This window comes from Perca fluviatilis, chromosome 23, assembly GCF_010015445.1.
Source record: "Perca fluviatilis chromosome 23, GENO_Pfluv_1.0, whole genome shotgun sequence".
NCBI classification, from domain to species: Eukaryota; Metazoa; Chordata; class Actinopteri; order Perciformes; family Percidae; genus Perca; species Perca fluviatilis.
Window position 1 is genome coordinate 14,375,012 of NC_053134.1, and position 129,617 is coordinate 14,504,628.

The 129,617-nt window shown below is 41.3% G+C and overlaps 8 protein-coding genes and 1 long non-coding RNA gene across 19 annotated transcripts in view; 4 read left to right on the forward strand and 5 right to left on the reverse strand.

Moving 5' to 3' along the window:
* Nucleotides 1–624: 624 nt before the first annotated feature.
* LOC120553322 lies at nt 625–16,266 on the reverse strand. Of its 3 annotated transcripts, XM_039791612.1 has the most exons (13): nt 15,751–16,265; nt 15,085–15,459; nt 12,862–13,053; nt 12,177–12,542; nt 11,077–11,430; nt 9,886–10,272; nt 9,423–9,625; nt 8,728–8,835; nt 6,038–6,121; nt 5,074–5,184; nt 4,654–4,777; nt 3,293–3,547; nt 625–3,062 (listed from the first exon to the last, which is right to left on the reverse strand). In XM_039791612.1, the coding sequence occupies exons 1-13, from the start codon at nt 16,154–16,156 to the stop codon at nt 2,290–2,292; spliced, it is 3,738 nt and encodes a 1,245-aa protein (XP_039647546.1). In that variant the 5' UTR covers nt 16,157–16,265; the 3' UTR covers nt 625–2,289. The 3 variants fall into 3 exon arrangements, with proteins under 3 accessions (XP_039647546.1, XP_039647548.1, XP_039647549.1); XM_039791614.1 differs by lacking the exon at nt 6,038–6,121 and having other exon boundaries at nt 15,751–16,266; XM_039791615.1 differs by lacking the exon at nt 15,085–15,459.
* A 1,114-nt stretch (nt 16,267–17,380) lies between these two features.
* On the reverse strand, nt 17,381–22,768 carry LOC120553347 (zinc finger protein 768-like). The gene is made up of 6 exons (XM_039791673.1): nt 22,573–22,768; nt 21,587–21,679; nt 21,344–21,436; nt 20,995–21,105; nt 20,240–20,363; nt 17,381–20,103 (listed from the first exon to the last, which is right to left on the reverse strand). Exons 1-6 carry the CDS (start codon nt 22,741–22,743, stop codon nt 18,404–18,406), a joined length of 2,292 nt encoding a protein of 763 aa, XP_039647607.1. The 5' UTR covers nt 22,744–22,768; the 3' UTR covers nt 17,381–18,403.
* Nucleotides 22,712–38,004, forward strand: asb15b (ankyrin repeat and SOCS box containing 15b). 3 transcript variants are annotated; one of them, XM_039791674.1, is made up of 14 exons: nt 22,712–22,803; nt 32,610–32,703; nt 32,955–33,007; nt 33,233–33,364; nt 33,507–33,674; nt 34,395–34,501; nt 34,649–34,787; nt 34,924–35,095; nt 35,532–35,692; nt 36,008–36,152; nt 36,255–36,410; nt 36,594–36,696; nt 36,816–36,969; nt 37,100–38,004. In XM_039791674.1, exons 1-14 carry the CDS (start codon nt 22,719–22,721, stop codon nt 37,237–37,239), a joined length of 1,809 nt encoding a protein of 602 aa, XP_039647608.1. In that variant the 5' UTR covers nt 22,712–22,718; the 3' UTR covers nt 37,240–38,004. The 3 variants fall into 3 exon arrangements, with proteins under 3 accessions (XP_039647608.1, XP_039647610.1, XP_039647609.1); XM_039791676.1 differs by lacking the exon at nt 22,712–22,803 and adding an exon at nt 29,367–29,469; XM_039791675.1 differs by lacking the exon at nt 22,712–22,803 and adding an exon at nt 31,862–32,338.
* Nucleotides 26,216–31,482, reverse strand: LOC120553349. Its single transcript, XM_039791677.1, has 7 exons — nt 31,345–31,482; nt 29,779–29,886; nt 29,556–29,612; nt 29,303–29,461; nt 28,994–29,153; nt 27,770–27,867; nt 26,216–26,701 (listed from the first exon to the last, which is right to left on the reverse strand). Exons 1-7 carry the CDS (start codon nt 31,354–31,356, stop codon nt 26,537–26,539), a joined length of 759 nt encoding a protein of 252 aa, XP_039647611.1. The 5' UTR covers nt 31,357–31,482; the 3' UTR covers nt 26,216–26,536.
* A 527-nt stretch (nt 38,005–38,531) lies between the features above and the next one.
* lmod2b (leiomodin 2 (cardiac) b) lies at nt 38,532–45,948 on the forward strand. Its single transcript, XM_039791678.1, has 6 exons — nt 38,532–39,137; nt 39,426–39,896; nt 42,063–42,323; nt 42,461–42,679; nt 43,600–44,049; nt 45,525–45,948. The coding sequence occupies exons 1-6, from the start codon at nt 38,862–38,864 to the stop codon at nt 45,549–45,551; spliced, it is 1,704 nt and encodes a 567-aa protein (XP_039647612.1). The 5' UTR covers nt 38,532–38,861; the 3' UTR covers nt 45,552–45,948.
* A 5,107-nt stretch (nt 45,949–51,055) lies between these two features.
* On the reverse strand, nt 51,056–75,578 carry waslb (WASP like actin nucleation promoting factor b). Its single transcript, XM_039791691.1, is given in 12 exon segments — nt 51,056–51,732; nt 53,160–53,268; nt 53,360–53,713; nt 53,716–53,903; nt 54,548–54,701; nt 56,360–56,402; nt 57,042–57,225; nt 61,278–61,301; nt 63,290–63,386; nt 64,753–64,839; nt 65,141–65,275; nt 75,184–75,578. Coding segments are annotated over 12 exon segments (1,542 nt in total). The 5' UTR covers nt 75,289–75,578; the 3' UTR covers nt 51,056–51,670.
* Nucleotides 75,579–79,581: 4,003 nt separating this feature from the next.
* LOC120553353 (hyaluronidase PH-20-like) lies at nt 79,582–87,449 on the forward strand. Of its 7 annotated transcripts, none has more exons than XM_039791688.1 (9): nt 79,587–79,674; nt 80,658–80,992; nt 83,782–84,047; nt 84,421–84,587; nt 84,687–84,855; nt 84,958–85,176; nt 85,277–85,435; nt 85,929–86,018; nt 86,651–87,449. In XM_039791688.1, exons 2-9 carry the CDS (start codon nt 80,770–80,772, stop codon nt 87,086–87,088), a joined length of 1,731 nt encoding a protein of 576 aa, XP_039647622.1. In that variant the 5' UTR covers nt 79,587–79,674; nt 80,658–80,769; the 3' UTR covers nt 87,089–87,449. The 7 variants fall into 7 exon arrangements, with proteins under 7 accessions (XP_039647620.1, XP_039647622.1, XP_039647617.1 ...); XM_039791683.1 differs by having other exon boundaries at nt 79,593–79,674; nt 83,143–84,047; XM_039791686.1 differs by lacking the exon at nt 80,658–80,992 and having other exon boundaries at nt 79,582–79,674; nt 83,143–84,047.
* A 3,294-nt stretch (nt 87,450–90,743) lies between these two features.
* LOC120553439 (transmembrane protein 229A) lies at nt 90,744–93,396 on the reverse strand. Its single transcript, XM_039791825.1, has one exon. The coding sequence runs from the start codon at nt 92,990–92,992 to the stop codon at nt 91,907–91,909; it is 1,086 nt and encodes a 361-aa protein (XP_039647759.1). The 5' UTR covers nt 92,993–93,396; the 3' UTR covers nt 90,744–91,906.
* A 32,393-nt stretch (nt 93,397–125,789) lies between these two features.
* Nucleotides 125,790–129,617, forward strand: part of LOC120553441 — a 46,627-nt gene continuing 42,799 nt past the window's right edge. The window contains exons 1-2 of the long non-coding RNA XR_005638167.1: nt 125,790–125,862; nt 129,306–129,390. This is a non-coding gene — a long non-coding RNA (uncharacterized LOC120553441). The remainder of the gene's footprint in view (nt 125,863–129,305; nt 129,391–129,617) is intronic.

A 129,617-nucleotide genomic window follows, 5' to 3' on the forward strand; every position in this document is an offset into this window, starting at 1 on the left:
GATGTTGGATACTTCAAAAATAATATTGTGGAGGTGGCATTGTAGATGAAGAGGCTTTCGGAGACTTCTGCAAATACGGGATTTATAATACTGGGTGTCTCAAGTCGTCCACTTAAAAAGCCAAGCGCTGAAGGTAACACTGGTGTAAACGTCACTGGTGGCTTGCTTGCAAAGTTTCCAAATTCTTTAGTCCAGACAGTGTCAGCCGAACCCGCTAATGCGGTCGATGATACGTCCTGAGTTGTTACATTTAGCTGAGACATTACATTGTAATTAAGAACTGAGGACAGATGGTGGATTGTGTCAGAGTGCTGGTTGTTAATAATTGCTTTATCATTAAATATGAGGTTGGTGACACATCTGGAAACAGCTGAGTAGATGGTATTTTGTTTGATGGGGGCAGTGACTGTATTGTGTTAAATGTGGAGTTCAGGAAATCATAATTCTGTTAGAGGGGAATGAGAAACAGATGGGAGGTTATAAAGCGTTGGTCTGGCAGTGCGGTGGTCTTTAATAGGCCGTTGGTTATAATATGAACTATGAAAGAGAAAAAAATCATAGCATATTAAGAGGTGTAGTGTTTGCAGCTTGTGTCCAAAATACAAGTTAATGCAGATTTTTAAATTCATTTGTATTTTAAGGTATTTATTCATGTGAACCTCAACATAACATACACTAACAGTCATTTGTTTTCCATGTCATTCATGCTTCTCATATTTCCAGCACTACGTTAGCCCATATGTTCCTCTATTCATTGAGCTCCATTCAGCTGTGCTCCTTTTCAAACAGGGTCAAGTCATTACAGCAAATGTCTTGAATGACTAAGCACCCTCAACAATCCCATGTAGTCATATGGATGTCAACAGCAGCAGACTTACCCAGTGAGCTCACTGTGGGCTGGCTTTCTGAATCAGTGTGGCTGGCTCTATAAGATCCGGGGGGTGGGGAGGGGTCAAACCAGAGGCGAGTGAAGTGACACTGTAAGAGGTCGGGGTCAGTGGCAGTGAGGAGTAAATCCCGTGCAGAGAGTATGATGGTAACAATATACGTTTATGCAAAAAGGGTAAATGACATCATTTTGTGGTTGGGGAAATACTGTAATTTATGTGATAAATAAGATCACCTGCTATGCTGGAGCCCGTCACTCATCACTGGGGCAGCAGCACCATCTGGCAGTACTTAGATTTAACTATCTTGTCATTGTCTTTGCCATCTTGGAATAAGCATTTCTGTCATACTAGAACCAGGTAGTACTAGGAGTAGGAGAAACCTAGGCCAAAAGGAGTAGCTGTCATGAGTCTACAATGTTAGAATTGTGCATTTATGTGAAAATAACACAAACAGAACTGTGTTCTCTGTGGCCACTATACTGTAGAATTACACCCTGCATTATTTGTGCTTAATGTCTGGTGTGATCTTGCCAACTGCCCTTCAGCATCTTTGCCCTTATGGGAGCATTTGCTGCTTGCGTGTGTGCTTGTGTGCGTGTCGATCCTCCTGTGTGGAATAATAGGGGCAGGACTGGCCGTGACAACATGGTATGTTCACCTGTTCTGGCACCTTCTACTTATCTCGGTGGGTGGACCACTACGTGGCCTGCTCTGGCTTTGTGTTGGCATTATTGCTAAGAGCTCTGGTTGGAGAACCCTTGATAGGCCTTCCTGACACGCTGCCCCTGCCGTGGGACAAGACACAGGATGGTCGCACATATGGCAGGAGGACATTGTGTATTTTGGGGAGACAAACAAGCAGCAACCTTTAAAAAAGGAGCACTCCAGTGATTTAGCAATGCATTTTAATTAACTCTAACTTAAGGGGACTCACAATAAACATACAAAAAAAAAAAAGATTATTCAAAATCTGTGCAGTGGGATATCCTGACTTTTTAGTTCAGAGTTTAGCGAAACCACCAAAACACTAGATCCTACAATTCCCATGATGCAACTGGATAGCAACAACTTCTGTGGCTCACACAAACTCTTAATAATAAGTGTGCACTAAGTGCCATGTTTTTGGAATGCCTTTGTATAGTTTTCAGAAAATAATGGTCCTTCATGCATTAAGGGAGGTACTATATTTTTATGCAGTAAATGTAAATTTAAATTGATTATTAGGGCCTTGCTGATATACAAGCAGGATCAGTACTGGCTTACAGATAATATGGAAATATCTATAATAATAAAAAAAAAAAAAATCAGACTGCTTGGCCATACTGAAAGTTGCACTGTTTAAACCAGAATGACATACAAATATTTTACAATTGTTGTATAAAAACACCAGCTACTACTTTCAATCGTGTGTCTGAACATGCATTTTAAAAGTGTCTTCATGCCTGAAGATTTTACCGCACTTTAAACACTGGAAAGACTTGTTGTTTGAGTGGATCATCATGTGCCTTTTCCGCATTCTCGAAGTCTTAAAGGATTTGGGACAAAGTGAACACCTATAAGGACTCTCTCCTGTATGACGGCGCATGTGGACCGTCAATAGGCACTTTGCTGTGAAACCTCTCCCGCAGTCTTTGCATGTGTACGGGCGCTCGCCCGTGTGAGACCTCGTGTGGAGCTTTAACTCCCCAGAGGAGAGAAAAGCTTTCCCACATTCTGTACACAGGAAGTTCTTTTCCCCTCTGTGCATCCGCATGTGTCTCATCATGTGCTGGATCGAAGTCTTCCCACAAATGGGACATTTATAGCGCCGGTCTCCCGTGTGTATGCGAACGTGAAAATCGAGGCCATTTGAAGTTCTAAAGCCCCGGCCACAGTGCGAACACAAATATGGCGTCTCGCCCGTGTGAATCCGGCGGTGCACATTCAGAGACGCCCTCGTGGAGTACTTCTTCTCACACTTGTCGCAGTGGAAGGGCAGCGTCTCAGGAGTGCATGTTTCAGGGTCTACTTTCTGAAGGACAGTGGCTGTCCTAGGTTCTTTGGACTGCAGTCGGCTGGGATCCGGACTCAGATGGGCCTTTCTGATGTGCTGCAGAAGACCTGACACTTGGCCGTCAGAGTAGGGACACAAAGAGCAGGTGTGCAGTCCTAAAGGCATATGATTGTTTAAATCTGAAAGACACAGAGGATGAGATTTGGTTTAAGTAAAGGGCTGCAAAAACAATATAGATATTTATTGGAATGACAGTGTTTTATGTATGTTTTATGTTTTCCAAGTACCAAGTCCCTCAATTTTTTTTTTAATCTGTGAAATCAATCCTTGAAATATTACTACAGTTATTTAAAAAAATGAACAAAGTCATAGGAATATTGGCATTCAGTAGGGAAGCTATTATTTTTACTTGAGCAGTTTGCTGCGGTTAGGTCATCGCTTTGTTCTTCTTTCAACTCTTCTGTCAACTCTAGGACTTCATCTCCTTTGCTACGGTCCTCCAGAGCCAGTTCATCATCACTTTGGTTTTCCTCGCTATAATCAGACGGTCCATCATCTGTGTCGCCTGTAGACGATGCCTGTTGCTCTGAAGAGAGTTGCCTCGAGTTTGGTTCGTGAGGAAAAGACAGCCTCGGCAAAAACATATTCTGAGTTTGAGAGTAGCCTGTGAGGAGAGATTAAAAAAAAAAAATAATAATAATAATAATCTGAGGTAGTTCCAAACACACATAATATGTTAAGGAGTATATGTTCAATGCTAAGAATCAAGACACCCTACTAAATATGGGTCTTCCAATTTCACAGGGTATTTGAAAACTTTAGTACAAATGTATTGGTATTCAAGCCTCGTGCTACTCAGTGAATATTGAGGATATTTCTGTGCATATTAGCTAGGATTACCATGCTGTAGCTAAAGAATACAGCTATAGCAAAAATAACCAAACCACCAGCACCATACAACTTAATGGGCGTACCCTTTTTTTGGGTGCCAGCAAAGCACACTATTGTTCATGGTAGAATCCAGTGTTTTCCAGGCCATCATCAACACTTGGTGCCTTGAAAGTTGATTCAAATTTACTGAGCTACTGAGTTAAATTTTTATATCAACATTCTATCATTGTGATTTCACAAACTTGTAAGTGGATGTGTGTTATAATTGATTTGTAACATATACTCATGGTGGGGATTTTTCAATGGAAGAACCCACGGATGATAAGTCATTTATCTTGTTCACTATTCCAAATGGAAAACATAACTGCCTCTCAAATGGAAACATAACTTCCTCTCATTGTTTTACATTAACATAAACAACCACTGTGTCCTTGCTCCTTTCAAAAAATGTGATCACAAAAAACACAACCACTAATTTGATCATAGTATAATTAGGAAAATGTATGGTATTTACTCAATGGTGGATTTCTATGAAGAGTTCTATGAAGTTGCGATGGAAAAGAACTTGGGTGTTGTTTTGTTCTCCTATCCATCTTTCTAGATTGGTCTCGCTCTAGTGGGTCAGATTTTTTAAAGATCACTAACATTTTTAAAGAACATAATTACTACTCTGACTTTCAAATAATTGGAAAGTCAGCATGTCAAAAAATGCATCAGGTTGTTTTGTACACAAATTTCAGTGCTGAAAAATGCAAAGTCGGCCATCACATTTAAAAAGGCAGTGAATATTCACATTGTGAATCCTTAGATGGTTCAGGTGGCCGAGGGCAGCGGAGTTTATTTCACTTTTGTTCTTCAACACTCTAAAAGATGACTTACGTTTGTTTGTGCTTCCTGACTGTTGCTGGTGGAAGTGCAGTAGCGCCTTCAGCTGCTCTGGTTCCAAAACCAGCTGGCCACATTCTTCCATGACAGAGGGGGCCGTGCCGAGCCACTCAGCAGTCTGTAATGTGTATGCAAAACGCACAATAAATGTGCTGCACAGGCAACAAAAAGACCATCATCAATCATTTCCTGGCTCAATATTTAGTATCTTGCTTAGTAACAGTTACTTTGACCAAAGCCTGTTGTGTGATCAAATCTTACATTTACGTATTCAGCATATTCTCAGATTAAAAATGATAAATCCCAAAATTGTCTTAGAAATGATGACATGCATAATGATTTTGATCAAAAAATTTTATATACACTCGAGAACCCAGATTTAAACAAAGGCACTTATCAAAAAATTAACAGTACCTGTTTGATATCTGGTACAGGCAAAAGATTATCCAGTCTTGAGATGAATTTCCATACCAATGTGTGCAATGTGGCCTCATACTGCTGGCCATAGTGGATGTGGAAGACCTCCTGGGAGGAAAAAAAAAAAAAAGGTCAAATTTCACACACACAGAGCTGGTTTTAGTCTTCTTGTGTACATTATGTTGGACAAATGTTTACAGTAGGACTTACTATCTCTATCTTAATACAGGGTTTCACAAAGTCAAATTTAAGACTTTTTGTCACGGAGCTGCTGGGTGGGTCTCGCCAAGGCGGTGTGGAGCTAGTGCTGGGGCTAGCTGTTGGAGACCCTTTACAGCAGTTAGAGGTTTCTCACTTTTTGCATGAGACTCCAGCGCCCCATACACCCAACGTTCCCAGTTTAATTGTTTTCTTGCATAAGAAGCGGTAGGCTTCAAATACATTGTAAGCAACTGGCTTTAACCAAGCCCTTCATTCATTCATTTCAAGCCAAGTATCACCAAACCAGCACTTCCCCATAGCTGAAGAATAAAATCAGTTTTATGTCTGTGGTACAATCCGCAATGTATGTTGCATGTTAGGTCTCATTTGTAGTCATCATACAGCGAATTATATTTGGACTAGTGAAACCAAGAACTACAACGCCATGGAACCAAAAAAACAACAAAAAAAACAACAACATTCTAAAGCGCTGCGGGAGCATTTCAATGAGCATTAGAGTGTTGGACATTATTTAAATAAAGACCTGTTTAAAATTATTTAAGACCTAGAACACAATACAATTGGACTTTTTAAAAAGGCCTAAAATCTTGATTTTCAAATTTCAGAATTTATTTTTTTTAGATTTTTAAAAAGACCCTGCGGAAACCCGGTGATATTGACTTACAAAAGTGGTAATACACTGATGAATCACACGTCGCTATAGCCAACTATTATGGCAAAAGTGTTAAGAATGTCCTACCTTGAAAAACACATTTCTCTTCTCCGTGTCCTCGAGCAGGGTATGAACAACTTCCACAAAGTTTGACTTAGAATTTTCCAATTCCTGTTAAGTGGCGTCATAAGCAAACCAAGAAAACAATAATTACTGTATGTTGATTTCCAAAGAATGACTCGGGGTCTTTGATCACAAAGTGAGGTGGAGATCCATGGATGAGGACCTCAGTGACCTCTCACAGGACAACAAGGGTTAAAAGAAGAAATGCTACTTAATTTGGACTTTGAAGATTTCAGCCTTTGACCTTAAAAAGTTCAGCAACCTTTCCCTTCTGTCTCTTACAGCGACTACAGAGGAGCTTGTCCTACCACGTGACAACAGAGCAGCTCAGGGTCTCACACACACACACACACACACACACACACACACACACACACACACACACACACACACACACACACACACACACACACACACACACACACACACACACACACACACACACACACACACACACACACACACACACACACACACACACACACACAGCTTTGGTGCTGAAGGCGACAAGTGGAGTGTAATAACATGGATCTAAATTAACTTCATATCAGTGACCTTTGTAATAACATAACCTGTTTAAAGTGATAGTGCGTAGTTTCTGAGGAATTCTATTCAATGACAACAACACTGTTGTGGCATCGCTCCACGCAGTTGCGAACTCAGAGGATTAAAAAAAAAAACCTGATGGACTCTTCAGAAAAGGTAATTATCTTCACTCGAGCTGCTGAGCACGAAAGTCGCCGGACTACACCTTTTTTTTTTTCCTCAACATAGCCATACTGAGAAATACAGAGAGAGTTTTGTGAAGTTGATAGTCTGTATGGACCTTTTTCACAGCAGACATGTTGACTTGTCATAGTAGGGAAAGCACAGCTGAAATTGATAACCTTAAAGGGGTGATAGAATGCAAAACCGATTTTACCCTGTCATAGTTGAATAACGACAGTTTGGAGGGTAAATAGGACATACATAGAACCTCAAAATCCCATTGACACCCCTTTCCTCTGCAAATCTCACAATTTGAAACTGCCTCTGAAAACGGGCGAATCTGAACAAAGCTGGAAGTTGACGTCAACCTCCCAAATCCTCCTCATTTGGCTCAACCGTCTATCTTTGTAACGCCCCCAAATTTACATAGGCCACTAACTGATCTGAGGTCAGTCAGTCTTCAAAATCTAGGTCGTGCAGATCTCTGCTATTCCATTACAAAATTCACTTCTGAGACTTTTTTATGCGAGAAATCAACTATGTAAAACTCAAATATGGGCCGTTTTATGAAAATTGATGGCTAATTGTAAATTTGGTAAGTCAGTGTCGGACTTCACAAGCTCCACAATCTGCCGAGACAGGCGGCGGCTGCTGGCCGGTTTTGCTGCCTTCCCTGTCGGCCTCTCCCCCTTCACAGACACGCTGAGCTGGAGGTCTGTCAGGATCTCACACATGAGCTGCGCAGTGTACTTTAGAAAAGTAGTTTGGAGGTTTTGCAAGGATATTGAAAATTAACCATGGTGGTAAATGCAGTGTTCCAGACTGTACAACGGTATAGCCTACTGGCCCAGAGAAAAGGGTTTAGAACAAGTATATCGGACGAGAGGGAGTTGTGGATCTAACGCAGCGCTGCAGAGGCACTGGCAGAGGACAGGCTTGCAGGGGTTCACTCTCGTCTCCCCACGCTTACTAGCTAAAAAGGTGAGTTAATTCTTTGGTGGAGGTTTTTTTATGTCACAAGAGTAACGTTAGAACAACACTATAGTTATAATAAAAGTGTCGAAACGTTTTTATTTTGTCTCGGCTGTTTTAGCCGCTGCGGCTCTCGCCTGGGCATGTAACAGACAGTGTGCCTGTGTTTGTGTGTGTGCGCTGTGCAGCGGTGTGTGAGTGTGTCAGTGTGTGTGTGTCTGTGTTTGTGTGTGCGCTGTGCGCAGGGCAGCAGTGTGTGTGTGTGTGTGTGTGTGTCTCTAATGTGTGTGTATTGGATTCGCTCAACCAATCAGCGCGTGTCTCTAATGTGTGTGTATTGGGGTTCTCCTCAACCAATCAGCGCGCAGCTCATCTAAATATTCATGAGCATACCATATTTGGAAGAAAAGCTGTCGTTCCAAATAAAGCCAAAACACAGGGATGCATAAGGGCCAAAAAAAAAAAAATAGCACCTGGGCCATTTTCAGCCCAACCAATATTACATACCCCATTAGGAGACCATAAGGAACAGTGTGAAATACCCTATATAATCATTCTATCACCCCTTTAACGATGGCTCAATTCCATCAAGTGTCCCAGTGAGCTATTTCAGTGAGTCAGCATGCACAATACCAGGGCCTCTCCTAAGTGGAATGCAACCATCATTAATGGTTTTGAATACACTGGTGCTTTTCCTACTGACATGTCAACACGTCTGCCGTGAAAAAGGTCTGTTAGCTCTGTATGAACTCATTGGTAATGGCTTGACTGTAACGGACGTCCATTAATATGAAATAGTTGCGCACTATAGCTTTAACACTCACCTTTTTAATTATGTGTCCCTCTTTGTAAGATACGTTTTCCAAAATGAATGAAAAGCTGACATGAAACATTAAAGTGGTGCTTATACTGCAGATTCTACTTCAAATCAACCGCTCTATGCTGTTTTCAGTTCAGTATTACAACACACCTACCTCCTGATCACAAGTGGAGCCCGTTGTTAGGTTTTGAATGACCGTCAGGTGGGGCTGGATATACACGAGGTTAGCTGTGCTCTCACTGCGACACAAATCCAACACCACCTGAAACAGACACCGTAACAGAGGGATTCTCAAAGTGGGCATCGTGGCACACTGCCAGGAGAGGGGGGGGGGGTCGGTGAACAGTTTTCAGATTGTTAAAATGTGTTGTTTCTACAGACACGTCATAGTTCAAAACGAAAATATTTCATAGATCACTTTCTTATCTAGCAAATCTATTTCCCTTTTAAACGACGTAGCCTACTTATTCGACATACTGTCAGTTGCACACACACACACACACACACACACACACACACACACACACACACACACACACACACACACACACACACACACACACACACACACACACACACACACACACACACACACACACACACACACACACACACAAATAATTGTATATGAATATGCTGCTCTAAGTGCTCAGTAACTTAATTTTAGTCGTCTCACTTTTGTTTTAAAATCAAATTTAGGGTGGTACGGTTTGTCTAATAATACCTGTAATCTGAATGTCGCAAAATGTTACATTTGTAATATTCTAAATAGTCTGCAGAACTTCAACACATTTCTTACTTTGTTTTGAATGTAAATCAAATACACTTCAGATGTTAGAGGGGTCATACCCTTGCCCTTAGTCTGAGCAGGAGCTGCACTCTCTCTCTGGGCGTCAGCAACTCTGGAGCCAGCTCCGTCACCAACCTCACCAGCTCCTCCACCTTTCCATAATGTAGGACATTACAACACTGGATCACTCGCCAGGCAAAGGCACACATCAGACGCAGGGTTGGAACCAGGAGACACAATGAGGAGACGGACAGGCGGCAACCTAAAAATGGGACAGGAAGGCATGAAATGACACAGATCAAACATAACTTGCAAATAAATGGATTTTGACAAATTCCAAACTCAGTTTAGAGTAATTATTGCAATTGTAAATGTACAGTATGGGCTAAATTCACAACTGCAATAATTGCAACAGTCCCTGTTTTGCAAAAGGCCAAATCAGAGGAACAAAAACAAAAAAAGATTGCATATAGCACCACAAACTGAGCCACAGTAAAGTACAAAAACAACTCCTTATTTTACCCAAGTCTTCTACTGTTTCAGAAAGGTCTTGCTGTGATATCTGTAGAAATGTAGGGGCTGAATCCATGACTTCAGCTTCTTGTTCAGTCTCAGACACTGGTTTACAACGACCAAGGATTTTATCCATGATGGCAAACCATCTGCCTTTCGTCCTTTTAGATTCCTTCTGTTCCTTAGTCTTTCTGTACTTTCGTTTCAGCAATTTTATTTTGGACCTGCATTGGCTGGTGGTTTTATCAAAGCCCTGAGTGGCGAGCTCGGAGCTCAGCTGAGCGAACACTCTCTCGTTTCTCTGAGTTGATCTAAGCTGCTCCTGGATGCTGTCCTCTGCCCATCGGGTGAGCAGCACTTTGATTTCATCTGACGTCCAAACAGCCCGCGACATATCTGTTGAAAGCATTGCAACCTAGTTAATACAGTGACAGCACTCAAAGATGCAGGTACAAGTTTTGCCATGGGGTTTTCACACATACACCTGTCTATATCAACAACTCGTTAACACCTTTAAGTTCTTAGGCATCCACATCTCAGACTCCCTCTCATGGTCCTTCCATATCAGCTGTGCCATTAAGAAGGCACATCAGAGGCTTTATTTTCTGCTGTATGTAATAAATAAAATACGGTATGACCCTTAACATTCTACTGAACTTCTACTGCTGTACAACGGAGAGTATACGGACAGGTAACATTGTAGTGTGGTTTGGCAGGGCTACTTCACATGACTTTAATCTTCTGACATAAGTAGTCAGGACTGCATCTAAAATCATTGGGGTTCCCCTTGAATCGCTCCAACACATTTACTGGAAACGCAGCATTAAAAAGGCACGAGGTATTATGCAGGATTCTAGTCATCCGGCATACAATCTCTTCTCCCACCTTCCATCGGGGAGACGTTTGCAGAGCATCCCAACGCACACAACATGTTTTAGGGTTAGTTTTTACCCCCAGGTAATAAGGTTATTGAATGGTGGCACAACAGGAAGGAGGGTTGTGGTCTGAACTTAGTCACTTATGTATATGGTGTTTGGATATTCTAGAATGTTTTTAAATGCTATTATGTTTTTAAACTTGTTATTATTATTGATTGGTGGTGAGAGAGTGCTAAGGCACATTGTATTTCATTGCTGTGGTACTTCGTACTAATATGCATAGGACAATAAACTTGAACTGAACTGGTTTTAAATAACATACCATTCACATGCTCGACTTCTGGTGAATTAGGTTGCGTCAGCGGAGCAGATGAATCCACCTCTGTAGAAGTCTCTCCACCAGGGCCAAGGACGCCATCCAAAATAACAAACCAGTCGTTTCGAACGTCCCTGTACGGTTCCAATTCCTTGATTCTCCTGTACTCCTCCTTAAGGTTATTCACTTTAAGACGGCACTGATGTGGGGTCTTGTTGAACCCCACAAACGTGAGTTCGCTGCTGAGGTATACAAAGACCTGATCGACTGTTGCTGTGTTGAGAAGCTGTTTCTGGATGTTTGGTTGTGCCCAGAGGGTCATCAGAACTTGGACTTCATCAGGCAACCACTGGGTGTCATCTGTGAAAGTACAAAAACAAAATAGAACAAAAAGGAATGCAAATTAAAATATATGTGAAAAACACCATATTTTTTATATATATATATATATATATATATATATATATATATATATATATATATATATATATATATATATATATATATATATGTGGCTATAAATAAATAAATGACATTAAATTATGATGACATTTAATGCAGACTGGCTTTCAGTGCACAACGTTAATTTGATGACTAGATAATATCTGTGAGAGGTTCACCTCCGCCCTGCGGCCCTTTGCTGCATATCATTCCCCCTCTCTCTCCCCTTTCATGTCTTCAGCTGTCCTATATCAATAAAGGCCTAAAATGCCCAAAAACAATCTTAAAAAAAAAATTATCGGCCATTTATAATATATAATTATATAACAGCATGCAATATAAAACTATCCATATTTTCACAATCAGATATTCACACTGATTCTGAGGTTTGTCTCTGCTGTTACTATTGGCCCAGTAGCATGAGATGGGAGCTGAGGCCCATCAAAAGTTCCTCCATTGTTTTGTACATAAAAAAGAAGCTGTTCTGTCACTGTATCGTCTGCCCGACGCATCAAACTTCCCAGGAAAGCAGCTGATTTGTTCTCTAGCAACACCTGCTGTAGCTTGCTTGAAATAGCATCAATTAAAAACAAAAAAAAAACAGAAAATCTTCAGATGGTTGCAACTTCTAACCAGCATTTGGCTGGATTCTAGTTTTTACCTACCATCGGTATCTACATCCAGGGCAGACTGTGACTGACTGAGCAGCGAGGGCTCAGTTGTTTCTGAACATCTTGGTGCTGCAGCCGTGGAACTGAGGATGTCATCCATGATGGCAAACCATACACTTCTACGGCTGCTGTTGGGCTGACTGTTTTTGATTCTCTTGTACTCCTGCTTCAGTTTTTTGATTTTCTCCCTGCACTTCTGTGGTGTCTTATTGAATCCAAGCGCCGCTAGTTTAGTACTGAGGCAAGTGTAAACTTTATTATTCCTCACGTTGAGGAGAAGCTCTTCTTGAACAGCGGGATTTCCCCAAAGTGTCAACAGTGCTTGGACCTCATCACTTGACCAGAAGTGCAAGGCCTTATCTGTGAAAGCAAAAGATCATAATTCATCACGTCATGACAGTAGCTAAGCTTAGTAAATGATTTTATAAATGGTGTATATAAACTGGATTCCCAATTAAAGGAGGGTGTTGTACAACCACTTTAGTACACTTACTCTTCACAACATTTAGCCTCTAAAAAATTTACTAAATGGGTCATGTAACTAGTGGTGTAAATGTGTTTTACAATTTGGCAACATAAAAAAAGATTATTTTTCATTTGACGGATATTGCTACTTTATATAAAATTATATTAATACATCATCTAGTTTTTACATTCCTTTAGCATGGTGACTACTTGCCTTTGTCGGACATTTCCAGTGCAGAGAGAGTCACTGTTGTACTGTTACACGGGATGCCAACATCTTCTACTTGCATGGAGTAGGAATCTGGGTCTTGCGAGTCCTCTGTGGGGCAAGGTGTTTGGGCTGGTGGAGGGCAGGGGATGATGGTGATGTTGTAGCTTACAGGAATGTTAGTCGTAGTGGTGGAATCTGCAGGAGAAAAATAACTCTTAATTAATCTGTAGAATCTCCAGAATTCCGGCCTATTGGAACAGCTAGGCAACAGGACCGATGTTTAAAATAGCCATAATAACCTACGTTTAAACAGCAATAAAACAGAAGCGCTATTTACGCTATCATTCTGCTCTCTTGTTTCAAAATAAAAAGATATAAATTGCCGTTTGTAGAGCCAAATGGATCGTTTCAGGAAGTGATTCAGTTCATTCTCCCAAAAGATGTGTTCCTTTGAACGAATAATTCGCAAACAGCACAACACTTGCATAAAGGCGTACCGCACTGGACCTGTGGAAATGGGCTATTGGATCAGTTGGAAAATGCATGTGATCACAAATCTGAAAACAGGCTTTATGTATGCGATTCTCACAGGACAGCGAGGCTGCAAAACATAGCTCTTATAGAATTAGCACAACCTCAAACATCTACAGCAGTACATTTCAACATACATACTGTATAATCCAGCAGTAATATTAAAGGTCCTATGACATGCTGCTTCTTGGATGCTTTTATATAGGCCTTAGTGGTCCCCTAATACTGTATCCGAAGTCTCTTTCCCAAAATTCAGCCTTGGTGCAGAATTACAGCCACTAGAGCCAGTCCCACAATGAGCTTTCCTTAGGATGTGCCATTTCTGTAGCTTTAAATGCTATTGAAGAGGAGGGGGGGGGGGCAGCAAGGTGGAGTGTGGCCTTGACCAACGGCCACTTTGCAAGTCTCTCTCTCTCTCTCTCTCTCTCTCTCTCTCTCTCTCTCTCTCTCTCTCTCTCTCTAAATAAAGCAGAGAAAGGGGAGGTAACTTTGCTCCTTATGAGCTCATAAGGAGTAAAATTCCAGATCGGCCCACCTGAGCTTTAATTTTCTCAACGGCAGAGCAGGATACCCAGGGCACGGTTTACACCTATCGCCATTTCTAGCCACTGGGGGACCATAGGCAGCCTGGGGGAACGCATATTAAATGTTAAAAGCCTACGTAAGGGGCCTGATGTTTATACTTGTGCGCTGGTGTGTGCATCGAGCCGGCATGTGTGTGTGGGGAGTGTGTTGTAGAGCGAGAGAGAACTGAGAAAGTGATGGCGTTTAGCTAGGAGTGAGTACCGACTCTAGAGTCATAGTGAGAGAAACAAAAAAGGTCTTCACTGTGCTTTCTGACCACTGTGGGAAATCTTTAGTTGGAAAAGTGAACTCTGCTTGATTTCATGTTGTTTATGGAGAAGGAGAACCAGGAAATGAGTCGGGGGGGGGAAATGCAACGCTACCTAGCCACGGCTGGGCGACGTGCGTCGCTGCTACGTGTAGGCTCGACATTAGGCTCGTTCGAGATGAGCCAGGTCTGCGCAGAATCGATCACTGGCGATCACCGTCCAAAGCATGCCGGTTAGATTTGTGTCCAACTGACGTCATGCACACGTGGGCAACGATAACCTCATGAGATCAAGGCAGCCGCAGGTTTGAGAGCAGGCAGCGCAGTCGTTTTTCACTGACTGCAAGTCCCAGGGCATGCTGGGAAACACCTGCCTCTCAGCTGATATAGACTCAGCATGATGAAGTTTTATATAAACGCTTTATTGATTTTGAAATGGAGGGATTTTAACTTTAATTTTGCCATTTGTCTGATTTAAAGGCTTTTTCTTTACAAACCACATGTTGTGTAGCTGATGGTTACGTTTAGAAGTCAGAGAGACTAAAAATATGTTCAGATTATAGTTCATCTACAGTGTGTTGTCAATTCAAAATCAGCAACATATTGCATATTTGATGGCTACTCATAATCAATAATAAAAAATTAATTCGGAATTGGACCACAGTCCACAGTCACTTCCTGTTCAGCATGAAGACTACTGGAAACTGTCCGACTTGAGAGCGGATTTTTGTCACCGCCCCTGGCTGCTGCCACCTGCTCTCGTCCACTTTACAGGCGAGGCGCAGTTCATCTCGAACGAGCCTATTTTTTTTGAGCAACGGCGTAGATTTTACGCAGAAGTATAAAACAGCCTTCAGGCCTACCGTGCGCCTGCACCATGGACTCCAGCAAAGCCGTGGCCGAGTCGATGTCCCCCTCTCTTCCAATGCTCGCCTGCCTGTGGCCGTAGATGGCGTCCATCATGTCGAACCATCTCCAGCTTTTCCTATTTACACCACCCTGACTGTTGTGGTCCCTGATTCTCCTGTAGTCGCTCCGGAGCTTTTTACTTTTTATCCTGCATTGCTCGGACGTGCGATGAAAACCGTGGGCAGCCATGCGACGAGAAACGAGCTGAAAAACCGCTTTATTCCTCGCTGATCCATCCAGCTCTTGTTGTATTTCCTCTTCACCCATGATGCCGAGGAAAGTCTGCACCTCGTTGACCGTCCACGGAACGGTGTGGCGCGCCCACATTTCTGACCAAAAAAAGCAGAACAAGCCGAAAGCATAAACAACAGGCTCGAAGGTCTTCGTCGCAATCGATGTGATATTTAAAAATGGCGGGTTTCTCATTTTGTCGCGTAAGAGTGACGATTATGTTGTCCAATAAACGGACTACAGCATTTGGGACTACAGTGTTTATAGCCCCACCTGTGCTCAAGCCACCCTATTATTAGCCTATATTATTCTGCGCATCTTTTACATGTCACAACCTATAAAAAGGTGCACTTTCTTTGCATTGGGCTTAGTATAAAATTAGTACCAACCTTGAAGACTCTCATCCGACGGTGGAGTGTACTCGGAGCCGACGATCGTCTCCAAGAACCCGGTGGCAGAGTCCTTCCTGGCGGCGTTGCCAGAGTATGCTGGACGGTGGCCAAGAATACCGTCCAGTGTGGCGTACCACTTGCTCGTTTTGCGATTCGCACCGCCCTGGTTGTTGTGGTCCTTTATCTTCTTGTAGTCTTGTTTCAGCTTCTTCACCTTCTCTCTGCACTGCTTGACCGTGTGGTAAACTCCCATTTGCGCTAGCTCACTGGAGATCTTCCCGAAGATTTTAATGTTTCTTGTGGATCCTTCCAGGTCCCTCTGCACCTCCTCGTTGGCGTACATGGCCAGCAGCGCCTGCACCTCCGCATCAGTCCACTTTTCAGAGTTCAGCATTCCGTCCATTCTGGTAGTAATTCGCGTAGTCAAAGTAATTATTCAAGTAGTCAATGTTTTGCTAAAACAGACGGCATGGCTTCTACAGATGGCGCGCCGTGGGGGGCGTGACTTATAAGTTGGACCAATCAACGTAGACATTAGTCTCTCTCCGACCGGGATTGTTGCACTTCCTAGAACATAACGTTCTTAGAACCCCTTTTTCTCCTGTTCCGACTGGACCAATTTGGGGATTATTAAATTCCTCTGACCGCAGTTCCTGTAATTCTTTCAGCTCCTACTTCAGGGCAGGGTCTTTTCCCTTTTCCGATCAGCCTCTTTCTGTTATTATAACACAGCCGTCTAACCACCACAATATTTTGTTGTATCACAGCCATTTAACCTGCTGTTGCTCTTTTTTTAATCAAGCAGGTAGGCCTACCTTCATGTGTACATGTACAAATAACTGTAGTAACCCACTTTTCTATTAAATATTTTTTATTTATATCAAAGTAAAACAACACAGCAAACTTTAGAGTGCAAAGATAAACGTAAGACCGGTTTACAAAAGTAGAAGGCATGCTAAACAGTGAAGTTAATACAATATATTAAAAAGATGCGGAAAAGGGAAAGACACTGCCCTGAAGTAGGAGCTGAAAGAGTTACAGGAACTGCTGTCAGAGGAATTTATTAATCCCCAAATTGGTCCAGTCGTAACATGAGTAAAAATTCTAGGAACTGCAAAAATCCCTCCAGTCAGAAAGGGACTAAAAATCTGAACTCCCTTACCCCCCCTACCAGTTCCTATGGCCACTTAGCCAGTGCAAATGGAAAAAACGGTTTTAGGGGAAGAGTAGTTAGTAGAACTTTTTAGAAGTGGACTGTTCCTATAACTACGTTCCTGTAACTACTTGGTCGGAAAGAGGCTGATCGGAAAAGGGAAAAACTGCCCTGAAGTCGGAGCTGAAAAAGTTTTTTTTCACTGTTATAAATCTATTATTCCATTGGTATGATGTGGGGTAAAATTGTGATTGGTTCAAATATAAAAAGGACCTGCCGGTGAAAAAAAAAGTATAATTTAATCTATACCTAGCCTGACTGATTAAACATAAACCCCTATTTAGGTTTATTCAGAGCTCATGATGGGCAGTTTGGTCAAGACTGCAGTGAAAATACAACAGAAATATAATTCATTCATTCTATTTCTTTGGAAATAACAAATTTCACACAAAAAAAGAATCAGTAAGAAAACAGTCCTTTGCTATTTGCATTTATTTTTTTGCAAAACCTCAAAATAATAGCGTGTATACATGGCTGCTCACAATAGGATGAGTAATGGGAAACGCAGGATTCACAGCACGACCTCATCACACATTTGCATAATGTTTGTGTCCGAGCTATTTCCTTGTGTTAGTTCAACACCATTAGAGCAACAACACTGCATCTACTGCTGGAAAAAAGTGAAATCCTAATCTACACAAATCAGCATTTTTTTCTCTAAAATAAAAGCAGAGTAATGTTTACAATTCAGGGTTATATAAAAAAACCAATGGTAAAAGTAGTTTTAAATCTCTACAGCTTCCACAAGGATACGGTTACACAGATACAATGTTTCCTAGAGACACTACAACATTTGATTATATAGCAGACAAAGGATCTACGGTCACATGCATTGAAATACTTTAGTTGTATTGTTTACATGATGCCCAGTTTTTTTAAAATGTTGGCTACTTTCAGGTAGCATCTTTTGAAGAAAAGCATTTATTTTCAACCATGGCAGGTTTTTTGTAATGAAAATGATTCCCTGCTACTAACAACTCCAAAACTGATCAGAACATGATCAGGCATTTGTTTAGCTTTTATAGCTTTTAAAATGTGACAGCTTAGGGTAACTTCATTTCCTAACATCATTTTGTCACCTTATTATATGAAAAACAGCAGTGATTACAGTAAAACAGTGGGCTTTAGTTGCGACGCTACGGCTGGCCCGGCGACGGCTGGAGCCGGCCACCCATCACAACTCGAGTTATAACTCGAGATGGTCGTCTTTAAATCCGATGATCAGGAAAAAAAATGATGCTCACATCATTCAAAATGTGTTTTCATGGCGACCTGATCTTCACCACAAGCTAAAAAAAATCTTGAACACTTTGAAAACGACATGGTTCAAAAGTCATTCATGCTGTAACTACCGTAGCCAATTTTAACTAGCTCTGCGATCAGCCCTGAAACCCCTAATCCGAGCGTCCTTATTCAATACAAAATATGTTTCTTTGATTAATAATCATCGCTACCCTCCTCTTCCTCATCATACTTCCTCTTGAGGGATTGCTTCTTGTGCTTACCCCTGTGTCTCCGTTTGGCGGCAAAGTCGGGGTTGGCGTCCCTCGTGTGCAGCTGCTCGTGCTTCTTCAGAAGGCCGGGGACGGAGAATCCCTTCCCGCACGTGTCGCACGTCCAGGGCTTCTTGCACGTGTGAGTCCTTTTGTGGACGTTCAGGTGGGACGCCAGCTTGTAGGTCTTGCCGCACACGTCGCAGCTGAACGGGCGCTCGTTGGTGTGCAACCTGATGTGGACCTTCAGATTCCCGACCTGGGTGAAGGTCTTGTCGCATATGGAGCAGCGGTAGGGCCTCTCTCTGGTGTGGATCCTCAGGTGAACCCTCAGGCAGTACTTGCTAGAGAACTTCTTTTGGCAAACGGGGCAAGGGATCTTCGCTTTGGGCACGTGGTCCTGCTGGTGCCTCTTCAGGTCCGACAGATAGACAAAGGTCTTTCCGCACTGGGAGCAGAGGTACTGACGGTCGCCGATGTGGTAGCCCATGTGTCTCTTCAACAGGCTGGGGACGAGGAACCTCTTCCCGCATCGCTCGCACATGTGAGGGCGATCCCGGGTGTGCCAGCGCTCGTGGTTCGACAGCTTGAAAGCCGTGGGGAAGCTTTTGTTGCAGTGCTTGCAGGGGAACGTCATCTGGCTCGTGTGGCACTCCATGTGCCTTTTGAAGTAGGTGGACTGCGTGAAGCCCTTGTTGCAGATGTTGCAGTAGAAGGGCTTCTGGCCACTGTGGGCCAGCATGTGCTTCGTCAAACTCTGCAATTTGGTGAAACACTTCCCGCACTGGCCGCAGGCGTAAGGACGCACCGTGCTGTGGGTCTTCAGGTGGTTGTTGAGGAACGCCTGGGTGCGGAAGCTTTTGTTGCATGCTGTGCACACGAAAGGCTTCTCGCCCGTGTGAATGCGCTCGTGGTCCATTAGCTTGGACTGATAAGGGAAGCTTTTGTCGCACACGCTGCAAGTGAATCGGTCGGCGGGCGGCCTGATCTGCTTCTTTCTTCGTATGCTCGGCTTCACGTCATCACCTGCGCTGAACCGGGCCGGAGGAAGTGGTGGCAGCGCTGGGAGCGAGAGCGAGTTGGTGGCGATCTGTGACACCCACTGATGCAACGTGACTCGCTGAGTCTGAGGCTTTTGGCCGTCTTTTGCCCCGGCACTGCCCGCGTTCTGTAAGGTGGAGGCGGGTTTCATCGGCATTTGAACTACCCGGAAAGGGATCGGTTTCAGGGGAGGCCGCTGTGCTTCGGGTTTCTCTAGGGCTTCTGGCGCTGCACCCCCCTCTCCACTTTGAAGAGTTGTGGCAGGCTGACTCTTCTCTTGCACCAAATTCTCTGCCTGAGCGGTTGTCGTGACACGCTTTTCCTTTTCAGCACGGCCATCGGCTGTTTTATGACTGTCTCGCCCTCCCTCCTGTGGTCCAGTGGCAGCGTCTGCTGGGCTGTCAGGGTCATCTGACATCATTCCCAAGTCTTCGGGGTCACTGAGGGAGGCTGGGCTGGTTTCGTTGAGGGTGACCTCTAATCGCTTTGGGGATTCGGGTGCTGGTGCTGGTGGTGGTGGTGGTGGGGGTGGTGGTTCTACCGGTTTGGGCCGGAAGGCGAGTGATGAGAGCACACAGTTGCCCACTGAGGATGAGATGGTTGCTGCACACACACACACACACACACACACGGAACAGGCTTTGTCAAATTCATTTTCACGTTTTTTTTTTTTATTGAATGATTTTCTTTTTTCGGTCTGTACTTCAACACATACTCATACAAACAACCTTAAATATACCTTTAACACCAAGGAGTCCCTTGGCCTGCTGGTGCAGGAGGAGAGTCTTCAGGTCCACGGCGTCTGGGATGAAGCCTCCACATGCCTCCAGGACCGAGGGCTCCGCTGCGATCATGGCACCGAGCTGAGGTCGCGAGGCAGGAAATGGAAACAATGAATGAGTTATTAGCATAGATTTATTTTGGTTGGTTGGATCAGGTTTTTAGGTCTTTGTCGTCTGTTATACAGATGATCACCTCAGGAAGATTTCCCCCAGCTTGTATAAAGGCTTCTTGTAACAGCTCATCAAAAGGTGACATTCAAAAAGAATTACCAAATTCCTTAATCCAGATCCTGAAAAGGTTTTTAAATTTCTTCAATTATATTATGTAAGATATCTTAAAGTCAGGCCCTAAAATGTCTGGAATTGGTCCAGTCAGAGAGACTTTAGATGGATTTATTTTCTATATTGTTTTAATGTATTTAGAGCTATTTTAGTACATCTACACCTACATCTGCATAGTAAAATGTGGCTGATGCTTCATTACAACAAGGCTTACAGTGTCTAGAGAAGTATGGAGTTTGAATTTCATATATTTTGCAGGCATTCTGTTCTTGTTGACAACCTATACAGCGGGGAGGACCTCTGTGCCTTGCTCAAGCACTTTGCCACTAAATCGGCGTCAATCAGATAAAAGGTACTTCCTGTCTCCCAACCAGTAACCCACCCTGCTAGAGTAAGAGTAAATGTCAAAATGCCATGTACATGTGCGTACCTGGGAGAGATTGGGAACAGGAAGAACTTGCTCCAGCTTGCACACCAGACCTGCAGTCAGAGCCTGAAGCGCGGTATCAAACTTTGTGCCGTACTGAACAGGGAACACTTCCTGCAGAGATATAAATAGGTTGGAGTTTAACATCAATGTGACTTTGAAATTGTGAGGGACAAACACGTTTTGTTCAAAGGCGAAATATGGATTTAATGTGCTATATCTCCACATGCACTGTGTTTTAATGTTCCCAAATCTAAATAAGCTGCAAGCGTGCATTTCAAACGGAAAACGGCTTGCCATTGTGATAACAACCAACGACTGTCTAATACCACATTAAGACAGATATGGATACCTGGAAGAAGTGCTTCCTCTCAGCAGGGTTTTTAAGCAGATTCTGGACCAGCACCATGAAGTTCGTTTGAGATTTCTCCACTTCTGAGTCCTTCTGTAACACAGAAAATACTGTAACTCAGGTTTAATTCACACATTAGGATTCTAAAGTCTAGTGTGCTAAATAAAAATAAACACAAGTCGTGTTTAAACGGGGTAAAACTGTTCTCGGAGAAAAAAAAAAAAAAAAGGTTCACATTCTTACCCCTGAAGATGCAGAGACCTTCAACTTATTTATGAGAGTTTGAATAGCCCTAGAATCTGGTGGGCCGTCTTTGTGAAGCAAATCCAAAATGATCTACAGTACAAGAAAACACAGGTTATAGTCATAAGACAACCATATTATAAAGCAAACAAAAGCTAACTTCATATGAACATAAAGTAGAATTACAGGTTATCTGCTTTCCTATTAGGGATCAAATATTTCCAATAGGGCTGCAACCAACAAAATCGATTAGTTGTTTGGTCTTTTTAAAAAAAAAAGCCCAAGATGAAAAGCTCAAATGTCTTGTCCGCAACTCAAAGATATCAGTGAGCTGTCACAGAGGAGTAGCCTGGAGGCCAGCCGAACATAGCCCCGCCCAGCATGACGACGTCAGGCTAATAGAGGAGTGAAGAAACATGAAAATATTCACATTCAAAAAGCTGGAATCAGAGAATTTTTAATTTTTATTTATTTAATAATTTATTATTAATCAATTATCAAAATAGTTGGCAATTCATGTAATAATTGACAACTAATCGATCATTCTTTGCAGCTCTAATTTCTAATATGCTGAGGAGGTTTTTCAAGTTATTGTTTCTTTCTCTCTCAAACACAATATCAAAGGAGGACAATTTTGAAAGCACAAATTCCGCAAAGCCAATGAGGTAGATAACTACATTCAAAAAAGGATGAAAACTTTAACTTCAAACACTCGTTTTGTTCTTGGTGTGTGTGGTTTGTAATAGGAAACATTTGGAGTTCATCAACATAGTGTGGTCGTGTGAACATCCACTTTGATGTTCAGCGACCTGAGGTGACAAATCTTGAGGATCTTAGGAATGCTATATTACAAGACTAGAGGGCACACAGCATCACAAGCTCAGTGTGATGGAGGTATGTGGCAACTAGATTCACTCTTTGAATTACGCTCGCGCACGCGCGCGCACACACACACACACACACACACACAGTGATAAAACTCTTACCCTTGCTCTCAGCCCCAAGACGAGCTGTGCAGTCTGCTTAAAGCTTATAAGCTCAGGAACAGTCTGCGTCACCATGGTCACAAACTCCTCCACTTTCCCGTACTGCTTCACATTTCTTTGCCGTATGACCTGCCATATGTACGAGTATGTCAGCTGCAGAGGGGAAGCCATCAAGCGAAGGGAGGACAGGGGAAGGGAACCTCCAAAACCTGCGTGGAACACAACATAAAAGTTAAGACGTTTTTTTTAGGGTTTTTTTGTAGTTTAATTTTGACAGGTCTGTTTTATAGATCTATTATAACATCAGTTCATATTGTCTTTTATCCTAAACAATCCTTTATCTGTTAACCCTTGTGTTGTCTTCCCATCAACCTTGTTTTTGCCTTTTCCAACGTTTTAAATTGTTAAATTTTTCTTCTACACATTTTCAGCGTTTATTTCTACGTCCCATATTTTCTGATATAAAACAAAAATTAAAAACGGGTCAATGTGACCCGAAGTCAACAGAAATATGTCCTGTATAGGTTGTTAAATACCTGCAGCCAAACCACTGACCTGACACCTCACAGAAAGGCGTGTCACAGACTGGACTGTGTGAGAGTTTCAGATCTCGCCATCTAGCTCCCTTTTAGTGTCCCGTTAACCAAAACTAACAGACATAAAAACATCAGGTTTGTAAAAACAGCAACAGCAGAACAGGCTTTGCAGGTCTGCTACAGGACTACTCCACTGAATTTGACAATACTTTCGAAAGTTACTTAAACTGTCCTGTGAGAGGCAGCAATTTGCCGTAAGGCTTCTAGTCTGCCGGAAAGCCAGAAGAAGAAGGCTTTGCAGGTGGGGCCAGAAGCTGCTCTAGGGGGCGCTGGAGTGCTAAGACACGCTTTGATCCAATTTTTGATCACTGCAGATGCGTTGAAAGCAGTGTGCACGTTTGCGTGTGCATGTTAGTGCATGCAGTTGTTAAGAGAATGAGCGCCAAACAGTAACGTTAGTCGAGTTAGATTCAAACTTTGAGAGCTAGACGGTGTGGGATGTGTATTGCTGCGTATGTGAATGGTAATAGTTGATAGTACACGACGCAGCGGCCGATCCATTCGGGACATCTGGAAGGGGAGGATGGTTTAGTTTGAAAGCAAGCAGCCTGGACCGTCCCTCCCATAGTCCTCCTAAAGCCTGTTGGCTAACTATCAACCAAACGTCACCAAATTAACCGAACAGACTTTGCTACACGCACGTTGACCTGCGATTAAAAGCAAACAGACCGTTTACAGCAACAGATGGCTTTAGTTGAATCTCATCTGTTGACCGCCGTTCTCGGCGTCAGTTAGCTAGCTAATGTTACTGTTAGCTTGCTAACGTTAGCGTAGCAGCTTACCTGTGGTATCAGATCGTTTCTCCATTCTGTCCCCGGGCTGTGTCGCTAATTCATGAGTTAATCAACCGCCTACACAAATAGGCCGATAATATTGCCGTCAACACCAAAATATAATGTTTAAAAGTATTAAACCGTCTTTATTCCGACAGTCAAGCCAGGAAGAATAATGGCGACCGCTGTGTAGCGGCTTTCCAAAACAAAAGTCCGAGTGTTTCCGGCGGATCTTCCTATATAAAATAAAAGCACTGCATTTTGAATTTACAGTGAAGGAACAAAAAACCAAAGAAGCAAGTGGCCATACAATTTGTGATGATAATGACCTAGTTTTTAATGAATTATAATAATGAAATGAAATGGTCTGGTGCATACACTCATTCTTTCTACATGTCTAAATGAAGTTTTACTAAAAAAATAAGACTAACAGTAAAACTGTAGTCAAATGTTCAATGAAAACAAATTGGAGTTACAGTAACAAGGTCCAGCTCAAAAGCAATACTCATTGTGTGACTTGTGCAATCAATAATCATGGCAATGAAAAAAAATGCATCAAATTGTCAATCTTCTTTGAAATGACATCAAATGTCAGGGAGGCCAGAGTAAACAATGTACATGAATGTATGATCTCTATTCTGAGATCTGTATGTAGATCCAAATATGTCACTTCAAAAAACAAGATTTGGAGGCCTTTTGAAGCCCATGGTTGTCAATGTTAAGTAAACTTTGAAGTAGTAGTGTGCATTCTATAATTTTTATTTAAAGAACTTCAAGGAATCATTCAGACTTGGCGTTTCACTGTTTTGCCGACAACAATAATATGATGAACCAATATTGAATAGATATTTACATTGATGACAAATAGGTCAGAACATACAACATATTGACAACATGTTTTTGCTCGGGCCATTTGAATTGGGTAGACAAAATCATGTAAACATTTCATTAAAAGACACTGACCCAACTTTATGACCCACAGCTGTAGCACACTTTGCACTTATGATTTAGTTACTTCAAGGTTATAATTAGTTTTCTTGGAATGTTCACAGTATTTTGTCTACCCCCTGTACATTCATGACTTGAATTTCTCTATTTTTCTTTGCAACATTACAATTGTAGAAAAAGCTCATTACATTTAGTAAGTAGTTCATCTTGTAACAAAATAACTTAAATATCGTCCGTACAATACAAATACAGATTTTCACAAAAATAAAAAAATTTAAATTGGTCACCAGAAAGACAGTACAGTTGTTGAGGAGGGGTTGACAGAAAGTTGTAGACCTTGCCTACAACATGAAAACATTTTAATAAAGATGTATATTTCCATATTTAATTTATGTGTTTTGGAAGTAAATCATTAAAATACAGAAAACAGTTATTGAAATAACCATCCTCCCATCCCTGCAGATTAGGCTACACAGCCTGCGGTCTGGAAAGATTCTTAGCCTGTTGATTCATAGGGATCTGCCGACATCAGTCGTGTTTGTAACTGGCATTTCCTCCAGCCTACGGCCAGTTCTTTTGTGGCGAGAACAAGCCCTCCTTATGCTTCTCACTGAGCTCATCCGTCCATCCATCTATCTATCCCTATCACCCTCACTTTAACGCGTCCTGTCTGCCTTGCCACTCACTCCCTCTCTCTGACACATACAGCACAAGAGCGCTCACACTCGGGGAGTCATGTTCTCATGACTGAACATGATTGACTCAGTGAATAAGGCATTAAAAACACACTCACTGTGGCAGAGCAGCAGCTATAGATCACTGGGCAACAGCTTTGAAATACAATGACGGGATTCAAAGTGCCTCTGGCGATGGCTATCTGCCATTTGGTCAGATCTTTGATACACAAAGTAGGACGCTTGTTGAAGTGCCCGGCGTGTTGTTTGTGACAAGCGGGTTTGAAATTTGTGACAGATCAGAATAATGTCAACAACAAGTACAAGACAAGCTGCATGAGATCAAACACACTTTACTTTTGATGCATTAACAAAAAGCAGTATTGATACTTCTTCGCATATACCCCTAATGCATTTCAGTAGAAGTCAGAATACAGGAGCAGGTTGGGATTAGGAGTCCCATCTCAGAATGAAATTATGTCTTCCAAAGAGAGTGATATCATTTTGATTCGAGGCTCCAGTGATACATTTGAACACATCGCAAAACTGGTGCATGGCAACAGTCCAGACTGGCAGAAATGAAAAAAAAAACTCAACTTCAGAGAAGGCTAGCCAAATGCTTTTAAACACTTGCCAAGACAAGACAGGTAATATAGTTAACCAGCTATTTTGGCATATAACCAGCCATTTTGGCACATAACCAGCCATTTTGTAGTAAGTCCTTCCTCTGATCCCAAAAAAACCTCTTTGGATGGTTAAGTGCTAGAAGTGCCTGGGGAATTTTGTGACACACCTGCCTTCACAGCAGGTGAGTATTCTCTCGTAGCTCGGGTCCATGCACTCAGATGAGTGAAGCAGAGGAAGAGTGTCAGACCACACTCGTTTATCCAGCAGGCTCCTGCCAGTAACAGAACAACCTGGAGTGTGAGTTGTTATACCGCGGTCCAGATTTCCCTTTTCTATTAATTATGCTTCATCCGCTCTCATGTTCAGGAATAATCTCCCCCACTGGCTGAGTGTCAGCAGCGTGGGTGAGTGTTTGAAGTGGGATGGAGATAGACACAGTTGGGATCATATCAGAAGGTGCCATTTGGCTATTTTCAGCGTTGCACACTGGTAAAAGCCTCCCAGACTTGACCTAAAGAAAAATTTAAAAAAAAAGATAGATAATCCCACACATAGTCTGAACAGCGTCCTTCTATCCTGTTTTCTATGTTGAACAAATGATAATATGATTATATATATTATATGGATAATAAATCTCCAAAGCGGAAATCATTTCTTTAGGTAATAACGGAGCCACAAAGTACTGCTGAATATTTGATGAACACTTAGCTTTACAAGAATTGCTTCCCGGAAGTGCTCATGAAAATGATGCACATTATCATGTGGGCTTAATGGGGCTGACCCACAGTAACCAAAAGGCACAAGAGTCAGTGTAGTTGATGGACAATTTACAACCAAGGAGAGTATTTTTAGATGTGGGATCTTAGGTTTCTCATGATATTACAAAAAACAAAGAGAACCACTATAATATGGCATATGCAATCGATAATATATACCCAAGATATCATCCTCTCTGAATAACTAATTGTAAAATGGCTCCCGGCTGAATATTACATTCTAGAAGAGTCGGAAGGCCATGCTGAAGAAATTGCAATAAGTGCTCATTGTGGTATAAAATGTATTCATGCCTTTTGAGTTTGACATCATTGCCCTTTTAAACATACATGCAATTATCTGTGATAACTGTGTTCCAATATACTCAATAAAGGAGCATAAAAGGAGCTTTTACAACGGCAGGAACATTGCCAGAGAGTCTACAGCCATGCTAGCAGCTCTGTGTGGCGGTGGTGCTTTGAGCTAAATGCTAACATCCGCATAATAACATGCTCACAAAGACAATGATAACATGCTAATGTTTAGCAGGGATGTTTACGATCCTCACCATTTTAGTTTACTGTGTTAGCATGCTAGCATTTTCTAATTAGCACTTAAAACCATAAACCAAAGTATTGGACAAATTCAAATTTAGAACTTGAAAAGTTAAGGAAACACCAATGTTTTCAATGACAGTTTTTTTTTTCATGTTAAAAATATGTCTCTGTATTTCCTGTATGTGTATCTTCATATAGATTATTTGAAAATTAATTTTCACATTTCACCAAAAGTAGTTAAACCACAGTGAGTTGATTCACTTACTCACCAGCCACACGACGATAACAACACAAGCTGTGAAGGGGATGAGAGCCAGAAGCAAGGGAGTTCTCTTGGACCAGCTGTCACGACCATCCTTCTGACCCCCTGGAACAGGGACATTTTATTGGAATTTTTACAGACTACAGTTAGTGGATGGGTTGGCCAATGCTCCTGATGTTTATTTTATTTTAATTGTAGAGAGGATTCTGGTGGTTCTGTTACTCAAAAATCAGCTTGGTTCCCTTTTGAGATGTCTAGTGGCAGAACTGTCTTAGCAGGTTTTTACAAGTACTACTAGCTGCATGAGACGTTCTTATAATTATCATACAGTATCTCACAAAAGTGAGTACACCCCTCACATTTTAATAAATATTTCATTATATCTTTTAATGGGACAACACTGAAGAAATGACACTTTGCTACAATGTGTAAAGTATTAGGTTTACAGCTTGTATAACAGTGTAAATGTGCTGTCCCCTCAAAATAACTCAACACACAGCCATTAATAAATGGCTGTGGCAATCGTGTAAAAGCAAACAAAAGTGAGTACACCCTTCCATAGAGGCAGGCAGATTTTTATTTTTAAAGGCCAGTTATTTCATGGATCCAGGATACTATGCATCCTGATAAAGTTCCCTTGGCCTTTGGAATTAAAATAGCCCCACATCATCACATGCCCTTCACCATAGAGATTGGCATGGTTTTATGTCATTTAGCCTAATAGCTGGTTTGATTTGCATTGAGAGATGATTTAATGGAAAGTACCCCAGTAGTACCCCCCTTTATCAGGATGCATAGTATCCTGGATCCATGAAATAACTGGCCTTTAAAAATAAAAATCTGCCTGCCTCTATAGGAATTTAACATAGGGGTGTACTCACTTTTGTTGCCAGCGGTTTAGACATGAATGGCTGTGTGTTGAGTTGTTTTGAGGGGACAGCACATTTACACTGTTATACAAGCTGTACACTTAATACTTTACATTGTAGCAAAGTGTAATTATAATGAAATATTTACTAAAATGTGAGGGATGTACTCACTTTTGTGAGATACTGTATATACTGACCTTTAATTAACTGTATTAGCTGTGTTCACGGCTTCATATCTGGTTCCTATCCCCAGCTGTGTGTCCTTGACCCCAAATCAATATCTGCCCACTAATACGCCACTAAAAGCTGCTTTAGTTGTTGAAGCATCCATTAAAAATGTAAAAGGAAATTAATGATTGTACCTGGTGTTTGATGTGGATTAAGGCATGGTGGCGGCTTGCATGACAAGCCAGATGTTCCTTGAGAGGCAGCATGTAAGACGTCTTTGATGTAGTCGAAGTAAAGACCAGACATTAAGCTCCCTTCCCGATAGTGACACTGGAACACTTGCATCGCTGTTTCCTGGGGGATCAGACAACAAGCAATCCTGAAATGACTCAATTACACAATTAAATGTGCAAAGCAGTCCCAAAATGTCCAAAATATGACGCACTCCTCCCTAAAACTGAGCTGCAGTGCTTGTATTTGCACAATCCATCATGAATACTTACCAGTTCCTCATGGTCAAAGGTGAAGCGTAAACTCTTCAGCATCGCAATGAAGACAATTATGTTTTCTTTGTTGGAGGAGATGGCACCAAACATGTTGGCCAGCTTCCGAAGACTTTGCTCCAAAGGATAGATATTTAACACCACCCAGCACGTGCCAGCCTGGAGATGTAGGTACCAAAATAAATTGTCATCCTTTGTTCCATATTAAATGATCTGTTTCACGTTATTTCTGCTTTCACGTCTTCATACATACCACTTCTTTGGGAATGTAACTAACAGGAATCTCATAATCAGACGGGATATTCTGCTTCTACAACGGAGAGAATGACAGAGAGGAGGTTTTGCAACATAATGTCAGGCTAATGTGATAGGCTACAAGATGTCAGAATCTCATGGGGACCGTTTCTTAACATGCAGATACACATACTAGGAGATTGTGTGAATGTCATATCAAGCCTGCAACTCAGTAATCTCACCAATAATGACAGCTTGCTCACATCATCTGTTATCGGCGTCCCAAATTTTCCGGAGCAGAGATTCAAACTTGTGAACAGACTCAAGAGGAGACAAGGTGTTTTCAAGATCTAAAACACAGGAAAAAAAACATATAAATGTGATACTGTAAATTCATACAATATACTGTTAATATATAGTATACAGTTTAAAGTATTGTTTAACTGCTATTTATGCTTTAATGCGTTTTAGTATCACCCTAATTTACAATAATCCAGTTATAAATTTACACCTGGCAGCTGACCAGTGAAACCACACCTGACGCCCACAGTGCCTTGCTCAGTGGTACCCGGATCATGTCTTTGAATAGGAAACACCATCACTATTTCAGTGAAGCAGATCCAGCCTCCGTAATTCAAATATTTTAAAGATGAGTTCTTGAGTCCCTTCACTGAGGCTTGTTAAATCAAACGCAAATACACACATGCATATTGCATGCAGTAATAAAATGTTATATGTTAAAAAAAACTGAGCATTATCTATTTCTCAAACAGTGGATGGAAATTGAATTTAGTACTTTTACTTTGTTACCAAGGACACAGGTGGCTTTCTTTCAAAAGTACAACAGCTCCTACACATTTGTTTCATAGTATATGAAATTAAATAATTAAAACATTCTCTGGTGTTTTTAACATAAACGATTAATCTTTAAAATTATTATAAAATTATATTTTTTTGTTTATATCATAGCCCTATATATACATTTGCATTATTTTATGTCTTAGATTCAGATTTTGCTTTTACTTGTGCGATTTTCTTTTTTATTGATATTTTATGAGCATTGTTGGAGGGTGCCTAAGGTGTAAGATTTCCATTGCCAACAACTGCTTCTCTGTAATTGTTGCACACATGATAGGAATAAAGAACTTGAAAATAATCAGCAAATAAAGTTAGTTTAAGCCCTAATCCAAAATACAAACTATTGGACTGTGGATGCATTCTACCCCTTTAATCATAATAAAAAAGCCACTTCAGACTTCAAAGTTGCCAGGGTGACAGGGAGGAATGTGGTTTGCGTCAAAGGAATTTTCATTCTCGTAAAATATTTTCTATTAAGCAGAATGCCTTCTGGGAGAACACGTGCTAAACTCTCTTTTTTAAAATATATTGAGTGAAAGCAAACTGTGTCCATGTGTCCTTACACTTTACTCCTCCCTTTACAAGGGTGCAACGTCAGCAGTATATAAAGCTGTTACTGACCTCTTAATGCATTAAATGAATAGCAGAAATCAAATAGGCTACATTTCATTCAACACTCAGAAGTGTGGAAGTGGAAGTGGAAACACAGTGAGATCCTTGGTAATGTTTCTGATACCATACAATTGTCTTTCATTGCAAGAATAAAGCTGACAAGGCACAAAGAATATACAAAAAATGTAAGAATTCTACTCTAAATACAAATACTCTGCTATTTAACAAGCACAACCAAAGCTGTGGGATATAGCTGCATCAGTGTATTACACTTACTCACAAAACACAACGAAAAAAAAGTAATAAAAAAAAACTAAAAAAGAAATTCTACTACTTACTTTCTTCCTCATATGGAGCAAAAATCCGTGGCTGCTCAAATCCGGTGCATTAAATGAAGTGTTTTCAGTTCAAAGAGAGAGCTCATTGTGTGTATGTGTGTGATGTCCGAGCGTGTAGTGAAACTTGAGGATGGGCTGGCAGTCTGCTTTCTACTCCAGACAGATGGTGAAGTCTTTTTACGCGGTGGAGAGGCCGCCTACAGGCTGACTCACTGTGTCACACACTGACGCTGTCTGAGACTTTTCCATAAACTCCCACGTACCAATTTCTACGTCAGGAGAAAGTGGGCCCTTGTTCTCTAGAGGGAATATTTCGCTTAGAATATGTCATGGTTATTTCCAAAGTAGTTGTTTAGAAAATAAGAAAATTGTTAATGATGGCAGATTTGCTGATTTTCAGCCATCATATTTGCTTTATTATTTTAGCTTTTTGTTTGATCATAATCTATTTATATTGAATTGTTTTCATTATTTTGTCCAGGTTTTACTCAAATACACTATGCTGTTATTGAATTGCTTGAGTTAGAGAGTAGATGTGCAGAAAGTACAGTTGCATTATATTTTTATGACACACTTATGAAGTAAAAGCCAATACCCTTAATTGGTTATTATCATTATTATCAAATCAATACCAGTCACGTAGGCGAAGATTCAGAAAAATAGTGTGAGGTATTAGAAAAGATTAACCCTTGAGATAACTGTTGTGCGGAATGTGGGGATGTAACACAATGCAGGTAAACAGGTACCTTCAAACATGTCATGTGTCTTTGTGTTTACAATGACCAAATAACCCCATTTGAATGAAGTCACAGTGTAGCCAATCAAGCAAAGGAGTACTTTGTACACAGGAGTTGGAAGTTAAAACGGAACAGTGTTGAGTCAGGTCGTCTATAGCAGGTCACATCTAAATATAACCTGGACAGCCTCTGACCACATAACAAAAACGCACGGGCTGCAAGCTGGAGTGCTCCAGGGCACACGTTCACATCAACAGGTGAGACCGATTGATATGACAAAAATTTCAACTTTAAATTCAACTTTAATTTTGTAGTGTCATCTCAGATGTTACAGATTTATACTACTGTTCTCGTATATGACAAAATTTCAAGCCGGGTTGATATGGTGCCAGCAGCCCTTTACTGATAAACAAGTTGCATGCCTAACAGCCGTGGAATAAGTACACATGTGACTTTAACTCGTTGTGAGTTACCAGCATGTCAGCACGTTTTTAATGACAAGAATCCTCACTGTGTCCTTTCGTATAGAAATGGATGAGCAGGAAAGCATAAATGAGGAACTTATCGAGTTTGCCATTCGAGAGAGCATTCCAGATGCCCACAAGCTGCCATGTTCGAACAGGTATGAGTCCAAAATGTCTACATTATTATGGATGGGGCTACCTGTCAAAATTACTTCTTTGATCTTTAATATGAACACTAATTTATTGATGGGGTAGTAAACTTCACAAAGGATGTGTAGATTCTAAATTCTGAAAATCCTGAATTAAATAATGTAAGGGTGAACAACTGCTACACTGTTGTGAAGCTGTCTCGTAGTGTTTCTAGAGTAAAATATTTTATTTGACCTACTGTTTTCCTTTGGTTCATTAGGAAGGAAGCAAACAGTGACGACTTAGTCAAGATAATGGCAGCCATTCACAAGGGTAAGCATCCTTTTTTACCCTTGTTTTCGCACAATAATATGTGCAAGTGGTAATTAGAGTCATTTTATTCACACTGAAGTAAACAAAAGCAACCTACAAATGAATACAAATGTTTGTTTTTGTGTTCATGCCTGTGCGTATGAACTCACTTGCTTGTATTCACTCCATGAATATTACAAATGTTTCCCTGAGTGTCCTGCATGGCTCTTTGCTGTTTCTCCACAGGCGATGTGTATGGGCTGCAGGAGCTGTCAGGTTGTGTGTCTGCCTTCAGAGAGAGCGACAGCAGGGGCTGGCTGCCTCTGCATGCGGCAGCTGTGCAGCCACAGCGAGACATCCTGTATGTGGTGCTGCAGGGTGAGAGCTCAGTGCAATAGGCTGGGGCGTAAAGTCTAACAAAAGAGCATCTAGCATCTGCACTTTGATAAAATATCCATTGACGTAGGTAGAGTGTGTGTATATTTCCAACCTTAACATATTCTTATTGATGTTTTTGTAGCAGTGTTGACATCTACAGACCTGACCCTGGAGGAGCAGACAGACAATGGGGACACGTCTCTGACTCTGGCAGCAGAGGCCGGCCTGGTGGAAAACGTCAGGATGCTGCTGCAGCACGGAGCTTCACCACACAACACCAACAGCAGGAACGAGTCTCCTCTGCTGATTGGTAACACGCACGCACGCAACGCACGCACGCACGCAAACAAACAAACAAACAAACAAACAAAGAAACAAACAAACAAACAAACAAACAAACAAACAAACAAACAAACAAACAAACAAACAAACAAACAAACAAACACACACACACACACACACACACACACACACACACACACACACACACACACACACACACACACACACACACACACACACACAGCATGTTCCTAAACCCCCTTATTGGTAGATTACCACCTTTACAAATTGGCTATATTGGCTGTGTATTGGTGGATCTCTTCAGTTGGTGTATATCCTCTGCTAATGTAAATTTGCTTTCTCTGTTTGCCCTACCAATCAAATTGCAAGTTTCTGCTTCCCAATGAGCCTCAAAGCTTGCAGTAACAAATGTTGTCATATCATTTATTTATTTTTAAAATGTTGTTTGTGTTTAGTGCTAATAATCAAATGTAATCTTGCTTACGCTCTAAACTAAGCTGGTGAACATGGCCTGTTAGGCATTAGCATGTTAGCTTTGTCTTCGTTAGCATTTTGCTAAAGCACTGCTGTTCCCAAATGCAGCCTCACAGAGCCGCCAGCATGGCTGTATTCTTAAAACATCAGTAATTGCTGTAAGCATTGGCCTAATAAAGCTTTTATTTAATCACCTCCTTTGTGAATAATAAATCCTTCATTACTATCACCTTGTATTTTCCACACTTTGTAGCAGTAAGACAGAGATCATACGACATGGTTGTATCCCTGGTCAAGGCTGGGGCCTTTGTGGAGCAGGTGTGTCTCACTAAGTGGACGGCCACACATGAAGCTGCAAAGGTGAACAGCGCTGCATTGATACTGGCTAGCTAGAGCATGAGAGAATCAGAACTCAACATCCAGGATAAAGTTCACATTTTCTCCTTCATTCCTCTCTACCATCTTTCCTTCCTCAGTTATCTCCTTGCTTCCTATCTCTTGTACCAGGTGGGTTGTCCAGCTATTCTGATGCTGCTGCTTCAACACGGAGCCAAAGTAACAGCCAGAGGGGAGCATGGGGTGATTCCTCTGGGGATCGCAGCTGAATATGGCAACACTGAAGCCTTGGAGATACTCATACAGCATGGTAATACACTGAAAAAAAAAATACTGTGTTGCTTCATGTGTGCTTCACATCTGTCATGTTCATATGTTGAGTAACACCACACAACAACTGGTCTACCTCATCAGACCTTGTTGTATTTGTCCCTGTCCTCCACTAGGTGGTGACGTGAATGCCCAGTCCAGCAATGGAGACACCGTCCTCTATGATGCGTCAGGATCTGGAAACCTGGACTGTGTCGAGCTGCTCCTGCGCCACAGAGCCGACCCAAATGTAGCCAGCTACGCCTGCCAGCTGCCCATCCACAGAGCTGCATATGAGGGACACATACTGTGAGCTGACCTCCGTGCAAGAGAGCACCCAACCATCCTGACGCACCAGAAATATCAATATTCTCATGCCTGAAGCTTGAGAATATCTGAGTTTAACAAGATAATACAGTTCCAGACAGAAAATAAATTACTGGAGTCAAATTAACATTCTTTTGCTCCAACTTTACAGCCAAATTGATCACACAGAAACATGTTTCTCCAGCTCTGCAGTGTTTTCACTGTGGTGGTTTCCACAAAGAGCCTTCTGTTTATCGCTGTTTTGCAGTTCCGTCACTGAACAACACTGTAGCTCAAACCACAATCTAATGAACATTTTTCTTGATGTCCTGTTTTCTTCTATTAGCATTTGTTTTTCACAGTTTGTCCCACGCTCCCTTCCTTTATGCCCCCCACCAACCCCCACCCCCACCCCACGCCCCCCTCTCTCTATCTGTAGAATCCTGAGGACCCTCATCCCCATTACCACAAAACGAGCTATCCGTCTCTCAGGCCAGAACCCCATCCACTCAGCAGCTGACGGGGGACAGGTCAAGTGTCTGGAGCTGCTAATCCGGAAAGGATATGATGTCAACGCCTTGCTGAAAACACACATCTCTGGTTGGACAGAGCAAAACTCTTTCTGACATATACTTGCTCAAAAACAGATTCATCTTTTAAATTAAGATAAGATAATCTTAACTTAAATATAATAAGATAATAAGATAAGACCTATAAGTCTCTCCAGTCTTAGATCGTAATGTCCCAACATGCACCACAAATGACGACTTTAAAACGGTCACTGCTTGCGACATCATTACCAACAACTTTGACCTCAAGAACATTTGAACTGTCTGTAAGTTGATTTTTCCTGCTTTATTGTACTTTATTGTATCTTTTAAACTTGCTGCTGATCGGATGTAAATCTTGTTGAAGAGATCTACGGGGACCTCAGGAAGACTGCTCTGTACTTTGCTGTTTCCAACGGTGATGTAAACTGTGCTGAGATGCTGCTGGCAGCTGGTGCAAACCCTGACCTGGACCCGCTACGATGCATCCTGGTCGCTATACGCGCCGAGAGGTGTGTGGCATACAGCACATATGTGTGTAAAGTCCTCATTCATTATAGATTACGTACTGGCGGCAGCAGCAACCTCTGATGTCTCTGTTTGGCCATTTCCAGGTATGAGCTGGTGCAGCTGTTGCTGTCCTATGGAGCAGAGGTGAATTGTTACTTCAGAGTGATCAACAACACACTGTTCCCCACCGCCCTGCAGTACAGCCTGAGGGACCCCGTCATGCTGCAGCTGCTGCTCAACAGTGGATATCAAGCTTACAGGTACGTCTACCAACTGTAAAATGTAGAGCGTTCTAACATGTTTGATTTCAGTAAAGTTTAAAGTTGCATTCCTTAACTAGTAATTTCAGTGGAGCTCATTCAAGCACTGAAATAATTAAAAGGTTAATGTATAAAATTGTTAGGCATTTTAATGTTTCATCTCTGCAACACTGTCTCTGTCAGGTGTTTCCATTGTTGCCATGGTAACAGTGAAGAAATGGACAGTGGCTGGACTGACCTCCATAACCAAGCCTACCAGATTTACAGTCAACCTAACGTCATCTCAGTAAGTAATTGAAGCGTAATACAGACACAGTTCATCGTGCGACCAATCAGCTGATCAATGAGCCAATTAATAACCCAACATATACCATAAATCACATGTCTGACTTCTTCCTCTTTCAGTTCTGCGAGTTTGTATCTGTGTCGTGGGTCACACATCTGGTCGGCAGTGTTGTAAGGATGCTCCTGGACTACGTCAGCCACGTCAGCATCTGTCCCATCCTCAAACGCGTCCTGGAGAATACGCTCGAGTGGGATGAGATTTCTGACATACTGAGTAAAACTTCAATCCATCAATTTTTTTTCTTCTTCTACTTCTTTTTTTTTTTTTTAAAGATCCATGATGTTAAGCCATGGGGATTTTAAGAATGTGTTAAGTAACTAGAGGTCTGTTTGTGTGTCCCCAGGCAAGCCACGGTCCCTGCAGCACTTGTGTCGGCTGGTAATCAGAGGTCACATGAGCCTCAGGACGCTGAATGACCCTGAAGCCGTGGCTGCTGTCCCATATCCTCCGAGACTGAAAAACTACCTGACCTACAAAGAGTGACCTGTATGATCTCTCCTCTACGCGAAACACATTCTATTTATAGGAGTGTGATTGAAACACTAATAAAAAAAGCACTAGTCGCTCTTTTAGCCAATGGGAATATATCTTCTCTCAAAGTCCTTTTGCATTTCATGAGTCACGTTGTTATGAGCTTGAGCGCCTCATAGTGTGTGACAGTGTCTACTATTACTTTTATATGTCACAAAAGAAGAATTTTTCTTCACAGCATTGAACAATTAAAATGTCTCTTTTCTTTATGGTGTCAACGTACGTATTTTGCACTGACATAGCACATTCTATCACCTTACAATCAGCTTTGAAATCCATCCCAGTGTTATTCCTGAAAAGATGCTTTTGACCAAAACAACAATTTCTGTGTTGCCTTGCTGCTGTCTTTCTATTTGTGTCAAACGTAGATTTCTTGCAAATATTTAACGCAATGTACACCCACGCAGGTGTTTTCACTTCTCACTAATTGGACCTCTGCTCAAGGAAAAGTTAGACAGGGAATTCTATGAGGTCACCAAACTACATCAACCAATCAGTAAGTGAAAACACCTGTGTGGGTGGAAAACATTATTCTCAATTTGTGCTGGCTTTAAGTCTTCATATTGTGTTACTCAATATGGGGTTTGAAAACTAAATAATAATAGTATTGTTACTTAAATCTAACATGGAATGTATTAGTAATACATTTGAATGATATCAGCATAATCCCTGTTCTTTCATTATGTCCTCTGCGCCAGAATAAACATTTTGGAGTGATGACGATGATGAACTGGTCGTGTTTACATGTAGGGGTGTGTAAGATGTGAGAGATATGGGCATAACCTCACTGCAGGTTCTATAACTTCCAGTTCGAATCTCTGAAGTCCTGAAGTCACATACAGTATCTAATGCAAAAACAAACAAAAAAACACATCCATACAACTATCAGCCCTAAACTATCTTCTTTGTCCCTGCCGAAATGTGTCTCTGTTTTAAAACCATATAGATCAACTGACAACAACAACAACAGAAGACGTGCCGACACCTCTTTGCTGATGGCCATTCAGAGATCGAGCTTTTTTGGCGACACATTATCTCTGTTTATCTTTCTAGTTCTGTTCTGTTGAGTCCAGTTGGTCTTTTTTGGCCGTGAACAAAGCCACTCAGGCCATGATGACAGACTGCTACGTTGACAGGCCACAGTCTCTGAGCTCACATGCTTTTTGTGGCTCTGTCTCTCAGAGCAGTGTCTCCCAAAAAAGACGCTGCATCATGGGGCCAACACTTTGGTACGTTCCCTTCTGATCCCTCTCTTAAGGCCCAAAGAGCAGCTGGCGAGATTAGAGTGGAGAGGACACCAACACACACACTCAAACACTCACACACTCACAGCAACACGGCCAGCCAGGATAGATCCGGTTCAGATTCATCCGGCTAGGATCACCTCAACTGGGCCCCTCATGTCCGTGGATCTCCAGCAACCTCACGGTGGACTTTGTCTTTTGTTGGAACCTCTACTCCCACACACCTACTTCATTTTGGGGTCCAGACTGAATCGCATGCAACTCAAGAACTGGTCTTTCTGTGGTTGTTTAAACTCATACTGACCGGTCTGTGCTAACTACACTTTGGCCATGAGCTGTTTTGGGTACCGCCGAGAGTTGAGTAAGTACGAAGATGTCGATGAGGACGAGCTCTTGGCTTCCCTCAGCCCTGAAGAGCTGGCTGAGTTGGAAAAGGAGCTGGTAGACATTGATCCTGATGCCAACGTGCCCATAGGACTTAGACAGAGAGACCAGACGGACAAGACCCCAACAGGCACCTTCAGCAGAGAGGCCCTCATGAAGTATTGGGAAAACGAGACACAGAGATTGCTGGAGGACGAGATAGGTGGAGGAAGCCCCAAACAGGTCAGTAATGACATTTAATTAGATTTGCTTGGCATTTTTACAATGTGCCTGAGGACGAAGCCAGCTTGTTTGAAGTTTTATCAGATATAACTTAAAACAGATTGCTTAAAAAAAGTTAGAAGTCAATTAAAGTACTAAAAGGAAAATCACAACAAATTACCCCTTATTCCACAGTTGCCTGAAAGCCATCTGCATTAATTTAGCTTTACAATATACATGTTATTTGGTTTGAAGAAAACCCATAATTACAGCATTGCATTTCACTGAATCATTTTATTATATTTACAGGATGAAGAAGAAGAGGAGGAGTGTGTGACAGACGAAAACAGCGGGGCAGAGGATGAAAAAGATGTTGAAAATGAGAAAGAACAGAACAAGCACGAAACACAAAAGCAGAAGGAAGACGAAGATGAAGAGGAAGAGGAAGAGGAGGAAGAGGAGAGTGAGGAAGAGGAGGAAGCTGTAACAGAGGAGGAGGAAGATCAGGAGGAGGAGGAGGAGGAGGAGGAGGAGGAACAAGGTAATATATTAAAACCTGAACCCTCAAAGGATTCTGGGGCTTTGATGTCACAGGCCGAAACCCCAATGCTACTGAAGCCGCAGAGGGTGGAGCCTATGAGACTGACTCCTCCCCCTCCACCTGCCGACCTGAACGCGACCGGAAACCCAACAGTTGTCGACGAAGCTCTCCAACAAGCTCTTAGTGACGACCCTGAACTCACAGAGGTTAATCTCAACAACATTGACGATATCTCACAGGTACGAATGCAGACATTATTAAAGCTAAAGTGTGCAACTATTATAATATAACTATTTTATATTAATGGGCGTCCGTTACATTGAAGCCACTGCCAAATGAGTTGATACAAAGTTAATTAAGCATATCAGCTCCACAATACTCTCTCTGTATTTCTCAGTATGGCTGCAGTATATTTAGAAGTCTGGTTAGTTTGGCTCCGCCCTCCTACGTACTTACGCTCAATTTTGATTTCCCTTCAGTACTACGTCTTGGGTTTTCCCTTGGCGGTCCAATCAGCAAACAGAGTGGCTGAGAATGATGATGTTGAGGCCGTGCGCTAGAGTTGTAGTTCCGTAATGGCGGCGGAGAAAGATGCGAACGAAGCCATTCGGTCCGTTGTGGCAACGCTGCCAAATATCCAGAAGTTAAAGCCCGAGCAAGAACAATCTTTGCTGAGTTGTGTTGGTGGCCATGATGTTGTGGCCCTCCTCCCCACGGGGTTCGGGGAAAGTTTGATTTTCCAGCTCCAGTAGTGAAGGAGTAGCTAAGGCGAACGCTAGCGATGCTAAGCCGACGTCACGGCCAAACATTAGCGATTGGTTATGGCAGTTCCAGAGTGGCTCTGGGCAAATCCAGTAGTTTTAAACGTCAACAGAGTTCAAGGAAGTTAACACTTGGCAATGGAGAGTGGCCAGACTCTCTGTACAAATGTACCAGAGTCCCAGATGTACCAATGTACCAGAGTACCAGACTCTCTGTACAAATGTACCAGAGTCTGGTAGGACCAGGCGAAAGTCTGGTGACTTTGGCGCACAGAAGCTTGAGTGAAAATAATTACCTCTTGTGAAGACTCCATCATGTTTTTATAATCCTCCGTGTCCTCCTTTGTTACAAGCAACTGTGTGGAGGAGGGGTGGGGGTGGTGCGCGATCATCGAATGCTTGCATCATATGGATGCAACGAGTGTAGTTGTCATTACTTAGAGTTCCTCATGTGGAAGACAGAAACTATATTATAGCTTTAAATGTTTGTTTACATCAGTAATAGGCGTTAAATACAGTGGTCAAAAAAGGCCTTCTGGAATAAAAAGGTTTTAATCAAGGTTTTCGAATGTTTTGATTGTATGCCAGCTTATTTCTAGAACCAGGCGTCTTGCCATGGTTATCTAATGAGGCGCATAGTTACATATTTGGCCCAACCACTTTTTATGACTGAAAATGAACAATAACATGGTTTATTTCTTCTTGTGGTTTACTCAATGGCAAGTAGTAGCTAAGAAAGTTATTTTAATCATTATGGTGGAGTGGCAAGAGGATGACCTTTGTGTCGACTTGGTAAACACTGGCCTTACTGAAGTGTTAAATCTCTTCAGGAATGCTCTGACGTGGTGGTGGTAGGGGCAGGGGCTGGTGTCAAGTGAAAAGTATTTCCCAATAGTCCTTAAACTACCATTTTACCATTAAACACATTTTAAAGCTCTTTGTTTCAAAGTTTCAGTGTGGTATATCTTTTTTTGTTGCAATACAGGTTAAATGACATTCCACATCAAAGATTCTCTATAACTAAAGATAGCACATTACATGCTGCCCCACAGATACAAACACTTCCTGTCTCCTAAGTGGGCGTGGCCTTGTTTTCAAGTGTAGTGAACGTCATGTGGTTGGATGAAAATTTATTCATCCAATATATGCATCACATATTTATATTTTCTTTTGCTGACATAACATATTTACACAGCTAAAAGCCATATTTAGCATTACAAAAATAACTTGTGTGTGGCGTTCACAAACGTCAGATGACCTTAGTCTATCCGTGTTGTCAGATCTCACAAGTTTGTTGCTGAGACAGAAACAGGTCGTAAACAAAGTATACTCCTGATTTGTCCGTCTGATAAATGCCATTTTCGTGTCAAAATGTTTAAGGGGACACGTGGCTTCTGAAAATTTGGTCCAATATCTTTTTTGGCTGATTACAGGGCAAAATAATCAGTCATAATCTGCGTTTACGTTCACTTCTCCCATTGGAATCAATACTCAGGACCTGCTGGTAGTCTCCTACAGATGTGTGGCAGTGGTCAAACCCACATGACACAGACAGAGAAAATTCCTCTGAGTTGAGGCATCTCAGCTCTAAACCGTCTCTGTCTATATGCTTTCCTGCTGAGAATATTATAATTTACTTTATAGGAAACCCTAATCCGATTTGCTGAAGCACTGAGGTCCAACACACACGTTCGGGTCTTCAGCCTCGCCAACACCCGGGCCGACGACCCTGTGGCTCTGGCCATTGCTAAGATGCTGAGGGAGAACTCGTCCATCACTAGTCTGAATATAGAGTCCAACTATGTGACTGGAAAAGGTGTGATGGCGCTGGTTCAAGCACTTCCTGGAAACAACACCCTGACTGAGCTTCGGTTCCACAATCAGAGACACATGTGTGGAGGACAGGTTAGTTGCTCTTCACTCACTTTCCATTTTGTTTCAATCAAACAAATCTTCACTAAGATACCAATCTCTGGTTAGCAGTTCTCCTTGTCTACCTGCATGTGCATGGTGTAACCAGGTGTTACAACTTCCCCCCACAGGTAGAGATGGAGATGGTGAAGATACTGAGGGAAAACTACACTTTGATCAAGCTGGGCTACCAGTTTAACCTGCCTGGTCCCAGGATGAGCATGACGGGGATCCTCACCAGGAACCAGGACCGCAAGAGACAGAAACGGCTGCAGGAGCAGAAAAAACAGCAGCAGCAGAGCCAACAGGGGGCGCCAGATGGAGCTGTTAACCCCAGAACCACTGCACTGGTATGTAACTTTGCTCCATTATGAGAAGATGTACAATAGATAGGATTATCCTTCTGCATTACCGTTTTCAATGTCCACATCTCTGTGACAAACACTGACAAGCTGTTCAGCTAACAAGCTATATGCTAATGAAATACAACTTTGACAAAAGGTGGACTGGTTATATGTGGTAGGCATACTTTTAGTGCTTACTTGTCAAATAACATTTCAACTGCTTTCTCTTACTTCTCTTACTCTTGTCAGTTCAACTGGTTGTTTGCATACAAACTTACAGTGCACACAATTTCTCAAAGTCTTTTTTTATCATTTACAGTTAAAGTTACATTTTGAATGATTAAAAACATGCTTTCACTGATTACACTTTAAATGAGGCCTCAGCTCTTTCAAATTATTTACGTTTCAACTGACTGCACACACTTTAGTGCTTCAACTGACGCTTCAACTACTTTGAATGCTTAAAGGAATACGCTACCGTTTGTTGAAATAGGGCTTATCACTGGCTGGCTGTAGATAGGTGGGCCAACGCATTTTTTGTCTGAGTGCAAGTAATTACGTGTTTTTTTTGTCTTTTGTTGGCTCACTTTTACTCACAACATGCTAACCGGCAACATAGGATTCTATTCACTACGCTAAGCTAACTAGCGGTGGCGCTGCTGGTGTTGCACCGGACTAAAACAATGCATGCACAAAAAAATGCGTTGGCCCACCTATCTACAACTAGGGGAAACCGTGATAAGCCCTATTTCAACAAACGGTGGCGTATCCCTTTAAATCTGATTTGCAACTCCTATACAACATCTCACATGTAAACACAACTTATGACATTTTACCCTGCTTAGTGTTTACACCTGTAACACCTGCTAGCCTTTTCTAGTTCTAAATGCATTTGTAATCATCCATTTTCCTCTCTCTGTCTCTAGAAAGGAACTCCTCGTTCATCACCTTACAGCTCACCCAGAGCCTCACCTTGGTCCTCACCCAAACTTCCCCGGAGTGACCTGGCTAAAAAACATACTCCTCCTGCTCCACCTCCTCCCCCTCCACCACCTCCTCCTCCCCCACCTCCCCCCCCATTGCCGGCTCCCCCACAGCGGGAGAAGAAGCCCACCAGGATGATTGCGGAGGTCATCAAGGCACACGAGGCAGGCAGCAAGAAGATGAGAAAGACAAAAGGTAAGAAGGGCAAGAAGGGGAAGGAGTCGGGAAAAGAAGAGACGAGTAGCATCCTGAAGGAGCTCAAGAACGCGCTGAGGCCCGTGTCAGTGGAGCGGCGAGGGGAGGAGCACAGCAGGCCGTCCACGCCAATAAGGTCAGCCCACGACCAGCTGATGGAGTCCATTCGCAACAGCAGCACCTGCCGCCTGAAACGGGTGAGTGGATGGATTTATTCAACAAAAAACCTTATTTCCAATCTTATTAACAGTGGTATTGTCCCCTAAATGCTATATCAGATTGAAGCTGGATTATTTAGAAATGTATTAAAGAACATTCCTCCTCCGCAAGCAGTCAAGCAATGTATGCAAAACTGCATTAAGGGCACCTACAGGCAAACTGAACAAGTAGGAAGTTAATTTAGATGAGGGTGACACAGAGTCAGTGGTGTCTAAGTCATGGTATGTTCTGTGTTTACACTGGGGTAGACAGGCAAAAGGCTGCTTACCACCAGCCAGCACTGTGATCTGATCACAATGCCAATTACAGCCAAAGACAGAGATACAGAAAAGCCAAAATGTAGCCAATATTAATGTCAGCCAAGCCGGTCAAGTGGTATAACCCAGAAGAGGAAGATAAGCTGATACAGATAAAGAAAGAAGGGTAGAAAACAAAGACAACGAGACAAACAAATAAGAGAGCATCATGTTTATCTCATCTAGAAGCATCTTTTTACTTTTACTGTAAAGGAAATTGATGCAGCTGAACTTTTTTTTTAATCTTAGAGAAGAGAATGAAGTTTTACCTTGGCTGAAGCTTTAGCACAGCTTGTTACATTGTTAGAGTGGAAAATCAGCTGAGGCCTCAGATGGCAGGGTCTCCTAGCTGTAAAATTCCTGCCACTTAGTGAAGGTATTTATAGAAACTGTTCAGTGGAGCTTTGACAAAGACAGATATGACACGTTATCTGTTGACACCACTGAGGACGCATAGATTTGATGCAATGTCCTGGTTTGCAAGCTTATCAAGAAAGATGATATTTTAAATATTATACTGAATAACATACTGCAATCATGATTCCTCAAAAATCCCCTTTTAAAAAGCATAATATAAAAAGGCTACAATTAGTGTACATGGCCAGCAGCGGGTTAGCTAAGCTTATCATAAAGACTGGAAAAAGGGGGAAACAGCTAGCCTGGCTCTATCTAAAGGTGACAAAATCCACCTATACTGTTGCAGTTCCTGTAAAACTCACTAATTATCATATTATATATATATATTAAAGCCACAAACTGTTATTTTTACACTTTTATTTCTGTATTGATTAAATAAACCAGATTGTTAGCTATCTACTTCCCTCAGTTTCTGGTTTTCACGTTAGGCTAAGCTAAGCTAACCGGTTGCTGGCTATAGCCTATCATACAAACATGAGAGTGCTATCATTATTCTCTTTAACTCTTGTCTCTTTCCTTAAATGTATGACTAAAAGTTGCTCGAACATTTGATGCAAAATTTGACACACTTGTAGTCTAGCTAGTGTAACAACCAGAAAAATGAGCCACTATAAATGAGCTTTACACGTTATGAAAACAGGCCATTTCATGGGAAATGTGAGAAGTCATGGCCAACTTTCATTTGTAATAATGCCTTCACTGCCTGTATTTAAAACTGACAAAGCATTGTCATTTTCCAGGTGGAAGTCCCACATTATCTACGATAATACAAGCAGACGTAAAAGGGGTCTCTTCGTTGCCATGGAAATTGGGGAGTCTGCATAATGATGATGATGATGATGATGATGATGATGTTAATGGAGTGATGAAAGGACAAGATGAAAACATGTTGGTGGTGCTTAGCAGGCAAAAACTGAATTCTTATTCATGAAAAAGAAAATATACTGGAAATTTGCACTGCAGTAACAGCTTTACAAGTTGTTTTTTTAAAGTATTCAAGTATACTTGGAAATGGTATTTGTATTTTAATTTTGAAATGAGTTGACTGAGCAGTTTACTGATATGTTTTCTAATTCACCGTTTTCTTGTAAAATTGTAAATACGATCTGTTGCTGGTTGAATTATGTGTTCATTTCTAAATATAACCATTTGGTGTTTACAATACTTGTCCATGTATGTGGACTGTTTTCTTGTTCTTTGGTTTTCTGGATGAGTTCCATTTGAAAGGAAAGAGTCAAGCTGTTATGCAGCAGTGTTTTTATCTGTGAGTCAGCTACTGGTCAAGCACCACTGATGCATATTCCCACTCAGACCCACTCACAATACACCCACTCCAGTCAGCTTGTATTAGAGCAGGGCTTTGGGGCACTTTGTCTGAATAATTCAACAATGCATGGCAAGCGAAGGTAAAGAATAGACACTCACTGCTAGTACCACTGACATCACAGAATCAACTTTTAAGCAGAAATCACAAGATCAAATAAAAAGCTGTGGGCTACTTCAAAAAACTGCTCGACACAATGTCTTTAAAGTGAAACTAACTTTTGAAAGAAGAATTAACACATTCTTCCTCTTTAAAATGGAAAGTTGAATTTGCAAGCAGTAAAACACACCCTTGCTCAGATCAATACACTCAGGGCATTTTCAGCTACTTTGGTCTGGTATGACCAGTAGCGGCTACTGTTAGCTCATGCTACCAAATGTACTTTGTAACTGACATAACTAGATCAGTTTGCTAACGTAACGACTCTTTTATCCTATATTTGTCAATTATGGGATAATGCTAATCAAATGTCATTCAAGTAGAGAAAAGTAAGCAAAATGTCCGTTGTAGGGCAATATCTTCCTAAAGTTTGCTAACATTAGCCACCATGAGCTACTGGATTTATTGATTAATTCAATCCCACCAACTGAATAAATCTAGAAAAGTTGTACCTACTGTACCTATAACTTTTAACTTGACATTTTAACCTGTTTTTTGGTGCTGCTACAATTTTAATGCTGTATTTAAAGCAAGAACACATAACACATTTGATGGACAAGACCCAAGAACCAAAGGATTTAGCCAATTAAGAGATGCTCGGTCAAAAGAGACACATTGACAAGATAGAAAGGGAGGGAGAAACTGATAAAGGGGGGTAAGTAGAGATACTTGGGGAGAGAGAGAGAGAGAGAGAGAGAGAGAGAGAGAGAGAGAGAGAGGTGACAGGTTGAGAAGGAGAGACCAAAAGCATGAGAGGGGAGGGGGGGGGGGAGCCAGGGGCTGAGGGATGTGAGCTATTAGCATCCTAATCCTGGTCCTGTATTTGTTGATGTGTCTTGGAAGAATTCCCTGACTCCTAAATCCACAGTGCAGCTGTTTAAAGCAGCACGGTCAGGGGTTCAAGGATGGCAACAATGAGAAAACTAAAAATTACATTATGGCAAACCATTTCCCAAAGTATACCACAGAGTGATTTCCCACCAGGCTTTTCTTAGCATTGTACAAAATCTTCTTTATAGAAAGTTTCCAATTGCACCAGATTGGTGTTAAGAATGAACAATTATGGTAGTGCAAATAACAGCACAGATTATTTTGCAGCCTTACACGTTGATGCCTTTAAGTACTTGTGGGAAGTTTTGACGTTAGAAATCCTGAGATATGACTGCTGAACTGAAACCTTTTTAACATAGGGAGCTACCAAATTTAAATAATAATTTGGTGATCGCCATCCAACCTTAAACAAGTCTTGGACAGAACTGAGATAAGCTCCTATGCAGTGAACAATCCTCATGCCAAAAAGCGGTCGCCTCAATGGCCTTCCCAAGTACAGCAGCTCAGTATGTACAATGCATTCCTTACTGACTAAGTGTCCTAAAAATAAAACTTCCTCTACTTAAGCACAGCACTTTGTCGTATCTGTCAAACTGTCACTAGGGGGATCCTTCCATAAAATGTAGAGACTTCCTGCTTGTTAATGAGGTATCTGCTGTCAGGGTGGTCACTGCATTATCCTCATATAGAATTCAAGATTATTTCCAGGATGGACAGAGGTTTTCATGCACCAAAGGAAAATGTAATGCCAGTCTGTGAACCACAACTAAACTGTTTATATGTACTCCTTTAAAGGTACTCTAAGCGATGTCACGCATTTTTTAGGCTACAAAATTTTTTGTCACATACAGCAAACATCTCCTCACTATCCGCAAGCTGCCGGTCCCCTAAACACACTGTAAAAAACCGCGGTCTCTGTAGACAGCCTAGGGTCCACACACGCCAACAAAAACAAAGTGGTCCAACCTGACCATGTAAACATACACAAACCGTGTTCCAGTGTTCAGCCAATAACAGACAAGAAGGATTTAAGGGGGGGGTAGTGCGCTGAAGCACAGAAAAAGAGGTAACAGGGAAATGAGGAAGAGGGAGGAGCGAGCTAGTCTTCGTTTTGTTTGAAAATACTTTGAACGTCAACAAGAAGTAAGTTCACCCAACATCGCTTAGAGCACCTTTAACACTGAGCTACAAAATACTTAGTCACAACACTCAGGTCCTTTGACCTTTGCATTCCTTCCCAATGTATGGGTGCAGAGTTGCCGTTTTACGAATTAAAACTATTCTACTGTGCTAATTTTAAGCTGCCGAAACCCTAAAATGCAAATCTAGCTTCAAGTTTACTAAAAGTGCAATTTCATCAATAACCTATTGACCTAATATCCTACTTTTGGTTTCTACTAAGTTCTAAGGTATTGGACATCTGGCTGTATTGTAAGAGCAACAATATTTTTTTATATAATGTATATAATTATGTATGCTATCTATCCCCGATTGCAAAGAGTTGCAAACATTTTGCATCACAGGGGATGTAATATTGTAGCCAGTTTATTATACTTATTAACAAGTTTCATCAGACAAAAAGTTACACTGAGTGTAACAATTGTCAAAATACAAATAGTGTCACTTCTATAAATTCTTCTGTTTGTTTGTATGTGTGTATTGTGTGTGTTGGTCAGGGGTGTTTGTGGAAAGTGTCATTCCTGCTCTAATCCCTCTCATAAACTCTGCAGCAAAGAGAACTGATACAGTGTGTGGTGTCTCTCAGCTGATGCGGACAATCAGCTATAAATAAATGGTAGAGGCATAGAATTGTTGTGGTCATTGTTGTAATAGAGTCACCCTTATTACAGGGTCAGTTCTTGAAGTGACTTCTAAAAATATTGAATGGCCATGTTTATGCTTTGTCCCTCACTCGCCTAGTTTTCATTTCTACCTGGCTCAGTGGGTGAAATGGTACGATAATCCTCTGCTCAGCTGTTCCCAGATCTATCCAACTCCCACACACACACACACACACACACACACACACACACACACACACACACCTAAAAACAAAGGTTTTGGTAAAAAAAAATTATTATAACAGTTTGGTAAGGTAAAGGAAGCCCAAATGCCAGAGTATGTAAATATCAACCTTTTATTGGAGTGTACAATGTAAGGGTTCATTATTTGTCAAGCCTCAATGATAAGGCTTGGCGTCCATAACATCTTATTAACCGAGTCACCTACAGAAGCTAACATCAGCGAAAACATGGCTAGGTTTTCCCCCAAAAAGTATCTTGATATTCAACAAGAGGTCAGTTCTGACATCAACAAGTGGCAATTTGCCTCTCAAAGACAGAATTTAAAGAGGACACCAACATTCCTTTTTTGCTAACTGTCAAAGAGTGAAAAAAAAAAAAAAAAAAGACACATTTTGACATTTTTTTCTGGATATTTGCTACACTGTGGTAAAGACGTTTCTGTATTTCTGCTCTCCACAACATAACAGCAATATCGGCATGCTACTTGTTAGCATGTGCAAAATGCTAACATGGCAGCCGTAGTGAAATCCTGGAAGGTCAAGCTTTAGGTTTGACTCTTAAAGGAAAAAGGGTTAGCAGTTAGCAGCTCTGGTGCCCTTCAATGCGAAGAAGTGAGACTAAAACTTTTGAAAGAGGAATTAACACACTTTCCTCTTACAAATGAAAAGTTAAGGTCATTCACAATAAAATGCACTCAAGAGGTTCAGCCTTTTTTGGTTTGGGATGACCAGTTAGGATATGCTGGCTAATGTTAGCTAACTTTAGATAGATATTGCTTAATTTCCCCCCCATTTGTGCTACTGTTATAGTATGGTTTCAGCATTTTTCCATAACTGTCACTTGTGTCTGCAGTAGCTAGTTTTGCTTTAAAGAGAGACACATATGTACTCTGGCTGGTTAGCAAAGTACAGAGTCATAACGGCTGAAATAAAAGCTACAAATAGGTTACGTTTTCAAATTGTTACTTTGTTTTAAGCCAGACTAGATGGTTTTACCACATAGGGACAAGTCAGTTGTCATTTATCAAAAACATTTTCAAATCCTTTTTTAAAATTGTTGTAACAATTTGGAATTTAAAGTATTGTCCTTTAAATCTACACATAGCCAGAATTATTGGTACATATTATTTAGTTTGGATGAAATACAATGCGACATCTGACTATTTCGTCTTTGTAGGGAATAATTGACCACTGTCAGTTCTTTTTTTATAAGCGATTCCTATATTACCTCATAATTTACTAGTTATTCAAGAAAATATTGATACTTGTTTGAATAATGCCATGAATCTAGAGTTTCTCCCTAAAAATTGTGTCAGCACAAAATACTACTTTAGCCCCGCTGTTTCTGTACAGTAACTTAGCATATGGACCCATTAAAAGCATCAGGTGTGTAAAACTAAAATGTCTTTATTCCTCAAGCGTTACATGATGAATAACCTGATTCAAACAAACAGGCATTTATTAATACTCTGCTTGCCATTGTAAAAAAAAGAAGAGAACAATTTCAACTGAATCTGTAGTGTGACAGTGACAAAAAAGAAGAAGAATTCACAGCAGATAGCCAGCCATAACACTGTGGGCTACTACCTCCATGCATGTACTGTATGTAGTGTCATGGGTAAACGGTAAAAAATGCTTAATGTCCAAGTGCCTCATTACTTAAAGCATATGTATGTTCCATAATGATACAGACCTGAAAATGTCCTGTATTCATGCAGCGAGTCTCCTCTTTCAATATGTGCAAAAATATAACAAGACTCAAAACTCTAGAGCAAATTTACAGTCGACAGCAAATGAAGCTAAATATTCCAAAAAGAGCATTTTCCTTGTTTTCTTTCTTTGTTTTAAGAAAATATGAGTGCTAAACTAGGATCATCTGAATAAGTAAAAATAAACTAGAGAGCAATAGGGTATGAAAATATTTCAATCCCCCATCCTGACGAAACAATGAAGACACAACTGATGGAGGACTTGCGGCGACTAAGCCCACCTTTCAAACAATGACCAAAAGAAAAAACATTCAAATCTAAGAGACAACTTGATGTAAAATTGCACGTTAATCTCGGGACTGGGAGCGTGACAGTGACAGGGAGAGAACATGTGTGATGGGAGGCACTAGATATGAAGGATGGCCGAGTGACAGATGGAGGTGATGAACATCAAAGAGTTGTTGACGTGGGAGGAGGAGAAAGAGATGCAGAACGATGGAAAGAGCAGAACACGGTTAAAATGAGATATGTGACATATCAGAGATGGAGCCAACGGAGTAGAGACAGACACGATTGAGAGATGAAGATACAACAACCTAAGATAATGAGAATGACAAACATACAGATTAAATGAGGTATTGCACAGATTAATAATAAAAAAAAAAGCATGAAGGCAACAAAAATATACAGCAAATTGATAGAACATTTACATTTAGAATTTTGAAATGAAAGATTTCTTTTTAGAAAGACAAAAACTATTTTAGTGTCATAATCATCCACGTGTTGGAGAGGAAAAGAGAAAAAAAAAAAAAAAAAAAAAAAAAAAGACACAAAATGTCGCTAGTCCTCCCATTCATCATCATCCTCAAAGTCCTCCTCATCTTCATCGTCATCGTCCTCATCTGCAGAAGAGAAGAAGACGTTCACATGAAGTGGACTGAAAACAGTTGAAAAGATGTTCTAACCGGCAATGAAATAATAAAAACACACTGAGTGAATTATTCCTTTTCCAGATTGCGGTAGCAAGAACTGTGTAATATGTTTCCGTCTGTTGAAGAGTAAACCTTCACTTTTGTGTCTTCTTTGAATCAATTTTAAGGGAAGAAAAGTCTCCTCCACTGAGAGGCTTAAAATGGAGAAAAAATAAAATAAAATAAAAAATAAAAAAAAAGGAACCTGCAAGGTTGTTCTACACTGATGAGGAAGTGGTGAAAATCTGATTTGTATTTTGGAGACAGTGCGTCATCTGACACACAGTACAGGAAATGACTCAAAGTCTGAGTGTCAAGCAACTGCTCCATTTTCAAAAAAGGTTGAAGAGGCAGGGTAAACTTCTCAAAGCACTCGTGCAGCGTTAACTTCCAAGTCCCCAGCATCCACTCAAATTAATTGTGGACTAATCAGAACTTATTGTAAGTTGCTTTGGACAAAAGCATCTGCCAAGTAAATGTAATATCATGTTAAGTAAAGCATGGCAAGTTTTGAACTAATGGCGCTTTTCCATTACATGGTACCTGCTCGATTCGCCTTGACTCTACTCACCTTTTTTGGTTTTCCTTTACGAAAAAAAAAAAAAAAAGTACCTGGTACCTGCCAACAGGTACTTATTTTTAGTACCGCCTCAGTCGATGTTCCAAACGAGCTGAGGAGATACTAAAAAGGTGACGTGAGGTGACTATTTTTAAATAGTTTACCAGCTGTGTTTTTTTTTTTGCTGCCTCCAGCTTCATTTGAAACTAAATTTGTCTTCTGTCTGTGGCAACAACGCACCTTCGACGTTCTGCGTGTGTGTGTGTGTGGGGCGTTAGGTCACGGCACTTTACTGCGGCGCCGCTATGATGACCAGCCACGCTGAGGCAGCACTAAAATCTGCAATGAAAAATAGCCGCACAGCGCGTCGAGTAGAGTCGAGGCGAGTCGAGCAGGTACCATGTAATGCACATGTGTCAAACTCAAGGCTCGCGGGCCAAGTCCGGCCTCTCGAAACATATTAATTTAGGTTCAGAATACATTTTGGCCCAACTAGTTTTTGTTGCTTTATCTGAAGTTTTTGTCACTTTTGTCAATGCTTTTGGCGCTTTTTCCAGCATTTTTGCCACTTTTTCAGACGTTTTTGTCGCATTTTTCTTTGATGGCTAAGTTACATTTTTTGGGGCTTTATGTCGACCAAGCTGTAAGTGAGAAGACTATATGAGAAATGCAAAAATACAGATGTGATCTTGTTTGATTAATTATTAATCAATGACAGGAGGCAGGAGAACAAAAAAAAACTAAAACATTACGAGCTAGTTGGGTGGATGGTGAATGCTTGGTGAATGTATGCGTGTACCTGAAGAGTGGATAGCCTTGCTCCGTTTCTGCATCACCTCCATCAGGGCCCCGACGATGCCTGCCGAGGGAGCCGGGGTGGAAGGGGTTGAGTCGGCGTTGTCTTCCCTCTGTAAAGAAGACAGCGCGGGGTTAAAGCCCGGGATACACACGAGTGCACATTTGATCGAGAGGTGCGTCGCGTAACCAATGACCACTGACCGCTTTGAGCTGGATTCCTTGTCGGATTTGGTCCAGAAGTGCGTCTCTGCCGGTGTTGTTGGACACCGGCCTCTCTTTCTGTTCCACCTTCTTCAGCTGGGTGCCTTCTCTGATCTGACTCAGCAGCGCCGGCTTGCCGGTCGAGGGCAGGCCGCTGTCGCCGCCATTAGCCTCGGTGGGCAGCGGAGGGGCGGGGGGCGGAGGGCCAGGGGGTGGGGGAGGAGGAGGGGGAGGAGGCGGCGCGCCGGTACTGTACGGAGTGGAGGATGAGGGTGGAGGTGGCGGGGGAGGCGCCGCGTGAATCGAGGCATGGGCCGGTGGCGGGGAGGGCGGGAGAGTGCCTCGGTTGGGCGGGGAGGCGGTGGGGCGGACATGCCCGGGCGAGACGGAGGGGGAGGAGGGGGCGCAGAGATGGGTGCTCTGGAGGGGGGAGGTGGTGGCGGCGCACCTCGCCCCCTGGCAGGAGGAGGGGGGGGAGGAGGGGCTGAGCTGTGGTGCGGGGGTGGGGGAGGAGGGCCGCCTCTGGATGGAGGGGGGGGGGGAGCTGGAGAGAAAAAAAAAACAAAAAAAAACAAACTTGGAAGTTAAAACAAAAGTAAGTAATGGTCATTACGCAGAGTTCACTGTGTTTATTTGGAGTTTACACTGCAGCCTTGAAGAAAATCCAAATTTCATATTCATATTTTATATATATATTTTTTTTAAATAAGATAATTCCATGAAGGGACAGACTGAAGATCTGCATTGTCACAAAGGATTTCACAGCACATCTGTCAAAAATGCTCATCAGTTTCCCCAATTCTCGCTAGCGTCAAAGCATCATGCAGTTAATATAACTGAATTCTTAAACAATCCCACATAACATGCGCAGTCTGTCACAGCAGATCATGCATAGAAACGTACCACTCCACCTGGGCGGACCTGGGGATAAAACCACCACACTAATTAGACCGTCTGTCCGATTTGTTTTTAAATCACCCTTTTAAAAAACATATTTCATAATGGAAAGTGTCCTGCAAAGCGTAGTTGACTGTGGACTTTGCAAAAGATTGGGATCTTCTCTTTTTTTGTCCAAAGAAAAAAAATCAATCCCCCAATTCCTTTTTGCTATGTCAGTAAACACATTTTTTTCTTTTTCTTTTTAAGGGCAGAAGACAGTGTGTATTCCCAACAGTGCATGTGCCTCACCTTGTCTCCGTAGCTCATTTTTGACAGCCTCTACGCCTCCTTTCTTCTCAATGAAGTCGTAGATAACCTTCGAGGTCTCCTTGTCCTTCAGCTGAGCCTCGGAGATGCCGCACATATCGAACAGATTCTTCAGCTCTGGGTCCAAGTTATTTAGCTGAAGAAAGAAAACAGAGAATCTCATGCCCTATATGTTAAGATCTGTGTTTACCGTTTAAATCTGTATTTATGAGCTTCGCAGCTCAGTGACACATTACGTGACTGCAGTTAGGATTAGAAGGGGCATTTGAAAAAGCAGGATTACACAGTTTGACACTGACTGTTAGAAATCTGTTCAACCATATCAACTGGTTTATCCAGGAAAGACCGAGTCTGTGAGAGGCAACTTTCTTTTTTCTCATTTGTGACGTTAAACTGGCCTATGTGAAGACTCTTTCAGATATGAAGATAGCTCAAAATGAGACCACAAAGTCAGCCATTATGCTGCCACCTGGTGGAGTGGGGTAACAACTACCAGGTTGAGTTGTTATTAACCCAGGTTTGAGTGAGAGATTAAGTGAGATCAGATCTGGCCAGGGCCTTTTATAATTATGTGTTACAAAAGTAACTCCTTCAGCCGTTTTCGGTTTTCATATTGTGCTCTGTTGCCAGCAGAGATGATGAGAAGAGGAAGGGAAAGCCCCTAATAATGGCACAATGTAATACTGTATTATGTCCTGTTGCTAGGTTAACTGTGTTAAATGCCAAATCCTGGTGCAGTTACCACTCTTGGCAGATTATGATCCTCATCTTCAGATTTTACCATAATACTTATTTCCTTTTGCCTGACAAGCCAGACCCACATCAAGCCAAAGCCAATTCGAAAGACCGCTGTTCGCCAGCAGCAGCAGCAGCCGCCATCGTCTTTGTTTTCAAGCAAGCAGGGAATTCACGCGAACAGTCGCAACTCTGCCGTCCTTATGTTAAGCCCGCCCACCGACTCTATACACAATGTGATTGGGCTGACCAGAATTTGGTTTTTCCAGCTCGCAAGCCAAGTTGCTAGACTGACCCTGGCTGCAAATTGCATTTGCTGCCGCTAGGTTGCATCTAGATTTCTAGGCTAATTTCCTACAACAATCTGGTCACTGTTTATGTCCATTGTTACTGTTGTTCAAGTTGACCACAGCTGACGTGCTGTGTATCACTTAAAAAGGTGGGCGCTTTATCTACAGTATCTATGGTGTAAGGATAAAAAAATAAACAAGAAAACATTTTAGCTGGTAAGATTAAAAAATACATCCCATGCTTTTTTTTGTGAATCCACTTATTTGTGCTCCAGCCTTAAGCCTAACGATTTGAGGGGTGAGCAAGCTTTATGCAACGGACGTCACCCATTAAAATCAATCTGAGTCCTTGAAAGTATTGACTGTAAAAATAAATAAATAAATAAATAAATAAATAAATCATCATCTGAATTTCATCTTTTTCATTTCCTGACGAAGTAAGTCCTCTGACCTGCATGACATCATACTCATCATCCAGCATAATTACTGATGATGCTTTTTGGGAACGAGTCCGTGGATTATGCAGATGCAGGTTGATTCTCTTCCCTGCAAAATCTCCTTGCGTAACACCGCCTGACGACTTGGCTCGGCTTAACATTTGGGAGCCGATATTAAATTTGAAAGATCTGTCTGGAAGAGGTATGTGTGACCGACAAACAGACAAACTAGGGGCCAAGTTTTAAGAATATCCAGAGGTCACGTACTCCCAACGTGTGCAGACAAACGCATACAAACACACATTAACATTACAGTCTTGTGTTGCACTTACATCAAAACCTGTATTCGGATCCCATCCTACATGCCCGATGTGCCTGTGAGAAAAGCGGAAGACAGAGCATGTGAGATCGCATAAAAGAAACGGAGAGGAGATGGAAGCTATGTACAGTACATTTCTCCAAGAAAAGACTATAAGAGCTGCCACGGACTATTCCTGAAAGCACAGCACAGATCTCCCTGCATTACCAATCATACTACACACTGTATATGATTGGATCCTGAATAGAGACAGCCTGGATTAATTCCTCCACATTCACCAGGGCTTATATGGACGAGAGGGATATAGGACTCTGGGGCAACATGTCATATTGGAAACGTGTGTTTACAATAAACTCAATGACCAACAGTCGTGTAGCTGTTGTACCGTCGGTTCATACAGACAAATGTTCAATCTGCATTTGTATCCTGTTCTCCATGGAATCACATTCAGATAGACGACCATACTGTCTGGCAGTATAAGGGCTCTGCTAAAGGATGAACAGTACAAGTGAGAAACAGGACCACCGAGTTATGGCCATATCATTTTATCACGTAGTGCCACCTATAGGCTGAATGCCTTCAAGGTTTGCCGGATCACTCAAATTGGCATGTGTTTTACAGTAATAAAAGGGGATGACGATGTTTATCCACCACCCGAACTGAACCGCACCCTACTGGTGCCTGTGCTGACTCACTGGAAGTTGCTCGGTGTGCCGATGTCTGCCTTGGTCAACCTCTTCTTCTTTGCCTTGCCCTTTTTCTCCCTCTTCTGGAAGGACGAGTGCACAATGTTGTTCACCTGAGAGTTGTTATGGTAACGCTGAACATTGCTGATCTCTGGGTTTTTGATGTCGACGGTAGCCATGGGCAACGTCGGGCCTTAAAAATAACAGAGAATAAAGTTAGGGTGTATATAATATAATACAGCATGTAGATTGCATGGAAGACAGTCAGTTTCATTCAAAATATAGAGATAAAACCACGTTGTGGGGTTTCCCTCTACATCCCAAGGAGGAGTACTTTTTAAATGTTGAACCTTTTTCACACACACGCACAAAAAAAGGCTAAAAATGATATGTCTGGCATAATTGTGACAATGCTGGCATGTTAACTGAACATTAAATTAAAATAATGACCTTGGGTCCAAGTTGAATTCTAAGCACGGGGCGTTTCAGGGCCAGCAGTGCTCCCTGAGTTATGTAATCAGTTATTTAATAGCTATTACAGACTATGTTTGGCACAGAGAGGTCTGGCAATTTTATTTGGGTTTGTGGGTGTGAAAATATCTTGGAATATATGGGATTATAGCATCAACTCAGTACTTCAGGTTCTTTAAACTAAAAAGGACAGAACCGATTAAGACGGATACTAAAAAAAACATTATGACCACAGCTTACAATGTCGTTGAGACTTTTTGTTGTCAGTTTGGTGAGCCTCATTTCCTCTCCAAATGACATTAATTCTGAAGTGAGCCAACTTTTGCAGACTGATACACATCTCAATCAATCATCCAAACAGTCAGCTATGTAAATGAATATTATTTTATTTACTTAAAACCTTTATTTATCCAGGAAAGTCTTATTGAGATTCACATCTGGCCTTGAGAGGCAGAAATAACAATGAGTTACCAAACTAACCGTACAAATGGACCAAACAAAAAGCCATACAATCTCTGGGGGATGACCAAACACCACAACCCATTTTAACTGCAATGACGGAGAACAATATTTATGTTAACACAACAATGTAGAGAATGGGATAGATTACTTTTTTTTTTTTTTTTATAAAATTGAATTGGACTGGGCACATGCGACCCAGGTAAACTACACATGATAATGTGAACTGCTAACAAGCTATCAAATTGAGCAGACACTAACAGGAACTCCACCACACACATCCAGCCAAACAACAGGCCTTTCCAAATCAACAATGAGAGGTACCACTGCCTCAGCTGTAGCACATACCTTTAAAGCTCTCCCTACAGGGACTCTGGGGCGTTTTGCTGGGTGAGGGCGAGGCTGACCGGCTACGTCGCCTTCTCACCCTGTCCCATATACACCCACCATCTCTTGCTCTGCAGGTGCTCATACTGACACCAAGGAGCATCTTGTTGACCAAGTTGTGAGCCGGCTCTTTCGGGGATACGGAGAGCCGAGCAGGCGGGTCCGGGAGCGATGGGTACAGTTCGTCCTGAGGGAGCACCAGGCAGTGTAAAGTGGACAGGCAGCTCCCTGGGCTCAAACCGCCACCTCCTACCGCTCCTCCTCCTCCTCCATTGCTGTCACAATTAAGTTCATCAGAGGGAGCAGACAGGAAGGTGGTGCAGAACATCATGGTAGCAGCTGACTGGGCATGAGCAATACGGTGAGAACAAGCTCAGATGGAGACACCAAGGAAGATCCTGGTTCAAACAAACGGATCCGAAGGTAGGTTTGTGGCTCAGAAACAGACTGAGAAGACGTTTTTCTCAGTCAAGAAAGAAATATTGTCATCCTACAGGGACAGAGTGCTTTGCCAAAAAGGTCAACTTCCTCTTTAATAGGACTTTGTAAGCAGGTAAAAAGCACAATCCACTTGTTGTCTCGTTTTCAGAATTGATTCCATTCTTCTCAGGGGAAAAGGGTTTCTTCTTTGCCGAAATCTGAAAGTCAAGATGATCCCAAAAGATTTCCAAAACACGACCAAAAACACCAGCGCAGTAAAATAAAGCCAACTTGGTGCAACAGTTTACTGAATTAATATCCTCAGACATCTGGTGGAGTTTACGCGCATACTGAGCTGTGACGGCAGACATCCAGCGATGCCATCAGAAGGGAGAAGAGCCAGCCAACACTTAGCCAGCCAAGGTTTACTCTTCCTCTTACATTCCTTCCATCAAGGCAACAGTTTTCTTCTATGCAAATTATTCACCAAATTTCTCTTTCCCTGCTTTATCCGTCGGTCTGAGCTCTGCATATTTTGGAGCAGTTTTGCAATCATTTTCTATTCCCTTGACTTTCCAATCTCAGCAGGGAACGCTGTCAGATTATCTGGCTCGGATTGGCTCCCTGCAAACATTTCTCCACCCACCTCCACTACCATCTCCTCCCTCTCCCTGCAAAAACACACAAATGGATCTAATCCCAGCAAATCAGTCTGGATTTAGTGCTGGGTTTTATGTAACCATTAAAACCCAGCCATGCATAATAATCCCATGTTAATCTTTGGGGGGAGAAAATGCAAGGACGCCAGAGCAATAAAGGAGAAAGAAGCAGAAGAAGAGAGAAAAGAATGAAATGAAGACATATTAAATAAGGGAGGGCCCAGAGGACATATGGGGACAAATGATGAGAAGGGGAGAGCTGGAAAGGGCAGCAGGAGAAAAGGGCAGAATAGACGGAAAAGAAAGGAAAAAAAACATAAACAGACTGGAGATGACCGTAACAGAGCTATGATGCTGTAATGGGAAGTTAGAGTGAGACAGATGGAGATGGAGACGGAGAGAAGATATTCCTGTGGGAGGACAAGGACCAATTCACACACAACAATGCACTTGTTCAGAAACTGAAACCATGCATGACAAATCCGAGATAGAAACTGGTAGAAACATTTATGCACAACAGTATAATTATGCGCAGGTAAATGGAATGCATTCCTTTTAGATGACACTTGTGAGCTTAAAAACGGCGACATAAGAGAGAAATTATCATCCTTGGCTGTACATGAAGTCAACCATTATCCCCAAATGGTTTACAGCATAGCTCTGAGTTACATTGTGCTTTAGGTACGTCACGTATGACCATGTATGGCATCTGACCAAACGTGACCCAAAGTAAAGCATCCACAGTCCCCACGCCGTAAAAGCTGCTCTGAATATGAGCATCAGCTAAATGTGGAATTGTGTCATTTTTTGCACGGCTGCATGCGCACACGCAGATATATTAATAAGCCAGCTGGGTCAAATCATGCTGTCTGTCAGTCCAAAACTGGCTCCCTCCTGTGTCATACGAGGCTGTCTGTCCACAAACACGTGGGCACATCCACAAAAGTATTCCATCTGTTTAATCATCAGACCACAATGAGTGAGGGTCGGGCCACGACGGGCACGTCGTCCACAAATCAAGACTCCACCACAGGACGCCGTAATGTTACCTTAGACTGTGTGTAATTGCATTGTAATGGTGTTCTGATCTATGGGCTTTCTTTAACTCCAGATTCCTGTAGGATTCCATTCATTTGAAATATATACACATAACGTACACAACAAAACGGTTAGTTCTAAGAAGTTCCCAACCCTGCATCAGCGGCTCTGTAAGCAACAACAACTGAACATCACAAGACTTTCACCGATACATATCTATCAAACTGCAATTATATAATGCCATCAGTTATTTTTGTCTTTTCTAGTTGTTCCTGGAGCATTTTCACCTCCATCTACAATTTGTTTTTCCTGCTATAAGCAGCTCCTCCATTTCCTTTGTGCATTGCATTGTGGGACAATAGTGTACATCAACAGCACACTCGCACGTCTAGTGTTTTTAGTATGTATACTGACTGTTTTGTGTAAACTTTGTGTCCCTTTTTAAACACACCTGCTTAGAATTAGTATGCTGCATTGAAATGGGACACAGCTGATGTAATACAGTACATAGTTTGTTGACAGCTGTTGATTTAGTTGACAATACGTGCAATTTAACTTGTCAGTGTTTGTATAATCAGTCTTTGTTGATCTTTCATAATAGAATATGAACATACTTTTCACAATGTTAGGAAATCAAATACAGTCTTGTATTGTTGCCAAGTAGCACAAAAATCAGAATGATGCTGAAGGTTCACTCATCTGACAACATACCAAACGGATTGACACAAATGTTGCCAATGCCGCCAGACACAGGTCTGATTATCTTCTGTGTATTTGTGAAGCTATCGACAGTAAACAGTGGATAACATACCATTTGGAGGGTCGCGTCTTTTCTCTGTGAACACACAGACAAATGCAGTCATTACAATCCTGTGCTCAGTAGTGGGTTGTTGTTGTTAGTGAGAAGCGAAGATGTGTGCGTGAGTCAGAGTGCAGATGTACAAAGAGAAGAGAGTTTATTTAGTTTGCAAGTGCGGAGCTCGGCGGGATAGTGCATGTGGTGCACACAACGGAAAGATGTTTGAAAAGACTGCTAAGCAAAGTGTTTGGTTAGCGACACACACACACACACACACACACACACACACACACACACACACACACACACACACACACACACACACACACACACACACACACACACACACACACACACACACACACACACACACACACACACACACACACACCTAGAAAGAATATACAGTAACCACTAATCAATGACATTGACAAACACACTTCAAACTACGGAGTAGTAACTACTTGAGTTTTCCAATAGATGAAGGTCAGACCAAGCCTTGAAGATAGGATTAGGCACCCAATTAGGCAAAGGGGTGAAAAGGAAAAGATGAAAGAAGAATCCAGTGGAGGGGTCAGGAAACGACCGGAAGAAGAGGAAGGAGGAAGACGGACGGTCTTAATCAAGCGAGTGATGATGAAAGATAAGGCCTGAGCGTACTAATACATTTCAAATTTGCGTCTGTACGGCTTCACATAAACAATGTGTTCTCAATTGAATCCTCAGTCTGTGTGGCTCATTTCCTCATTTAGATAAGACAGAAGTTATAATGCAAAACAAAAAGTTGTAGGATTGCCTTCTAGTTCTGCAGTCCCAAAGTCTAATTGTTGGTGCTGGATGAAAACCATGTAAATGTTAAGCACACTTTGTTTAACAAAAACACATTTCTTTTGTTGTGCTATTTATGCTTTATTCTAGTGAATAAAAAGGGCAAAATGGTAATATCATAGAAATCCCCATGTTCAATACATGACATGCCACCTCTGGAAATAGTATGCCCATGAGAGATGAATTCCTTCTCACAGCTGCTCATTCATGTCTTTTGCTCATTTTAACCTGAAACTGTAGTGCCCCCATTGGGCCAGGCAGCATATTTGATTATACCCCTGGGTGCAGTGTTGTGATGCATCCCTGAGGTTTTGCAAAAAAAAAAAATAAAAACAATACAAAATATATCTCATAAACATTTGAAAGAAAACTGATCCAGAGGACTCCTGCTGACTGTAAGCAGTTTCTGTGACAAAGGCACAAACTGGCTGAAAGTTTTTATCGCAGCACCAAAATTGAGAACATTTCGTAAAGATATGCTTGAATGGTGAACAAATGGATTGGATTTTTACATGACCTTTCATTGAAAGACAGAACTGTTAAATCGTTTTGTTCTTTGACTCTGTAAATTTCATGCGAGCACCTTAAGGACTTAAGTTTGAAAATGGGGATATGCATTATCAAAAGGTTCTAAGAACTGGGAAGAGATCGCAGATGATCAGAAGAAGAAGATCTGATAGTATAGTATATAGTAACAGACCAAGGCAAGAAAAATCCACAACCATTTTCAATACATGACACTCTGGTGGAGGACTGGTTAAAAAAACAGACTCAAATGTTGGGCCCAGAGTAGATCTCACATGCCAGCTGGAATACATTGTTGCATTCAGTCCCGTGCCTTCGAATTCATGTTCATGTATTGAAATTCAGAGCTTTTTTTTGACCCAGTTCTGTGTGGTTGAGTGCTGTAAATAATGACAAGTTTAGAAATTAATTTGATCTTGTGCTCACACTGGTCAAGCCAAAACCTCTAATCGCACCTTACAAAGACACACAAACCATTCCTAAATTGTTGCTAAATTCATTATTTTGAAAACATTCTAAACTTGTCATCCCTGTAGTAAAATGATTTGACTTGAAATAATTATTTTAAAACACAAGATAAAAATTTGCTAAACGTGTCATTTTTTCAGCAAGTTAGGTCAGTAGGTACAGTAGGTATTGTAGGCATGTCGGCAGCAGGAGTAACTTGGTACCAGATTTCCTCTGTCTTCTCCCAATTAGATCTGTCACGTGGCTACGAAAACGCTTGGTCTCCTCTTCACTGGCAAAGTTCAGACCCACTTGGCATGTCTGTAAACACAGAACACAACCAAAGTTTGTAAAAAAAAAAATTTATATTATAAAAATTAAATAAAAAGTGATACAAATACATTTGTAAAGTCAATTTATTTCTTGTCAAGTGCCAACTACCTACCTACCTACCTCATATCCTTGACTGAATTTCCAAACCATGATGTGCATACAGTCTCAGTCTTATCACCAAACTCACATTTTATTTGCGAGTATGGGTGTAGGTGTGCGTATGTATATTATGTATATATATGTATGTATATGCATATGTATGGGCTAAATGTTGTCATGTCTCTTAATACTGCAATATGTATTATACAGATTTGTTTTCCATAAGGAGTCGGTGGGGCGGGTAGGGTGGGCGAGACGGGATGAGCTCTAGCGAGTGTGAATGCACATGTGCTGTGTTGTCTTTGTCTTATGTCTCGAGGACCTCCTCGAAAACGAGATGCTTCATCTCAAGGGGTTATCCTCCTAACAATACATTTCAAATTTCAAAAGTGCTTTAGATGTGACATAAAGTTAGGATTTTTTACAAACAATGTTGTTTGACATGATGGGAATAGATGTCAAATTGTCTTTTGGTGGGCAAACCTGGAAGTTGGCTCACACGTGCTTCTCATGGCAGTTTACCAATAGACTTTCTGTATAGACATTTTGAAGAATTATAAAAAAAAAAAAAAGCTTTGTAGCAAACTAAGACTTATGTATACTTGTTTTGTTGAACAAAATCATCTCCATTAATAAACTGTTTTTAATCTGTTTCAAATTCAAAGAACCACTTTTTTTTTGTGCTTTTCAAATCCACTTCTTGGTTCCTGACAACACAATTTGGACCTACTAGGCCATTGTGAATGAGTCAGTAGTGCAGGTGTGTAGTGTTTACAACGTGGCAGACAGGTGCTTTTTGTTTGGCTGAACAAACAGAGAAACACTTGTGAAACAGGTTTAAATTTACTTTACAAGTGACCGAACATTTTTTGCACCACTTAGATAGAAGAGTCTTTGAGAACATGTCTTTAAAAGCAGTGGCTAAGAGTTGTCAATTGACTTGCTAAGTTTTTCATTTATATATTTGGTTTCTTTGATGATATCAGTGGCCTTTCTCAATGACTGAATGGTAAAACTCAATGACATGTCTCTTATGTATAGACCTTGATTGCATGAGAGGCAGACACTGAGGTTATCTTAAACAATACTGCTTCCCTCCTCAGCTACATTTTCATGAATACATATAAATCAACATAAATATAAAAATGTAAAAGAAAATAAATAAAAAGTATTCGTCTAAGACCAAATCTGGGTGCTGACCTAGAATACAGATGATCAGAAATAACAAGAGAAAGCTGTCGAGAGGGAAACTCACATCTCCAGCAAATGTGATGAAGTAAGGTTTGGGGAGGTAGATGCTGAAGTTGTTGTACAGCTCCTGTTCAAACATCATCTTACCATCCTGTGGGAAAAACACAAAGACCAGGTTGAATAAATGAAATTCAATAAATACAAATTATACCTACTTATAGTACAACAGACCGCTTAATGCTATAGGTCCTAAATGTACCGACATCCCACAGATTCTACTGTGCGGCTATAAAAAAATAAATAAAGGTTGTCATGAATAGCCAATGGCGGTGAACCATCACTGGATATTAGTTGTGGTTGAGTATGCATTATCTGCCAGCTACTACAGTGCAGAACCACAATGATGGGACTCATCAATGTGCAGAAGCGCTGGCTGCTTTGTATTTACTTACCTTGATGTCCACGACCCTGATGAAGTAGGATCGTAGGGGGTTGTCTTTGACCAGACAGGCCACTCCGCAACATCTCTTAGTCCAGCTGGAGTTCCTTTCGGCTGTGAACACCTGGACCACTGCTGAAGACAATGACTAGAGAGAGAGAGAGAGGGAGGGAGTGAGAGAGATAGTCACACTTATCCTGTGTTGCTTAATGGATACTACATAAGCAGTGTGTTTTTGTAGCCATATATAAACGTATCTCACAGGGGTTTTAAGACAGCACACCACAAGATGGTGATGAAATAAAATGCATACTGTACTAACAGAATATAAACCGATGGTTTCCTATTAAGCTAATGAACGGATTACAACTTACTGTAGCTTGAGTAACAATGTGGGCTTCGAGGTTTTTGTTAACTAATCACCTATTTAAATCCGTCAAGCCTGTGTTTGCAAAACTCCAGATCTGTGAGCGGCGATGCTGGCGATACAGCACTGCATCAGTCTGTGTGTACAGTACAGCATTCCACTGAGGTTCAAAAAGATCACATCAGCCACAAAATTCCCAAACTCCTTGGTCAGTGAAGTGGCAATGACTTCTTTTCTATTTCCAATTAATTTATGGATCCCTGCCTCCTCTGTGCTACTTTCCCAAGCCCATCACTCAGATATTAAGTCAAGCCCACCATCTTTAAGGATGTGCCAAATGGTAAAATGTTTTTTGGAGGAGCCAATAATCAAGAAGTGCATGCTATGCACATCTGGCAGAACTCAAAACTCAATGTCTTGCAGAAACTGGACTCATCATGCACCAAACAATAATCCTAACATGATACATGATAGTTGTTGTAACATGCTGTGCTGCGTGCTTTCCAGCTGCAGGCACTGTGAGATATGCAAGGATAAAAGGAAGGTGCAGCTTGGAACAGGGTGTTAACAGCATTTTGCAGAAATAGTTTCCGAACAAATATGGTTACATCCTAGAGTTGCCCTGACCTAAATCTCAAAGAAAATCAGTGGCATGATCTAAATACAGCTGTTCACACATGTTCTCGAACTAAACTGCCTGCGCTTGAGTCTGTCTCTTTCATAATATAGGCCTAAATTCACAAACAACAAGAGCACATTTCAAAACTAGAGCTATCTGAAATGGGCCTAGAAGTGCAGGCTAGGATCAATGCCTTCTCGCTTTGTCGCTTTGCCCTGCAGCTGTCAGAAAAGAGTCCATCAATGCCAAATGAGAAATATGACTGTGAGACGAGACATTAAGCTGAAGGAAATCATTGAGACAATTTTGTTGCTATATTACGTATGTAACACATGTCCAGGTATGTTAAGTAAATTGTAACAAATCGGTTTTAAAAGACTCTTGCTTCCCACTGGTGACAGCAAGTGTGCACTTAAATAATGCAAAGGGAGTCACCAAGAAGCCCCACACACACACACACACACACTTAAAAACAAAGGTTACCTTAAGCATCTTACATGCTGCCCACCCATATTTAAGCACATGCCAAGTAATTGAAGATAGATCAAAACTAACAAATAAACCAGAGCCAAGTCTTATCATAACTAGTTTAAGACTCTGCTTTAAACGTTACATCATCAGTTAAACATACGTGTAGTTTAGTTGTGTAATGCTGGGGAAGCAGTGGGGTTAAAGACAAAGACTGTCAGTCTGAGAATTAACTGCCTAATGACATGTACATACAGAGCGCGCGCACACACGCGCACACACACACACACACACACACACACACACACACACACACACACACACACACACACACACACACACACACACACACACACACACACACACACACACACACACACACACACACACACACACACACACACACTCTCGTAAGACCAGATCAGACTCCCACTGTTTTAACAGGTTGCTGCAGGGGTTCACACACACTGAGGGGTCCGGGTTCACAGTCATTACCACACAGATAAAAGCGATAGCGCCTACAAGGCAAATGCCTGGTGATCTTCTGGGCCTTTTCAACTCAATAGTTCCAGGAACTACTGCATTCTTTAAGATGACATACTGGGCCCTTGCGTTGCTTGTTGTAATTTAGTGTTGTGTAAATGTGATGTTTGAATGAAGCAGATGTGCAGAGGCAGAAAAGCAGCAAGACACTTGCTCGTTCGTAGACTGGTCGAGAGGTCAGCAACAGTACAGTTGTAGATTAAACTTCAATAACATTAGGAGAAATTCCCAGCCATAGTCCTAATATTGGTGGTTTGCCTATATGAATGACTCAAGGCTTGTTTTGACCAGCCAGAAAACCTCAGGACAATAAACTCCACCACAATTAGTCCCTGGATCATCTGAAGCTATTAGCAGGTACTTTTTGAGTGAAGGAACCACGATCCAGGAACCAAGACTTTGAACTAAGTTTAGAAACTGCAGGAAAAGTTCCTGAGATGCTACAAAAGGTTCCGGAAAAACGCGTCTCTCCAGCAGGACCAATGAGACCCGATCATAACGCACCACAGCTCTTCACATAGGGAGTTGGGTTTTTGTAGCAACGTTGCATGACTAACTATTAATCTGCACACAACACAGGCAACATGAGGTAACAGAATGACACGAGCACATGCAGAGGAGCCGTTCCACACCATAGTGATGGCGTGTGAATCAGAGTGTAACCTCGCAGAAGGAATTATGCTGCAGAACATCAGCCTATCAGTGTATTCTCCCACAATAAACGATATTGATTTCAATTGTATAACTCAGTCCAACTACTAGTTGACGAGCATGCAACTTAACCCAGCATTAACAGGACTTTAAAACTATGTTGCCAATTTGTTTTTTAGCACTGCATGTACAAGATATTCATATTCATACAAAACATATCGCTTCTTAGCAGCATTGCAGCTCGTTTGTTAGGATTTGGATCAGAAATTAAATAGCTTTTTTTTAAATCTCTAAAAAAAAAAAATATAATATGAATTCTACTTCATGATGGAATTTATTTGTAACAATGGCTGTAATGGTGTCCAGGCTAGGAGACCCGGGGCTTTATCTGCCCATGGAGCGCTGATTGTTCCTGACAGGGCCAAAGGCTGCAGGAAGTGGAGCTCGGTCTATGGCGTCATCAAAACCCAACAAAAAACACTCAACTCTTAAGGTCGTTTTACAGTTGTGTGGAGGCTCCACGCAGAGCTCTCGCCGTAGCCTACATAAGTGTTCTGATGTTTATACTTGTGTGCTGGTGTGTGCGTTGAGCCGCATCTGGAGCAGTAGAAGTTAACTCTCTCCTTGATTTCATGTTGTTTATGGAGAAAGAGAACCAGGAAATGAGTCGGGGGAAATGCAACGCAACCAAGCCACGGTCGAGCGACGTGTGTCGCCGCGATGTGTAGTTACATTTTTCGAGAGGTGCACGTCAGGCTACGGCGTAGGGTCCGGCGTAGACGCAGACCCCTCTGCGTCTACGCCGGACCCTACGCCGTCAATTCAACGCACAACTATAAAAAGGCCTTTACACTCACACTCTCTCACGGCTAAATTATCTGTCTCTTATGTACTTGTTCTCCAACACGCTCAGTTTGGAGCGCTACCGGTTAGATCTGGTGGGGCTTACCTCTACGCACAGTCTCGGTTCTGGAACCATACTAGGGGTTGGACTCTTTTCTTCTCCAGAGTTGCCCAGGGTGTGAGGCGCCGGGCGGGTGTGGGGATACTCACAAACCCCCGGCTGAGCACTGCTACGTTGGAGTTTACCCCGGTGGACGAGAGGATAACCTCCCTATGCCCGCGGGTTGTGGGGGGGAAAACTCTTGACTGTTGTTTGTGCATATGCACCAAACAAGAGTTCGGAGTATTCGGCCTTCTTGGAGACCTTGAGTGGAATCCTGCATGGGGTTTCAGTGGGGGACTCCATAGTTCTGCTGGGGGACTTCAACGCGCACGTGGGCAATGATGGAGACACATGGAAAGGAGTGATTGGGAGGAACGACCTCCCTGATCTAAACCAGAGTGGTTGTTTGTTGTTGGACTTCTGTGCTAGTCATGGATTGTCTATAACGAACACCATGTTCGAACTCAGGGATGCTCATAAGTGTACTTGGTACCAGAGCACCCTAGGCCAAAGGTCATTGATCAATTTTATAATCGTTTCATCTGATCTGAGGCCGTATGTTTTGGACACTCGGGTGAAGAGAGGGGCGGAGCTGTCAACCGATCACCATCTGGTGTCGAGTTGGGTCAGGGGGTGGGGGAAGACTCTGGACAGACCTGGTAAGCCCAAACGGGTAGTGCGGGTAAATTGGGAACGTCTGGAGGAGGCCCCTGTCCGACAGACTTTCAACTCACACCTCCGGCGGAGCTTTTCGTGCATCCCTGTGGAGGCTGGGGGCATTGAACCCGAGTGGACAATGTTCAAAGTTTCCATTGCTGAAGCTGCGGCGAGAAGCTGTGGTCTTAGGTGCCTCAAGTAGCGGTAACCCACGAACACCGTGGTGGACACTGGTGGTCAAGGAAGCAGTCTTTCCGGGATATGTTATCCCAGAGGACTCCGGAGGCAGTTGAAGGGTACCGAAGGGCCCGAAGGGCTGCAGCCTCTGCCGTGAAAGAGGCAAAGCAGCGGGTGTGGGAGAAGTTTGGAGAAGGACTTTCGGTCGGCACCAAGTTGCTTCTGGAAAACCGTTCGCCACCTCAGGAGGGGGAAGCGGGGAACCATCCAAGCTGTTTACAGTAAGGATGGGACACTGTTGACCTCAACTGAGGAGGTAATAGGGCGGTGGAAGGAGCACTTTGAGGAACTCCTGAATCCGACTAATACGCCCTCTATGTTAGAGGCAGAGCTGGAGGAATTGTTGTCAATTTCCCAGGCGGAGGTCACTGATGTAGTCAAACAACTCCACAGTGGCAAAGCCCCTGGGATTGATGAGATCCATCCAGAAATGCTCAAGGCTCTGGGTGTGGAGTCTTGGTTGACACGCCTCTTCAACATTGCGTGGAAGTCTGGGACAGTGCCAAAGGAGTGGCAGACTGGGGTGGTGGTTCCCCTTTTCAAAAAGGGGGACGAGAGAGTGTGTGCCAATTACAGGGGTATCACCAATTATAGGGGTATCACACTTCTCAGCCTGCCTGGTAAAGTCTACTCCAAGGTGCTGGAAAGGAGGGTTCGGCCGACAGTCGAACCTCAGATTGAAGAGAACAATGTGGACCCCGTCCTGGTCGTGGAACAATGGACCGGATCTTCACTCTCGCAAGGATCCTGGAGGGAGCCTGGGAGTATGCCCATCCGGTCTACGTGTGTTTCGCGGATTTGGAGTAGGCGTATGACCGGGTCCCCCGGGAGATACTGTGGGAGGTGCTGTGGGAGTATGGGGTGAGGGGGTCTCTTCTCAGGGCCATCCAATCTGTGTACAACCAAAGTGGGAGCTGTGTCCGGGTTCTCGGCAGTAAGTCGGACTTGTTTCAGTTGAGGGTTGGCCTCCGCCAGGGCTGCACTTTGTCACCAATCTTGTTTGTAATATTTATGGACAGGATATCAAGGCGTAGTTGGGGTGGGTTGGGCATCTGGTAAGGATGCCCCCTGGGCGCCTCCCTATGGAGGTGTTCCAGGCACGTCCAGCTGGGAGGAGGCCTCGGGGAAGACCCAGGACTAGGTGGAGGGATTACATCTCCAACCTGGCCTGGGAACGCCTCAGGATCCTCCAGTCAGAGCTGGTTAATGTGGCTCGGGAAAGGGAAGTTTGGGGTCCCCTGCTGGAGCTGCTCCCCCCGCGACCCGACACCGGATAAGCGGATGAAGATGGATGGAGATGTTCACACAACATTTTGTGAAATGCAAATTATCAGGCCTAATTGTGATCAAAATATTTGTGAAATGAGGAGGTTGCAATTACTGTCTCTATGCAGCGAGTCTAGAAACTGCCTTGAAGAAGGCAGCGTTTTATTCTGATTGGATTAAAAAGGCTCAGGACATTGAGGTTCTGTTTGCAAGAACTGCTCACTTATGTCCTTGCTTTCTGCAGTGTGAACTATAGCTGACGTTCTAATTTGAATGTTGTGCATCAGCCATTTGGTCAAGCTGTTCCATATTGGCACAAATTAGGCCCAATTACACCTCTTCAAAAACTCTTCCAGAGAGAAAGCAAGTAAAAAGATAGGAAGGAGTGGGAAGAAAAACAAGACCGGATCAGTGGCTGACGCAGTGAGGGAAAGAAGAGGGACAAAGGGAGAGTGTAGATGTAAAAGAGGAGGGAAGTGATGTACAGTAAGAAAAAAGAATGTTGGAAGAGATGCAAAAAATGGCTGAAAGAGAAATAGGAATTAGGGCTCGGCGATAGGGAGAAAATCAGATATCACAATATTCTTGGCCAAATACACCTCAATATTGATATTGCGGCGATATTCTAGGGTTGACAATTGGTGCTTTAACAAAATATCTTCACACTTAGATTTTAGATAAATAATCATATGTAATGTGGATATAATGACTAAGTGGGTAAAGGCAAATAATAGAACAGCTACAACAGTCTGGTTAAGTTCAGAAAAGTACATCACTTTACTGTAATGCAGCCTTTAAAACCAGTAAAAGACACCACTTATGTCATATCACGATATTACGATATCCAAAATCTAAGATGAAATCTAGTCTCATATCACAATATCGACATAATATCCATATATTGCCCAGCCCTAATAGGAATGACAGAAAAGGAGGGATACGAGCAGATGACATAAAATGGGCAAATGTGAATGAGACTAAAAGAGAGAAAGAATGGCGAGAATGAGGGTAAAGTGGGGGAAAAGAGGAGTCATGTTCCACTTCTCCAGCACAAATCACCAAAGGAGGCCGACCACGGGACTTCCTGTAGGACAGGACTGCTGATCAGGCAGTCTACACAGACACACAGACACACAGACACACAGACACACAGACACACACACACAGACACACACACACACACACACACACACAGTGTGAATTGGACCCCGTCCACCTCTTGCCCAGTCAGACAGTGTTGCTGATGGTGAAAGCAGCAGAAGGAATACCAATGAGTAAAAGTAATGAGTAAGACCACTGTGTATGTACCTGTGGGGGTTCCTTTTCCTTGATGCACGTGTGTGGCAGCTAAATTATTCAGACAGACAATCATAATGCAGGTTGAAACATTTGCGTGCGATACCTAAAATATGATCTAAGTTACACAACAAACCATAAATGTCATGATGTGTATTCTCTATTATGTATGTTTCTTTGGAAAAATCTAAGACTCAAACAATGTCTGATCTCACAAATCAGTGTCACTAATTTATTACACGCACACATCACAATATAAAGAAAGAAAATGAATCAATTTATTTCTTAATGATATGAATGGACACTTGCCTCACCGTAGGGTCATGGAATCTTTTCGTGGCGATAGACAGCCACGGTCCAAGCAACAGGCAAAAAAAGGTAGCCACGGAATTTGTTGTGTGGGCAATTTTTATTCGATGTCAGTAGAGCAACAATACAAAAGACAACTCCCGAAACCATGCTGTGCAAAAAAGGTTGCCCTTCGTATTACTGGTGAAAATAAAATCTTCTTTACTGCTAAGATTTGAAGCAGACACACCGGCCAGGAGAGCTCAGCTAATTTCAAAGAATTAGCTGGTATACAAACAAGCCTTTTACAGCTAGAATAAATCAAGTCTAATTCAGCTGCACGGAGCCAACTAATAGCTCTGCATCTTAGAAAGAAGACAGCTCAAAAAAACAAAGTAAAGGTGACTCTGCGATTCTTACATTTTCTGCATAATAAGTACATTAAATAAGGTGCAATCACTCAGCCAGCCTCAAAATCACTGGTGGGCATTCTAATTAGACTAGTTGGGGGAGACAGACAATGTCTGTCTCTTCCAATCTTTCTCTCCCACACACATACACAGTCTGCCTCTCCCAAACTCTCTCTGCATGCAAAGACGTGTACTGTCATACAAGAGCGTAGGACTGTGAGGAATGTTCCTGATTCCATGTCTGTGTCACATGCTGAGTGACACATTTGCCAGAATGCCAGAGGAATGTCGTCATTGGACTTTTAAACAGGTTATAGAGTGTAGGAAGACACGCCTCAGAAACTTGTAAAAGGAGGAGGCAGGGCATCCCACCATGTGATCACATACAGGCCTGACATAATGTGCCATGGGAGAGGAAGCCTTTCAAAAACATAGACGTACACACACAGAATCCTCACACGCCAAGAGCATGACTGGTTCCCTGCAACGAGGTGAGCCCTATTGGGTTCAACGTCCCGTTTGGGTCATAGTCTACACACTACGCAAGAGAAATGCAGATATGTACGCTTTCGTCTCCCGCCTGCGTGTGTTAAACACATTGCCTCTTGGACTGACCCATATCTATAGAGCAAACTTGGTTATGCTGCGCCCAAAAACAGAGTTGTACTTTACTTTAATTATCGGAGACCATGACTATGTCTTATCTGTAAAGGCTATCAATAACAGGTGAAGGTGTGACATTCTTTCCAGCTGACATCACTGGGTGACGGTCTACTTAGCTGCTATGGTCAGGGGTATAATACAATTTTCAAATTGTGACGGAATAACTGTGCTGCTAAGAGGAAATTGGAAAGGATCTCCCACCCTGCTTCTCATTTTAGGCCTTCTGAACACACACCTTGTTGAGGATATGCTGATTTAGCAACAACCAACATTACAGTGAAAGGCTTGCAAGTTTCATTACTATATTAAGAATGTTGGTGAGACAAAGGGTCAAAACTGTTCTATGTTTGCTGGTCGCAAGATACACAACACCGCAAGCCACAGTGCCCATCAGAGTATGCATCTGCATGTGCATTACTATATTAAGCCTACATTACTGTCTACCATTCAGTCCAATTCCCTGTTTAATTGTATAGGACGACCAGAATATGGATGTGAAACTACTAATCACTAGCTAAAATGTGAGCAAAAAAAGTGGGAGTCAACCATTAAAGCCACTCTGGAAGGCAAACATCTTCCATCTGATGCCCCGGAGTGTGTTCTAGTTTTACCTGCTCCAATTGTTTACATAGTTGATGCATATTTAGATTGACCAGCCAGTGGGTATTGTTGACTAATAGGAAAACGGGGAAAACATCCTGTCCTGCATGATCATGAAGATGAAAAAGCAAAACATATAAAAGAAATATGAGATTAAGATATGTTCTTGGTGCAGCTCTGCAAATTTCTTTCATAAAATGTGGCTACAATCTACTGGGAATGGGGCTGTGTAGAGACACGGTGCACAAGGAGAACATAAAAATGACTCAGCTGAATTCTACACGTGTTACGTAATATCAGACTCAATCATCTCACAATATTGAGTCGTGACAGTGCACTACTCATCTTGACTGCAGTCACATTTGTGCTACAGCAGGCTACTCCTGCTGCCTTCTCCTTAAGATTTTGTGACTAAAAAAAGTCTCGCATTGGGAGGACTTTTAGCTAGTCAGCGTTGTCCTCAACCAAGTCTGATCGGCACATTCTCGCCTTTCTTCCCGAAAACAACCAAGATCCAGCTATGTTATGTAATGCCAGTGCAAAAATCATTGCTTCGCGCTGATGGATTTAACAGCTCCTCCAAAAAAACCGACAATTAACTCCACTCTGCCAATGCTAGGCTTAGTGCAGCCAGGCTAGGTGACAGCGGAATGTCAGGATTTCCTGGAAGATTTCAGGTGTGACAGGCTTAAAGTTAAGGGCGTACCAGCGGAGGCCGAGGGCTGGAATCAAACTTGCCTAAATGTCACCGTCCCAAACGGGACGGTGAACCCAGTCGCTCGCTCCCAGCCCTCCCTCGCCGCCTCTGCTGTCAAAACAAACCAACCTCTCGAGTTAGAGGTCTCAAGTGTTTCCCAGGGAAACATACACGTTACCTGCGAAATCACAGCATAAAACTAATAGGTCCCAAACACACCGTTACACCTCATAGCTACTGCCTTATCTCCCGTCTCGGGACAGGAAACACGGTGCAAGTTAGCTGTATTAGCTTTTTTTTTTTCTTAGCCAGCTATCGTACAACAATTTGATGGAAAAAAAAACTTACCATGCATTTCCTGCCAAGGTAATTGAAAAGGGATTCATTTTCCTGCGGGGTCAGTAGTATCGAACCGACATTTGTTAGCCGCCGTTGTGACGGATGTCCACTCATTATTAGTGATCAATTTATAAAGTCTGCAACGACTGTAACTCGTTATATGAGATCCAAAAAGATACATAAACAATCCCTCGGTCATCCGTGGCCTTCCTTCGACCCCCTTACACCGGTTTGATTTATCCAGGAGGTCCGCAAGACTGGGTTGCCAAAAAATGTATGCCGTTTAGGGATGCACTGCGACGTCCCGCTCCTCTTTACAATAAGGTCAAAATTGCAGCGACTGAGCAAAGAAGGAAAACGGTAAAAAAGTTTCCTGGGAAGTCCGTCCGCCAGAGAGCCCAGAGCCAGTTCCATCCAACATGGCAGTGTAAGGACGAGTCCACTATCTAGGAATGGGGTCCACACTTTTCCCAGCTGTGTTCCTCATAATCACTTAAGAGACAAAGTTGGCACGGCAAATGGTAAGACGTTTATATTTAAAGAATTTCAATATGCAACTACATTCTGGTATAATTCCAGTGATATAATTATGCTTAATAAAATTACAATTCTCAGCACCCTCCCGTGGAGATGGTTTGGTCCTGTCCGCCCGTGGCTTTTATGGCAGGAATGTGTGCGAGTGCAGAATGGGAGGAGATAAGAAATAAGGTGCAAGTTGGGAAGATAATGGCATACTCTGCAGGAATTATTCACCTGAAAATTAATGCAAAGCTAAGCCTAAACTTCAAATGAACACTTTAAGGCTGAATAGGTGCTCACAAAAGAACCATGGAAATTATAATTTCCCTAGATAATAATGTGCTATTTTATTCTTGAAGTCAAGAAGAGGCCAGCTCATGGTTCAGCTACAGAGTTGTTATCTGGGCCCTATGATTTCCTAGATGATAAACATTCCCTGGGACATGGCATGATTTGCCTACCTGACCTGAAATGCTTCTGGAATGAGACACAAGTCTCTTCCTTTCATTGCAATAAACTAAAAATAGCCTATAAATAAGTGAAGTACAATTAAGACTGCTCCAGTTACTATACATAGCCTCAGGGGTATGACTGCCAAGTCTGACATGTTTGAAGTGTATATTTCAGTGTGTTTCTCCAGAATCAGAACCGTGGCCTTTTCACATCAGACATTTTAATCTTCACAATAAACAATACTCAACAGTTGAACATATTCAGAGTAGCCATGAACAAGTACTAATGTGCTAAAGGGTGTTTGTAATATTCTGCAACATGCTCAGTCAGGCTCATAAACGGGTGTTGTGTGCAGGATGCCTCTTTGAGAGGTGATGAATACACTACAGAAGTGATTTTCTATTGCCCACATTTGTGCAGCTTGTATAAACATTTTATACTTACTGTGTGTGTGTGTGTTTTGTATTATGCATGTTTGATAGATAGGGAGGGCGGGAGGGAGGGAGGGGTTGTGCATATGGGCTAATATAGCCAGTAAACAGTGTAAGCAGTAAACAGTGAGCAGTCAGTACATAACTGTTGTTATAGGAGGTAGTGGAAGTGGTGGAGAGGGAGGAGAGGCAGACAGACAATGCAGAGAAGTCAATCTCTCCTCTTCCCTTTTGTGAAGCATTGTTGAGTGTGTCGGAAACTCCGCCGATTCTCTTCTCTTGTCAGGTCAGTATTGGGGTAAATTGCTGTGGAGCTTACAGAAATAAAAGCCTCAAATTACCTGTGGTGAATGACACTGTACAATTCAGCTTTTCCTGATGAAAACACATTCCATACATGGCTATTTCTTCATTTCTGTACAGGCAGGATAAATATGGATGCCACACCTCAATATATTGCCCTTAAAAAACTAAATATACATTTTACTTTGCCATGTAATTCTTTGTGTATTTGCATACAGTTATTGAGTATTCTTACATATTTTTTTTGGCAATACATTTAAGAGTGAAAAAGATGTATTTAATCCAATACATCACTTTGTAAATAAAGCTGATAATAAAGTTAGTTTTTCGGTAGGGGGCGGGCTAATATTTAAGTAAAATGTGGACATTTAGATAAACTAATACCTTCCTACTCTCACTGTTCTTGGTAAATCTAATCCCTATCTACAGTGCTCAGCATAAGTGAATACACCCATGCTAAAGTTGACTAAAAAGAGGAATAAAAAAATTGTCTTTTGGAAATTGTTCTTAATGCCTTAATCAAAAAAAAGGAAAAATCCTTCCTTTAACGACACAAATTTTCTTTGTGAATGAATAATGTACCGTAAATAAATAAATAAATAAATACCCTTCACCATACCTAGAGATTGGCATGGTTTTATTTCAGTTAGCCTAATAGCTGGTTTGATTTGCATTGAGAGATGACCTTATGGAAAGTACCCCATGCCAATCTCTAGGTATGGTGAAGGGTATGTGATGATGTGGGGAGGTATTTTAATTCCAAAGGCCAAGGGAGCTTTATCAGGATGCATAGTATCCTGGATCCATGAAATAACGGGCCTTTAAAAATAAAAAAATCTGCCTGCCTATATGGGAATTTAACATAGGCGTGTACTCACTTATGCCCCCTGTATTTTAAGGAAGAACATTTTTTAATTAAGGCATTAAGATCAATTTCCAAAAGATGATTTTTTTATTCCTCTTTTTAGTCAACTTTAGTATGGGTGTATTCACTTTTGCTGAGCACTGTATATTTTGAAATCTTTCCAAAAAAACTTAATTTGAACATAAATTCAACCTGTCCTGCATGATCTTCTACACTTACTTCCATATATTTAACCTGGTTCAACTTAATTCCCTGCTCTTTAACAGAAGTCCTGTTGTACTTGAAAAACCTGACCGACAGGCAGCGAGAACACCTCGGGAAACTCTGCACTACTCCACCTAGCCTTGACTTAGCAATGTATAGAAGTGTTTGAAAAGACTCATCCTGAATGAGTAAGAACACTAATGTTCTTTATGCAGAAACGTTAACAATAATTGGAGCAGACAATGTGAAAAGGAAGGGTGGGAAAAAGAAAAATGCAGATGGTCATAAGAGTGATGCGAGGTAAAGAAAGAAAGCAATCAGAAAGAGAAGCAGTAAAACCTAGCAGTGTGTGCTTTCAGTCTTTAGTGCTTAAAACCCAAATTTCCTAAACACTGTAAGCAATTATATGAGTAAGAAAGTAAATTTTTCATCCATCGAAGTATTGAGAAAGATACAGAAACTCTATTCACAAAAATTCAATGATACTAACAGCTGATACTGTTTGGTATGCGCTTACTCACACAATAACAAGAGAACTGAACTGAGCAGATATGTTGCTTGTGTAAGATCCCTAACTGACATTTCTGAGCAATGCCAACAAGAATGCGTGAGATGTGAGCATGGAATTCTTTTCAATGCATGTGGATATATGTGTAGGTGTGCCCGTATGTGTTTGTAATACATGTGAACGTGTATTTAGGAAATGGAATACTCTGCATGATCTAGCTGTTGATGCTGTATGCGTTTTGGGGGTTATGCAGACACCTTCTGGGGCTACCCTTGGGAAACATTCATTTGACCCACTTTCCACAACAAAAGAAAACTGAGGCTATGAGAGGAGGAGGGAAGAAGACAACATGAATATTATATTTTTTGAATTCTGGAGGAAGACATCCCCTACAGGCTTCTGTATGAATATTTAATGAAGTTGGCCTTTTCACATCTTCTCATCATGTTCTACAAAGTGGATTTTGTTTTGGAAATATCACGACAGAATCACCTTAACAGAAACATATTCAAACAGGCAAGTACTGTGGTGTGCCAAGGGTGGCGTTTTCTTTCTTCATAATTGGGGATCAGGTATGCATACATACACAAATACAATCATACATACTGATTCACAGAAAAAAAAAAAAGTCAGAAGGTTTAGGAATTATTGCCAGTTAGACCTGCGCCATCTGAATCTCTTAGCCACAAGATGGCAGCATAATACTAGAGAGTATATCACTGATACTTGTCAGTGCACTCAGCACATTGGTTACTGTATCAAATTACATTTGCCCAACATGTATGCCAAAACACAACGCCCATCCTGTGCTATTGTGCATTAATGTTGCCTGCATACATAATCATGCAACTAGGAGAATGATGAGAGTGATGCGGTAAAGAGTTACTGCCCATCTGTTGGAGCGATTATCAAAAGTGTGTTTTCCGTCCTAACAATGGAGGTTGCAATGTCATGGTTTGGGAAGAGAACAACACGGCTCATGCAGCTATGCAAAGCAGTAGAAATTTACTTAGTTAGGACTTCCTTTAAAACTGTGTGCTGGCATACACTGTTGACACTAACCAGCTATTCAAGCCTAGGAATAAGTAAATAGCATGGGTCTGTTTTCTTTGTGTGTGTAAAAAGAAACAAAAAAAAACCCTGATCAACTTGAGATTTGAGCTAGCAGCTGCCTGCAGGGTGCATCATGATAAGGATGACAGAGAAAGATAGACAGGGTAAGAATATACTTATTTTATTCATCACATAAAACATTTTAGTTTTTTTCCAATGTGCTTAATCCATGGTCTCAAGTCTTTGTTACCAAACCTTACACTATGAGTCGCTATGTAACACTGAAAATGTTTGATCTTGTCATACTGTAGTCATGACAACTAGGCCTACTTTTAAATTTTTGACATAATCTTGTTTACTTTATTAAAGTTTACTTGTATTATTATCTTAACAGAAACACGCAGGTACACACACCACCCTCCTAAAAACAGCTACTGTTGTTCACACTGTGTTACGAGCTTGTGAAATAACCACCACCATTTGGTGTTACCTGTCCCTGACCAGACACATAAACACATACAGAGTAAACAGTCCAATGTCATAAATCCCAGACAATGTGCAATCACTTGTAACATGCAGGTGAAATGTGCTATTATTAGTTATGTTTTTGTTATTTTTTTCCTGTAAACTTTTTTTTTTTAAACACTTACATTCATCATAGAAAAGAGAAGTGCTGATATTATCAGTATACAACTCCTCTGGTGCCACCTAGGTGTCAAAGTTTCCTGTCTCCTAACTTTAGGGGGGAGAATGTAAAGATTTTGGCTGCTGATTGATAGCATGTTACATATTATGCAATTCTTTTTCTAACCATGAAAATTTGCCTGTTGATCTAACTCTGGCTGGCAGTTATTTTTCTGTTGATTATTGAGCACTGTCCCTGTCAAATAAACAAACAAGTAAATGAAATGACAACAGGCCAACCTGTCATGTTGTCTAACTATCCTGAACATTTTTTTTAATGTTCCACTCTCACAAAATCACATTCAGTGCTATTACTGTACAAACTGTTTTAAGTCCAAACAAAGAGATTGGATCTGAGGATCAACTATGCATGTAATACTGAGTGATGAATGTCAGTGTATGGAGTAATCCCATTTGCTTTCAAGGCCTCTATGGTTGTAATTATGTATTCATCCCATCCCAGGTGACAAGCACTTGCGTCAACACCAGTGCAATAACAATCTAAGCCCCATAGTGATACCCTACTCAGTGCGATAACTATGAGGACAGTAAACGCTCCATAACCTCACACCCAGATGTGCCTTCCTCCTCTCCAAGTCAAACTTGGCATGGTGCGATCAAAACAAGAGGTTTTTCTGAGACAAACAACAGAGAGCAGAGTGAATCCTCTGCCCACCAGGCTTCCCCTCCCCTACATATATCAGACAGTGTCCATTTGTTTTTGTGAGGATACTCTCACTCTCTGTGCTCCAGTCAACACAGCTTATGGTGAGACGGTTTCACTGAAGGCATGTCCAGGTATTGTGTCTTTTTACATTATCTGTGAGTTAGTTTTGAGTTAGTGTGTTTTGTCACTTATTATTGTCAAGGTTAGGCCTGCACGATAATGGAAAAAACTGACATTGCACTATTTTTTTTCATGCGATATACACATTTTTACAAGCTGACATAAATAGCTCTATCTGGAAATAATAAATTATTCTCGACTACTGGGGTGATTTTGTAGGGCAGTGCATCTTCATAGAAAATAAGTCCTTCCAGAAAAATGAGTTTTTTTGTGATTGTTGCGGGCAGAAATCCTAGATTATGCTGCACATTTTCTTAAAAAATGCGATGGAATATGCGGGATATTTATGCAATTTTATGTGATAAAATTGTGGGAACTTCTTGCAAAACTTGCGCGGTTTCCATCATGGTTTCACCGTGTGTGTGTGTGTGTGTTCACGTGTGGCACGTACGCTACATACCGCGTCCCATGGCAACAGGGGGAAATGGCTGCTCTTGTGTGAAGTAAACTGTCAACGCAACATTTTTCAACTTTCTGCTAAGATATATGTGACTTTTTTGCAACGAAAATGTGGGGATTATGAAATCATGCAAGCCCTGCATATTTTGCGCAGAAATCGGCAATTTATGCGGCAAAAGTGCAGCGTATTTGAAAAAAATGCGGCCCCGGCATCAATATGCGGACTTTGACCGATTATGCATTGAATTATGCGATCGCATAATTTTTCTGGAGGGACTGACCAGGCCTACTCTTCTGAAGTGATTTTGGAGAGGGAAATTAAATGGTTAAATACACTGGTTGACTGACATGACAATGACACCATTATATATAATACTATCAATCCAGGCTAAAGTGAATGATAGTAGCCTAATAATGCATGCATGTTGCTTCCTCTAAATGTCAGGTTGTGGTCGACTAGCGGGGCCTGCTTGTTTGTTAGATAAATTGATGAACATTAATGATTGGTTGGCTGTGCATGCACACCTGCATGTCACATACTAGCAACAAACTGTGTATCCAAGAGCACTTAAATCAGTATAAATTACGTTATATCAGAAACAGACTGCTGTTGCAGATTAGTGTTACGTTTCCAACGTCGTGGCTCCAAACCGTAACGTTAGTTGGGACTTTTTCTTCAGGCTAACTAGCTTTAGCCTGGCTGGTAGAAGCTTTATCCGGTGGGAAAAAAATGGCCGGGAGACGTCGTGATAACGTTGCTTTAATCAGGTGATTCATTTCGTCTTTGCAGCGAACATAAAACACTGACTAGCCTACTGTAGCTTCACGACCCACGGAAAAACATCATTGTGTCAGCAGCAGCTGCCGCTTACGGTACTTTTCTACAGACCTTTTTCATGGCAGACATGTTGACATGTCCTAGTAGGACGAGCACAGGTGTATTCAAAACCATTACTGATGGTTGCATTCCACTTAGGAGAGGTCCTGGTATTGTTCTTGCTGACTCACTGAAACAGCTCACTGGGACACTTGATGGAATTAAGCCATCTTTAAGATTATCAATTTCCGCTGTCTGCTGTGAAAAAGGTCCCCGTCGGAATTAACGTTACGTCACATACACACGCTGCCCACATGGCTACCTGTCTTAAAGGGGAAGGGTCGTGTAAAAGATCATGTAAAAGGAGAACGGTGAAAGTGTACTTTTCTATCAGACGATGTAGACGATGAAACAAAATATCGTGCAGCCCTAGGTGGCCTTGTCTTGATTTAGGATTGTTTAGATAGGAGGGATGTGTGGTTTATGTTCGGGAGGTGAAATCGTGCTAGATATGGCAGATTGGATTTGATTTGATTGGATTATGGGGAGAAAACTCATGATTTGTATCAGATTTCAGGTCAGAGTTGATAGCTGCAGCAGATTAAAGAGAAAAGGACTTTGAATATTTTGGTATTAGGTTGTGCATTCAATTTAAATGAACATATAAAATAACAATATACTAGCTGATAAAACAAGTGGAAACAACACATTTTGGGGCATTAGCTTGATCTAGGCCTTTTTTGCATTTACTAAACATATTCAACAGTGTGCCTTAAAAAATGGAGCATTATCTGGCCTTTTTATAGCAACATTGGCTATCAATATACAAATCATTAGCATAAACTGTAAAATAGAGTTTGATTGGTGCTGTTTGATTTTCTTCAGCTTTTCTTCAGCCAGAGGAAAGGATGGTTTCAGTCACACAGAAGAGCAGAAGCTGTGTGCTGCTGCTTCTCTCGCTCACCCCATCGATCTTTCCCCTTCTGCCCACCTCTATCCTCCCTGCTCTCACCATCTCTGTCTGGCCTGCTCTTTCATTATGTGTCCTGACAACACCAAAATCCTTTACCCCTCCTCTTGGTGACACAAACATATCAACCACTCCTTTTACCACTCCTGCAATCCTAAAATCATTCACCTCCACCATCAGCCCAACGTCTTCGTCAGAAGCCTATACCACAACTCACTCAAAATCTACGTCAGCTACGTCTACAATGTCACCCTCCGTCCAAACATCCCCCAGATGCCTTCTCATATCCTCACCCTCAGCCTACTTGCTACCTCACCCCTGTAAACGTCTGACCTCACCCCTCAAAACTATAGGACCACCTCTGCACAAAAAACAAAAATGTAATTTGTCCAAAAGGACTCCTGTGTCTTCTGAAAAGCATCCTCTTCACACTTCTAAACAATATCCTCCCTCCAACTCAACTTCACCTCCAAAAATGTTGTCATCTTCCCCTCTACCTCAAACCGCTTCACCCGAGCTTCCCTCTCCTGTTTCGACATCATCCCTCTCCACAGCGTTCTTGCCTTTGACGTCTGAAACTTCGCCGCCTCCCTTTGCCAAGACTTCACCCATCCCTCTCCCCGAAACCACGACATCTCCTCCAGAAGCAGCCTCTCGTCAGCCAGTGCCACTTCCGCCTCCCTCCCTCCCCCACACTACAGATCCAATGTTTGAGCACCAGCCTTTCATTGTTAGTTGGAACATTCCTGATCTGGTGTGCAACAGGTTCAACATCACACTAGACAGCTCACCCTTTAAAGGAGTGGCCACACCTGCTAAGGTAAGGGGAAATGTATCTGAATGTTAAACACGTATTGAGTTAAACTAAAACTATTTTTTTATTTACATTCAAATCCATGGTTGCAAAACACATGCTTTTTTTCAAATTACAAGCTCATTTACTTTACATAAAGTTATTATGGAAGGACATTTCTGGTAATTTTCGTTTTCTAAAATTGGATTGGCTTTTGAACAAGTTGCTACATGGATGCAAACAAAATGGATTCTGGGTCTACATGATGTCAACACAGGACAATGTATGAATATTTACAGGTACTTTCTATGTAAAGAGGCCTCTTTCATATAGCTGCTGTTCTTGAAAATGTCATCTTGTACTTCACAAGTTGATTCACTTCGTCCTGTTTCTGCCGCAGGTCCCAGGCCAGTTTCTGTCTCTGTTTTACACAGACCGATTGGGTCTTTACCCACATGTAGACCTCACTAGTAGGAAACAGTTCAATGGTGGCATCCCTCAGAGAGGTAACCTGAAAGCCAGTATTAACAAGGCCAGAGCAGATATTAACTATTACATCCCATCCAAGTGAGCATACCTAAAATTTTAAAAATGTCACCCTTTATTGTTTGACACATTTGATGTTGAACTTTGACCTACTTCTGCATCCTCCTGTCTTCCCTCCAGGACAAGCCGAGGCTTGGCTGTGATAGACTGGGAGGAATGGCGCCCCCTATGGGACAGAAACTGGGGGCCTAAGAGAATCTACCAGACTTTATCTGTGGCCCACCTTATGCAGACAAACCGCTCCCTCACAGTGCAGCAGGCCACAGAGAAAGCAAAACAACAATTCCAAGTCAGAGCTAACTTTTTCAATTTTAATAAAACAAATGATATAGTCCTGAATAGCTATTAAATATTGATTATTCCATTCTATTCTTCTTTCCTTTCATTTTAGGTAGCAGCTAAGAGTTTCATGTCAGGTATGTTGGCAATGGGCAGAGCTATGAGACCCAACTATCTCTGGGGCTTCTACCTGTTTCCTAACTGCTACAATTATGGCTGGGAAAAGCTAGACTACACAGGCCGATGCTCCAACGAGGTGAGGAGGCAGAATGATGAGCTGCTCTGGCTGTGGGAGTCCAGCACTGCCCTCTACCCCTCTGTCTACCTGCAGGTTGGTTAGATTGTGGGCAATATTTACTTTTTATGTATCCATATTCTCATTTCCAAAATTTTAATTCCACTTTTTTTTCTGCATCATTGCACGGTTTCAGGTTTTTCTGGCAGACAATCCCAGAGCTGCCATGATGGTGAGAAACCGTATCAAGGAAGCTTTGAGAGTATCTGCCCTGCCAAGAAGGAGTGGCACTGCACCCGTGTTTGCTTACATGCGACCTGTCTTTGTTGACCAGAACAGACGTTTCCTCAGCCAGGTAAATGAGAGTCATTCACTGTAAATGTTGATTTGTTGACACATGCTGAATTCTCAGATGTATTATGTATCGCTATGAAGCATGATATGTCATTGGGAGACATGTATTATAATGACAACTACTTACTAAACATAAATCCGTAATTAAATCCACTATTCTAACGGATTACATTTTTAAAACTGCTCATTAGTTAGCGACCACACACTTCACTAGAATAGATACATCTTAGGTTACTTCCTCATCCCAGCAGTGAGGTGTTCCCAGCCTGACGTCCACTTTTAAGAGGAGTTGGGTTGCTTGGTGTAACAACACCCTGCTCAAGTGGTCACCCTCACCTGAGTGTGTAAGCCTTATATTTTCTTCTCACCTCGTACAAGGAGATTCTAGGGAAATAATGACATTGTAAAAGTACGTGCTCCGTGCGTGCGTACGTGATTGTTTTGGTGTATCTACACAAAGGCAATAATGAACATATTTAACCATTTGTGTCCAGGGAGACTTGGTCAGCACCATTGGGGAGAGTGCAGCAGTGGGAGTGTCTGGCGCTGTACTGTGGGGGGCCAGCGCTGACTATGATGACCAGGTAACATCACCCCGCAGACCTCCACTGGACTGCTGAAAGACATGACAGTGTACTGATGGCAGCTAGTCAGACCAGAGACAATGTGTTCAATTAGATGATGTAGGAGTCTGTGTACCGTATCTCTGTGACTGACTGACAATACCTCAGCGACTCAGGTGCTGATGGATTACGTTGGTTGCTAGTGTAACAGTATTAGTTAATCCATGGCAGGGGAGGCCAGGATTATCTTGATGATAGTCTTGTGTGTCTTGTGAAAGATACCTCACTTATTCTTACAGCTGTGCGTATTATTCAGTGCATTAGGTTTTTTTATGGGCTAGGTGTTTCCCTGCGTCCAGTCTTTATGCTAAGCTAAGCTAATCGTCTCCTGGCTTCAGTTTCATGTTGCACAAGATATGAGAGTGGTATTGATCTTCTTATCTAACGCATTAGCAAGAAAGCCAATAAGAGTATTTCTTAAAATGTCAAACTATCCCTTTAATCATACGCAGGCATATCAACATATTTCAGGGCTGTTAACTTGCTGTAATGTTCTGTTTCAGACAATTGTATACAGAGTCTATATTTACTTTTGAAAACTTTTCTCTTGCCCTTTCTGCTCCTGCTTCCACTGTCTTTCCTTTGCTCCCCAGACGTCTTGTGCAGCCCTCTCATCCTACCTCTCCACCACCCTCAACCCTTACATCACCAATGTCACCGCAGCCGCCCAGCTCTGCAGCAACTTCCTGTGTCGAGGGAATGGCCGCTGTGTCCGAAAAAACTACAACTCCAGTCACTACCTCCATCTGAACCCGGAGAATTTCAGGATCCTGCATGTTCAGAAGCGCTACCTTGTCTTAGGGAGACCCACCCTCACAGACCTAAAGGCTTTGAGCAGGAGGTTTACCTGTCAATGCTACAAAGGACTGATCTGCACTCCCAGGACATACGGAGAGCTAGCCAAGGCCCTGATATTTAGTGTGAAGCAAGGGCTGTACCAAAAGTTTCACACTCTAAATAAAGCCATGTTGGAAGACACACAACAAACCAGTATTAGTAAGGACAATCTTAAAAAGAACTTCAAAGTTTAGCTTGTAATCAAAATGTTTGGTCACATTTTTCCTTTTTTTTTTTTTTTTTTTCCAGGAAGCACACCATTTAGATTAGACCAGTACTGTATATTCAGACCTGGAAACTACCTAGTTATGCCTCAATCCAGTGCTGGACACTTCATCTGCAATATAAAAAGGGCTCAGGAAGCATCACCTCATCTCTATAATGTGTCCACACTATGACCACTGATAGAATGTAACATGCTCCATAGTCTTGCCAAAGAACAAGGGTTTGCCTAATCTAAAATTGAAACTTACAAATACTGTGCTATATTAAGTATTCCCACTGGGTATTTGTATATGATTTGACTGTATATGTAAATAAATGAAGAGAGACGGGGAGGCATGAGTGTTGTTGGTTTTGTGTTGAATTTGCCTGTGACAATTCACAGAAAATAGGACGAGAGTTCTATTAAAAATTCTGTCTACATGTGTCATTTACTTAATGCTTTGTTTACTTAATTGAATTAGTTTTCTCATTCTTTGATGATCCACACAGGTGTTTACACTTATATTGCTTGATTAGAGCTCCTCTCAGCACTCATGTACAGACTGTGCTTGATGGGCTATTTTTAACTTTGTTGGCATGGTAGGAAAAGCACAGGTGTTACTAATTAAGATGCTATTGCTAGGTTGTATCTAAGGACAGTACTATTTACTGGAGCAGTGAAGAACGTTTCCATTGAATAAGAACTGTATGGCATGGGAATAATTGTTCGAGGTATTAGTTAAACCATCAGGGAAAAAGACAAATCAAAATTTATTTGATTGCAAAAGGCATGAAAATCTGAATTAATGGTCTTAAAAAAAATTCTTTGGCAATTGACCATAGGTTGGGCATTCATCACCCTTTTGTAATTCCCAGCTTTGCTACACCCACCTTCAACCGGAGAGGAGGTCTAATCAAATAAGTCACACCTGTGTGGGTGTGTGGTTGTGAGTTTTAGGCCACTAGAGGGCAGACAAACTCCACAAGAAGCTAGCTAAAGCGTTATCACCTTGGCAGGCCTGTTAGCTACCTAAGCTTGTTAGCAAGCAGTTACCTAAGTTAATTACACTCAGCAGACGTGGAGCGACATTAGCATTCATTTGGAAACGTGTTTCTGGCCACCGGGCAAATGTAAGTAGTAATATTCAATCTTCTGTGGTCTCTAATCCTTAAGCGAAATAACTGGCTGATTAGCTTGCCAGACTGTTGACCAGCTAATAGCTAACTTTGCTTTGTCTTTGATATTAAGCAGGTGGTGTACAATGTGTTTATTTGAGCTTTTTTTTGCTACTGGAAACCGGGTTATAAATACACACATACATAAATACTGTATATAGTAAATGTGCTGTAAAACCCAAACAAAGAGCTTATAAAGGCTAAAAGGAGCAGAAAGTCGATAGCTAAGTTTCTCGGTGTTTGTCACTAATAGTGTCTTCTTTCACATCAATCATATTAGCCATTCATTTAAATTTTAATATAACAAATATAGATTAATGGAGCCTTACAGGCTAGTGGTTGTCAACCTACATGGCAAGGTTAATTTTTCAGGTGTTGTATTAGTGGAGGGATGACTAATGGTGATGCTAATTAACAGTCAAACTGTTGCATCTCACTTCCTGTTTTCATCTGCATTAAACCGTGTTTTCATGTTTGTACACAGCATTCATATACTTCTGAATAAGAGTGCTAATGGGTCTTTATGTAGGAGTTGGTGTATCATATTCCCATTGTGGTGTTGTCAGCAGATACTGTGGGTCATTAGTGTGTTGATGGTGTCCTCTGGAGGAGTGTGTGAGGTGAGTCTGGATTCATGTGTTTGCTTGTGTCAAAATGATCTCCAAGGTGAATTAAAGAGAGGGATAAGATGGGGTGATACATTCTTGGTTATGCAGCCTAGTTTTAACCACTTTCGGCTACTTGTGATGCTACACTGAGCATCAGAAATGAATTCCTACAAGTTCAGGAGACAGACATCAGTTACAGGTTTAAAGTGTGGGATTTTTGTTGTAATATATACTGCTTCCTCCCTGGCTAGTTTAATTTATTACAACATCTTAACAAGAAAGTTGTAACGAGAGCTAACAAAAGCTTTTGTGTGTGCCAGAAACTGATATGTCTTTTCTAGGAACAAACTTACAGGCTTTATGCCAACGTCACCTGTCATGTTGTTTGTGTCTTTGGACTTTGTTTTTGAGTTTTTGCTGAGGCTTGTTCCATGCAAAATATGTTGACAGTTATGAGTCAGCCTGAAAATGGGTTGCAGCCCTCATTTGTTGTAATTTGATTGTGGATGTTTTAACAGAACTAAAACTCCCAGGGCACCAAACAAAACAAAAGAGAGAAACTGAATTGTTGCTTGCTTGTCTGCTCCGCTTCAGGGATACAGTGTGAAACATAATTGCTCATAATAGTGTAAATGGTATTTGCCAATGTTAGTAAGTAAAGGAATGAAGAAATGCAATTCCACAAGTACCACAGGAAATTTTTTTTATATTTAATTAAGTCATCCAGTATGCCGTCAAGTTTCTAAAAGCATTTTTCAAAAATTGGTGAATAGCAGAGCACAAAGTAAATTTATGATTATTTTTTTTATTTATTTATTTTTTAAACAATTATTTGGCATTCACTCTGTGGTTCAGTGAATGCAAATTTTTAGGAATGTCTATAGCTGCCAAGTTGGACAAAAAAACCCACACCAGTCACAGTTTGGGCAAACTAGCGCTTTAAACGTTCAGTGCTAGATGTAGCAGTTCTGACATGGTTCTAAAATCAGTTTTGACACCTTTTTGTTGATAAAGTATAATGTTTGTGCCAATTGCCCTTCTAAATATGTGCAGACAAAATACAATTTGATTCCTTGATAAATCACCCACAGACTAGGTGGAAAACATGGTTTTTGATGTGCAAGAGTTTCAATGTCGCTCCCACAGCATACAAGGGAATAATCATTACTTTAGCCTTGTTTTTAAGTACCATATGTTACTAGGATTACTGAACCCTCAAAACAGACCCAAATCTAGCAGAACAGATTTCAAATTCTTTCAAGCTTTGCATCCAACAAATCACAACCTTATCTAAAGATTCTGAATATACTCATTAGGGTAATACAAATGATCAGAATTTAAAGTTGTGATTAGAACTAAAGTTTTTCTAACTGTAAAGAAATTACTACAGGGTGGCTTCATAAATAATGAGGTTGATTCTAGCACTAAGGCAAGATGCTACTCTGGGAATGAAATGGCTTCAACTGTTGGCTCTGCAAACTCCAAATATTTACTTGCCTAACAAAGTGACTTGTATAGAGTAGAAAGGTTTGCTAAGATTTAACACCATTTGTTTAGTCACAGTGCAAGGTACTTAGATTAGTTAATAAGGCATAAACAACTGTAAAGCAAATGTATCAGAATATGCCCTTCACAGTACAAACAGTTGGAGTTTGTTTGGGGAATATTTAACAAAACATCTCTCCTTCTGGATTTACAATATGTTTTTACTACATTTAGTTTAAGTTTATCTGATTGATGGATTTAAATTGATAATGTTTTGTTTGTGTTGGTTATAGAAATCTGCAAATTTGATCAGTTAAATGCGCGCATAATTTTTGTGGAACCAGTGTTCTGATAAAGTAATGAATGCAAACCTCACTGACAGAGACCATCATTTGTGTTGACGGTTAAAATATTTTTTATAATAATCATTGCTGCAAAACACTGCTGTGCTTCTAATATAAAAAAGGAGCCCTTTGAACACTGAGCCTGGTTTGTTTTGAGTCTGGTTGACTCTGTGCACAGGAAGGCACTCCAGCAAAGTAACGTTTGGTTCATAAAAGATTCACAGAGTAAAATCTAACTTGGCTCCTCGTATCCATTCAGCTACAGTACAGATTTTCAGGTGGGATGATTTTTTTTTTTTTTTTTTTACAGGATGAGTGAACATAGTGAGTTTGTTTCAAAATGTAAATTAACATTGACAAAAGAGATGGACATTTAAAAACAGATTGCTTGCATAAAAGAAGATGGGACAATGGGTTACTAGGGTCCAGTTGTTTTCATGTCTTCTTTGTCTTGAAAATACAGACTTTGAATATCATATCTAATCTATAAACCTTCCAGATTATTTGTATTTCTATGCAGACATGAACTACAGCTAAAGCATGCAAATGCATATTTAAATGACACAATCAAGGCAACTCAAACTAGACCTGCCACAATGCATGTAACGTATAAGATGGCAAGAAGTCTGCCACTGCAATCATGACGAAAAGAAAAATAATATTCACACTTGTGTCATGAAGACTATAAATATTAACATTACAACTACATTTTACATCAGATATATAGAAATGGCAGTAGGTTAACTGAATTTTAAACCGGTTAGGTGAACAATTCAGCATCAGTTGTGTATTACTGGACACAGAAATATCATCATCAACTGGAAAATGTCTCCTCTGCATACCGGTAACAAGTGCCTAGACTCTGAATACCTGACTCTAAACTTTCTGAAAATATTAACTTTACAAAATGTTAAATCCTATATTCAACATCACAACATATGTTGTCATCATGGCAACATATTGCTGACCAACAGACCTATTTATACTATGATTTGAGTTGAAAGGCCAATCTGATCCCACATTATACAATTTTACATCTTGCAGTTCTAAATAAACTTTTATGCCTTTTTTCTTTTTTCTCTCCATCAAATCAGTTTAATTGAATGTATTAATTAGAATAACATGTCTGCTTGTTTCATCATTGGTCTACTGTGAGTCACACTTCCCCTTGAAGTTAAAACATCAAAAAGAAAAATTAAACTCGTTTTTTCTTAGACTCCAGTGCTCCATTGATCTCACCATTCTCCCCACTCAAACCATTTACGTCTTTGGTGCACTTGATTCTCAGCAGCACATTAGACAGTAAGTCCTGGTACAGACTGAGGCACACCCAGCCTGGCAAGTAGAGGAGCGTGATGAGTCCCATGAAGTTGTGAGGATAATGGGAGTAGTCCCAGGAGCAGGCGCCAAACTGCCTCAGGACCAGACCCCAGGTGAACTCCCAGGTGTAGATGAAGCAGATGTAGATGGGGAGCCGCCGCCACGTCCCCCAGCCTCTGCTGAAGTGCAGGTAAAAGTAGAGCCTTTCTACCACGAAGCTGCAGCTCCCGTACATCAGGAAAGACCACAGGGACGTGTGGCCGCTGAGGGTCCGGTCAGACTTCTCCACAAGGTTGAAAATGGAGGTGAAAATCACCTCGTCCAGAAATCCCTGCATCCCAAAGAACAAGAAACGCACATAGCCGGGGAGAACGTGAAGAGGCCCCCGATCATGACCACCGTCCTCCGGGCCGGGTTTCCCGGGGGGGTCGGGGTTGCAGGGGGGGTGATACTGCAACCTTGACAGCCCCCTGTGAAACACCTGGGCAAAATAGAGAGCCAGGATGTAGTGTACAACCAGCTGCGTGCCAGATACCACCCTCACCTGCTCGGTCAAAATGTTGATGTTCCCCATCAGGATCTGCAGCCCGATGTACACAGACGGGTAGAAAACGAGATGAAACACCACAGGCCGACCTCGGAAACACCTCTTCTGTGAGTAGATCTTCTCCAGTGCAAAGTGGGTCAGTGAATGCATAATGCAAAGATACGGAGAGGAAAAGCCCACCAGTTTGGGGTCCGGGTGATTTAAAGCCCCCTGTAATGATGAAAGCAGGACATCCAGAGTTACGCCGTGCATGCCGTAGAAGTAAAGCCGCATCCATCGCGGCAGCTCCCGCAGAGGCTCCGCCGCGTCCTCTGTCTCTCCGGACGGCTCTTGTTGGCGGGGCATTTGCGTTTTTAGGCCACAGGCGGGGTCTTCTGAACGGCTGCGAGGACCGTCTCGCCACCGACTGGCCATGACCAGTCACTATGTCAAGAGAGATTCAGCTTCCCTCTTCCTACACATTTTCTGTGTTCCGCTGCGGCTGCACAGTAAAGCGAGCTGCGACTGCAATCATCTCCTGCACTACACGAAGTGACTGCTGCGTTCACGTGCTCCCTGGAAAAACCTTGTTTTGTGAACACAGCTAGTGAACCCAACTTGAGAACAACAAACAACAGTTCTGTTTACATACAGTACTGTTTACATTTAGTGTTACTCACCAAAACGCAGTGTGTGCATCCGTGTGTTTAGTGCATTTTCGTCGTCATGAAACAGTCTATTTTAAATTGTGCATTGTTTACAAACTTACTAGCTAGCAGTCTTCTTCTTCCCTAGCTGCTTTGTGGACACATTGCAACACTTGTTGGCATTTTGCCTTTACCAACTGTCGCTCTGCAGAAAAGTGTGAAGCCTATCCCTACAGTCACATTAGCTACAAAAGACAGCGACACACACTCGCTTGATGGGCGTTCCAGGGCGTGCCTAGCCTACTCCTGGTCGCTTGGCAAAAGTAAACTCTCTGGTGCTACCTCTCCCCAGTGCACACCTATTCAGGGGTAACTGAACCACCACGACCGGCAGCTCGCGGTGCTCTGTAATCCGCGCACAGTCCCATATTCTGGGGTAACTACACCACCAACAACCGCTGACCTGACAAAGCACCACGACAAGTCACTTCAGAGGTATTGTCAAGTAACAAGAATTATGTTTTTGGATTTTAAAAGTATTTATTTCTCGATAGGGGCAACAAAATATATGAAATAAAATGCCAAACGTGTGTGTGTGTGTGTGTATATCTAATACACACACACACACACACACACACACACACACACACACACACACACACACACACACACACACACACACACACACACACACACACACACACACACAGAAATATTATGTCCTGAAGCATTTCCGCCATCTTGAATGATTTTCTTCGACTGAGCAACCGACGTACATACGTTACTCTGCCCTCACGCTGCCTTCACTCCGATTGCCAGTCGCTTTGTCGCATCGCTCAGCATTTGCATAAAATAGACTTCATGTCTGTTTTGGCCCCGCCTTGCTTGTGGCAGCGGCAAGCGTATCACTTGTCGCAAACGGCCCATTGAAAATGAATGGAAGCCTGTCGCTTTTTCGCTGTCTCTTGTAGCTAATGTGACTGTAGTGTATGGCCGGATGTAAATGTTGCCTCTTGTGTGCTCGTGCATGTGTGTCCTTGTAAAAATGTAGCTCCAAGGGGCTACTGGTGGCCAAAGACTTCACATGGTTCCTTTTAAATTGGAAATATTAACAGGCTGACGTTTTATCAACCCAAGTAGTTGACAAAGAGGAAAAATGTGCCCGTTGACATTAACATTAGCCTGACTAATAGATCTTTCATATGTTAATCAAAATAACATTATGCTAAAGCATAACTACAAATAATTTATACTGTGTGCTCGTGTTGATATCAATAGTTTGGACATGATAAAGTGGATTTACAAACCACCCTCAGCACTGGTTCTTTGAGTTTGCCTTTAGTCATTCTAATTATTAGAATTATTTAAGGCAAATATAGCTAAAGACAATATAATGTGTGACTGTACAGAAGTTAACTAATAGAAGCTAATATACTACCAACAATACTATATACTACCAACAATACTATGAGTATGATGTATGAAACAAAAGCTATGTGTAATCATTTATCTGTGCATGAGGTCAAAAGGTCAACAAATCCAATGAGTTAAAAAATAGCCTATTAATTATAAACTATAGAAAATTAAGATGTGTGAAGGAGGGTACAGATATTTAAATCAGTTGTGTGGCAGCTGGCGTGCCCATTACTGTCATACATGCAGTTGCTCTGCGTTGTCGTTTGCATCATTATAACAATGTTTCGAAATTTCCAATAGCTCATGAAGGCAGCATAAAAGAGAAACTGATGGAGAAGGTGTTGCTGTATAGTCGTGGTGGAGACGGGACTCTTTCTGACACGGTTATTAATTGAGCTCACGTCCCTCTGAGACGTCCTGACTGTTAATTACAAGTCATTAATGATAATTACACCAGATTAGCTACTCTGCTGTTATGATAGACCTAGGTCCAAAATCATTTGTTAAAAAAAAATTTAATAAACTAATTCATCATAATAGGCACCAAGCTGTGTGACTAAAGATGAAACATTGATAGATAGCTACAGGCTACGTTCAAATGTCATTTAAGTGACAGATTTACCGTAGGCAAAGTGAGGAAATTAAAATTCAGTTCGTTGATAAATTCTGCATGAAGTAAATGCAACCCAGTCACAGCGGCGGCGCCAGGGAGGGGCTAGGGGGTGCTGTAGCTATCCCTAGGTTTGCCATAGCCCCCCCTTAGCAACCCCAAGAAATTGCTGTGGTTGATTTATAAATAAATAAAAAATCCTTAATGTGTAAATAGTATATTTGTATTTGAAAAATGAATAAATACATTAATAAAACAAACCGATTATTTTTAGCCTAAAAAACACAGGTGATCGTATTCGGCCAAAGGGTGCAGCACACATTGAACTTTTGACCTTACTTCCGCAGTAACGTATTCACAAAGAAGAAGAAGAGCTCAATATTTGGAGCCGTTAGGATTAGAGAAGTGAATCTAACGCTAGCAATGGATCGTTTTTTACTCCCTAAACGTCAAGGTGTGGAGACTTTATCAAAACCTGTAAATGACTCTGAGAGATATGGTGAACCTGTCACCAACCGGGACGAAGAAAAGCGGCCGGAGGAAGATGACCTGACCACCACGGCTGTGACTGCTGCTGAGGATGCTTAACATCACCCTGCTGTAAATGACATTAGACCAGGGGATCGCACAGCCAGGTCACAGTGGGTGAGTCAGCTGATAGGGGTCCATGCAATAACTTTACTCTCCCTGCCTCGTAGAAGAACATTACAGTAGCCTAATAAACATGTGTTTTACAGAAATGTGAATAAATGGATCACCGAATCTAAAGTTAGACTATACAGCGCACTGGACATCGGTTTATTTTTAGCCCAGAAAACGTGTTCGCCCTCCGTGGCTTATTTAGATATATTAGCCTAAGTCACTACAGATATGACTACATTATTTTGACCATACGTGCAAGTGTGAAAACTGTGTGAGGATACATGCGTGTGTGTTTTTATGTATGCTTGGCTATGTGTGGTGTATTTGGCCTGCTGCATTAGGCTACTCTTCTGAGCAAAGTATGAGAGCTGCAGTAATGATTGTTTGAACCCGGCTTGTTGGCTGGTATTTGAAATATGTTTGGTGGGCTAATCAGAGTTCTATGGTGCTGTTGTATCGGCAACTTTAAATCAGTCTCTCTCGTTTGCTCGCTTAGTAAACCGCGGCGGAGGTGGGTGGGCATCTGCGCGAGTGTGTGTAATGTTAGGCTATTTGTGTCAAGGGAAACTCAAAATTTCAGAGCACCCTCACTGAAACGTCCAGCAACCCCAAAGCACCAGCAAAAGAACATCTCTGGCGCCGCCACTGCCCAGTCATGAAGTGAATGCAGCCCAGTCACAACATCTCTGACCACTTCCTCTTATGGTTTCCTGGTTACTTGCTAGTAGTATTAATAACTTGCTATTGTTTCATTGTTATGAACAGTAAATAAATAACAAAAAAAAGCAACAATATATCTGTAAATCTCTAAAGGGTATTAATCAGTCACTATTTCGGCAGGGCTGAACCCATTAAATGCTAAACGCATACTGATGTGGAAATCTTGTAGCCTACTCCAGCTCAATCTTCATGATCATCTCTTTAAGATGAATAAAAACAACTCGATGAGCTTCAGTTGAAGTTTATAACAACACCATTCTGATATTAGATAAGTGTTGGGAAATTATGATACATAGGCTACTTTCCCTCGTTATTTATTAAACTGTTTGCATAGAATAATATTATCGTGATCCTATTCTTCTCTCTGTTAAATTTAACTATTTGCATAGTTAGAAACCATAACACTACATGCCCCCACAAGATAACATGGAGTCATTGGCTATCTTCACTGTGGCCCGAGGACAGAACATGCATCTCTCTAATCAGATGAAGGGGACGCCATAGAGTCTGACCAGATAGAGGAAAGGACATAAACTGACAAGATAGACAATTGACGACATCAAATTCTTTTATGATTGTATTTCACACATAAATAAGCTACTGTTTTTGAGGCTTACGTCAGTCACTTTCTGTACTTACGCTGTGAGTGCTGTAAACTGACCCTACTTGCAAGCAAACAAAACTTTGATCTAACTTCAGTGGTTCTCTGTCTATTCGTGATAATGAAAATATTAACAATAAGATTTTTGTAGCTTGCATAGACACAGTCATACCAAAAACTTAGTTTTTGACAATTGCTCACACACTGAAATCAAAAGTATTTATCAAAACCTTACACTCAAGGAGCAAAACATTGGCTCAGATGTGCACCACTGTAAGCACAATGTCAGCTTCACACTTTTTGCAAAAAAATACACCGTGATTTGCAAAACACTAAACACACTTGTATTCATTAGACACAGAAGTATATCATGATGTCACTTCCTTACAATTCCAGAGCACTGAAATTCCCAAACTATGAGCCGATCTGTGAACACAGCCATCAGGTGCGTAAACACATGACGGCTTAATTGTAGACACACCATTCAGGTTTGGGCACTATAAAAATGCAACAGGTAAGTTCACCTGCCTTCAACCAAAATGAAAGGAGTCAGAAGAAGAGGGAGGGTGAAAGGGGGATTCCACAGAGGAAGAGAAGGTGGTAGAAGAGGTACCCCTCATTCAGGCCATGGAGGACGCCTGTGAACAGGTTGACTTGCAGCTGTGCAGGGATGGATTTGACATTCCAGATGGTTCTTCCCACGTTGTTTTGCCAATGAGGATATTGCCTGTGATGTTGATGAAATTCTCTGGCCAGATCCAGCTAGGTGAAGAGATGATAATGTCTAGCTTTTTTTTTTTTTTCTTCTGTAATTGTAACCTGTACTGCATACAGTATTTTATGTTTGTCTGTTGTTTGCTGAGCTAACAGTGTTATGCACACTACTGTAGTAGCATGAAAACTGGGATTTTCCATGTTGACTGATTTGGGTATATGGAGAGAAATAAATTCTATTTCCTCAGTCTGCAGCATTGGTCTTAGTGTCGTAGTGTTTTGTGAACTTATTGTATATTTGCACTTTCTCTGTACTTCATTTACAGTACTCTAATCACTGAGAGGTAGAATTGCTAAAAGTGTTTTAGGTTAGCAACAGCAGTGTGTAACTGGTCCATACAAAATTAAGTCTATGGTAACAAAATATGTTTTTAATAAATTAGTGTATAAGACGGTTTCATTTTGCAAAGGGTCTGAGGTCTTCTGCTGATTGGGTGTGTGGTTGTGCTAATAGTGTGTAGTGTTTTGAAAAACCGGTCCCTGCTTTCAAAATAGTGCTTAAGCAACCGGTGTTGTGGAAGCTAATGGGGATCTGAAAGAGCATAAAAAAGAACTATAAACCATGCACAAATCATACACTTATAATGATATTCACATACAGTACTGTGCAAACGTCTTAGGCAGGTGTGGTAAAAATGCTGTAAACTAAGAATACTTTCAAAACTATAAATGATTTGTTTATTTTTATCAATTTACAAAATGCAAAGTGAGCGACCAACAAAACATCTAAATCACATCAATATTTGGTGTTACTACTCTTTGCCTTCAAACCAGCATCAATTCTTATTAGGTACACTTGCAAAAAGTCAGGGAACGTTGAGAAGCTTATTTCCCTTCGAAATCGGAAGATGTCCAGCAGTGCCATCAGCTCAGAACTGGCAGAAACCAGTGGGACCCAGATAAACCCATCTACTGTCCAGAGAAGTCTGGCCAGAAGTGGCCTTCATGGAAGAGTTGCAGCCAAAAAGACATACCTCCGACATAGAAACAAGGCCAAGCGACTCAACTATGCACGAAAACATAGGAACTGGGGTGCAGAAAAATGGCAGCAGGTGCTCTGGACTGATGAGTCAAAATTTGAAATATTTGGCTGTAGCAGAAGACGGGTTGTTCGCTGAAGGGCTGGAGAGTGGTACAATAATGAGTGAAGCATGGTGGAGGCTCCTTGCAAGTTTGGGGCTGCATTTCTGCAAATGGGGTTGGAGATTTGGTCAGGATTAATGGTGTCCTCAATGCTGAGAAATACAGGCAGATACTTATCCATCATTGTTAAGGAAATTATGATACATACTTTCCCTCGTTATTATTAAACTGTTTGCATAGAATAATATTATACTGAATACTCTAAACAAGATAACATGGGAGCCATTGCTTGTCCTTATCTAAGCATGGTGTGTTCCTGAGGACATACATGCCCTCCCAGACCAGATAGGGGAGACGTCATCGACTCTGACAAGATAACAATTGACAACATCTACTGTGTATCATGATTTATTACATTTATTATAAAAAGCAGCTTTAGAGAGCTTTTCGTTTCATTTTCTGTACTATTCTGCCTCCTTGTTGGGTTCTCAAGTAAAATGAACTTAAATATATCTTCAGTGGCCTCTGTCTATCAGGGAGGCGTATGATTGGCCCCAAATTTTTTCTGCAGCAGGACAAGGACCCCAAACATACAGCCAAGGTCATTAAGAACTATCTTCAGCATAGAGAAGAACAAGAAGTCCTGGAAGTGATGGCATGGCCCCCACAGAGCCCTGATCTCAGCATCATCCAGTCTGTCTGGGATTACATGAAGAGACAGAAGGATTTGAGGAAGCCTACATCCACAGAAGATCTGTGGTTAGTTCTCCAAGATGTTTGGAACAAACTACCTGCTGAGTTCCTTCAAAAACTGTGTGCAAGTGTACCTAGAAGAATTGATGCTGTCTTGAAGGCAAAGGGTGGTCACACCAAATATTGATTTGATTTAGATGTCTCTTCTGTTCATTCACTGCATTTTGTTAGTTGATGAAAATAAACTATTAACATTTGCATTTTTGAAAGCATTCTTAGTTTATAGCATTTTTTCATACATGCCTAAAACTGTATGTCTAATAATTCTTTCTACCACAGATACTAGATAAGTACAGTGACTTGATTAAATTATAACCAAATCAAGTGTTCTGATTAGATTAAGAATGTTTACATAATGAACTAGGAATTGAAGTATTGCATATATTTTGGAGAAATAAGCAGAATATCAGAGACAACCCTATGGTGCAGGAGCAGCAGTACTTCACACTGCAAACAAACAAAATTGCACATACGTTTTATGTTAATCCAAATCCTAACCCCTTGCCCAGGCTGCAGTCACAGTTACAGTATAATGTACCTTCATATACAGGTGAGATGGCCTGCAGTACACCTGGAAGACCACAGAGGGGCACTACTGAGTCTGTGACCAAAATAGAGAGGGATACTGTAGACAAGGCTTATTTTCCAACCCGGTGTAATGTTCACGCCTCGACAAGGCAAAACGTGACACTGACACGCCAAACCCAATGGACCAGCGGGTGTATTACACGCGATACTGGGTTGTATTGTCACTAAATGGAACTCGGAGCTTTTCCATCAAAGGCTGCTAAGTGCTAAGAGTGTGTGTGACATGGTGCAGTTTGGTGTTGTAACTCACTCACCTCTCTTCTGGTGTCTTATTTGTTTTTATTTGTACCCTGACTGGGGTATGTTGTGAAGAAGATGTCACAGTGTGTGCTAAATGCATGAATTTGTAAGATTTTATTCTACCTCTTTCACTGTGTGTGTGTGTGTGTGTGTGTGTGTGTGTGTGTGTGTGTGTGTGTGTGTGTGGTGTGAAATACAGATATCAGTGGTCCTTCTGGGCCACAGAGATAACAGTTCATGGAGATAATATTTAATGGTTTAAAACGATCAGAATGGCTTCAGCACAGAATTAACTCCAGACTGAACCCACTCAGTTGTGAAATTAGACACATTTTGAAATACAATAGGTCAAATATTGCATTATATACTGTATGCCAACTGACATGATATGACCCTCTCTCAAACACATGCACATCTCCACCTCTCGTATTGCTATAGTGCACTGCTACAGGCAGCCATTATTCTTCATGTGTAGCATGTCCATAGTCTTTGAACATCGGGAATTTATTACACTATTTATTACAGGACACAAGGCAATTACTGTAAACAAATGTGATTATCACTGATATAAACAGTACACTCTGAACATCTAAATCTCATTGAATACTGAATAATAATGCTTATTTTCAGAGGTTAAAAAAAGTAGAAGATGAGCATTTTTGGTTGGAGGAGTCACAGTTGTGCTTTATGTTTACAATCTATAATTTGGTCATACTGAGTGTCAATACTGTAATTTTACTATGTTGGCTATTCTGTACACACATCTATTGCATCTATTGTCTGTTTGTTGTGGGAGAGGGATCCCTCCTCTGTTGCTTGTCAGTTGTAAGTTTGACAGCAGTGTTGAATAAGAGGGAAGGGTCGAGGGTGGGTCTTGGGTTTTTAATTCTGGTTTTTGGCTTGTAAAATTGTAAGTCTCATCTAACAGATATTTTCCTGGAAATCTCTTCTGTATGCATGCGAATAATACAGAACTGCAGTAGAGTGTAAAATATTGATAGGATGCGAATCGTTCCTGACTAAATAGGGCACCTTTCTATTATTCTCAGTTGTGATAACAGTGAAGCTTAGGCTGCATTTATTTGTAGCTCAGTAATGTTGTCCTATTGTAAAAATCCAGAGTGTGCAATGAAATGGACAAAAATTATAATTGTTTCATTATTCAAAAACATATTTTTCAATATTGAATGTAAATTAAAGGAAAGGTATCACATGATATTCAACTGCCCTATAAAGATGATTCAGCCAGAAAGAGTAGTTTCCTCATACAGTAGATCATCTTTGAGTAATTGGCCTATTCTGTGCCTAATCTAATCTGAGTCTGCAACAGCGATAGAAGAGGTCAGTACTGCCTCAAATATTAGATTCCTTTTGTATTACTGTGTGCATTTTTCCAGTTTAATTTTATTTCTCAGAGGACACAGAGACCTTGACATATTCATTATTCCATGGGAAGAAAATTTGAGTTAAATCAGAAAAATATGGGTGAATGCATTGGTAATTCAGATACAAATGTTCTTGCAGAGCTGTAAATGATCTCATGATGTTGCAAAGTTATTTTGCAACCCTTTGGGTGGTGGCGACAAAAACATCCTAAATTTATCAGATGACTGCCAGACTTAATGTTGCACAATTGCTCATTATCAGTGTGCAAACTGTAGAATATTCACTGAAGTCAATCAGTAAAAGTTGCTCATTTTCCCTGTGTGCTGGATGTCCTTTGTACTAATAAACTCTGTGTGATGTCAGGCAGTGCCACCAAGAAAAATCCCTGTAGACTTGTTTTTAGAGATGATTGTGATATTTCAAGTCTGTCCTTAAGTGAAACATCTGCTCCTCTGTGAGTGTGAGTCTCCATGTTCCAATGTTCTCCATGTTCACCAGACAAAACACTGTAGACCTTGAGTTTATATCCCACAGACAGCTGGTCTGTTCTCTTTGTGTCTCCTTGGGTATGTTTTGTGTATTTTAATGTGTTTTAGTGGATGCTTGTCAGCCAAGTGTTCGATATTAGGGAGTGACAATGGTACAGAAAATGTAAGAGGCGCTATAATTGCAGGTTGTAGCTAAAAAACCAAGTAATTGTAACATCAGACCATAAAAGCATATCATTACACTGACACTCACAGAATCAATTTAAAAGAGTTCAAACTGCCTTACCAGAAATCTGGATTCCCCCACCCCACTCCTCAAGAAGCCTGTTTGTGTTGCTTCTGTGTTGCTTTGTGAGGCTTCAACACTAGATGGCAGCAGTGTGACACAGTGTCCCGCGGCTTTGGGTGGGCCCCTCTGACTCGGAGATGTTAACAAATGAATACGGTTTTGCATGGAGTTGCATAGTGGCTATATTTGTGCATCAGTGATGGCCAATGTGGCAAATGCAAAAGACAGACATTAAATGCGTGGCCTGAATAGCCATGACGCGTTATTGTGTATATACTGTGGCCCTGCACTGCTTAATACTCATCACCGTGTGCTGATTGAAATGTTAACAATGGAGGATTGATGCAGGGTTGTAGACCGTATACTTCAAGCTCTTGTAAAGGTACAACATAGATATAACATATTAGGTGCTTGACAGCCTCACCTCCGTTTAATACGAAAACATTTTCTCATCCGATATATCCTGTTAGGCTAGCTCATTACACTTTGTGAATGGCTGTAAGATGAAGCTATATGATGTTTGATTGATGTGACGCTTGACCGGGTCCCACGGGAAATGAATGTGAATCTGTAGTCATGCACTTAAAATGAGAACCTCTGAAAATGTAATTTCAGAACCCATTTCTTCCCCCCGAATTTATTGAATGGACCTGCTGGCTCCCATGTCTCTTCATTTTTTTTTTTTTTTTTTTTTTTTTTTTTTTTTTTTTTTTTTTTTTTTTTTTTTTTTTTTTTTTTTTTTTTTTTTTGTGTTTTTTTTTTTTTTTTTTTTTTTTTTTTTTTTTTTTTTTTTTTTTTTTGTGTGTTTTTTTTTTTGTTTTTTTTTTTTTTTTTTTTTTTTTTTTTTTTTTTTGTGTGTGTGTGTGTGTGTGTGTGTGGTGTGGTGTGTTGGTGGGGGGGGGGGGTGTGTGGGTGTGTGTGTGTGGGGGTGGGGGTGTGGTTTGTGTGGAAAAGAAAATTTAAAACAAAGTATGATTGTTGTTTAATAAGGTTTTTTTTTTTTTTTTTTTTTTTTTTTTTTTTTTTTTTTTTTTTTTTTTTTTTAACAGAATAATAAGGAAATAAAAGGAATATAAGAGGAAGAGGAAAGAGGATGAAGAGAGAATGAAGATCAGTCTACCCAATATGTTTTCACTATTTCCGGGAGTAGTTCTGGCTCTTGTTTGCAGTTTCTTCCTCATTAGGATTTCTGTGCAACCCTCCGGGCTCACACGTCACACGGCAACACAACGCCATCACCTAGCCTTACCCCGTCTCTCCTCTAAAGGCTCTCTCCGCTCCTGCTGATATTGTAATTCATTTATATCCTCTCCCATCTCATCTCACTGCCTCTTCACCACTATCATTTTATGAACTACATCTTCTCCAAGTCTGATGGCAATATATTTTTAAATTACAATATATTCATTTAATACTACTTAGATAATGCTATTGTTGGAGTCTTTCAACTGTCCTCCCCCTCTCATTTATACTGTAGTTTCATATTCTAACTTCTCTTCTGTCCTATACTCTCCTGTGTAAGTCCCAGTGGATGTGCTACTAATTAATCTGTGCCTTCACCACCCCTCTTCACCCATCTACTTCTCCTGCTTATCCTCTCCTCCTCTCTTGTTTCATCTCTGCGCTCCTCTCTGCAGTGACCTTAGTGACCCTCCTTTTAACCTTGTCATCTTAAATAACCCTCTCACCACCTCCTCCTCCCTTTAACATCTCTTCAGCCTCACTCTAACCTTCATTTCCCCCTTTATTACATCCCACCACATATCTTGTATCGTCTCTAGTCAAACTTTTTTTTTTACCTCTTTTCAGCAGAATCTATTGTATTCTTCACACAACTGCAGTGTTATAACCTCCTACCCAGATAACCATAACCTTTTACTCTCTTCTCCCCTTTCTCATACTCTTCAAAACCTTTTTCTTTCTCCTCTACGCCCTCTACTTAAAGTTGGCGCAAGTTCTTGATTTTTATTGTAGTATTTTCATATCACTGTGATTTTTATCATGCATGGTCATTTAGAAAGGCTGCAAAAAAATCCCAAAAATTTTGCTGTTCAATTTGCAAAAAGAAATGGCATTTAGCATTTTGGTCATCTTCATTATAGCCAAGGTTTGAGTGGAAGCACACAAATCGTTTCATGGAAATTCAGAAGTTCCCTTAAAACGTACACTGCACAGTCAGAGCATTATAGTTATCATCCTTAAAACATATTTATTTTTTTTGCTATTTATGTTGTCAGCAATGACCAGTCAAGGCATTAAAATTCTGTAATTACCTCTCTAGTAGTTTCCATCGTTAGGGGCAGAACCTGCCATTCCCATGCTGTATTCAAATTGCCTTTTACACACACAAGGGATTCACAGGAAACGATTCATGCATGCAATACAGTGTTACTGGTTTTGATTTTACGTCATTGATCACTTCCTTCATCTGTTTACTTCCAGATTCCCAAAGCCGTATCAGAGTTGGATTAAGTTACTGCTAATGAAAAAGACAAACGTTTAATGGTCCTGTTGCTTCACATTAAAAACATTCCACTGACAAAACACAGGGTGGCTTTTATTGTGAAGCAGTAACAGGAGACGCAATGTGTCTTCGAAGTTAGCTCTGACCTGGATCAGTCATCAGACATGCGTCTTCAATACACCATGGGTGTTGTCAAACCAACCAGGACTCGAAATTTGAAGGCTCTAAATCATTATAAACTTATGATCGTTGCCTCTCAGCACTGGTAGGATAATGCACCAACGCATTTCTTTCCACTGAATATTTGAGAGAGAACTTTGTACACCTGTTATATATCCTTTCATCCTTCTCCTCCCAGCTATTTCAAATGTGTCATCTCCTTTTCTCCACTGGTTCACTTTATATGTGTCACCTTCTTCCTGTCCGAAGCCCATTTTACCTTTTGACTTATTCCTTTCCCTTGTGTCAGATAGTTGTAATTTCCCCCCCAACTTAATCCTCTAAACCTGTATGACCCCATTCTAGCTCCTTCTTAATCTTCTGTCAACTTACTCTGACTATTACAAGTCTTTTGTTCCTCCTTTCACCTTTGTTCATCCAAATTACTTTCCCGCAAGCCCCCTCCTTATTTTCTGCCTCTCCTCTCCTCTCCTCTGCATGTTTAATCGTCTCAAGAGCATTGAGAGCAAACCCAGTTCGTCAACTCAGTCCAGCACTCCAGATGCCCTCTATGTACATGTTGCCAGAGAGTCTCTGTCCTCTTCTGTCTGCCTCGGGCTTTGTATGTGGACCTCTCCACCTCTCTCTATGCCTCTCTCTCTCAGTCTAGACAGCCAGGGCAGCAGCAGAGGATGGCATGATTTAATTTTGCTCGCCTGGGGTTGGTACTCTGGTAAGAAAAAAAGGTGTCTGTTTCCTGTTTTCATGGTGGGCCTACTTCTGTGGTAATTCCCAGGGATGGAAAAAGATAGATAGATAGATAGATAGATAGATAGATAGATAGATAGATAGATATGACACTACTATGGGCTGTGTATTGTGAGCCTTTGTGCATCCAGTCCATTTTGTTTACCATCCTCTGTATGCCCCAGGGGGGTGGGTGGGGGGGGGGTCTGGGAGATTGTAGCCACGGGATACCGACACTCTAAGAGTGTGTCGTGCTCTGATTGGCTCAGCCTGCCATCAGCTAGGGCATATTAGACCTGAAGTGATATGGATATGGATCACTGATGATGGTCTCACTCTCGCTGCCCTTGGTCTCCCTTTGTCTGTCTGTGTACACCCCTCAGCTGTCTGCTGTGTTATCGTACAGTACAATCCCTGTCTGTCTTTTTCTTTATCACCTCCCAAACAGTTAGAGAGAGACAGGTAGAGACAGAATGACTTGGAGAGAGAGAATACTGTTAAAAGGGAAGTAGACTGTTTTAGAACAAGCAAGAGCAGGAGATTGAGATGAGTGGGATGTGTGATACAGTGAATGCAGAGTGTAGGGTGTTGTCTATTAACTGTGGTGCGGGGAGGTAAGCAGGAAAAAGCAGCAGGTGGCTTGTCAGTTAGACTTTGGCTTTACCTGACCTCTGACCTGTGACCTCATGGGTGTTTCTGTGAGCCTTTCCTTTTGGCATTTGCATGTTCTTTCATCATCTGTGCTCTAGTTTCCAATGGAAGTTTAGGTGAATTGGAAAACTCTAAATTGTAACTTTGGATGCGTTTTACGGTCAATGTGTGTTAGCTTTGTGGCAGACTGGAAACCTGTCTGGGGATTCTCTGTCTCTTACCCAATGCATGCTGGGATAGGCTCCAGTCCCCACAACTTGAACATGATAAAGGGTTAAAGAAGAACAAAATAGATGGATGGTTGAAGTGATAGTTTATGGAATAGTCTGCAGCATTTTCATAAAAATATAATATTTTGTGCTTGTCTATTGTCAGTTACAGTAATAGCATATGGAAACCAACATAAACTCAGGTCATGTAACTTTTTACATTTTGAAATGCCTTCAGGCAAGAGCTGCACTGACTGCAAAAGGAGAAAAATTACCACATACAGAGATACATACAATCTGGTTTCTCTAGGAGCTGGTGAAATAATGTGTAAGTGCTTAATTAAGGCATACCTTAACATTTGAAAATATTTCACGTTTTATTTTATATTTTTGTCATATAATATTTTAGCACCCTCACAGACACAAACACTCTGATGAAAATATGAAGCAATTTTGTCATGAAGTATCACTTTCCAAGTGAAAGATCCCTCTATTCTTGCTCTCTAAAGCCTATTCTTAGCACAATGTGCGTCTTTGATGAACATAACAACTGCTTGGATATGGAAATAAGACACTGTGTTCAACTATATAATGTCAAAATGCCTCACAACCCTAAAATAAAGTTGCAACAGTAAATGAAGATGCATGTCAGAATGTGACTTTTCTCTTGATGGAAAAATCCGATGAGGAAAAGCAGAATAACACAAAACAAAACCTTTCCCCTAATGAGGTCCCATGGCAGCCTGCCTACATGGGTTAACTAAACAAAGCCTCCAGTGAATTTTCTTGAATGTTTCACCCTGAATCATGAATGTTTTATTGTGTATTTGTTCTGCAGGAAAAACTATGAGGTTAGGAAGAGGTCATGCTACTGTGCTGTAGATGTGTATGGCTTAACATAATTCTTATTTATTGCAATTAATAAATTGTATATTTTCTTAGGTCTAGTATAAGGCAGGCAAATGGTTGTGTGCTTGTCTTTCAATCTCCTTTTGCAGGAAGAAATCACTAAATTGATATTTAATTAGTCACCAGAACACCATTCTAAAAATAAGAATCAGAGTTGTTCATAGGTGCTTTTTTTTCTCTTTAAGCTTCACATTTATTAGAATTGACTTCTTGTTTGATTTTGACTAAATGAGTGACCATAGGAGAGCCTCCAACAGATGCTCATTGCTACATTATTCACAAATGACCAAATACCCTCTTTCAATCGCTTTTAGATGGTCAAATCACTGGGGCTGATCATTACTTCAGGTAAAACAGGATGACCGTCATAAAAATGATTGCTTCTATATGAATGTAAATCGTGCCAGCTGCACGAACAAATGTTTGTCCCTTCTATTATGAGCGCAACACTCTCTCCCTCGTTTGTCTTTCTTTGCCTCCAGTCATCGGTCTTTCTTCTTTCAGTTCAGTTTCAGCTCTGGTTTTTGACCTGTGACCTTTGTTTCCATGTCTGGTGCAGGGGTCACAAAAACAGACACACCATAATGCAATATCTTCCTTCAGTTGAAAACCTTCTGTTAAAAATCTAGCTGTGTGTGTATACATTACGTGATCCTATTATTGTTTTCTGCATGGCCTCATTTCTAAATAAGCAGAAGCAGAATAACATGGCTGAACCATGGCTGGCTCTTGTGCTAAACCATTACTTCTGACTACAGGGGACACATAAATATGTTTCCAGAGGGCAAAAGATGTGGAACAAATAACGACAGACAATTTCCTCATACATGTCATTAAAACTGCATCTAGCTATAGTACAGTGGCTGTGATACCATAAACCTGCATCAGCAAAAACTGGCTGCAGGCTACGCTTGAGGAACTGCATCTGTTTTTCATATAAGTCAGTGTCATGTACTGCTCATTTTTCCAAAAGCAAGAATTTGCTCATCAATGAGATAAACTATGTAAAAAGGCTTAGACTTATGCACAAAATCATAACATCTTATGTGGATTTTACTAAGAGATAATAGACCCCTCAACTCAATTGCTTCCTTAAACAATGAGATTAGCAGAGTGCTTGTACTCAGCTCCCATCGGTTTTATCTGGTGACCTATTTAACAGCTTCAAATATCAAACCTAAGTATCCGTGTTGTGCATTTAAAAATGTTCTAACAACCGGTAAAAGTGGTGGTCCCATCACAACCAACCCGAAGATACTCGACCCTTGTGTTTATGCACATTACACTCATTATTCTCATACTTCTGACAGCATACTTTGATGTTCAAGTTTAAGTGGTTGGATGACTTGGTTGCAAATAGTTCTGCACAATAATGTTGTGTTTTTATTTCCATTGTTTGTAGCACGTGGAAGCTACAATACATAAATACCAACTAGCAAAATGAGGTTCATGAAGGAGAAAAGATGACCTCAGCACCAGTTTGCAACAACGTGATACTTGTTGATCCAAAAAATTTTACTAATGTTACTTGACTCGTTGACCAGCCTCTTGAGAAAAACTCCTAGTATTGCAGATGATGACTCAACCCCCGGTCCTCTTCTTGGCCTGTGGTAGCTCCAACAGTAATGAACAAATGTTTCCAAATAACTGAAACTACTTAAGTTCAATTACCTGGATAAATGTTTAGACACAGGGAGAAACTGAATTCAGACCAGGCTCAGCTATCTTTCTGTTTTTTGTTTATCTTCCTCTGTCAGTGGAGCGAGACTCGTAGTACGCTGTATGCTGTGACTGGTCGATGGACACACAATGTTGATGCTGGCTAGTCCCAATCAAGTTCATTGTGATGCTTGCTAACCCCAACAGACCAGGATCACTCAGCAGCTTGTTGCATGGCGGAAAGCATTGCCCCTAGCACAGACTGACACAAAAAAAAAAACTTATTCAAAATGCATATATTGAATGATGGACCCTCAGTTAAGTGGAATCTGCCTTATTAGAAAAACCCATCAACCCACTCAGTTATTACTTCTCAGCAGAGTGCCCTTGCATGTAGAAAAAGCTCCTGAACCCTGTGGAGGACACAGGCGAGGACATGGTGTTTTTGTTGACATAATGAATTTCTTGCCATAATCATCTGCTAATGTAAAAAAACAACAACTGGGAAGCCTCCATTATCATCATCATTATCTTTATCATGCGTCAGCCTGTCAGCATTTAAAGAAGCATTGCAGAGGTCAGGAAGTGTGCTAAGATCATAATGACCCTTTTAGTGTGCGCTGTATGCTACACATACATACAGCTGCACACACTCACGCACATGCAGTGTATCTATACAAATGCACAGAACTCACCCCAAGCTCCACACTCACTACAGTGTCGGTGACTAACTGGGTTAGGGGTAGGGCAGGGCATTTCTCTGTGTATCACTGACCCGTATTATGTTACATCGTATCCCCCAGAGAGAGGATATGATCCTTTGTGTCATTGGAAAATGAAGGGTGAACGGATGTAGTGGGGGAGGAGGAGTGGTAGAGAGAGGGAGGAAGGGAGAGCAACTGAGTAAATCCTGGAGAAGATGAAGGGAAGACTGATGCGCACACATGTAGAGAGTCAAAAGCCCAAAAGTTTAATCCATGTCATAGAGTCTTGAACGTCTATGATAAGGAAAAAGGACAAGTTAAAGTAGTTAAAGGACAATTCCAGTTTATTACAGCCTGGGTCTTATTTTTGAAGTTTACCCCAACATTCCTAATAATATTGAACTAAATCAGTTGCTGAGATAGGAATCACTAAAAAGAAGTCTGATGGGGCAGGAAACAGTTGATCATACAGATTTTAAATGACCGGTGAATTTGTTCACTCATTTACTACTCCCTAAAAGACACTCCTTTCTCTATAGTGAGCAGTAAATTCAGATTTTGGACCAGAATGAATCTTCGTCATTTTGCATCATCACTGACAGGTGTACAGTAGTATGGAACTTGGATGTCATTAGCATGGTGGCTGACGAAGCCTTTGGTTGATGGTGATGATGGTGACTCATGGTAGCAAGCTGCCACTGGGAGAGCGTGATATATATTGCTCTTTCACACTGTCCCAGCTTGTCTCCCTCCTTCTGTCCCTGACTTTTATGACTTACCTTTAGGTTTTTTTCAGTTTTGCTCTCTGTTTGTAACTCTCCCTTTTCTTGTCCTCTCATCCCCATCTCCGCCACTTCCCTCTCTCTCTCTCTCTCTCTCTCTCTCTCTCTGCCTCACACCACCCACTCTCACTGCTGCTCACACACACACACACACACACACACACACACACACACACACACACACACACACACACACACACACACACACACACACACACACACACACTTAGCAGCTGAAAGCTGAAGCCCTTTTCCAGTGAAATTTCAGGGAAACGGTGAGCTAATGCCAACCATTGGATTCTACCAGCATTGAAAATCTGGCAAACTTTCTGCACACAACCTTATATACTGTGTGATAAGGATGTGTGAGCAAATGTGCATGGTTGTGTGAACGTGAGTATTGTTGCATTAGTACACCGTGATGAATGTATCAGTGTGTGTATATTAGTCTGTCATCTGTCACAGATGTCAGAAGGACAGTATCTAGGATAAAGAGATGAAAAATAGAGGACGTCTTCCTCTTTACCCATCACTCTCTCTTTCTATCTTTCTTCTTTTCTTCAGAAGTCATCTTCCATGTAGCAACTTTTTAGCTCGATGCAGTGTCAATCCTTTGGGTGATGTCCTGTTTCTTTGGACTAAAACAATGTATGTGTTGAGTAGTGGTGTTCAGTGTTACCAGGTATACAATAACTATCATCTATTTTAATGATTTTTTTTAGCCCTTTGTATGATGAATAGTTCTAAAAACTCCAAAATGTCAGACAATTTTACATGTCGTCATTTCAAATTCTTCCCACTAGTGCGTGCCCGTTGAAAATGTACCTGTTTGGAACGGGCGATTGCTTGGCCTGTGGTATTGCTGCTTGTATAATTCTTCAAAACCAAATTGTACCCCAAAATGACTTACAGATGGACCCCAAACCACTTCATATGCAACTCCACTGTATAGCCTACTACTGACTTACAGTGTAGGCTACGTCTACATCAGAGGAAGACATTGCACTACTACATTTACCTGACAGAGAACGGGGCAGATTCAGAATGTAATCAGAGTAATCAGACATTAGCGTCATGGACTCATGGCAGTGTGCTACCCACCCGGCCCGTTATGAGACCTATCTGCGTTAGAGAGAGAGAGAGAGAACTGGCGACGGCAATGTTATTAGTGTTGTAAGTTAGCAGTAGGCTTAATTAACCCGACCCAGGGCGAGTCTGATGAAAACTGATGTATCTGCCCGGTTCAACTCTGAGATTTCCTCGCATTGTGAAGGAATAATCTCCCAGATTACATTATGTTCTGCCAGCTCACAGCAATTTAATACAATAGCAGAAAAAGAGTGGAGAGATGATGTGGGGCTATTTTAATTCCAAATCCCAAGGGAACTTTATCAGGATGCATAGTATCCTGGATCCATGAAATAACTGGCCTTTAAAAATAAAAATCTGCCTTCCTCTATGGGAATTTAACATAGGGGTGTACTCACTTTTATTGCCAGCGGTTTAGACATTAATGGCTGTATGTTGAGCTATTTTGAGGGGACAGCACATTTACACTGTTATACAAGCTGTACACTTAATACTTTACATTGTAGCAAAGTGTCATTTCTTCAGTGTTGTCCCATTAAAAGATATAATGAAATATTTACTAAAATGTGAGGGGTGTACTCACTTTTGTGAGATACTGTATTTGTTTAGGATAGCAGCCTTTTGAATACCTTTGCAGAGTCACACCGGTGCAAAATCGGTACACCATCCACATAGAAAATGCTTGTTTTCATTACAGCTCAGAAAATCAATATATCAGCCGGCACATAGGTAATGACTTTTTCCCCTCCAAAATTGGTATCCGTATCGGTCTCAAACAGGTCATATCGGTTGGGCCCTACTTCTAATCCTTTTTTTAATTTTTTTTTTACATGTTGGAATGCATAGTGTGTCCTGAACTGCATCACAGACTTTTGGCACAGGTTAGTATGTGTTGTCTGTCAGTCTAAGAGTCTGGAGTCTTTGAATGACTTGTTTTTTGTTTTGGAAGGCTGGAAATACTTAAATTTAAGTCATTGTTTGCCATAGTGCTGCCTCATTAAATTATTTAAGTTTTTTAAGCCTGCACAGCTGGACAAAATCAGTGTCCTGTGCATACATGTGACTGTGTTTGGGAGTGTGAGTGCGTGTGTGTGTGTGTTTGGTAATTTAGGACACAGCACTAATGTCCAAATTATAATTCAGCTCATGCACATAGGCAGGAGAGGCACATGGACTCATCTCTCACACACAAACACATACACACACACATACACACACACACACACACACACACACACACACACACACACACACACACACACACACACACACACACACACACACACACACACACACACACACACACAGAAGCAATGATTTATGGTGTGTGTGTTTTTGTACACGTGTGTATGCATGCATTAATGTGTCTGTAAGTGTGCGTGCTTGTGAATACTGTCTTTCGATCTGTCTGTACCCCTGTCCCCTGCCTGTGTGAGATGACAAGGGCACTGGGCCGAGCCTCTTAACTTCACAGTTCAATTTAGATTTGCATAATCCTGGCGTTAATTTCCACAGGGTGCATCCATCCAGCGTATCTCGACAGGTGATGGAGGTTAGACAGCTATCCCATGTTCCACTGCTCCACCAACAGACCGGAGCTAACAAACATGCAGGAAAAGAAAAGTGCCAAAAACACGGGATAAAAAATACCTAATTTATTCTTGGAGTCAAACATACAAAGCCGAGAAGACTGGAGTTGTAAAGTCAATGATTAAATTAAAAGGATGTGAAATTACAAGGAAAACGATAACAATAACAATGATCATTAGTATAAAGTAGAAATTATCAATGGAATGGAATACAAATGAAAAATAAATTGCAAAAGACAGAGATTACTTCTGGTTTGGTAAGCATGTATTGTTAATTTACTCAGAACATCACAATGAATGGCAAAATCACTCATTTTTAATTAGACTGTACCCCAAGATATTTCTTATCAAAATGAGCCTGCAAGCTAAACTGTTTGTTACTCATGCATAAAGGAAGAATAAAAAGTATGGATTAGAGTTTTGTTTAAATGTCACTCATACCAATAAACTACTTCTTTAAACAAATCTTGCCTCAACATACGGATTATGTAGGAGAAGTGTGTGCATGTACACAACATAGTCAACTCTCCAATGTGACAGCTTAACATGGTGAATGTAAGAAATCACGAAAAAACATATTATATGCCAGCTAAATTGCTTATATCAATCATTATGGTTTAATATGTAATACTTAAAGGGGCACACCAGCAATTGTTCAACTTCAAAACCTTAAAGCGCCCATATTATGAAAAAATCACTTTTTCTGGGATTTGGGGTGTTATTTCGTGTCTCTGGTGCTTCCACACGCATACAAACTTGGAAAAAAGCCATCCATGCTGTTTTGAGTGAGATACGGGTTTATGAATGTAACCTGCCTTCAGTCTCTGGGTGAGCTGTTTAAAATCTGCAGGATTTTCTACGTCACTAGCCGAAATGAGGGGGCTAACCGCTAGCATATTAGCCCCGTCATTTCGGCTAGGGACGTAGAAAATCCTCGAAAATCCTTGTTCTCAATGGCAAAACACTGCTACAACACACACAAGTTCACCATAAACTACAAAAGAACTACTTACATTTCCCTGTTCTGCAAGTATTCCACGCAAAGTTGGAAGTGTGCCCTCGTTTAGAAGAATTCTCCCGGCTAGTCCTGCCTTGTACTGACTGAAGGTAGAGAAAGAAGCTAGCTAGCTGATGTGATCCTTACCTAGCTTCTGCGCATACGCAAATCCCAACAAAGATGGTACAGAAATTAAATGTCTCACTCTGTAGCTAAAATAGAGACCTGAACACAAAGGGTGAAAAGAGGAGCTGCAGCAATGTGCAGTACAACAAATATATGGTGTTTTTAGAAAATTAAACCATGTAAACCTATTCTGGTACAACTTTAAAATACAATTATGAACCTGAAAATGAGCGTAATTATGGGCGCTTTAAATCCTGAACTTGCCATCACTTTCGACCCTCTCTGCCTGTTAAATGCTTGTCTTTCAAACTTCATACCCCCTGTTTGTGACACAAGCTTAATGCTATAGTTCAACATTTTGGGAAACACACTTACTCACATTTTCACTTTCTTGTGAAGAGTTAGGTGTAAAGATTGATCCCCTGCAGCACCTCTAAAGCTCACTAATGAACATGTTATAGTTTGTATTTCAATAACTTCCCACAGTCTTATCGGTTGCAAAACACCATGACGTTGTTAGTGGACGGTTTGTCAAGAAATGGTCACACTACCTAGCTCCCTCTTAAATACCAATTTTTTTTTTACAATTTCTAATCTTGGAAATAAACAAACGAGGTACAGCATATTAATTAGTGAGCTTTAGAGAGGCTCACAGGCAGTTTTTGGAGCTTTGGCAGATTACCCTGCTTCCAGTCAGTTTTCTGAGCTAAGATCATTGTCTCCTGACTTTAGTTCCCTACTTCACGCACAGAAATAACAGTGGTATTGATCCTCTTGTCTTACCCTTGGCAAGAGGGCAAGATTAATTTTACTTTAAAAATGTGTAGTCCCTGACCCTGAGCGGAGATAACCCCAAACAATGTCACTTGAGTAATTGTTTCAGACTTGACAAAACTCCTGGAGAGCCACAGGAGACATTATACATGTGTTTAAAAAGGCTGTGTAGTACTCCATGGGACTAATAAATTGACTTTGTCATGTAAAACCAGTAGAGTTCCCCTTTACTTCAATTTTAATTCTAAATTGTCAGATGTACTTGACTCAATTTCAAGGGTTAACAGAGGTTGTTCAGTGGTACCAAGATGGCCGCCGCTGTCTGAGTTTGACCCAGTGACACAATTCCCGTCCCATCTGTCTGTGGGACCCAGAGGAGGCGAGAGTCTCCCTGAACCCCGGGGGGAGCAGGAGTGTGTGTGTGTGTGTGTGTGTGTGTGTGTGTGTGTGTGTGTGTGAAGCTGCATCTCTATGTTGACTTAATGTTTACTCAGCGAGTCCCAGCTTGTTTCTGAATAATTCAGTTTTGTGCGCACGCATGCACACACACACACACACACACACACACACACACACACACACACACACACACACACACACACACACACACACACACACACACACACACACACACACACACACACACACACACACACACTCTTTGCCATCCCAGTGGCACCGAGGGTGTGCTGTCAACCCCTGCTGTTAATTCGTACCACACATGCAGGGTAAAAAAATATATATATATATCTCTGCTGCCCTTTTCTTCCCTCCATTATGATCTCTCATCTTCTTTTCCTGCTGTCTCTTTGACCCTTATCTTTTATTAGCTTTCTCCCCCTCACCTCATTTTTCTTTCAGCCCCTCTTTCTCTTTCTGCCAGCCATCTGACTCTTCCTCTCTCTCATGCATAAGTAAATGAGAAGGAGGGAAACACGTCTTACTACTCTCAAAGTTCAGCCTCAGAGCTTTAAAGCTGCATATTTGAGTCGTCTGAAAAGTGAGAAAACGAAGAATAAAGAGCAGGTCACACCAGAAAATGGTACAATGAAATTAATCTGTGCAGCTTTGTGAAATATTTGGTTCTTGAAACCTGCTGATTCAATTCAATTCAATTCAATTCAATTTTATTTATAGTATCAAATCATAACATAAGTTATCTCGAGACACTTTACAGATAGAGTAGGTCTAGACCACACTCTATAATTTACAAAGCCCCAACAATTCCAACAATTCCAGTAATTCCCTCAAGAGCAAGCAGTCGACAGTGGCGAGGAAAACTCCCCTTGGGAAGAAACCGACAGACCAGGTCTTGGTAGGTGTGTCTGACGAGCCGGTTGTGTATGAACAGTGATAGTAGTCACATTAATAATGGAACAGTGACTGGTGTAGGAAGCTGCAGGGTTCAGCAGGACGAGCATGACATTGCAGGGCATCGCTGAGCTCAGCAGGGAGTGCAGCAGGACACGGCACAGCTGCAACCAGGGTTGTGCCAACGTCCAAGGAAATACGCTTGGAAAACCATAAGACTGTAAACAAAGGATTAGTAACAAGCATTTTGGGACGGGCTGCACACAAATAGTAATAGTATAGTAATAGTAACAGTAATAGCAGTATAGAAAGGGAAGGAGAGCAGCTCAGTGTGTCAAAGGAAGGAAGTCCCCGCAGTCTAGGACTATAACAGCGTAACTATAACAGGTAACTAAGAGAGACAGGTCATAAGAGAGGTAGCTTTTTCGGGCTTAGAACTCTCCCCCTGCCGGATCTGGCTTGCTGGCCTGCCTCTTACTTTGTTATGTATTATTAATCTAACAATATGAAGAGAAGCAGTTGGGCCAGTTAGGTGAACACTGCAACTCCTCACCCCTAACTATAAGCTTTATCAAATAGGAGAGTTTTAAGTTCATTCTTGAATGAGGTGACAGTTTCTCCCCCAACCCAGATCGGAGCTGGTTCCATAGGAGAGGAGCCTGATAACTGAAGGCTCTAGCTCCCATTCTACTTTAGAGACTCTAGGTACCACCAGTAACTCTGCATTCTGGGAGCCGCAGTGTTCTAGTGGGACAATAGGGTATTAGGAGCTCTTCTAGATATGATGGTGCTAGACCATTTAGAGCTTTGTAGGTCAAGAGAAGGACTTTAAACTCAATCCTGGATTCAACAGGAAGCCAATGCAGAGAAGCTAATACAGGAGAAATATGATCTCTTTTCTTAGTTCTTGTGAGAACACGCTGCAGCATTCTGATCAGCTGGAGAGTTTAAGAGACTTATTTGAGCAACCTGACAGTAGGGAATTACAATAGTCCAGCTGAAGTAACAAATGCATGGACTAGTTTTTCAGCGCTTTGAGACAGGATATTCTAATTTGGCATGTTACAGAAAGGTGTTCTTGAGGTTTGTTTTAGATTGGATTAAGGATATATCTGATCAAGATAACTCTAAATTTTACAGTGGTGCTGAGGAGAAACCATCAGAGTAGATATTCTAGATAATGGTCGAGGTGTCAAATCTCGTTGTTATTTAAATCAAATATAGTTCGGTTTTATATCTTATGCATTTTGTAGCTTTTGTTGTTAGTAGTTTTTTTGTAAGGAATATATAAGTGATTTCGCATAGTGGGAACCATGGCTACTTTAGCGTTCAAAATTCAAATTGAAAAATAACGGATTAATGGTTAATGTCAGGTTGTGGAATGGAAAGACAAGTGTGATGACTTTGTTCAGTGGAGTGGGTGTATGCATGAGGTGTAAGTTGTATATTTGCGGTTTTGGTTTATCACAGTCTTTGTGTTATTATTATGAAGGTTTTTGGTGTGGGAGGGGCATAGTGGGTAATAATTGTGATAGGGGTTGAGGTATAAGAATGGGATGGGTGCTGTTTTTTTCATTGTTCATTTAACTTGTGTTTAGTGGAGTTCCGGTGTGTTGTACAAATTTGTTGTTGTTGATATTTATAGTATAATGTAGATAATTGGTGTATTATTATTTTAAAACAAAGTGTGTTACTCGTTTAGTTGATATTAAATATTGTATATTGGGTTTCCAGCCGTATGGTTATTTAACTCTTCTTTGATTGTTTATTGTTAATTGGATCACCCTGTCTAATTGTTGTTTATGTCTAGATTTTAGTGTTATTAGAGTTATTATACACAATTGGACACAAGGGTGGACGCTGTACATTTCATCTGCATTTGGGGGAAGACTGGTCATTGTTTTGGTATGCACAAAGTACCACCATTTTAGTGTCATAGACATTAACAGTGTGTAGTTTTATTTGCAGGTTGTGGTTTTCGTAGCCCTTCGATTGAGATTGGTATAGTTTAGGGGTGAGTGGAATGTTAACGGGTTTAACCGTTTGTGCACTCTGGTCTGATTAAGCTTCGGACAGTCACTTGTCGTGAGTAGAAAGCTACAGGTGTTGTTTTAATATGGTTAAGCATTTGTGTTAATTATTAAATATAATTTATTAATGTATGTATATGAGCTTTAACGAGGAGAGAAGAATAATTGTAATGGTATAAGCAACAGTGTTTTAACAATTGTAATTCAGGTGTGTGGTGTATAAGTGGGAAAAATTGTAATTCAAAAATTTTTTAATGAGAGTAGTAGTTTTGCGAGCAAACGCGTTGTAACAAACACGACCATTCTTACGACGTTATGATGAAGTCACTACTCGCAGGGCTAGCTGGTAAACTATTGTAGCTGCCAAACTAACTGCTAACACACTAGCCGGCTGGGTCACAATAGCTCCCTAAACTTTTCTCTATTCTCTTTTTACTCGTTTACTTCCAACTTCGCCATTGTACACCTTTTTTTTATTTTAACTAAAAGTTATTGAAGAGGAAAAATAAAGCTCTGCGAGCGAACAGTCCTACAAACAGAAACGGGACAATAAGTTCACACTAAACTAATGTTGCAGCACTAGCTATGGTAGCTATTAAGCTAAGTAGCAAATAAGGTACGATAGCTTACTCCATTTTGGACTCTTTGGTTATCCGTCCCCTGAAAGGTCAGCAGCACAGTGAGGACGGCTTGCTATTGGTCAACAGCATAATAATAATTTGCGCAGATTTACTTTGCCCCAATGAGCGAATCACAGCAGTTCCACTGGAATTAATCGAAATTCAACTTGATTTTTTTTTTTCAATTGAAAGAATGTCCTAATATGGTAAATGATCGCGAAAACATGCCTTAATCTGCATGATGGTATACTTTTAAAAAAAATCATTTCGGTGCTCGTTTTGGTACTTTGAACAGAGAGACTAACAACCTATGTGTTTTTAAATCATGCATTCAATCACAAGCTTTAACGAATATTGATTTGTTGTTTTGTCAATATTTTACAGCTACATGGAAAGGCAGGTAAGAGGAGGAAGGGAGAGCAGCAGGAGAAAGATGAGGTAAAAAAATGCGAGAATGGAGAGAGAGGATTGACAAAGCATGAGAGGATACATGGAGACACACACACACACACAATGCAAAAACACAAACACTCACTGACAGTCATTTTCAGTGATGCCCATTTCACTGTATAACAGCTAACAATCTAATCTTACAATCCTCAAAAATCTGATTGATCAAAGTATCACTCCTTCAAACCTCGCTGCTATTCACCACCCAGAGATGAAATACATCAAGGCTCAAGTGTGAGTTTATTGGGCGTGTCTGTTCTCTCTTCCTTCCTTCTTCCCCTCCCTCCTACTCTTCCTCAGTGCTGAGCTGCCTGGTTGTAGCATGATACAGCAGAATGCAAAACATATTGAATGAGTAAAATGGCTATTGTTCATCTTAGGGACTATTTATCGTCATTTTCTTTCCCCCCTCTGAAGCTCAGACACACAATGACGCAAAATAATTACCTTTTTCCCCTCTTCTCCTCTATTCCAAGCCTTATTTCTTCCTTTGCTTCCCTCGTCACCCTCCTTTCTCCACTCTTTCTATAGCTCGACACTTTCTCCATTCACTTCCTTCTCTCCTCTCTCCCATGCACCACCTCTTTTCTGCCCTGCAACGGAGAAACTCAGGGATGAACAATTCTCCTGAATTTATTCAGAATTAGTGTCTGAACCCTATTTATAGCCACCTTCACTTACTGTACTGTAAATCTGGGTGCATAGTAATGTCATGCGTGTGTGTTCGTGCATGCACATACTGTATATGTGGTCATAATCAATGTGAATTAAAGTGAATAAGGTTGTATATGTGCATGTGCACTTAATGTGTGTGTGTTGGTGGGTGTCTGTGTGCCAGACTTGGTCATGCATAATGAAAATCCCTGGGTCTTGTCTGGGCTACCCCACTGAGATGGGATAGAATTGATTAAATGGTTATTATATGCTAATCTACCATTATACATGTCCTCTATAGAGTAAAGCCTTGCGGTGTGTGTTCAGGTGTTATCAGTGTGTTTACTGTGCATCTACATGTATGTTTGTGCAAATGTAAAAGCAGTCTGTTTAATGCATGTGCATTCATGCAGGTCTGAATGTGTGAGCGTGCCAGCAGTGTGTATGTGCCAGTGTGTGTACTCATAGGGCGAGCTGATGTATTTCTGTCCAATTAGCCAGTGACCCAATTCTCTCTGGCTGTCTCAGAGTCATTCTGTGGTTGTAATGGATTCGCTCGATCATCATATCCAATCTCTCTGTCCGCATTACAGTGGAACACCACTCAATTTAACTCGCACATGACGTTCTTCTGACCAAGGACAGTTCAATCAATTGCCCCTGCCCCCAACACACACTTTTTTTTCTCGTAAAGCTTGCGGTTTGCGAGACGAAAATCAGAGATTTTATCAGGAGCTTCAAGTTGAAGCTGTTCCACTGACACTGATATGTTGCGTGGCTTTAAAGGAACACGCTGACTTATTGGGACTTTAGCTTATTCACAGTAACCCCCAGAGTTCGCCTGGAGTTCGCTCAGAGTTGAAGTAATAGAGTCAACAATTACTATATAGTAAAAGCATAGTGACCTTGTTATTTGTACACCCTGTGACTATACAAATCACAACATGTAAACAGGAACATGTTGGCGTTATTTTGTCACTTATTCGGCGCAGTAGGCTAGTTGGAACCGGTTACCTCCAGGATCTGTGCTAGGCTTAGCTAGCACTGGGGGCGTCAGACAGAGTTACAACACACACGGAGATGAGAAGGGTATCGAATGTATCGACTTGTCTAACTCTGGGGGTTACTGTGAATAAGCTAGAGTCCCAATAAGTCGGCGTGTTCCTTTAAAGGTGAAAACATGCCCACACGCAGAACTTGCAAATTCTTTTATCGAATCTCCAAGTGGTGAGATTGTTAAGCTACCATCACTTTTACATTTATGTTAAATGTAATGAAGTAAATTTAACATCAGAATGTTCTTCCTTTTTTGTCTTCTCCAATTAAATTCCATGTTGCTCTATTGGTTGGTCCCTAGAGATGCAGGGTCTAAGAGGCTGTTTTGAATATCGTTCATTAAAGGAATAGCTTGACTTATGGAAAATATGCTTATTAGCTTGTTACCTTTGGACAGAGCCAGACTGGCTCTTCCCATTTTTTCACACTTTGTGCTAAGCTAAGCTTAAACGACTGCTGGCAATAGCCTTATATTAACCTCAGGGACATGAGAGTGGTCTTCTCATCTAATTCTTGGCAAGAAAGAAAATGAGTGCAGTCCTTTTAATATAAAGTGAATTGTTTAAAAGGGCTTAGTAAAACAAACTGGACTTTTGGTGTGCACACAGCATTATAGAATTACTTTACAGTGGTACTGAGAACATAAATACTGGTGTCAAATATCTGAGATTTTTTAACTTCATGTTTCTCATGTAATAGATAAAAAGCATCTTCCTTCAGAATACATTCCACCCACATGATTTATTATTCCTTCTCACTGCCTCCTTATCTGCCTGCAGGAAGTATGCGAGTCAGCCAAAAGGGAGCTGAAGTCAGCATCATGTCCACAGTAATTCTCACAGACTACTCCTTTACACTGTAACACCATTTTCTTGAAACATTTCAAAAGTAACATCCATGTATTGGTTGCACTGATTTTCTTTTCTTTATCTGCTATCACCAGTGGTTGGCACTTGCAGGTAACAGGCTAGGCCTCCACGTGTGGGACAGAGGGGGGTGTTCACAAATCAGGGTACAGAATAGGTAGAAATATAGCACCCTATTTCCAGTTATTGGCACTTAGTTACAGATATTCATGTCAGACCACTATGAGTTCACCTGTTATCCTTGTTTTGTCCCTTGCATGCAAAACTGGCTGACATCCAGGAAATAGTCCTCTGTCATTTAGATTGATGGCCACTGACTGATAACACGATCAATTTAGTCAGGATGATTTTGGATGCAAGATTATATACTGCTCTGTCACATATCTGAGACATTCTAGTCTATCATAGGATGTTTATAGCTTCCAGGCTCCTATAGTCTCTATTATTGCACATACTTATACATAGGCACTTTATTGGTATGCTGTATTTTTGGTAAGTTGCTTTTCTCAAGAACCTTTTGACTGCATATGACAGTGTGGCTTGACTGAACCTGAAAATGACATTAATCCAGCATTTCCATACACCCATGACTATGCGGCAGTTATATAATATAATTTTCTGCTATATGAAAAGTCTTAACGGGACTCTATTGGTTATAACACACAGAAGAAGAACAAACATGAAAGAAGGAGAGGCGTGCTTTCACTGTTCAGATATTGTGAACTGATCCTGCAGTTTGACTTTATACCTTCCTTTTTGCTTGTGCGTGTGCGTATACGCGTGCATGTGTGTCTATGCACGTGCAAATGTTATCTGTTCACACACCTTTGTCAGCCAGAGACTGCATCCTGCTGCCCCACGATCCTGTTGCCATGGTGAACTCCTTTTGGCCTGCAAGAGCATGGATGTGTGTGTGTGTCTCTTCGTGTGTGTGACTTCATGGTTTGCTTTTAAAGAATGTGTGTGTATCCGTGCATGTTAATATATGCATGGCTGCATGGAGACCAGTGTGCACATATGCAGGTGTAAGGGTTTCAGTGACCATTTGTGTGCATGTACATGTATGCACTTAATGTGCTTGTGCACAGGCAGGAGTGTCAGCCTGTTTTATTGGGTGCACGTGTCCTCTGTGTTCGAGCATTGAGACAGATGTGGGAGGAAGGGTGGGATGACTCAGAGATGGTGGGAGGAAGAGGTCCTTGTCCTCTTTTAGTCAGGCTGTTTGTTGTCCAGAGTGCTCTCTGTGTCTGCCCTGTCTTCTTTTCACCTCTCCCCAAATAAATTCTCTTTTTTTACATAGGCTCTTGGCATGAAGTGCTAAATTGATCACTGTTAAAGCCAAACTTCCATATTGTAACAAGACGCGCCGATTACAGCTGACAGTTTCAACAACGTGTGGGTGAATAAACGGGGTTCAATTATGTCTCCCTAATCCTTCACACAATCAATAAACAATTATGTTGGACAAAGACATCGTTTGTTCGTTCATTTCAGAAAGGCATCATCACAACGCACACTTTGAAAACTGGTTGTTATTGAGGGAAAACAAACTGGGCTGATGGCCAATGAGATGCACTTGTTTGAGGAAGCAGAGGTGACTGCTGGCTGCAGAAAGGAATGCTGCAGTCAAAAACTGACAGCTGAAGACCTTTTCAGCCACATGTCTGAACCTACACTTGTACTCACAAGTCAAGCAGTTACTTGGGAAGATGTCACAAGGACAGACGAGATGGGCTGGGAGGCTCTGGCTGAGAGCCTTAACAGTAACAGTGAAGAGTGCTGTGTGGTTTACCATCAAAGTTTTACTGCACACGTAGACTATGACGTTCCAAAACCATTTTCATACACACCTGAAATAAATAGATAAACTAGCTGAATTGAGAGGCAAACGATGATGTAGGTCTGGGTTACTTATTATTTGTTAGTTGCTGAACATTTCTTGGCTTGTGTACCAGTTTAGCATATATTTTAGTGCAGTGGTTCTCAACCTGCATGGGGGACTTTTTTTCTTGTAAAATACTGGATCATTTTACTTTTTCCTCTGGACTCTTGAAAATATTCAAATATATATTTTCAATAATAAAAGAAGGTCCCTCTGGTTGAAGTGGTCACAGCTGGTAGGCATATGCAGCTGGCCTTGGTGGTTCAAAAGAAGACATTGCTTAATTTTAAGGTTTCCAACATATATTCTTTTTAAACATTGGAAACCACTGCTGTAGCATAAACATTGTACCAGGTTAATAGATATGATCCACTTTCACTTCGCATTTTCAGAACTACAACATATTTAATTTGTGATAAATAACAGTTGTACTCTACTACCTTAGTAACAATAATAGACTTACTTAGAGCAGTTGTATTATTCTGCACAGACCAAACCTTATTCTGTGAGCTGAATGAGCTCTCTATCATCTTAGCTTCTTTTACTGCTTCTCTTTCTTCACCACCTCTCTTTTCTTTTTAATTCTCTCCACTTCTCTTTATACCACTTCACTCAGACAGTCCTCATCTCTTCTTCCCTACTCTTTCCCTCTGTTATTTACTTACAGTGTATGCTCATCCTTCTCTCCAATCCTCCTTTATCCCACATTTCTGTCTGTTGTCCTTTGCATCCTCTCCTCACCATCTCCTCCCATCTTCTCTTTTGAGTCTCTATATTTTCCCACTTTATCTACTAACCCATTCTTCTCACTATCTCTTCTTATTAATGTCGCCCACTCTTTTATCGGCTCCCTCAGTTAATCTATCTTTGACTTTTTCCTGTCTTTATCCGAACCTCCCCTCGTTTTCTGGCTTCCTGTGTTTCCTTCGCTGTGCATGGGCTCCAACCTCAACACTGTCGCAGGGCCACAGTGTGTTTGTGCATATAGGATTGCGTGGATGATGTGTGTGTGATAGTGAGGAGTCGTTGACAGATAGGTATGCCATCATATTTTTGTGTTTCTGTCTCTGTATGCATGCTTTATGCATTTGCAAAAGAGAAATTGTTGGTGTGTGTAGTTACAAAAACATCTGCTTCAAAGCATCAACCCTGCAACACCTAGCAACAGCCTGCACAGCACACTCTCCCTTTTTTCTCTCTTTATGCCCCCTCTCATCTTTTTTACTCTCTCTCTCTCTCTCTCTCTCTCTCTCTCTCTCTCTCTCAACAGCCAACTCCATCATTCCCTCTTCATGCTGTGACTGGGAATACTGGATATGAATTTACATGCTCACATGCAGGTATACTGGCACACACACACACACACACACACACACACACACACACACACACACACACACACATACATACTGGTATTTAAGCAGATCTGATGACGTTGGTTTCGGCTGCGTGAAAGCTTCTAAAGAATGATATTCAAAAAGAGACCTTTCGGTTACTATGGCAATGACAGCGATACAAATGTTACAGGTTCCTCATAAATGCAGTCAGATTGAGCACATCTCCATGTAATTATACCTGGGTTGAGAGCTCACTTCAAATACATATGCACACACACACACACACACACACACACACACACACACACACACACACACACACACACACACACACACACACACACACACACACACACACACACACACACACACACACACACACACACACCTGCTTCAGAAATGTGTTCATATTTGTAAATATTGTAAGTGTAATGAAGACAGCTCTGAAAATGGAGGGCTAGAGTGACCTTTAGTTTTAATATATTGTATCAGTCTACATTTACCCTCTCTCTCTCTCTCTCTCTTTCTCTCTCTCCCTCCCTCTCTCCCTTTCTCTCTCTCCCTCTGTCCAACAACGAAAGTGAAATTATAAATTATATTTATCTGAAATGCACACACAGACATGCTTTGCGTTTGCATTAACAGGGTTTAGCAGGCATTCCGTTTTTATTTTCATTTATTTATGTGTTTAAAATGGTAATTTAAAGCAGGCACAAAGCCTATTACTGCTCATTTCAAGGCTCTCTAGTGTATTACATTATTCAAACTGTAGTAAACTTGTACCAAAAACTTATACCAAATCTGCATTACTTAGTGCCTAAATAATGGATACAAAAATCTCCAGGCACCACCTGGCGTAAATGCACCCATCTCTTGGTGGTTGGTCTCCTTCTCATGCAACAAAGCACACAGCTATGGCAGAAATAGATGACCATTTAAAATCATTTAAGATTTTGTCCCTCTGTCAAAGTGCCCTCTGTCAGGGCCCAATGACTGCTACACTGGTGCAAAGACATCTTTCATCTTTGGTGGTTCTTCATCTTTCTCTGACAGGACATTGTGTGTTCTGACATATACAAGATGAGAGTTATCTCTTGTTGTGTCCTCCAGGTGGTGTATAACATAAATAGGTCACGTACCAGACAGTGAAACCTCTACAGCCACTCTCTTCTAGACACTTTGAGCACATGACCCAAATGAGAAATGCTACAGTCTTTCATCCTGTGACGCAGGATTGGGAAAATTATGTGTTGGAATCTACCAGAAACTGATATGGGGAAAAAGTTTTTATGACCTGAAACCTCTATTCATATTTCTTTCTCTCCTCACCTGATTTGCAACTGTTATAAGAGGACTCATTGTGTGGACGTTGCATTGATTTTTAAAGTGCTTCATGTTTTAAGAACTTTTCGTTTACCTTGAGGAGCCTCTCAGTATAACAAGACCAGTTATTCCTAGGGGCTGATTGGAGGGTGCTTGAGATGGGTTGTCATCCATCTTGACAAGCATCCCTGTAATTAACTTCAGAGTGAGATCAACTTGAGGCAAACAGCGCTTTGTCTCTGGCAGCATCCCTCTGGTTGAGTTCCCTGGATGCGGGGCCCTGTAGTCAGGAAATAAAGCCTGGCATGATCAATCTAGAATGAAAGTGATGGATATAGCCTTTTACACATAAATAGATAAACAAATGATCAGTTTATCTTAATAATCATAACCTCTTATTTGAAGGTGGAAATTGAACTGAAAACACTCAAACTGTTATAATTGCCCACTGTATTATAAAATTACTGTGCCTGCACAAAAGTATACAGTAGTAAACAAATTAAAAACTGGTTCTGCAAAAACAAACAGGCACTACTATAGTACTAAAAATACTAAGTCATTTTTTATCTTTCAATGGGTTGACTTGGCTGGACACATACTTGTGTTAAAAGTATCTGTCTTTCACCTTGAAGAGTTAGGGACCATCTGGGAAGACCATATGTCTCCCCTCTTCCATTAGTCTAATGAGTGAGGACTCTAAAGGTACTGTAGTCAAATTAGCATCACTGTGCACAGAGAAAGGCTGGCGTGTTGAGTTTTACACGCTTGGCTACATCTGGTTACATGTGTATACGGAGCAACATCTGCTGAACTTTCTGCAGTTGGCTCTTTTCATATTAGTAAGCAGCTCATGTTTTGTAGACGCTAACCAGAGGGACAAAAAGGACCCTGAGTGTAAGCTATTTCATTTGTATTTCTTTCCAATATAACGGCTTAATATTAAATGAGATTAAGTTTATTTATGAAAAAGCTATTGTGTTTTCAAGTGGTAACTGGACTCATCACACACCACTTAATGTCTTTCATTAACATTTTTTTCAGTAAGAATTAGCATACCAACCTCAGTGGAATATAAATGGAGAAACTCTTTTTGCTGGTTTAATCTTTCATTGTTAAATAAAAACAGAGGTGGTAAAAGTTAATTTTGTGTGTGTGTGTGTGTGTGTGTGTGTGTGTGTGTGTGTATATAAATAAATAAATAAATAAAACCATACTTGGTGCAGTATGCATAATGATTGTATAAATGGAGGTCGGTTTGTGTGCCAACACCTCCAGTTTTACAGATCAGAATCACTCACTGGCACTCAGTCCAGCAGTTACACAGATACTGTATATTTAGATGATTATTCATCCCTGTATGAAACTAAGAGCTACAAAACACACTACACTGTCCCCCAGCAAAGCCTTTTTGTGTGTCTGCTGCCGGTGCTTGTATGTTCCAGGCATTTCTTTGGATGACTGGTGCTGCTGGAAATGACTTTGGCCATTGGAAGTCCCAGTGGGAGTAAAACAATTCTGACTGAAACAGTGTGACCACCAAGCTTTTTTTTAGAGAGAGAGAAAGAGAGAGAGAGAATTTTGACCATGATCGCACCTCCTTCATTAATCTGAATCCGTAATCAGAATATCTGCATGTGTGTGTACATGCTTGTGTGTGTAGGTGGGTGAGCTTGCCAGACAGATGTCTGCGTGGATGTTGTGACACAGAGCCGACTGGTCCATTCAGATCACACACACACACACACACACACACACACACACACACACACACACACACACACATACACACAGCAACTATTGTTCCATCTTGCCCATGTGACGGTGAAAATAAAGCCATTATTTTCCGCCACCTTAAGAAACAGCCACAGCCAAGTGTGAATCCACAGAGCCATTTGAAGCAGGCCTCGCTCACACAACACTCACATTGCAGAATATTAGGCAGCTCATTTAAAACTGTGCTGTTTTGTAGTAAACAAACTTTCCATATACTGCAATACAACACACACGTGTGGTTGCATGGGGTTGCTAGTGAATCTGGAGGACATGTTGTGTCTGTATAAGGCCAGGAAATATGTGAGAAGTGTCTATTTATAAGATAGCATCTGATCCTGCTTCACTTGCAGGCTCTATTCTCCATCTGCCAGCGTGTTCTGCAGCACTGCAGAGGCCAGCATCACAGACTCAGCACACAATGTGCCTTCAGAAATGGTCAGTATAGTTTCTTTTTCTCATAGTATTTTGTCTGTTTTTTTTTCAGATTTTCCTTCCTAATATTTTTAATTTCTGTTTGGCATTGTTTTACCAGAAGATTGATTCATAATCTCGTAGAACTATGTGAAAGTGTCATAAATATTTACTCAGTTCATCAGTCAGTTCATATTCCTTTTTCTGACTGTTTTTATCACACTACTGTGTGATCAATTGTATATTTTAGG

Excerpts from the sequence above, each read along its gene's own strand:
- LOC120553322 (XM_039791612.1), bottom strand. The coding sequence starts at position 16,156 with ATGGACGGAATGCTGAACTCTGAAAAGTGGACTGATGCGGAGGTGCAG. Across the intron at positions 6,122-8,727 it reads GCTCCACTTGTGATCAGGAG|GAATTGGAAAATTCTAAGTC; the intron begins GTAGGTGTGTTG and ends GCCACTTAACAG. Across the intron at positions 5,185-6,037 it reads AGAGAAATGTGTTTTTCAAG|GAGGTCTTCCACATCCACTA; the intron begins GTAGGACATTCT and ends TTTTCCTCCCAG.
- asb15b (XM_039791674.1), top strand. The coding sequence starts at position 22,719 with ATGTCAGCTGCAGAGGGGAAGCCATCAAGCGAAGGGAGGACAGGGGAA. Across the intron at positions 22,804-32,609 it reads GCGTGGAACACAACATAAAA|AAATGGATGAGCAGGAAAGC; the intron begins GTTAAGACGTTT and ends CCTTTCGTATAG. Across the intron at positions 36,697-36,815 it reads GTCAACCTAACGTCATCTCA|TTCTGCGAGTTTGTATCTGT; the intron begins GTAAGTAATTGA and ends TTCCTCTTTCAG.
- LOC120553347 (XM_039791673.1), bottom strand. The coding sequence starts at position 22,743 with ATGGCTTCCCCTCTGCAGCTGACATACTCGTACATATGGCAGGTCATA. Across the intron at positions 21,680-22,572 it reads TCTTGGGGCTGAGAGCAAGG|ATCATTTTGGATTTGCTTCA; the intron begins GTAAGAGTTTTA and ends CTTGTACTGTAG. Across the intron at positions 21,437-21,586 it reads AGGTCTCTGCATCTTCAGGG|AAGGACTCAGAAGTGGAGAA; the intron begins GTAAGAATGTGA and ends TCTGTGTTACAG.
- LOC120553349 (XM_039791677.1), bottom strand. Across the intron at positions 29,154-29,302 it reads CCTTTGACCATGAGGAACTG|GAAACAGCGATGCAAGTGTT; the intron begins GTAAGTATTCAT and ends CTGATCCCCCAG. Across the intron at positions 27,868-28,993 it reads TAATCCACATCAAACACCAG|GGGGTCAGAAGGATGGTCGT; the intron begins GTACAATCATTA and ends TCCCTGTTCCAG.
- lmod2b (XM_039791678.1), top strand. The coding sequence starts at position 38,862 with ATGAGCTGTTTTGGGTACCGCCGAGAGTTGAGTAAGTACGAAGATGTC. Across the intron at positions 39,138-39,425 it reads GTGGAGGAAGCCCCAAACAG|GATGAAGAAGAAGAGGAGGA; the intron begins GTCAGTAATGAC and ends TTATATTTACAG. Across the intron at positions 44,050-45,524 it reads GCACCTGCCGCCTGAAACGG|GTGGAAGTCCCACATTATCT; the intron begins GTGAGTGGATGG and ends GTCATTTTCCAG.
- LOC120553353 (XM_039791683.1), top strand. The coding sequence starts at position 80,770 with ATGTGCCTTCCTCCTCTCCAAGTCAAACTTGGCATGGTGCGATCAAAA. Across the intron at positions 80,993-83,142 it reads TTCACTGAAGGCATGTCCAG|CTTTTCTTCAGCCAGAGGAA; the intron begins GTATTGTGTCTT and ends GATTTTCTTCAG. Across the intron at positions 84,856-84,957 it reads AAGCAAAACAACAATTCCAA|GTAGCAGCTAAGAGTTTCAT; the intron begins GTCAGAGCTAAC and ends CTTTCATTTTAG.
- LOC120553439 (XM_039791825.1), bottom strand. The coding sequence starts at position 92,992 with ATGGCCAGTCGGTGGCGAGACGGTCCTCGCAGCCGTTCAGAAGACCCC.